Source organism: Dendrobates tinctorius, unplaced genomic scaffold (assembly GCF_039654945.1).
Source record: "Dendrobates tinctorius isolate UK_male_01 unplaced genomic scaffold, ASM3965494v1 ptg000184l, whole genome shotgun sequence".
In the NCBI taxonomy this organism is placed as follows: Eukaryota; Metazoa; Chordata; class Amphibia; order Anura; family Dendrobatidae; genus Dendrobates; species Dendrobates tinctorius.
The window spans coordinates 8,371,178-8,515,356 of NW_027361851.1; the positions used below are offsets into that span (position 1 = coordinate 8,371,178).

Sequence of the window (144,179 nt, forward strand, 5' to 3'; positions counted from 1 at the left end):
GGACAAATTGGACAACAACTTTTGGGGGTCCAATTTCTCCTGTTACCCTTGGGAAAATGAAAAAATTGGGGACTAATTGATCATGTTTGTGGAAAAAAATACGATTTTTTTATTTTCATGCCCGGGCATTATAAACTCTGTGAAGCCCTTGGGGGTTCAAAGCGCTCACCACACATCTAGATAAGTTCCTTAGGGGGTCTCGTTTCCAAAATGGGGTCACTTGTGGGGGTTTCCACTGTTTAGGTACATTAGGGGCTCTCCAAAGGCAACATGACACCCGCAGACCTTTCCATCAAAGTCTGCATTCCAAAACGTCACTACTTCCCTTCCAAGCCCTGACGTGTGTCCATACAGTAGTTTTATCCCACATATGGGGTGTCAGCGTACTCAGGACAAATTGGACAACAACTTTTAGGGTTCAATTTCTCCTGTTACCCTTGGGAAAATAAAAAAATTGGGGACTAATTGATCATGTTTGTGGAAAAAATACGATTTTTTTATTTTCATGCCCTGGCATTATAAACTTCTGTGAAGCCCTTGGGGGTTCAAAGTGCTCACCACACATCTAGATAAGTTCCTTGGGGGGTCTAGTTTACAAAATGGTGTCATTTGTGGGGGGTTTCCACTGTTTAGGTACATTAGGGGCTCTCCAAAGGCAACATGACACCCGCAGACCATTCCATCAAAGTCTGCATTCCAAAACGTCACTACTTCCCTTCCGAGCCCCGACGTGTGCCCATACAGTAGTTTTCTCCCACGTATGGGGTATCAGCATACTCAGGACAAATTGGACAACAACTTTTGGGGTCCAATTTCTCCTGGTAGCCTTGGGAAAATAAAAAAATGGTGACTAAAAGATCATGTTTGTGGAAAAAATACGAATTTTTTATTTTCACGCCCGGGCATTGTAAACTTCTGTGAAGCACTGGGGGGGTCAAAGTGCTCACCACACATCTAGATAAGTTCCTTAGGGGGTCTAGTTTCCAAAATGGTGTCATTTGTGGGGGGGTTCCACTGTTTTGGTACATCAGGAGTTTTCCAAACGCGACATGGTGTCCGATCTCAATTCCAGCCAAAAACGTCAAATGGCGCTGCTTCCCTTCCGAGCTCTGCCATGCGCCCAAATAGTGGTTTACCCCCACATGTGGGGTATCAGCGTACTCAGGACAAATTGCACAATAACTTTTAGGGTCCTCTTACCCTTGGAAAAATAAGAATTGAGGGTGAAAAGATCATTTTTGTGGAAAAAATATGATTTTTTAATTGTATGGCTTTATGTTATAAACTTCTGTGAAGCCCATGGGGGTTCAAAGTTCTCACCACACATCTAGATAAGTTCCTTAGGGGGTCTAGTTTCCAAAATGGTGTCATTTGTGGGGGGTTTCCACTGTTTTGGTACATCAGGAGTTTTCCAAACGCGACATGGTGTCCGATCTCAATTCCAGCCAAAAACGTCAAATGGCGCTGCTTCCCTTCCGAGCTCTGCCATGCGCCCAAATAGTGGTTTACCCCCACATGTGGGGTATCAGCGTACTCAGGACAAATTGCACAATAACTTTTAGGGTCCTGTTACCCTTGGAAAAATAAGAATTGAGGGTGAAAAGATCATTTTTGTGGAAAAAATATGATTTTTTAATTGTATGGCTTTATGTTATAAACTTCTGTGAAGCCCATGGGGGTTCAAAGTTCTCACCACACATCTAAATAAGTTCCTTAGGGGGTCTAGTTTCCAAAATGGTGTCATTTGTGGGGGGTTTCCACTGTTTTGGTACATCAGGGGTTTTCCAAACGCGACATGGTGTCCGATCTCAATTCCAGCCAAAAACGTCAAATGGCGTTGCTTCCCTTCCGAGCTCTGCCATGCGCCCAAATAGTGGTTTACCCCCACATGTGGGGTATCAGCGTACTCAGGACAAATTGAACAATAACTTTTAGGGTCCTGTTACCCTTGGGAAAATAAAAATTGGGGTGAAAAGATCATTTTTGTGGAAAAAATATGATTTTTTAATTGTACCGCTGTACGTTATAAACTTCTGTAAAGCCCTTGTGGGTTCAAAGTTCTCACCACATATCTATATAAGTTCCTTGGGGGGTCTAGTTTCCAAAATGGGGTCACTTGTAGGGGGTTTCCACAGTTTAGGTACATCAGGGACTCTCCAAACGTGACATGGCGTCCAATCTGAATTCCAGCCAATTTTGCATTGAAAAAGTCAAACGGCGCTCCTTCCATTCTGAGCTCTGCCATGCGCCGAAACAGTCGTTCCCCCCACATATCAGGTATCTGCGTACTCAGGACAAATTGCACAATAACTTTTGCAGTTCAATTTCTCCTGTTACCCTTGGTAAAATAAAAAAAATTGAACCTGAAGTATTTTTTTTATGAAAAAAAGTTAGATGTTCATTTTTTTTTAAATATTCAAAAAAATTCCTGTGACGCACCTAAAGGGTTAATAAACTTCTTGAATGTGGTTTTGAGCACCTTAAGGGGTGCAGTTTTTAGAATGGTGTCACTTTTGGGTATTTTCTATCATATAGACCCCTCAAAGTGGCTTCAAATGTGATGTGGTCCTAAAAATAAAATGGTGTTGTAAAAATGAGAAATCGCTGGTCAACTTTTAACCATTATAACTTCCTAACAAAAAAAAATTTTGGTTCCAAAATTGTGCTGATGTAAAGTAAACATGTGGGAAATGTTAGTTATCAAGTTTTTTGTGTGCCGTATCTCTGTGATTTAAGGGCAAAAAAATTCAAAGTTGGAAAATTGCGAAATTTTCAAAATTTTCGCCAAATTTCCATTTTTCTCACAAATAAACGCAAGTTATTTGAATGAAATTTTACCACTAACATGAAGTACAATATGTCACGAGAAAACAATGTCAGAATCACCGGGATCCATGGAAGCGTTCCAGAGTTATGACGTCATAAAGGTACAGTGGTCAGAATTGTAAAAATTGGCCCGGTCATGAACGTGCAAACCACCCTTGGGGGTGAAGGGGTTAAGGTCTAAAAACATCTGAAAATGATGGAAACTCTGATCAAATGACACGGGGACATAATGGGGATCATCCCTGGAAGCATTTCTGACTCCTAGTTCACAGCTTTAAACAATGTCAGAGTTTCATGCCATTTTACCGGTGCACCAAAAAACATATCAAAACGAAACCAAAACAGATTTTGCTGGGAAATATGTAAAGGTACAACCTTTCCAGGTTAATGACTTGTATACAAGGCAAAATAATTAACCCCAGACCAAAATGTTCCTCCCCCACTTGGGCTATGTTCAGACGCAGGAGTTTTTAAGCGTTTTTCAACTTTAACATTGCTTTCAACCGATACAAATGCATTTACTTGGAAATATCATTGTAATATTTAACAACCCTAGCTGGCCATGTGGTGTGTGACACATAAGCAGACACATCTAGTTTCATTTATGAAGGAGAGACTCTTAAAGTCACAGAGCCTATTTTTACCGGGGCATCGGGGGGAATTAATCTTCTTAAAGGGCCATTATTAAACAGTGGGTCTCCTAAACTGATATTCCCTATGCAGTGAGTGGATGGGCTGCCAAGAATTATGATGCACCCCAATACCCATTTCACGAGATGTCCAGGATGGCTTCCATAAAAAATGTTGCAGTGAATGAAAGGCCTGCCCTGCTAGCAAGTCAAATGCACCCCAATAAGCCTTTAAACCCACATACTGGATGGGCACAGGAAAATCCACTTCTAGTGTTGAGCGATACCATCCGATATACAGAAATTTCGGATCGGATTGGATCGGCCCGATACACAAAAAGTATCGGGTATCGCCGATTCCGATACCGGAAGTCCCATTCAAGTCAATGGGACAGAAATATCGGAATTAAAAAAACCCGTTTCTTTCCTTGTACATCCAGTTCGGGAGGGGGGAAGAGTGTGGGCGGTGCGTGGGTGGACACTGTGCGTGTCTGTGTGTGCGGGCGGGCTCTGTGCAGGCCTCTCGGTGGTCTGTACGGGCCTGCCGGGGGTCTGTGCCGGCTGCCGGCGGTCTGTACGGGCCTGCCGGGGGTCTGTGCGGGCCTGCCGGGGGTCTGTGCAGGCTGCCGGGGGCCTGTGCCGGCTGCCGGCGGTCTGTACGGGCCTGCTGGGGGTCTGTGCCGGCTGCCGGTGGTCTGTACGGGCCTGCCGGGGGTCTGTGCCGGCTGCCGGGGGTCTGTGCCGACTGCCGGCGGTCTGTGCGGGCCTGCCGGGGGTCTGTGTGTGTGTGCAGGCATCGTCCGATGGGACTACAAGTCCCATCGGGCGATGCCTGCTACAATGACAGTGATTGACACATTAGCCAATGATGGGACAGTAGTAGTCCCATCATCCAGCTAATATGTTGAATGTAAAAAAAAAAAACATACATACTACATACATACAACATTCATACTACATACTGCATACATAATTCATATATTCTACATTCATATAACATACATACTACATACATACTACATACATGCAACATTCATACAACATACATACATACTACATACATACTACATACTTACTTAATATATACTACATTCATACAACATACATACATACTACATATATACTACATACATACTACATATATACTACATTCATTCAACATACATACATACAACATACATAAAACATGCTACAGATATACTACATACATGCTACATACAATACATTCATACAATCATACAATACATACATATAGACATACAGTACATATAACAGAGTACATACTCACCATTACTTGTCACATTGTTCCCTGAAGCCAGTGTCATCTGTGAAAAATATGAAAAAAACAAACCACCAAATACTCCCTGTTCCGCAGAAATTCACAAGTGTCCCTCGATGATCTCCCGTGGAGAACAGCATCAGCTGATGCAACCGCTCTCTAGGGGGCTCCAGGAATCCAATGATGGGAGGTAGGTATCCTTCCGCACTGTATTCCTCCGCCACTGTAAAAAAAATAGTCCCTAGTCTCACTTTTGGCATTGCTGTGTGAGAAAGTTTTTTTTTACAGTGGTGGAGGAATACAGTGCGGAAGGATACCTACCTCCCGTCATTGGATTCCTGGAGCCCCCAAGAGAGCGGTCGCATCAGCTGATGCTGCTGTTCTCCACGGGAGATTGTTGTGGGACACTCGTGGATTTCTGTGGAACAGGGAGTATTTGGTGGTTTGTTTTTTTCATATTTTTCACAGATGACACTGGCTTCGGGGAACAATGTGACAAGTAATGGTGAGCATGTACTCTATGTTATATGTACTGTATGTCTATATGTATGCATTGTATGAATGTATGAATGTATTGTATGCCGTATGTAGTATGTATGTAGTATGTATGTACAGTTGTGGCCAAAAGTATTGACACCCCTGCAATTTTGTCAGATAATACTCAGTTTCTTCCTGAAAATGATTGCAAACACAAATTCTTTGGTATTATTATCTTCATTTAATTTGTCTTAAATGAAAAAACACAAAAAGAATTGTCCTAAATCCAAATTGGATATAATTCCACACCAAACATAAAAAGAGGGTGGACAAAAGTATTGGCATTGTTTGAAAAATCATGTGATGCTTCTCTAATTTGTGTAATTAACAGCACCTGTAACTTACCTGTGGCACCTAACAGGTGTTGGCAATAACTAAATCACACTTGCAGCCAGTTGACATGGATTAAAGTTGACTCAACCTCTCTCCTGTGTCCTTGTGTGTACCACATTGAGCATGGAGAAAAGAAAGAAGACCAAAGAACTGTCTGAGGACTTGAGAAACCAAATTGTGAGGAAGCATGAGCAATCTCAAGGCTACAAGTCCATCTCCAAAGACCTGAATGTTTGTGTGTCTACCGTGCGCAGTGTCATCAAGAAGTTTAAAGCCCATGGCACTGTGGCTAACCTCCCTAGATGTGGACAGAAAAGAAAAATTGACAAGAGATTTCAAAGCAAGCTTGTGCGGATGTTGGATAAAGAACCTCAACTAACATCCAAACAAGTTCAAGCTGCCCTGCAGTCCGAGGGTACAACAGTGTCAACCTGTACTATCCGTCGGCGTCTGAATGAAAAGGGACTGTATGGTAGAAGACCAAGGAAGACCCCACTTCTTACCCCGAGACATAAAAAAGCCAAAACTTACCTGAAAAAGCCTAAAACGCTTTGGAACAATGTTCTCTGGTCAGATCAGACAAAAGTAGAGCTTTTTGGGCAAAGGCATCACCATAGAGTTTACAGGAGAAAAAAAGAGGCATTCAAAGAAAAAATCATGGTCCCTACAGTCAAACATGGCAGAGGTTCCCTGATGTTTTGGGGTTGCTTTGCTGCCTCTGGCACTGGACTGCTTGAACGTGTGCATGGCATTATGAAGTCTGAAGACTACCAACAAATTTTGCAGCATAATGTAGGGCCCAGTGTGAGAAAGCTGGGTCTCCCTCAGAGGTCATGGGTCTTCCAGCAGGACAATGACCCAAAACACACTTCAAAAAGCACAGGAAAATGGTTTGAGAGAAAGCACTGGAGACTTCTAAGGTGGCCAATAATGAGTCCAGACCTGAATCCCATAGAACACCTGTGGAGAGATCTAAAAATGGCAGTTTGGAGAAGGCACCTTTCAAATATCAGGGACCTGGAGCAGTTTTCCAAAGAAGAATGGTCTAAAATTCCAGCAGAGCATTGAAAGAAACTCATTGATGGTTACCGGAAGCGGTTGGTCGCAGTTATTTTGGCTAAAGGTTGTGCAACCAAGTATTAGGCTGAGGGTGCCAATACTTTTGTCTGGCCCATTTTTGGAGTTTTGTGTGAAATGATCAATGTTTTGCTTTTTGCTTCATTCTCTTTTGTGTTTTTTCTTTTAAGACAAATTAAATGAAGATAATGATACCAAAGAATTTGTGTTTGTAATCATTTTCAGGAAGAAACTGAATATTATCTGACAAAATTGCAGGGGTGTCAATACTTTTGGCCACAACTGTAGTATATCTGTAGCATGTTTCATGTATGTTGTATGTATGTATGTAGTATGTATGTATGCTGTATGAATGTAGTACATATGTAGTATGTATGTATGCTGCATGAATGTAGTATATATGTAATATGTATGTAGTATGTATGTATGTTGCCTGAATGTAGTATATATGTAGTATGTATGTATGAATGTTGTATATATGTAGTATACTACATTCATACAACATACATACATACTACATACATACTACATATATACAACATTCATACATACATACATACTACATATATACTACATTCATACAACATACATACATACTACAAACATACTACATATATACAACATTCATACATACATACATACATAGTACATACATACTACATATATACTACATTCATACAACATACATACATACTACATACATATGTAGTATATATGTAGTATGTATGTATGAATGTAGTATATATGTAGTATATATGTAGTATGTATGTATGCTGTATGAATGTAGTATGTATGTAGTATGTAGTATGTACGTAGTATGTATGTTTTTTTTTTTTACATTCAACACATTAGCCGGATGATGGGACTACTACTGTCCCATCATTGGCTAATGTGTCAATCACTGTCATTGTAGCAGGCATCGCCCGATGGGACTTGTAGTCCCATCGGACGATGCCTGCACACACACACAGACACCCGGCAGGCCCGTACAGACCGCTGGCAGCCGGCACAGACCCCCGGCAGCCGGCACAGACCCTCGGCAGGCCCGTACAGACCACCGGCAGCCGGCACAGACCCCGAAAGGCCCGTACAGACCGCCGGCAGCCAGCACAGACCCCCGGCAGGCCCGTACAGATGGCCGGCAGCCGGCACAGACCCCCGACAGGCCCGCACTGACCGCGCATCATGATGACATAATTTCAGCAGCCAATCAAAGCCACAACACTGTCTCATTGCATTATGGGAACTTCCGATTCCGGTATTCGATATTGAAAAAATATCGGGACTCGGTATCGGAATTCCGATACAGCGAATATCGGCCAATACCCAATATTTGCAGTATCGGAATGCTCAACACTATCCACTTCACATTATTCATTTTGTACTCCCATTCTGCTTTCTTATGTATTGACTGCAACACCTGCCCTGCTGCCAAGTCATCTGCACCCCAATATGCCTTTGAACCCAGGTACTGGATGGGCAGAGGAAAATACACTTCACATTATTTATTTTGTACTCCCATTCTGTTTTCTTATGCATTGACTGCAAGGCCTGCCCTGCTACCAAGTCATATGCACCCCAATAACCCCATTCCTCCCTTGGAAGAAACATGTAGGAGGGCATCTTAACAAAAAATGTCCCACTAAAAAGGACCAGGTCTCCTAGACTTGTATTGGCTATACGCTAAGTGTATTGGGTTGACAAACTTTTTCCCCTGTGGGCTACATCTCAACCTTTTCCATAACAAGTATTTAACGACCAGAAAAAAACCCCACCCTTGTTAGAATTTCGACACTGGCTGTAGCAGCATGGAACACATTAACATTGGTGATCTATTGGCGGCGGATAATGATACATGGAGGAAAACCTGATTAAAACCTGTGGCCAATTTAAAGGAGCAGGTCTCCTAGACTTCGAAAACCATACACTTAATGTATGGGCTGTCAAACATTTTTCCCTGTGGGGTACACCTCAACCGTTTTCAGACAAGTATTTTACGCACAGCATAACCACCCACCCTTGTTAATAATTCGACACTGGCTGTAGCTGCACGGAACACATAAACCCTTTTGATCTAGTGGTGGTGGATGATGAGACTTGGAGGAAGGCCAAATTAAAAATAGGCCCAATTTAAAGAAGCAGGTCTCCTAGACTTGGAATGCGCAAACATTTCCCCTGTGGGGTACACCTCAGCCGTTTTCAGAAAAAGAATTTTACGCACAGCATAACCATCCATTCTTCTTAATAATTTGACACTGGCTGTAGCAGCCCAGAACATGTTAACACTGGTGATCTAGTCCTGACGGATGATGAGAGGTGGAGGAAAGCCTGATTAAAAACTATGGACAATTTAAAGGATTTTCCCCTCTGGGCTACATCGCAACCTTTTCCATAACAAGTATTTAAGACCAGAAAAAACTCCACCCTTGTTAGAATTTTGACACTGGCTGTAGCAGCATGGAACACATTAACGCTGGTGAACTAGTGGCGGTGGATGACGAGACATGGAGGAAAGCCTGATTAAGACCTGTGGCCAATTTAAAGAAGCAACTCTCCTAGACTTGGAATGCGCATACACGAAGGGCTGGCAAACATTTTCCCCTGTGGGGTGCACTTCAGAACAAGTATTTTACGCACAGCATAACCACCCACCCTTGTTAGGATTTTGACACTGGCTGTAGTAACATGGAACACGTTAACGCTGGTGATCTAGTGGCAGCGGATGATGAGACGTGGAGGAAACCCTGATTAACCCCTTTAAGCCTAAGGGTGATTTGCACATTAATGACCTGGACAATTTTTACAATTCTGACCATTGTCCCTTTATGAGGTAATAACTCTGGAACACTTCCATTGATCCCAGTGATTCTGACACTGTTTTCTCATGACATATTGTACTTCATGTTAGTGGTAAAATTTCATTCATATAACTTGTGTTTATTTGTGAAAAAAATGGAAATTTGGTGAAAATTTCACAATTTTCCAACCTTGAATTTTTATGCCCTTAAATCACAGAGATATGGCACACAAATAAGTAACTTTTCCCACGTTTACTTGACATCAGAATAATTTTGGAACCAACATTTTTTTTTGTTAGGAAGTTATGAGGGTTAAAAGCTGACCAGCGATTTCTTATTTTTACAACACGATTTTTTTTTAGGGACCACATCACATTGAAGTCACTTTGAGGGGTCTATATGATAGAAAATATCCAATAATACACCATTCTAAAAATTGCACCCCTGACGGTACTCAAAACCACATTCAAGAAGTTCAGGTGCTTCACAGGAATTTTTTGAATGTTTTAAAAAATGAACATTTAACTTTTTCTCATCAAAAAATTACTTCAGGCAGCATGGTGGCTCAGTGGATAGCACTGCAGGCTTGCAGTCCTGGGTTTGAATCCCAGCAAGGACAACATCTGCATGGAGCTTGTATGTTCTCCCTGTGTTTGCGTGGGTTTCCTCCGGGTACTCCGGTTTCCTCCCACATTTCAAAGACATACTGATAGGGAATTTAGATTGTGAGCCCCATTGGGGACAGTGATGATAATGTGTGCAAAAACTGTAAAGCGCTGCGGAATATGTTAGCGCTATATAAAAATAAAGATTATTATTATTACTACTTCAGGTCCAATTTTTTTTTTTACTTATCCAAGGGTAACAGGAGAAATTTGAGCATAAAAGTTATTGTGCAATTTTTCCTGAGTATGCTGATATCTGATATGTGGGGGTAAACCTCTGTTTCAGCGCATGGCAGAGCTCAGAAGGGAAGGAGCGCCATTTGACTTTTTCAGCGCAAAATTGGCTGAAATTGAGATTGGACACCATGTCACGTTTGGAGAGCCCCTGATGTGCCTAAACAGTGGAAACCCCCCACAAGTGACCCCATTTTGGAAACTAGACCCCCTAAGGAACTTATCTAAATATGTGAGAACTTTGAACCCCAAGGGCTTCACAGAAGTTTATAACGTACAGCCGTACAATTAAAAATTTGGGGTGAAAAGATCAATTTTGTGGATAAAATATGATTTTTTATTTTCCCAAGGGAATCAGGACTCCAAAAGTTATTGTGCAATTTGTCCTGAGTATGCTAATACCCCATATGTGGGGGTAAACCACTGTTTGTGTGCATGGCAGAGCTTGGAAGGGAAGGAGCACCATTTGATGCAAAATTAGGTGGAATTGACATCGGGCACCATGTTGCGATTGGAGAGGCCCTGATGTGCATGAACAGTGGAAACCCCCCACAAGTGACCCCATTTTGGAAACTAGACTCCCTAAGGAACTTATCTAGATGTGTGGTGAGAACTTTGAGCCCCCAAGTGCTTCACAGAAGTTTAGAACGCCCTGGCATGAAAATAAAAGAATCATATTTTTACCACAAACCTGATCTTTTAGTCCCCAATTTTTTTTTATTTTCCCAAGGGTAACAGGAGAAATTGGACCCCAAAAGTTGTTGTCCAACTTATCCTGAGTACTCTGATACCCTATATGTGGGAGAAAACTACTGTATGGGCACACGCTCGGGCTCGGAAGAGAAGTAGTGATGTTTTGGAATGCAGACTTTGATGGAATGGTCTTCTGGTGTCATGTCGGGTTTGGAGAGCCCCTGATGTGCCTAAACTGTGGAAACCCCACACAAAGTGACCATATTTTCGAAACTAGACCCCCTAAGGAACTTATCTAGATGTGTGATGAGCACTTTGAACCCCCAAGTACTTCACAGAAGTTTATAATGCCTGAGAGTGTAAATAAAAAAATCATATTTTTCCACAAGCATGATCTTTTAGTCCCCAATTATTTTATTTGACCAAGGGTAACATGAGAAATTGGACCCCAAATGTTGTTGTACAATTTGTCCTGAGTACATTGATACCCCATATGTGGGAGAAAAGAGAAAACTACTATATGGGCACACGTCGGGGCTCGGAAGGAAAATAGTGTTGCTTTGGAATGCAGACTTTGATGGAATGGTCTACGGATGTCATGTCATGTTTCGAGAGCCCCTGATGTGCCTAAACTGTGGAAACCCCCCACAAATTACCCCATTTTGGAAATTAGACCCCAAAGGAATTTATCTAGATGTGTGATGAGCACTTTGAACCCCCAGTTGCTTCACAGAAGTTTATAGTGTAGAGTCATAAAAATAAAAAAAATCATATTTTTTTCCACAAAAATGATATTTTTGCCCCCAATTTTTTATTTTCCCAATGGTAACAGGAGAAATTGGACCCCAAAAGGTGTTGTGCAATTTGTCCTGAATAGGCTGACACCCCATATGTGGGGGTAAACCACTGTTTCAGCGCACGGCAGAGCTTGATAGGGAAGGAGCATCATTTGGCTTTTTCAACGCAGAATGGGCTGGAATTGAGATTAGATGCCATGCTCATTTGGAGAGCACTTGATGTGCCTAAACAGTGGAAATCCCCCAATTCTAACTCCAACTCTAACCCCAACACATCCCTAACCCTAGTCTCAGCCCTAGCCCTAACCCTAGCCCTAACCCTAGCTCTAGCCCTAGCCCTAAACCTAACCCTAATTCTAATGGGAAAATGGAAATGAATACTTTTTTTTTAATTTTATTATTTTTCCCTAACTAAGGCCGGTTTCACACTTGCGTTTTTTTGCGCTGTATTTTAGCGCTAAAAAATGCATGCACTTTTTTCCCTATATTTTGCATGGGATGCGCTTATGTGTGCATACACATGCATTTGTATGCGTTTTTACGCACATGCTTTTTTTGTGGTGTGCGCTCGGGCGCACAAAATGCATCCTGTTGCATTATTTGGGCATCCGACTTGCCTCAAAAATACGCATGTGTGCGCAATGCGTTTTTTTACAGCAAGACACCCATTGTAAGTCTATGGGTGCGCATACGTGCGCATTGGCATGCTCATGTATGCGTTTTTTAGCGCATGCGTTTTTTTGTTGACCATTGGTTAGACAATGGAAATGAGGGGTTTGGGATAGAGTTAGGGTTAGTTAAGGGGGTTTAGGGTTAGGGTTTGGGTTAGGGTTAGTATGGTTTGGTTAAGGGTTAGGGTTAGTTAGGGTTTAGGGTTAGGGTTTGGGTTAGGGTTATTAGGGTTTGGTTAAGGGTTAGGGTTAGTATGGTTTGGTTAAGGGTTAGGGTTAGGGTTAGTATGGTTTGGTTAAGGGTTAGGGTTAGTAAAGTCATGGTTTGGGTTAGTGTTAATCCTAACCCTATCTAGATTTTTTTGGTGAGGCCAACTAATGTTGGAAAAAAACGCAAATGCGGTAAAAACGCGCTAAAAACGCATACAAACGCATAAAAACACTGCGCTTTTTTCATGCATGCGCATAAAAATGCTTGAAAAAACGCAGCATTTGTATGCGTTTGTATGCGTTTTTTCCATGCATTTTTTTGTGGGAAAAACGTGCTGCAAAAAAAAGCAAGTGTGAAAGTAGCCTAAAGGGATGATAAAGGGAGGTTTGATTTACTATTTATGCTGGGCTTTTGTGTTTGGCAGCTGTCATGCTAAAAGACGCTTTTTATTGTAAAAATACTTTTTGCATCACCACATTTTGAGAGCTATAATTTTTCCATACTTTAACCTACAGAGTGATGTGAGCGCTTATTTTTTGTGGGACGAGTTGACGTTTCTATTGGTACCATTTACGGGCATGTGACTTTTTTTTATCTCTTTTATTTCGATTTTTGGGATGCAGAATGAACAAAAACCAGCATGTCATGAATTTCTTTTGGGGGGGGCGTTTACTCCGTTCCACGTGTGGTAACATTGATAAAATGGTTTTATTCTTCGGGTCAGTATGATTACAGTGATTCCTCATTTATATCTTTTTTTATGTTTTGGCACTTTTATACAATAAAGGCAATTTTATATAAAAAATTATTATTTTTGCATCGCTTTATTCTGCGAGCTATAACTTTTTAATTTTTTGCTGATGATGCTGTATGGCAGTTCTTTTTTTGCGGGACAAGATGACGTTTTCAACGGTAGCATGTTTCTTTATATACGTCTTTTTGATCGCGTGTTTTTGCACTTTTTGTTCGGCGGCATGATGATAAAGTATTTATTTTTTGCCTTGTTTTTTTTTTGAAGGGGTATACTAAAGGGGTTAACTAGTGGGACATTTTATAGGGCGCGTAGTTATGTACACGCTGATAATAAATATGTGTATTTCTATTGCTTTTTTATTTACAAAGAAAAATAATTTATTGGGGAATTTTTTAAAAATTTATTTACGATTTTTTTAGGTCCATGTGGGGACATCACTATAAAGTATCAGATCGTTGATCTGACACTTTGCAGTGCACTGTGCATCAGCAATCTGACAGGCACTGAGGAGGCTTTCTCAGCGCCTGCTCTCAGCCGCCTCCCTGCAGGACCCTGAAAGCCCCTGTGGCCATCTTGGATCTGGGGACCTGCAGGGAGGAGGCCCTCTGAACAGCACAATCACATTGCGCTGTTCTGAGGGTCTCAGGGAAGCATGTAGGGAGCCTCCTTCCTGCGTGATGCTTCCCTATGCCCCGATACACTGCGATCATGTTTGATCGCAGTGTGCCAGGGGTTAATGTGCCGGGGCGGTCCGCTATGATAATCAGCTGACACCCGGCCGCGATCAGCGGCGCTCCCCCCGTGAGTGCTGCTGATCGCATATGACGTACTATCCCATCCATGGGAATTATCCCAGGTCACATGGACGGGATAGTACATCATATGGCAAAAAGGGGTTAAAAACTATGGCCAAATTAAAGGAGCGGATGTCCTCAAATAGGAATGCCCATACACGTGTATGGGCTGTCAAACATTTTCCCCTGTGGGGTACACCTCAACCGTTTTCAGAACAATTATTTTACGCACAGCATAACCACCCACCCTTGTTAATAATTTGACACTGGCTGTAGCTGCATGGAACACGTCAACCCTTTTGATCTAGTGGCGGTAGATGAGGAAACTTGGAGGAAAGTCTGTTTAAAAAGGCCCAATTTATAGGAGTGGGTCTCCTAGACTTTGAATGCCCATACACTTAGTGTATGAGCTGGCAAACATTTCACCTGTGGGGTACACCTCAACCATTTTCAGAACAAGTATTTTACGCACAGCATAACCAACCACCCTTGTTAGGATTTCGACACTGTCTGTAGCAGCACGGAACACGTTAATGCTGGTGATCTAGTGGTGACAGATGATGAGACGTGCAGGAAAGCCTGATTAAAAACTGTGCTCAATTCAAAGGAGCGGATCTCCTAGACTTAGAATGCCCACACATTTAGTGTACAGGCTGTCAAACATTTTCCTCTGTGGGGTACACCTCAACTGTTTTCAGAACAAGTATTTTACGCACAGCATAACCACCCACACTTGTTAGAATTTCAACACTGGCTGTAGCAGCACGGAACACGTAAACCCTTTTGATCTAGTGGCTGTGGATGATGAGACATGGAGGAAGGCCTGATTAAAAAATGGGCCCAATTTCTATGAGCGGGTTTCATAGACTTGGAATGCCCATACACTAAGTGTGTTGGCTGTCAAATATTTTCCAAGCATCATCATGGCATCCGGCATCTGCAGCATCGAGTACTCCTGATGAACCGTAATAACGGGGAAATGCGTTGGGGTGTCCTCAACTCATGTAAGTCCTACTTTATTTGGTTTATTGTCTCTATGCATTTCAGTATATGGAGCTGCTGTAACGATTGCTTGAGGGATTATTTTTTGGTTACCCTCAATTTGTGTGAAGCTCTGTTTTGGGCTATACCGTTTTTATCGATGCTATAATGCTTCTTTGTGTAGGACTATTGTATCAAGATCTGCCAGCTAGCCATTGAGCAGGCAGTTTTTGGGCATGGTTTTGAGCTTTTTTGTTTGTTTTTGTCCACGTTCTGCCATTTCTATTAAGTGAACCTATGAGATGTTATATATTATATAAGGACCTATTCCTTTCATTTCTTTCCTTCACTATATTGTTTTCCCACCTATATTGATAGGGTTATATCAGGGGAGAGAGGGATAGTCCACGTTGAGTAATCATTTCTTAGGGTACCAACCTCCACAGCAAGGAAGGAGTGAGATTAGGTTTATTGCAGGGTGTTGGCAGGCAGGGATTTGGTCATTTATTATCTGCATCTGTTGGTTTTAGTACCTTCTACACTGGGTTAGGTGTTTTCTAAAAGATTGAACCAAATATTTGTTTTTTAAAGGAGATTTATGTTCACCATATAATTGCAATTTCCTGGAATAATTTTTTGAAAGGATCAATGTAAAAATAAATTGTATTAATTGTATGTTAATTACTTTTCCACTTTCCATGTGGAGATTGTGGCTAAACTTAACTCATGTAGATGAGGATTTTAGAATGACATCTGGAAATTATGCATTTTATGACATAACTGAGATAAACTATTGCCAATTTTCCTTTCAATTTACATGCCTGGTGTTGTATAAGGACGACATTGATGTAATTTTTATAATGGCTTTATTCTTACCTTATCCGGTTGCAGTTCTTTCATGCCTTGAAGATATAGTGATTTTGTTTCCTTTTTTGCTTTTATTTCTGCATTCCTAGAATTTTTGTTGTTTAACCCCTCTGTTATAAGGGGAGTTTCGAGTCTTGATGACCAGTACAAACCTTCATATACTGTAATTCTGCATTATAAATGGGGCTTTGCATTTTACTTCTTAGTGTACCCAAATATTTTTTTGTAACACATACAGTTTTGTGCAAAGGTTTGAAGCACACGAAAAAATATTGGGAGTGAGAATGCCTTCAAAAAGTGTTAATATTTTATTTATTAAAAAATCACAAATTAATTGAACAAAAGTGAAATATAAATCAAATTCTTTGGTGTGATAAGGTTTTGTCATCAAAACATCATCTATTCATCTGCATTTACATTTGCGCACAGTTTTTGAAGGAACTTGGCAGTGAAGTTTTTCCAGTCATTTTAGCGAAATAACCACATATCTTCTGTGGATGTAGGCTTGTGAAAATCCTTTTGACTCATCATGTAATCCCAGACAGACCCAATAAGTGTGAGATTAGGACTCTGTGAGCGCCATTTCATCACTTCCAATAATCCTTGTTCTTCAGAATACTGTAACAAAAGTGATATAAAAATTTAACAAAGATGAAACTGAAATCATCTCACCTAAAAGTCCGGCTGAAAATGGAAGTTATCACCTAAACAGGAACATCTTCTGATTAAAACAGTTGAAGAAAATCAACATGCAATTTCAATGCAGTTACCTTAAGAAGTAGAAAGCCAAGCCGGGGTGAGTGTTTCCCTTGACACAATACATCCATATGTGAGGCTGCATGAGTGCTGTGGTGTTGAGGGATACATTTCATTGATGGTATCATGAATTCACAGACGTACTGCTCTATGTTGAAAGAGAAGATGCTGCCATCACTGAGCTTGGTAGACTCGCACTTTTCTAATATGACCAGGGTTAATGTCACTATCTGGCGCACCAGAGCAAGCCCTGTGGCCCTGGACAGGCCGGTGTCCCATAAGTCCAGGGGGGGATCTGCTTCAGAGCTGGCACCAGGCCCTCTCCATCTCACAACTTGAACTGTTTCCAATACTCACCTCTCTCCATTCCCCGCGGCTCTGGTCTGATCTGCTCTGGTCTCCTCAGCATCTTCTGACTCTCTTTGATGTCTCAGTGCAGAGGGCGCAATGACGTCACTAGTATAGAGTGCTATGTGCACAGAGAGTCAGAAGATGCTGAGGAGATCGGAGCAGCTGAGACTGGAACAGCAGAGACCGGAGCAGCAGGGAAAGGGGAGTAGTGAGTATTTGATTTTTGATTATTGATTTATTTTTATGAATGGAGAATTATATAGGGCCCATTAAACTGTATGGAGCAATATATGCTGCTCATTATACTGCATGGAGCAATATATGGGGCCCATTATACTGAATGGAGCAATTTATGGGGCCCATTATACTGCATGGAGTAATATATGGACCCAATTATACTGTATGGAGTATTATATAGGGCCTATTATTCTGAATGGTGACATATATGGGGCCCATTATACTCCATCAAGCAATATATAGGGCCAACTATACTGCATGAAGTATTATATGGGGCCTATTATACTGAATGGTGCAATATGATTCTATGATTCTAAATATATGGGGCCCATTATACTGCATTAAGCAAAATATGGGGCCCATTATACTGTATGGAGCACTATACATCAGCTTTTCAAACTCTTTGATAGCTTTTTCCTCTCCTGTGTGTATTCACTTGTGTGAGGCAGTGTCTCGTGAAACAGGTAAGGGTCGCTGTTTGCTCTCCCCATGGTGTGCACAGAGATGTATGAAGGCCATAAGAGTGCATGGAAGTCACGGGAGTAGCCGTGACTGCAATGCAGACTAAAAATAATAAAAATAAGGGCTAGCTTTGGACATGCTAGTGTCCAAGGCAGATGTAGGGAAAACCTGCTCTTGGATGTTGTGTTGTGAAACAAACTAGTAGTTGTGCAGTCCATTTCACTCCATGCCCAGGTTTTCCATGTGGCTAAAGGCCACAGGTTTTTTTGTTAAAAGCCCTGCAGGAAAAGGTATGGGTGTGTCAGGTCCAGTGTCAGGGCCAGAGTGAGTTGGTGCTTGTTACTGTGCAGAGCAGTTGGTGTTGCAGAGCACGACCTTTGTGAGGCAACACAGGACATAGTGGAGCCAATAGGCCTGGCACACACAGAATACACAGTGGTGCTGCCGTCCACGGTAACTGGTCAAAGGAGGACTGCCATGAATAACAGCTGCAAACAGGTGGATATTGTGGCCAGCTGCAATCCGGAGGACATCAAGGACTGTGTACGGATGTGTGAGTAAAAAGACATTAACACAGGGATGCGATCACCCGCAGTAACTTGTCTTGGATGTGGACAGGTCTTGTGCCCGGAGGTGAACCGAAGATAGCCTGTCCTGTGCCCAAAGGAGGACTAGCTTGTGTAGTGATAGAAAACTAAATGAATAAAGCTGAAAGTTATGCTGTGTGTAAAGAGACTTTAAAATGGTGCTGCAGTCGCCCACGGTTACTGGACCAAAGGGGGCCAGCGTGTTTAGTGACTGCAATCTAAAGCCGTGTAGTATGTAGTGCTATGAAATGGACACTAACGTTACATGCACTTGTGTGTGAAATGGACATTTAATGTGTAAAGTAACACATTAAAGAGGCTTTGTGTTTGAATTTTGTGGGTCACTGCCTCTTCACTGCATAAGTGTGCTACCGCAGCACTACACTTGGTATATCACCCAGCTTTTCAAACTCTGCAATAACTCTTACCTCTCCTGTATGTATTCACTCAGTATGTTTTTAAACCGACCACTGCACTACCCCCTCACCACTTTTCTTTAAGACCAGCTTGTTTACTCTGCCTGTGATATATCCTGCATCAACTCAAATCTACTTATCTGCTAAAGATAAGAACAGGCCTCTCCCTTCTGTTTCACACCTGAATGCATTTGTTAGCAAATAAATCATGAGCAATATGTCTGCATAGACATTAGTCTGCTGAGCATCACCTAAGCGCAGCACTTAAATGTACTGCAATGAATTAGACCAGAAACTAACCAGAAGGAAACTGAAGGTAACTGAATACATGGTCACAGTTAACAATGTTCCTGTTTGTTTTCACTCTCACCCACAGTTCTCCACTTTTTACTACTCCTCTAATTCCTACACCTAGTAATGATAGAAAGGAACTAGTCATCTCTCCCTCCATCCTCCCCATCCATCTTACCTCCTCCTCAAAACTGTTCCTCAATATAAAATCCTCTGTCTCCAAACACAGACAGCCACCCGATGCCCTCTCCTGCTCCCGCCTAACAGCTTCTCTGTTCTTCCTCACTCCTGGTGATATCTATCCAAAACCTTGTCCTCCTCATCACGTGCACGCAGTCACTTTTACTTCTCATCCATGATTTATTATTAATTTTCTGCTTCCCCAGTCACTCTAACAGGAGCTCTATGGAATGCCCTGTCTGTAACAAACTTTCATACATCCTTTATCTTTACATTACTAATAGAGATGAGCGGATCTGTTTGGAAAACGATCGCCAAACATAAATTTAGCACAAATATGGCACATTCGTATTCGTGATTGGAAACCTGAGCAAAATTTTATAAAATTGGTAAAAATCGGTAACATTCAGTAAAAGTGTGGGAAAACATGTGTTGCCACAAAAATATTTTCAGCAATTATAATAGTAGTACATCAAGAGCATTTGGCATGTGTTTGATGAGTGGAAGGGGTTTGCAGAGCTCAGAGGGGCAGAGATCTTTTAACCACAGCTGTCATTTTTTCCCCCTAACTTTGTGGATGTTTCCTGCACCCTGATTGGCTAGCCACAATGTGCACACATAAAGTCCTGACACAACGGCTTGTGTCATTGGCTGCTGAAATCACATGTCCCTCTCCATATAAATAGCAGACATCTTGTTTTAGCACCATTTTGACACTGTAACAGCGCAGAGAGGCTGCTCCTGATGCTGCCACTGTTAACAGCAAAATTTTTTCTAGTTAGTTAGGCGGTTGTTTATCAGTCAGATAGTGTAGCTAGCTAGTGTCCAGTGTGGCTGTAAAATTTACCTTCCAGAATTTTGTTATTTTTTAGCCATTACTGAGGTCAGCAGGGCACATGTCCTACATGTGTGTTGTGTGCTGCTTCTATTGTGCTCCATGCACAATTATAGCATCTAATATATAAAGCTGAAAGTGTGTATGTATGTATGTATGTGTGTATGTGTGTGTGTGTGTGTGTGTGTATGTCCGGGATAGGCATCCGCACTGTCGCAGCTACAGCCACAAAATTTGCACAGTCACACGTCTGGACCCTGAGAGCGTCATAGGCTATGTTGTGAGGCGAAATTTTAACCCCGCGCGTTCCATTCACCAAACAATTTTGCCTCAATCTACATACTGGGGAAAAAGTGTGTGCGTGTCAAGCCCCGCCCCTCATTATGATGTCATAATGCCCCTATCTACATAATGGGGAAACAGGGTGTGCGTATCAAGCCCCGCCCCTCATTATGATGTCACAATGGTTGCCATGGCGACGCTGATGTCATCATAGGTTGCAAGCCCCGCCGCTCATTATGATGTCATAATGGTTGACTATGAGAAGGAGGATGTGTGATGGGTATATGGGCACTCGACTATGGGATGGCGAATATGTATGACGGGTATATGGGCACAGGACTATGGGATGGAGAATATGTATGATGGGTATATGGGAACGGGGCTATGGCAGTTGTATGTCATCATAGGTTGCAAGCCCCGCCGCTCATTATGATGTCATAATGGTTGACTATGAGAAGGAGGATGTGTGATGGGTATATGGGCACTCGACTATGGGATGGCGAATATGTATGACGGGTATATGGGCACAGGACTATGGGATGGAGAATATGTATGATGGGTATATGGGAACGGGACTATGGGATGGACGATATGTATGATGGGTATATGGGCACGGGACTATGGGATGGTGAATATGTATGATGGATACAGTGGGGAAAAAAAGTATTTAGTCAGTCAGCAATAGTGCAAGTTCCACCACTTAAAAAGATGAGAGGCGTCTGTAATTTACATCATAGGTAGACCTCAACTATGGGAGACAAACTGAGAAAAAAAAATCCAGAAAATCACATTGTCTGTTTTTTTTTTCATTTTATTTGCATATTATGGTGGAAAATAAGTATTTGGTCAGAAACAAAATTTAATCTCAATACTTTGTGATATATCCTTTGTTGGCAATGACAGAGGTCAAACGTTTTCTGTAAGTCTTCACAAGGTTGCCACACACTGTTGTTGGTATGTTGGCCCATTCCTCCATGCAGATCTCCTCTAGAGCAGTGATGTTTTTGGCTTTTCGCTTGGCAACACGGACTTTCAACTCCCTCCAAAGGTTTTCTATAGGGTTGAGATCTGGAGACTGGCTAGGCCACTCCAGGACCTTGAAATGCTTCTTACGAAGCCACTCCTTCGTTGCCCTGGCGGTGTGCTTTGGATCATTGTCATGTTGAAAGACCCAGTCACGTTTCATCTTCAATGCCCTTGCTGATGGAAGGAGGTTTGCACTCAAAATCTCACGATACATGGCCCCATTCATTCTTTCATGTACCCGGATCAGTCGTCCTGGCCCCTTTGCAGAGAAACAGCCCCAAAGCATGATGTTTCCACCACCATGCTTTACAGTAGGTATGGTGTTTGATGGATGCAACTCAGTATTCTTTTTCCTCCAAACACGACAAGTTGTGTTTCTACCAAACAGTTCCAGTTTGGTTTCATCAGACCATAGGACATTCTCCCAAAACTCCTCTGGATCATCCAAATGCTCTCTAGCAAACTTCAGACGGGCCCGGACATGTACAGGCTTAAGCAGTGGGACACGTCTGGCACTGCAGGATCTGATTCCATGGTGGTGTAGTGTGTTACTTATGGTAGGCCTTGTTACATTGGTCCCAGCTCTCTGCAGTTCATTCACTAGGTCCCCCCGCGTGGTTCTGGGATTTTTGCTCACCGTTCTTGTGATCATTCTGACCCCACGGGGTGGGATTTTGCGTGGAGCACCAGATCGAGGGAGATTATCAGTGGTCTTGTATGTCTTCCATTTTCTAATTATTGCTCCCACAGTTGATTTCTTCACTCCAAGCTGGTTGGCTATTGCAGATTCAGTCTTCCCAGCCTGGTGCAGGGCTACAATTTTGTTTCTGGTGTCCTTTGACAGCTCTTTGGTCTTCACCATAGTGGAGTTTGGAGTCAGACTGTTTGAGGGTGTGCACAGGTGTCTTTTTATACTGATAACAAGTTTAAACAGGTGCCATTACTACAGGTAATGAGTGGAGGAAAGAGGAGACTCTTAAAGAAGAAGTTACAGGTCTGTGAGAGCCAGAAATCTTGATTGCTTGTTTCTGACCAAATACTTATTTTCCACCATAATATGCAAATAAAATGAAAAAAAAACAGACAATGTGATTTTCTGGATTTTTTTTATCTCAGTTTGTCTCCCATAGTTGAGGTCTACCTATGATGTAAATTACAGACGCCTCTCATCTTTTTAAGTGGTGGAACTTGCACTATTGCTGACTGACTAAATACTTTTTTTCCCACTGTATATGGGAATAGGACTATGAGATGAAGGATGTGTGATGGGTAGAGTTGAGCGAAACGGGTCGAAAAAATTCAAAAGTCGCCGACTTTTGGCAAAGTCGGGTTTCATAAAACGAAACCCGACCCTAGGATGAGGTCGGCCACGAGGTCGGCGACTTACGCGCCAAAGTCGCGTTTCAAAAGTTTGTTTTGCGCTCTTTTTCAGCCAATCAGGATCCACGGACACTGTGGGCAACGTGATGACCTAGGCACGGGTCACCACCATCTTTCAGAAGGGCATGCAAGTGATTGGCTTGCTTTGGTGGGCGTCACAGGGGGTATAAAAGGGCGTGCACGCCGACCGCCATCTTACTTCTGCCGATCTTAGTATAGGGAGAGGTTGCTGCTGATTCTGTAGGGAGAGCGTTAGGCAGGGAAGAAGACAAAAAAACTGCTTCTGCTGCTAGCGATTTGGCCTGCACAACACACAAGTCACTGTGTGTGCAGTGCAAGGGGAGGCTATATAGTGGTGTATCAGTGGTGTTGGTTGTTGGGCTGCCTTTTAAGGCTTCCTGACACGCTGGCATTGCTGTTTACCCACTGCTCCGCAAACTGCTTTTTTAAAAGCAATCCAATCTCCCTTATCCTCTAGTCACTTTTGTCACAGCTGTGCCATCGAGCGTGTCACATAGCGCTCAGATATCAGTGGGCCTCACACAATCCACAAGTGTCCAGTGTCCAAAAGTGTGCGCAGAGATTCAAAATCTCCATTATCCTCTCGTCACTTTGGTCACAGGCAGCTGTGCCATCGAGCGTGTCACATAGCGCTCAGATATCAGTGGGCCTCACACAATCCACAAGTGTCCAGTGTCCAAAAGTGTGCGCAGAGATTCAAAATCTCCATTATCCTCTCGTCACTTTGGTCACAGGCAGCTGTGCCATTGAGCATGTCACATAGCGCTCAGATATCAGTGGGCCTCACACAATCCACAAGTGTCCAGTGTCCAAAAGTGTGCGCAGAGATTCAAAATCTCCATTATCCTCTCGTCACTTTGGTCACAGGCAGCTGTGCCATCGAGCATGTCACATAGCGCTCAGATATCAGTGGGCCTCACACAATCCACAAGTGTCCAGTGTCCAAAAGTGTGCGCAGAGATTCAAAATCTCCATTATCCTCTCGTCACTTTGGTCACAGGCAGCTGTGCCATCGAGCGTGTCACATAGCGCTCAGATATCAGTGGGCCTCACACAATCCACAAGTGTCCAGTGTCCAAAAGTGTGCGCAGAGATTCAAAATCTCCATTATCCTCTCGTCACTTTGGTCACAGGCAGCTGTGCCATCGAGCGTGTCACATAGCGCTCAGATATCAGTGGGCCTCACACAATCCACAAGTGTCCAGTGTCCAAAAGTGTGCGCAGAGATTCAAAATCTCCATTATCCTCTCGTCACTTTGGTCACAGGCAGCTGTGCCATCGAGCGTGTCACATAGCGCTCAGATATCAGTGGGCCTCACACAATCCACAAGTGTCCAGTGTCCAAAAGTGTGCGCAGAGATTCAAAATCTCCATTATCCTCTCGTCACTTTGGTCACAGGCAGCTGTGCCATCGAGCGTGTCACATAGCGCTCAGATATCAGTGGGCCTCACACAATCCACAAGTGTCCAGTGTCCAAAAGTGTGCGCAGAGATTCAAAATCTCCAATATCCTCTCGTCACTTTGGTCACAGGCAGCTGTGCCATCGAGCGTGTCACATAGCGCTCAGATATCAGTGGGCCTCACACAATCCACAAGTGTCCAGTGTCCAAAAGTCTGCGCAGAGATTCAAAATCTCCATTATCCTCTCGTCACTTTGGTCACAGGCAGCTGTGCCATCGAGCGTGTCACATAGCGCTCAGATATCAGTGGGCCTCACACAATCCAAAAGTGTCCACTGTCCACAAGTGTGTGCAGAAATTCTAAATCTCCCTGTCCTATAGACACCTTGTACCTTGTTTTACATTACTATATAGTTTGTTGGATTTTGTCTACATTTCTACCAAAAATGAGGAAGGCTGGTGGAAGAGGCCGTGGAATTGGGCGGGGGTTGGCAGCTGGTAATGATGGTGTTGGTGGTGGATCTGATGGTAGTGGCAAGAGCAAAATAGGACCGAATGCAGGAGGTGCTGACCCTGCGTCATCGTCTGTCTACATAAGGCCTCGAACGCTTAGTTTTCTAGGAGTTGGCAAACCGCTTTTAAAGGCAGAGCATCAGGAAAAAGTTTTGTCTTACATTGCTGACTCAGCCTCCAGCTCTATCGCCTCCTCTTCTTCAGTTGTAAAAAGTAAAAGCACTGAGTCGTCATTGGAGGCTCATGTTCATGAACCACACCTTTCCTTGTGTCCTTCACCCCAACCAAGATTGAAGGATGACGCAGGCCATACTACTGATTACTCCATGGAGCTGTTTTCACATACCATGCCTGGATTATCAAGTCAAATGGTGAATTACCCAGGCCAAGATGAATCTGACATGGAGTGCACTGATGCACAGCCGCTGATGGATGATTCTGCTGGTACATTCACTCAGAGCACTACATTGTCCTCGCAGTGTACAGAGCCAGATTTTGACCCTGATGAGACTCAGGTGCCCCTTCCCGCACACTATACCACCATACTCGGTGACACAGAGAAAGGTGCACATGACATAGAAGAGGAGGTGATGGATGACACAGTTGTTGACCCAGATTGGCATCCATTGGGGGAAGAGGGTGCTGCTTCCAATAGCTCAGATGAGGACCATCCACAGCAGACATCGACATCGCAACAGCTGTTATCTGGCAGGCCCGGAGCACTCCAAAGACAGGTTCCAAACATCAAAAGAGTTGCTGCCACATGTGCAACTGATCACAACGAAGGTAGTCAGCAACGCTACATTGTTTCCCCCACTGTAAGCCCACCGGTTAGCACAGCAGCAAATGTTGAGGTGTCGTTGCAAGGCCACAGCAGTCAGGGAATCCCACTGTTATATCAACGAAAGACTGATTCTAGGCCATCAGAAAGAACACCAACTCCATCACCATCATCAACCCTCTCTCAGTCCGCCCTGTCCACCGCTACTTCCACCATATGCAGCTCTCAAGTCCAGCTCACCCTCCCAGACACTATGAGTAGGTCAAGAAAGTACTCAGTCTCTCATCCGCGTACACTGGGTTTGAACGCCCACATTGCCAAACTAATCTCGTTTGAGATGATGCCCTTTCGGTTGGTGGAAAGCACAGCTTTCCGCGAACTCATGGCCTATGCAGTACCACGCTATGACCTACCCAGTCGCCACTTCTTCTCTCGCAAAGCCATCCCAGCCCTCCACCATCATGTGAAAGACCGCATTGTCCATGCACTCAAGCAGTCAGTGAGCGGAAAGGTGCACCTCACAACTGATGCATGGTCCAGTCGGCATGGCCAGGGCCGTTACGTGTCCATCACTGCGCACTGGGTTAATGTGGTGGATGCAGGGTCCACAGGGGACAGCGGTGGTGGGACAGTGCTGCCTAGCCCACGGTATAGGAAACAGTTGGCTGTAGGCGTTCGACCCTCCTCCTCCTCCTCCAGAAGCGAAAGCTCGTCCACAGAGCGCAGTCGTGCGAGCACTCCATCTGCAGCTGCCACTGTTGCACACGATGTGTCCCCCTATCGAGCAGCTAGTGGAAAGCGTCAGCAGGCTGTGTTGCAGATGATGTGTTTGGGCGACAGACACACCGCCGAGGTGCTGGCCGAGTACTTGAAGCGACAAACTGAGTCATGGCTGGGCAGTGTACATCTTGAGGCAGGCAAGGTAGTTAGTGATAACGGGCGTAATTTTGTGGCAGCCATAGCCCTTTCAAAACTCAGCCACATACCTTGCTTGGCTCACACCTTGAACCTGGTGGTGCAGTGCTTCCTCAAAAATTATCCGGAGTTAACAGCCCTGCTCCAGAAGGTGCGAAGACTGTGCGCGCACATCCGCCGGTCGCCTGTACACTCCGTTCGTATGCAGAAGCTGCAGCGATTGCGCCACCTTCCCAACCACCGCCTCATTATCGACATTGCAACAAGGTGGAACTCCACCCTGCACATGGTGGAGCGGCTGTGCGAGCAGAGGCAGGCCATAATGCATTTGTGGGAGGATACACGGCCAGGCACTTTGAGAGCAGACATGGAGTTGACAGGCGTGCAGTGGTCGAAGCTGAAAGACCTTTGTAAAGTCCTTCAGTGTTTTGAGGAATGCACACGGCTGGTAAGCGCAGACGACGCCATCCTAAGCATGAGCATCCCACTTATGCGTCTGCTCATGCAAACTTTGACGCACCTTAAGGAGCAGGCGTCTGCAGCCAGTGTTGATGAGGAGGAAGAGGAGGAGGGAATCCTTGATGACATTCAGCCATTGTCTGCTCAGGGACCTCTCCTGGACGAGGTGGAGGAAGAAGAGGAGGAGGAGGAGGATGATGGGGATGATTACTTAGGGGAGGAGGATGCATCTCGTGGGGCAAGTGAAAATGTTGGCGTGGCAAGGTCTGGTACAGGGTTTGTGCGTGACTGGAGGGATGTGGATTTGCCAGAAAGTGCTCCTCCACCCAGCACTCGCAGTGCATCATTGACACCGGGAACATTGGCCCACATGTCAGATTATGCCTTGCGGATCCTAAAAAGGGACCCCCGCATTGCCAAAATGATGAACGATGACGACTACTGGTTGGCCAGCATCCTGGATCCACGCTATAAAGGCAAATTACAAAACATCATGCCACAGGAGAACCTTGACCTAATATTGGCTAATAAACAAGCAACTCTGGTAAATCGGTTGCTTGAGGCATTCCCAGCACACAGCAGCGGTGATGGTTCTCACACGAGCCGTACGGGCCGGGGGCAGCTTGGCAGAGGTGTTCGTGGTGCACACAGCAGAAGTGGCGTTGGAGACAGGGGTTTCATGACAATGTTGTGGACTGATTTTTCAAATACCGCTCACACAACTGGTAATACTGCATCGATGGAAAGTGACAGGAGACAGCAGTTGTCAACTATGGTTACAAACTACTTTTCCTCCCATATCGATGTTCTCCCACACAGGTCATTCCCCTTTGACTATTGGGCCGCTAAACTGGACACCTGGCCTGAATTGGCCCAATATGCCTAACAGGAGCTCGCTTGCCCAGCTGCAAGTGTGCTATCGGAAAGAGTCTTCAGTGCAGCTGGATCAATCCTGACAGAAAAAAGGACCCGTCTGTCAACCCAAAATGTGGATGATCTAACCTTCATTAAAATGAACCACGCATGGGTTTCCAAGGATTTTGTCCCACCTTCCCCTGATGACACATAGGGTGACAGAAAAATGGCTTGCTTTGGTCCACCTCTTCCTGGTACTTCACCTATTTCGCCTTTTGCATCAGCTGAATGTCCAACATCAACATATGCCACTTTCTAAAACTCCCCCCATGGCCGGGGTCACCACCTAGCGCACGACACCGTGCGAGTGCCGTTGCCCTGGACAGGTGGGTAGGCTGACTCTTGGGCGCGGGCACTGGCACAGGGTCCCTCATAGTGCAATCAAGTGTCTCTGACGGTGGTGGTGCACACCCGCCGTCAGACACACCGCTGTACTATGAGGGGCCCAGTGCCAGTACCGACGCCCACGAGTGGGCCCCCCTTGCTTGGGCAGGGCCCCAGCATTTGCAATCTTTACCTCTCCCTGCTCCTCCGCTGTGTAATCTGGGCCGTCAAATCCATACTGTGCCTGACACCGTCTGAGCCTGCCTCCTGAGACATATATTTTGAATGTGTACGCTATCCATACATGTTATCCGGGGATACGGTACCCTTTCTAACCTTTGTGCAATCACGTGCAATCCATACTGGGCCTAACACCGTCTGAGCCTGCCTCATGCTGTATAGATATATATTTTGAATGTGTACGCTATCCATACATGTTATCCGGGGATACGGTACCCTTTCTAACCTTTGTGCAATCACGTGCAATCCATACTGGGCCTAACACCGTCTGAGCCTGCCTCCTGAGACATATATTTTGAATGTGTACGCTATCCATACATGTTATCCGGGGATACGGTACCCTTTCTAACCTTTGTGCAATCACGTGCAATCCATACTGGGCCTAACACCGTCTGAGCCTGCCTCCTGAGACATATATTTTGAATGTGTACGCTATCCATACATGTTATCCGGGGATACGGTACCCTTTCTAACCTTTGTGCAATCGCGTGCAATCCATACTGGGCCTAACACCGTCTGAGCCTGCCTCCTGAGACATATATTTTGAATGTGTACGCTATCAATACATGTTATCCGGGGATACGGTACCCTTTCTAACCTTTGTGCAATCACGTGCAATCCATACTGTGCCTGACACCGTCTGAGCCTGCCTCCTGAGACATATATTTTGAATGTGTACGCTATCCATACATGTTATCCAGGGATACGGTACCCTTTCTAACCTTTGTGCAATCACGTGCAATCCATACTGGACCTGACACCGTCTGAGCCTGCCTCCTGAGACATATATTTTGAATGTGTACGCTATCCATACATGTTATCCAGGGATATGGTACCCTTTCTAACCTTTGTGCAATCACGTGCAATCCATACTGGGCGTGAGAACGGCTGGCGAGCTGTTAAGCAAGCTACAGCACCTGTCCAGACAAGTACAGGGATTCCCTAGCGAGGAGACTTATTTGATTGTTTTCAATGTTGGGACAGCAATTTTTGGGGAGCACTATACTCTGGAGAATGATAGATGGGGCCCACCATACACTGGAACATTCCAAAGGTGGACATCAGACACTGGAGCAGCATTTACAGGGCCCATTATACACTAGAGCATTAGAAATGCGGCCCATTATGTTTGGAGCATTATTTGGGCCCATAAGACAGTGGAGCTTCATCCATGGGGACCAACATATACTGTAGCATTATGTGGAGCTCATCATATACTGTTTCAAACATTATATGGGACCAATGATTCTGTATGGAGAAATAGATGGGCCACGTCATGAGATGTAAAAAGTGAGGTATTTTTCATTGTACTATACCGCTATTTATCTGCCGTATCGGAGCATGATGAGTTGTGGTATGTGTTAAAGGGGCGCTCTTTCGCCCAGGGCACATGAAAACCTGCAGCCAGCCCTCCCCCCCCACAACTTTAGCCAAATAACCCCCATTTTTTTAGTGCGTAACTTATATTATGAAGTTAATTAAGGTTGACAAGCTTAAGTAAGAAGAATTGATGCTTTTGGCATTCAAATGGGCACTGTAGGTGTGTTTCCTGTCCTCCTCTCACTGCCGACTTTTATTCCCCATTGACTTACATTGGGTTTCGTGTTTCGGGACGACCCCGACTTTTCCCTATAATCGGACGATCTTGCTCGACCCGACTTTTGGAAAAGTCGGGTTTCACGAAACGAAACGCGACCCTAAAAAACCAAAAGTCGCTCTGCTGTCCCAACATTGAAAACAATCAAATAAGTCTCCTCGCTAGGGAATCCCTGTACTTGTCTGGACAGGTGCTGTAGCTTGCTTAACAGCTCGCCAGCCGTTCTCACGCCCAGTATGGATTGCACGTGATTGCACAAAGGTTAGAAAGGGTACCGTATCCCTGGATAACATGTATGGATAGCGTACACATTCAAAATATATGTCTCAGGAGGCAGGCTCAGACGGTGTCAGGCCCAGTATGGATTGCACGTGATTGCACAAAGGTTAGAAAGGGTACCGTATCCCTGGATAACATGTATGGATAGCGTACACATTCAAAATATATGTCTTAGGAGGCAGGCTCAGACGGTGTCAGGCACAGTATGGATTGCACGTGATTGCACAAAGGTTAGAAAGGGTACCGTATCCCCGGATAACATGTATGGATAGCGTACACATTCAAAATATATGTCTCAGGAGGCAGGCTCAGACGGTGTTAGGCCCAGTATGGATTGCACGTGATTGCACAAAGGTTAGAAAGGGTACCGTATCCCCGGATAACATGTATGGATAGCGTACACATTCAAAATATATGTTTCAGGAGGCAGGCTCAGACGGTGTTAGGCCCAGTATGGATTGCACGTGATTGCACAAAGGTTAGAAAGGGTACCGTATCCCCGGATAACATGTATGGATAGCGTACACATTCAAAATATATGTCTATACAGCATGAGGCAGGCTTAGACGGTGTTAGGCCCAGTATGGATTGCACGTGATTGCACAAAGGTTAGAAAGGGTACCGTATCCCCGGATAACATGTATGGATAGTGTACATATTCAAAATATATGTCTCAGGAGGCAGGCTCAGATGGTGTCAGGCACAGTATGGATTTGACGGCCCAGATTACACAGCGGAGGAGCAGGGAGAGGTAAAGATTGCAAATGCTGGGGCCCTGCCCAAGCAAGGGGGGCCCACTCGTGGGCGTCGGTACTGGCACTGGGCCCCTCATAGTACAGCGGTGTGTCTGACGGCGGGTGTGCACCACCACCGTCAGAGACACTTGATTGCACTATGAGGGACCCTGTGCCAGTGCCCGCGCCCAAGAGTCGGCCTACCCACCTGTCCAGGGCAACGGCACTCGCACGGTGTTGTGCGCTAGGTGGTGACCCCGGCCATGGGGGGAGTTTTAGAAAGTGGCATATGTTGATGTTGGACATTCAGCTGATGCAAAAGGCGAAATAGGTGAAGTACCAGGAAGAGGTGGACCAAAGCAAGCCATTTTTCTGTCACCCTATGTGTCATCAGGGGAAGGTGGGACAAAATCCTTGGAAACCCATGCGTGGTTCATTTTAATGAAGGTTAGATCATCCACATTTTGGGTTGACAGACGGGTCCTTTTTTCTGTCAGGATTGATCCAGCTGCACTGAAGACTCTTTCCGATAGCATACTTGCAGCTGGGCAAGCGAGCTCCTGTAAGGCATATTGTGCCAATTCAGGCCAGGTGTCCAGTTTAGCGGCCCAATAGTCAAAGGGGAATGACCTGTGTGGGAGAACATCGATATGGGAGGAAAAGTAGTTTGTAACCATAGTTGACAACTGCTGTCTCCTGTCACTTTCCATCGATGCAGTATTACCAGTTGTGTGAGCGGTATTTGAAAAATCAGTCCACAACATTGTCATGAAACCCCTGTCTCCAACGCCACTTCTGCTGTGTGCACCACGAACACCTCTGCCAAGCTGCCCCCGGCCCGTACGGCTCGTGTGAGAACCATCACCGCTGCTGTGTGCTGGGAATGCCTCAAGCAACCGATTTACCAGAGTTCCTTGTTTATTAGCCAATATTAGGTCAAGGTTCTCCTGTGGCATGATGTTTTGTAATTTGCCTTTATAGCGTGGATCCAGGATGCTGGCCAACCAGTAGTCGTCATCGTTCATCATTTTGGCAATGCGGGGGTCCCTTTTTAGGATCCGCAAGGCATAATCTGACATGTGGGCCAATGTTCCCGGTGTCAATGATGCACTGCGAGTGCTGGGTGGAGGAGCACTTTCTGGCAAATCCACATCCCTCCAGTCACGCACAAACCCTGTACCAGACCTTGCCACGCCAACATTTTCACTTGCCCCACGAGATGCATCCTTCTCCCCTAAGTAATCATCCCCATCATCCTCCTCCTCCTCCTCTTCTTCCTCCACCTCGTCCAGGAGAGGTCCCTGAGCAGACAATGGCTGAATGTCATCAAGGATTCCCTCCTCCTCTTCCTCCTCATCAACATTGGCTGCAGACGCCTGCTCCTTAAGGTGCGTCAAAGTTTGCATGAGCAGACGCATAAGTGGGATGCTCATGCTTAGGATGGCGTCGTCTGCGCTTACCAGCCGTGTGCATTCCTCAAAGCACTGAAGGACTTTACAAAGGTCTTTCAGCTTCGACCACTGCACGCCTGTCAACTCCATGTCTGCTCTCAAAGTGCCTGGCCGTGTATCCTCCCACAAATGCATTATGGCCTGCCTCTGCTCGCACAGCCGCTCCACCATGTGCAGGGTGGAGTTCCACCTTGTTGCAATGTCGATAATGAGGCGGTGGTTGGGAAGGTGGCGCAATCGCTGCAGCTTCTGCATACGAATGGAGTGTACAGGCGACTGGCGGATGTGCGCGCACAGTCTTCGCACCTTCTGGAGCAGGGCTGTTAACTCCGGATAATTTTTGAGGAAGCACTGCACCACCAGGTTCAAGGTGTGAGCCAAGCAAGGTATGTGGCTGAGTTTTGAAAGGGCTATGGCTGCCACAAAATTACGCCCGTTATCACTAACTACCTTGCCTGCCTCAAGATGTACACTGCCCAGCCATGACTCAGTTTGTCGCTTCAAGTACTCGGCCAGCACCTCCGCGGTGTGTCTGTCGCCCAAACACATCATCTGCAACACAGCCTGCTGACGCTTTCCACTAGCTGCTCGATAGGGGGACACATCGTGTGCAACAGTGGCAGCTGCAGATGGAGTGCTCGTACGACTGCGCTCTGTGGACGAGCTTTCGCTTCTGGAGGAGGAGGAGAAGGGTCGAACGCCTACAGCCAACTGTTTCCTATACCGTGGGCTAGGCAGCACTGTCCCACCACCGCTGTCCCCTGTGGACCCTGCATCCACCACATTAACCCAGTGCGCAGTGATGGACACGTAACGGCCCTGGCCATGCCGACTGGACCATGCATCAATTGTGAGGTGAACCTTTCCGCTCACTGACTGCTTGAGTGCATGGACAATGCGGTCTTTCACATGATGGTGGAGGGCTGGGATGGCTTTGCGAGAGAAGAAGTGGCGACTGGGTAGGTCATAGCGTGGTACTGCATAGGCCATGAGTTCGCGGAAAGCTGTGCTTTCCACCAACCGAAAGGGCATCATCTCAAACGAGATTAGTTTGGCAATGTGGGCGTTCAAACCCAGTGTACGCGGATGAGAGACTGAGTACTTTCTTGACCTACTCATAGTGTCTGGGAGGGTGAGCTGGACTTGAGAGCTGCATATGGTGGAAGTAGCGGTGGACAGGGCGGACTGAGAGAGGGTTGATGATGGTGATGGAGTTGGTGTTCTTTCTGATGGCCTAGAATCAGTCTTTCGTTGATATAACAGTGGGATTCCCTGACTGCTGTGGCCTTGCAACGACACCTCAACATTTGCTGCTGTGCTAACCGGTGGGCTTACAGTGGGGGAAACAATGTAGCGTTGCTGACTACCTTCGTTGTGATCAGTTGCACATGTGGCACTTGAGGTTTGGTGTTGTGTCCACGCTTGCAAGTGCATGCTGGTTAAATGTCTAAGCATGCAACTGGTATTCAAATTTTTCAGATTTTTCCCTCGGCTAAAGGTCTTTGCGCACTTCTTACAGATAACCTTGGCCTAATCATGAGGATTTTGTTCAAAAAAGTGCCACACTGCACTCTTCCTACTTTGGCAGACATTTTGCGGCCTAGCACGCTGTGATCTTTTGACCCTCTGGACAAGCTGTCCAGCAACTCTTTTGATGTTTGGAACCTGTCTTTGGAGTGCTCCGGGCCTGCCAGATAACAGCTGTTGCGATGTCGATGTCTGCTGTGGATGCTCCTCATCTGAGCTATTGGAAGCAGCTCCCTCTTCCCCCAATGGATGCCAATCTGGGTCAACAACTGGGTCATCCATCACCTCCTCTTCTATGTCATGTGCACCTTTCTCTGTGTCACCGTGTATGGTGGTATAGTGTGCGGGAAGGGGCACCTGAGTCTCATCAGGGTCAAAATCTGGCTCTGTACACTGCGAGGACAATGTAGTGCTCTGAGTGAATGTACCAGCAGAATCATCCATCAGCGGCTGTGCATCAGTGCACTCCATGTCAGATTCATCTTGGCCTGGGTAATTCACCATTTGACTTGATAATCCAGGCATGGTATGTGAAAACAGCTCCATGGAGTAATCAGTAGTATGGCCTGCGTCATCCTTCAATCTTGGTTGGGGTGAAGGACACAAGGAAAGGTGTGGTTCATGAACATGAGCCTCCAATGACAACTCAGTGCTTTTACTTTTTACAACTGAAGAAGAGGAGGCGATAGAGCTGGAGGCTGAGTCAGCAATGTAAGACAAAACTTTTTCCTGATGCTCTGCCTTTAAAAGCGGTTTGCCAACTCCTAGAAAACTAAGCGTTCGAGGCCTTATGTAGACAGACGATGACGCAGGGTCAGCACCTCCTGCATTCGGTCCTATTTTGCTCTTGCCACTACCATCAGATCCACCACCAACACCATCATTACCAGCTGCCAACCCCCGCCCAATTCCACGGCCTCTTCCACCAGCCTTCCTCATTTTTGGTAGAAATGTAGACAAAATCCAACAAACTATATAGTAATGTAAAACAAGGTACAAGGTGTCTATAGGACAGGGGAGATTTAGAATTTCTGCACACACTTGTGGACAGTGGACACTTTTGGATTGTGTGAGGCCCACTGATATCTGAGCGCTATGTGACACGCTCGATGGCACAGCTGCCTGTGACCAAAGTGACGAGAGGATAATGGAGATTTTGAATCTCTGCGCAGACTTTTGGACACTGGACACTTGTGGATTGTGTGAGGCCCACTGATATCTGAGCGCTATGTGACACGCTCGATGGCACAGCTGCCTGTGACCAAAGTGACGAGAGGATAATGGAGATTTTGAATCTCTGCGCACACTTTTGGACACTGGACACTTGTGGATTGTGTGAGGCCCACTGATATCTGAGCGCTATGTGACACGCTCGATGGCACAGCTGCCTGTGACCAAAGTGACGAGAGGATAATGGAGATTTTGAATCTCTGCGCAGACTTTTGGACACTGGACACTTGTGGATTGTGTGAGGCCCACTGATATCTGAGCGCTATGTGACACGCTCGATGGCACAGCTGCCTGTGACCAAAGTGACGAGAGGATAATGGAGATTTTGAATCTCTGCGCACACTTTTGGACACTGGACACTTGTGGATTGTGTGAGGCCCACTGATATCTGAGCGCTATGTGACACGCTCGATGGCACAGCTGCCTGTGACCAAAGTGACGAGAGGATAATGGAGATTTTGAATCTCTGCGCACACTTTTGGACACTGGACACTTGTGGATTGTGTGAGGCCCACTGATATCTGAGCGCTATGTGACACGCTCGATGGCACAGCTGCCTGTGACCAAAGTGACGAGAGGATAATGGAGATTTTGAATCTCTGCGCACACTTTTGGACACTGGACACTTGTGGATTGTGTGAGGCCCACTGATATCTGAGCGCTATGTGACACGCTCGATGGCACAGCTGTGACAAAAGTGACTAGAGGATAAGGGAGATTGGATTGCTTTTAAAAAAGCAGTTTGCGGAGCAGTGGGTAAACAGCAATGCCAGCGTGTCAGGAAGCCTTAAAAGGCAGCCCAACAACCAACACCACTGATACACCACTATATAGCCTCCCCTTGCACTGCACACACAGTGACTTGTGTGTTGTGCAGGCCAAATCGCTAGCAGCAGAAGCAGTTTTTTTGTCTTCTTCCCTGCCTAACGCTCTCCCTACAGAATCAGCAGCAACCTCTCCCTATACTAAGATCGGCAGAAGTAAGATGGCGGTCGTCGTGCACGCCCTTTTATACCCCCTGTGACGCCCACCAAAGCAAGCCAATCACTTGCATGCCCTTCTGAAAGATGGTGGTGACCCGTGCCTAGGTCATCACGTTGCCCACAGTGTCCGTGGATCCTGATTGGCTGAAAAAGAGCGCAAAACAAACTTTTGAAAAACGACTTTGGCGCGTAAGTCACCGACCTCGTGGCCGACCTCATCCTAGGGTTGGGTTTCGTTTCATGAAACCCGACTTTGCCAAAAGTCGGCGACTTTTGAATTTTTTCGACCCGTTTCGCTCAACTCTAATGATGGGTATATGGGCACGGGCCTATGGGATCGTGGATATGTATGATGGGTATATGGGAATGGGACTATGGGATGGAGGATAATTATAATTTGTTATAACTAACCACAGTTAGTTACTATGCCTGGGCAGTGCCGGGCTCTTCAGCTAGTTCTAAATAATATTGTTTAGATAGGTGGTTGTATATCAGCCAGATAATGTAGTTAGCTAGTGTCCAATGTGACTGTTAAATTTACCTTCAAGCACTTTATTTTCTTTTTGGCCATACTGAGGTCCACAAAGACAGCCAGCAGGGCACTTGTTGTGCACTGCTTCTATTGTGCTGCATACACAAGTATAGCATTATAATTAATATTTTTTACTAGCTAAATGTGAAAGAGCCTGCTGTATCCCACATTGTCATTTTGTACCATGGTGTTATAAAACTGTCTGCAGACCTAAGGCACATTAAAAAAATATATATTTTTTCACTTGCTAAATGTGAAACAACCTGCTGTATCCCATGTTGAAATTTTGTGGCGGTGATATGAATATATGTGCAGACCTAACACGCATTTAAAAAATTACAATATTTTCTTTTGCTGAATGCGATACAGTCCACCGTATCCCACATTGTCATGATGTGGGAGTGATATGAACCTGTCTGCAGACCTCAAACACATTAAAATATTTATTTTTTTCTGTTGATAAACGTGATACAGCTCGTTATAGCCAACCTTTTCATTTAGTGGCGTTGAAATTGTTCTGTGTACATAGCTGTTGCACAATAAAAATTTATTTTATTTTTTGCAAACTTGATACAGCAGCTGAAATCTGTTTGAAATTGTTTTGAGCCTATCTTCCATCTTTGACATCCAATTTCTCACGGGCATCTTTTATACCTAGAAAAAAGGGAAATTGTGTGTTGTATGATACACTGGTGCTCTTGTGAAAGAAGGGAAAGTGAAAGAAAAGGGAGTTGCTGGTGTTAAATCAGGTTCTGTGCTGGTCCTGACTGGAAAGAGGAGAAAATGCTAAAACATACAAGAACACCTGCACTTCCAATGAAAGTTAGCTGAATCTAGCACGGCCACCACTAAAGTGGTGTAGGGATGTGACTCACTCAGGTGCAGTGGGAGACAATCAGGAGACAGGTTCTTCCAAAGTTCATGAGGTTTATTTCTGTCATAAACCATAAAACAGCGTGTCACCAAAAATAGCCTCTAGCTTAGGCAAACAAAACATAAACGTTCATGGTTGCAGACTCAGACCGCGAGTCTCAGCACATGCTGGGAGGTGTAGTCTTCCCCACATACAGCTCCCTGGTTCAGGAGCAGGTCACATTATAAGGCTGTAGCCACACCCACGTTCCCAGCAGCTGACTGGTCACATGACTGTGACCTCACCACAGGTCCTTCAAACAAAAACAATAACAATATCTAGTATGCTTTACTTATGCCTTACATTATGGAGATAAGCCATTTATGAGACACATATCTCCCATCAATTACACGACCCTTAGCCCTGCCACATACCTCCCCCCTCTGCCTAAAGCCGTGGGGCTTGGCACTTTCACCTACCAGGCAAGGGATTCTGGAGAGGGTATCGGCATTCCCATGTAGCTTCCCGGCCCTATGCTCTACATGGAAGCTGAAGTCTTGTAGGGCTAAGAACCAGCGGGTGACCCTAACATTCTTGCCCTTGGTTTCCCTCATCCACCTGAGTGGGGCATGGTCGGATATTAACCTAAACTTCCGTCCCACCAGGTAGTACCGTAATGTGTCCACTGCCCATTTTATGGCCAAACACTCCTTCTCTACAACTGAGTAATTTCTCTCACAAGAAGTCAACTTCCTACTCAAGTAGAGAACAGGATGCTCCTCCCCACGTATCTCTTGGCAAAGGACAGCTCCTACCCCGACATCTGAGGCATCTGTCTGGAGGACAAATTCACGTTTAAAGTCTGGGGCCACCAAAATGGGTTGCTTACAAAGAGCTCCCTTCATTTCTTGGAAGGCTGACTCTGCTTCTTCGGACCAGCTGACCATCACTGACTTTGTCCCTTTAAGCAGATCAGTTAGAGGTGCAGCCATTGTGGCGAAGTTTGGGATGAACCTCCTGTAATATCCCACAATCCCCAGGAAGGCTTTAACTTGCTTCTTTGACAGAGGTCTCGGCCATGTTTGAATTGCCTCCACTTTATTGACTTGGGGTTTGATCTCGCCACGCCCCACTACATATCCGAGGTACTTGGCTTCTTCTCTCCCCAAGGCACACTTCTTCGGGTTTATTGTAAACCCCGCCTCTCTTAGAGCGTCAAACACTGCTTGGACCTTTTCCAGGTGAGTCTCCCAGTCCGGGGTAAAGATGACGATATCATCCAGGTATGCGGCAGCGTATAGCTTATGAGGTGCAAGGATTCTATCCATCGCCCTCTGGAAGGTTGCTGGAGCTTCCTGTAGGCCAAACGGCATCCAGACATACTGGAAGCACCCGTCTGGTGTGGAGAATGCCGTCTTCTCCTTGGCTTCCTGTGCCATGGGGATCTGCCAATATCCCTTGGTCAGATCCAAAGTGGTTATGTACCTGGCAGGTCCAAGTCTCTCGATGAGCTCATCAACGCGTGGCATGGGATAAGCGTCGAACTTGGAGACCTCATTCAGCTTCCGGTAATCGTTGCAGAACCTCCATTCACCATCAGGTTTTGGGACCAGCACAATCGGGCTCGACCAGCCGCTCTTGGATTCCTCAATGACCCCGAGCTTCAACATACACTGCACCTCCTTGGAGATTACCTCTCGCGGGCCTCAGGAATACGATATGGTTTCACGTTCACCCGCACATGTGGCTTGGTCAGAATTTCGTGCTCGACCACCTTCGTGCACCCCGGCAACTCTGAGAACAGGTCGCTGTTTTTCTGGAGTAACTCCCGGCACTGCTGTTTTGGGCCTTCGATAGAGTCTCCACTATGGTAACGGCTCCAACCTCCCCTTCTAGGTTGCCCAGCAAGCACGGAGTTACCGCTGGCTCTCTATCTTGCCACGGCTTGATAAGGTTAACATGGTAAACCTGGTATGGCTTCCGTCTTCCGGGTTGGTGGATCTTGTAGTTTACGTCTCCCAGCTTCTCCACCACCTCATATGGCCCTTGCCACTTGGCCAAGAACTTACTTTCCACCGTCGGGATTAGCACGAGAACTCGGTCTCCCGGATTGAACTGCCTCACTCTGGCTGACCTGTTGTAGACCCTGGCCTGAGCCTCTTGTGCCTGGCGGAGATGTTCTTTAACAATGGGCATCACCTTCGCAACCCTCTGCTGCATCAGTGCCACATGCTCAATGACACTTCTGTGGGGCGTGACTTCGGCTTCCCAGATTTCCTTGGCTATATCTAGGAGACCTCGCGGTTGCCGGCCGTACAGAAGCTCGAAGGGGGAGAACCCCGTGGAGGCCTGGGGAACTTCACGGATAGAAAACAGTGAATACGGTAAGAGATAATCCCAGTCTCTACCATCTTCCTCTATGACTTTTCTCAGCATGCTCTTCAGGGTCTTGTTAAACCTCTCAACAAGGCCATCTGACTGCGGATGGTACACTAAAGTCCTCAACTGGGAAATTTGCAAGACTCTGCACAATTCTCTCATCACCTTGCTCATAAAAGGTGTCCCCTGGTCGGTCAGGATCTCCTTCGGCAAACCCGTCCGGGAAAACACATGGACCAGTTCACGGGCTATACTCTTCGCGGAGGCGTTTCTCAGGGGAATGGCCTCAGGATAGCGTGTGGCATAGTCCAGGATGACTAATATATACTGATGGCCCCGAGCTGATTTAACTAAGGGACCGATCAAGTCCATGGCAATTCTCTCAAATGGCACCTCGATAATGGGCAGTGGCACAAGAGGGTTCCGAAAATGAGATGTGGGGGCAGTTAACTGACATGTTGGGCAGGACCTGCAATACTTTACTATTTCTCGGTGACACCCAGGCCAATAGAACCTCTGTCCAATCCGTTCCTGGGTTTTTTCCACCCCCAGGTGTCCCCCCAAGATGTGTGAATGGGCCATATCCAACACTTTTCGTCTATAGGGGCCTGGTACTATTAACTGCTCTGCCACCTCCTCCCTTATTTTCGTGACCCGGTACAACAATTCCCCACTCAACATAAAATGGGGAAACCTTGTGTCTGCTCCCGGCTCTTGTGCAACCCCATTAATGACGGTGACATTGTTAAAGGCTTCCCTTAGTGTGGGGTCCCTATGTTGGGCAGTCCCAAAATTCTCCCCGGCCACCCCTAACTCCGGGATGTCAGGTACAGGGGACCCTTCCTCTTCATCCCCAACAATGACACATAAAGGAAACTCGTCTGCCTCTGGTGATGGCGATACCTCAGTGGGGTGGATTGGTTCCCTGCTCTTGCTAGCACACTCAGAACCCATCCCCCAGAGATCCCAAAACAGACAGAAATCCCGGCCAATAATTATGAGATGCAACAAGTCTCGAACAACGCCAACTTCATGCGACTCGGTGCCATGCGCCGTTTCAATCTTCACCCTAGCCATAGGGTAGTCCTTTGCATCGCCATGTATGCACCGAACACCAATCTTTTTACCCGGGAGTATGTTTAGAGGAAAACTGGCCCTCACAAGGGTCACCAAGCTCCCGGAGTCCAGAAGCGCCATTACTGCTCGACCGTTCACCTTCACGGGACACGCTTGTGGCCCCTTGTTAGGTAGCGAGTTCACACTGCAAGCTGGATATGCGTAGTATGAACTACGGCGTCCCATGCTGCAGTCCATCTGCTCGGTGGTCTGGGGACAATGGGCCGCTATATGTCCTGGCCCATGACACTTCCAGCAAATAACAACCGAGGGGACCTTGGGCACCGCCTCCCCCGCCCCTTTTGACCTTGGACGCGCCACCCCTTTTTGTGACTCCGCCCCCTGCTGGGACCCCCAATACGGAATGGGCTGCTTCCCCAAGGAAATTTCCATCCCCTGGTATCTCTCGACCAGCCCAACTAGTTCATCAGCATTTTGGGGATCACCCTGGGCAATCCAAGTCTGTAGAGGTCTCGGCAGAGAATGCACAAACCGATCCATCACAACTCGCTCTACCATCTGTGCAGGGGAAGCCGACTCTGGCTGCAGCCATTTATGGACCAGGTGCAACAGGTCAAACATTTGGGAGCGCGGGGGTTTGTCCCGGTGATAGGCCCAACAATGAACTCTCTGTGCCCTGGTAGTCATTGTTACCCCCAAGCGGGCGAGAATTTCCGCTTTTAATTTGGGATACTCTCTGGCATCTTGTACCGTCAGGTCAAAGTACGCCTTCTGGGGCTCCCCCGTTAGGTATGGGGCCAGTACCTCCGCCCACCGCTCTGGCTGAAGTTTTTCCCTCTCAGCCACCCTTTCAAACACCGTCAGGAAGGCCTCAACATCATCCTCAGGGGTCATTTTTTGTAATGCGCGTCTTACCGCCTTCTCGACGTCGGTGGCATCAGCCCGACCTGGGGTTGGGGCGCTCGTCCTGCCCTCCTGGATGGCGGTTGCCAGAAGCTGCATCTGCTGCCGTTGTTCCTGCTGGCTCTGCTGGAACTGCTGCCGCTGCTCCTGCTGTCTTTGCTGGATCTGCTGTAACAACAGCTTGTTGGTTTCCTGCTGCAGTGCCTGGGACTGGACCAGGTGTTTCAGCAGGTCCTCCATGATTCCCGGCAGTGCTTGTTGCCCCGCTGCAAACTTCACCCAGGACATGCAGCAACTGTCTCAAGTCTCTGCTGGGACCGCTGCCCGCACGTGTACCACCAATTGTAGGGATGTGACTCACTCAGGTGCAGCGGGAGACAATCAGGAGACAGGTTCTTCCAAAGTTCATGAGGTTTATTTCTGTCATAAACCATAAAACAGCATGTCACCAAAAATAGCCTCTAGCTTAGGCAAACAAAACATAAACGTTCGTGGTTGCAGACTCAGACCGCGAGTCTCAGCACATGCTGGGAGGTGTAGTCCTCCCCACATACAGCTCCCTGGTTCAGGAGCAGGTCACATTATAAGGCTGTAGCCACACCCATGTTCCCAGCAGCTGACTGGTCAGATGACTGTGACCTCACCTCAGGTCCTTCAAACAAAAACAATAACAATATCTAGTATGCTTTACTTATGCCTTACATTATGGAGATAAGCCATTTATGAGACACATATCTCCCATCAATTACACGACCCTTAGCCCTGCCACAGTGGCCAAAGTAGCACCTGCAAGATCTGTGAGTAATTGGTTTACATGTATAATTAAACAATCACGGCTGTATTAGGCCCAAAAGAGCAGGCACCTGATGAAGAAGGTCCGAGCACCTTAGAAACGCGTTGGAAAATCTGACCCTTTCGACCGCCTGTCCCCCGGTGACGTCACCCGCAGCCAACCCCGCCCCTCTCGCGCCCAGCGCTGTATCACGGTGGCGTCTCCCAGCCGAAGCATGCCGCCTCTCATCCTTCTAGCTTCACGGTAGCGACAAAGGTCTCTCCTCAGCCCAGGGAGGACGCTCCCTCGGCGGTTCACTTCACCTTCACCTCCAGCTACACTGTGCAGCTATTGACAGCGGGCATCCAGTGGAAACGCACTCTGAATAAAGCGCTTCCTCCCGGCACTCTCCTGCACCTGTCAGACTCCAGTAAGTCTCGTGCCTGCTCTTTTGGGCCTAATACAGCCGTGATTGTTTAATTATACATTACCTCACAGATCTTGCAGGTGCTACTTGGCCACTTTAGTGGTGGCCATGCTAGATTCAGCCAACTTTCATTGGAAGTTCAGGTGTTATTGTATGTTTTAGCATCTTTTATACCTAGCTTGAGACAAGCATCTGTTACCCCTATCTTCTGATGAGCATCAAACGCTCTGTGGTAATTGGTGGTGGGTAGATCAGTAATAGTTGTAGGCCTCATCCTGGATCTTGTACTTCCCACAGCCACCCTGTTATTGATCCTGATGTACGTTACCATTCTCGCCCCAAATAATTCTTCTGTTACTAATATTATACATTAAGGGACATGTTACTTTTAAATTTTTTGGAGCAACTAGTCAACGTTTTACAGGTCTTATCAACAGGTCCAAAGAAATTCTTCTGTTAATACAGTAGGGGATATGTCACTGAAATTGTTTGGAGCATCTAGTCAATATTATACAGGCGTTATCGACAGGCCCCCAAAAAATCTTCTGTTAATAATGCCATACAGTAAGGGGTCATCTCACTTTGAAATTGTTTGGAGCATCTAGTCAATGTTATACAGGCGTCATCCAAACCACAAAAAAAAATCTGTTACAAATGTCATACAGTAGGGGACATTTCACTTTGAAATTTTTTGCAGCAGATCTTCTTTGTCATACACGCCTCATCAACACTGAAACAATTCTTTCTGCTGTGAGTAACGTGTTTCATCACTCCATATTTCACCTTCTAATTTTGTGCTGCTGAAATTCAGCTGTGTTCAGAGGTTGTGCAGAGTAAAAAATCTATTTCTAGTTGATAAGAGTGTGCTTCTAGCACACTATATGAGCAACATGACAGGGAAAAAGCAAGGTTGTGGAGGAAGGGGGATTGGGTTTGGTGTTCAAAGTGTATGTGGGGTACGTGTTAATGTTTCTGAAAGCACTAGTGAACCACTAATGTGGCAAAATCGATGCGACTTTGTCAGTGTCTGACACTAATTTTTGTAAATGTGCAGATTCCGCGTTGGGTCTCCTTCATGTGTTTTGCCTGTAGCAGTAGGCCTCCAATATTGGCAGTCCTCCACTGTCTTTGAGTCAACTACCCATATTACTATCCTTACATTTTTTTTGCATTAGTAATCTACAAAACTGATATTTGTGCCACCTGAGTGTGACTGAGCATCGCTTTCATTTTTTTAAGGGGTTTATCACTTATATAGCACCAATAATTCAACTTTCGCTTTACAGACATTATTGGCACTGTCATCATTGGGACTCATAATCTAAATGTACTATCTGTATGTCTTTGTTGTGTGGGTAGAAAAATGATTACTGGGAGTAAACCCTCACAAACACAGATAGAACATACAAACTATTTGCAGATGCTGTCCTTGGAGGGGTTGTAACACAGGACTACAGTGCTGCAAGACTGCTAATGTTTTTGCATTGACAACTGAACGATTCTGTGGTTGGAAGGCTTTCACTGCGATTCACAATGTGTGCCTCACTGCTGTGTTAGGGAACACGACTGTCAAGATTCCCTTCCAGCATGTTTCGATACTGCAGCATTGCCACATCCCTTTCTAGGGGGGAAGCAACAGGCAAAATTCACTTTTGTATTGTGGCTAGAACACACTGGCAACCCAGTAGTCAGCATTATTTGGAATCATAACTATACAGGTAACAATCATGCTGCAGATAGTGATGCAAGAAAGCGCTCATGGGTATGTCTCTTTCATGAGGTCCAACTCCACAGTGTGTTGGTAGTGGTATAACACTCAAGCTTTCTTCCTCCATCCCCTCCTGACAACCACTGACAACATAGAGGGAATCATTATCGTCTTCATCACCTAACAGTTGCGCGTCCATAACCTCTTCCTTCTTGTCCTTTTCATGGTCCTTCTCCATTTGTTCCTCCCATGGCAAATGTATGTGAGATGACACACCGGAACACCTGCTGAAAACAGCAGGCATGTCCCATTCCATGTCAGCTGACAGGCTCTCAATCACCCCAACTGTAGGGGGTAAACAAGTGGAGACCTGTGTGACAACACTTGCAACGGTGAGGAAAGAGGAAGAATCAGAAGATGCAGTTGGTAGGGTGGGAAGTGGTTGGCGAAACCCGCTAGTCTGCATTTTAGCACAATGACGTTCCCAGAATAATGCATGTTGATCGCGCATGTGCCAGGTCATGCATTTAGTACTGAAATGATTTCATTTTTTTTTTTACTTTACTACATTGCTTTTAAAAAAGTTGACAGATAACATGATTTTTTTTTATTTTTGCCGGTCTGAAAAAAGACCCAAGATAGCCAATGGCAGAAGCACAAACGCTGCTGTCCACTGCCAGAGTTGGGCCTCAGGATGCATTGGTTATCATGGTTGCATAACTCTATTTCTATGTAAGCTCCTCATCCTCCTCCTCCTCATCCTCTGCTGAGCTACTCAGCTGCATGCCTCTGGATCTACACGAAGTGTGATCTACTACCTCATCATCTTTCTCTCTGTTCTCCCACTCCTCGCCCTGAGAGGCACCTTCCTCCTCTTCCTGCCTTGACAGCACAGTACAGTCCACGGGCACCTAAAATATCTGAGTGTCGTCACAAATTGATCATCTTCACCTAACGGGGTTAATGTCTGTTGATGAGGGTTTGGTTTATACTTGGACAAACTTCGTCAGGCCATGGATCAAAGTCATAGTAACATAGTTATTAAGGTTGAAGGGAGACTTTAAGTCCATCTAGTTCAACCCATATCCTGTCCTAACCTGCCCTAACATGTTGATCCAGAGGAAGGCAAAAAGACCCCATGTGGCAAACAGCTCCACATTGGGAAAAAAAATTCCTTGCCGACTCCACATACAGCAATCAGACTAGCTCCCTAGATCAACGCCCTATCAAGGAAACTAGTGTATATACCCTGTAATATTATACTTTTCAAGAAAGGCATTCAGTCCCTTCTTAATTTGCAGTAGGGAATCACTCATTACAGCATCATATGGTAGAGAGTTCCATAGTCTCACTGCTCTTACAGTAAAGAATCCGCGTCTGTGAGTATGCTTAAACCTTCTTTCCTCCAGACGTAGAGGATGCCCCCTTGTCCCCGTCACAGGTCTAAGAGTAAAAAGATCATTAGAAAGGTCTTTGTATTGTCCCCGCATATATTTATACATTGTAATAAGATCACCCCTAAGCCTTCGATTCTCCAAACTAAATAACCCCAAGTGTAATAACCTGTCTTGGTATTGCAGACCCCTTAGTTCCCTAATAACCTTGGTCGCTCTTCTCTGCACCCGCTCCAGTTCAGCTATGTCTTTCTTACACACCGGAGACCAGAACTGTACACAGTATTCTAAGTGTGGTCACACTAGTGACTTATTTAGAGGTAAAATTATGTTCTCCTCATGAGCATCTATGCCTCTTTTAATGCATCCCATTATTTTATTTGCCTTTGCAGCAGCTGCCTGACACTGGCCACTAAATGTGAGTTTGTCGTCCACCCATACACCCAGGTCTTTTTCAGTGACAGTTTTGCCAAGTGTTTTACAATTAAGCACATAATTATACATCTTATTCGTTCTACCCAAGTGCATGACCTTACATTTATCCCCATTAAAGCTCATTTGCCATTTATCAGCCCAAGCTTCTAGTTTACAAAAATCCTCCTGTAATATAAAATTGTCCTCCTCTGTATTGATTACCCTGCAGAGTTTAGTGTCATCTGCAAATATTGAAATTCTACTCTCTATGCCCCCTACAAGGTCATTAATAAATATGTTAAAAAGAAGCGGGCCCAAAACTGACCCCTGTGGTACCCCACTGCTAACCGTGACCCAGTCCAAGGGTGCTCCATTAATAACCACCCTTTGTTTCCTAGCCCTGAGCCAGCTCTTAACCCACCAACACATATTTTCCCCTATCCCCTTTGTTCTCATTTTATGTATCAACCTTTTGTGTTGTACCATATCAAAAGCTTTTGAAAAGTCCATGTACACCACGTCCACTGCAATCCCTTGGTCAAGTCCGGAACTTACCTCTTCATAAAAGCTTATCAGATTAGTCTGACAGGAATGTCAGGAACGGTCCCTTGTAAACCCATGTTGATATTGGTCATGAGGTTATTCTTCACCAGGTACTCCATTCTATTTAGTTAATGCCTCATCACTACCTACTTGCTTTAATTCTCTAAATGCTTCATTTTTATCGCTTATTTATCTCTATTTAGCCATAGTGGTTTCCTCCGATTTCTCACATGTTTATTCCCATATGGTATATATTGTGCACAGGTCCTATTCAGGATTCTAATAAATGTCTCCTATTTTCTTTGTGTATTTTTATGTCTCAGGATATCATCCCAGTTAATTGCACCAAGATCATCTCTCATCCGTTGGAAATTTGCTTTCCTGAAGTTTAGTGTCCTTGTAACCCCTCTACTACACATCTTATTAAAGGATACATGAAAACTTATTAATTTGTGATCACTATTACCCAAGTGACCCCCAACCCTTACATTTGATATGCGGTCTGGCCTGTTGGTTAATATTAGGTCTAGCAGTGCTCCCCCTCTTGTTGGGTCTTGAACCAGTTGTGAAAGGTAATTGTCTCTCATAGTTGTCAAAAACCTATTACCTTTGCTGGAACTGCAGGTTTCGGTTCCCCAATGTATTTCAGGGTAGTTGAAGTCCCCCATAATAATGACTTCTCCTTGAGTCGCTGCTTCGTCTATTTACTTTATGAGGATATTCTCTGTTGCTTCCATTATTTTTGGAGACTTATAACAAACCCCTATCAGTAATTTATTATTTTTCCCCCCTCCCCTTATCTCTGCCCACAGAGACTTTACACTTTCATTAGATTCATATATATTATCACGAAGGATGGGTTTTAAGGATGATTTTACATATAAACACATGCCTCCCCTCGCTTATTTGTTCGGTCATTTCTGAACAGACTATAGCCCTGTAAATTAACCGCCCAGTCATGGCTCTCGTCCAGCCATGTCTCAGATATCCCCACCATGTCATAATTATGTTCCAACAACATTAACTCAAATTCCTCCATTTTGTTGGCGAGGCTTCTGGCATTAGTATACATGCACTTTATGTATCTCTCTGTACCTCTATTCTTTCTTAAATTATTAACTGTTCTAACCCCACCCCCATGCCACCCCCACCCCCACCCCAATTTCATTATTTGCGCCCAGGTCTCTATCTACACTGTCTTCCCCTCCTATAAAAGGAATACCCTCTCCCCCGTCCCTAGTTTAAACACTCCTCCAACCTTCTAGCCATTTTCTCCCCCAGCACAGCTGCACCCTCCCCATTGAGGTGCAGCCCGTGCCTAGCACAGAACCTGTAGCCAACTGAGAAGTCAGCCCAGTTCTGCAGGAACCCAAACCCCTCCTTCCTACACCAATTCCTGAGCCACTTATTAATCTCCCTAATCTCCCATTGCCTCTCTGGCGTGGCACGTGGTACAGGAAGTATTTCCGAAAATACCACCTTGGAGGTCCTTGCTTTAAGCTTACAGCCTAATTCCCTGAAATCATCTTTAAGGACCTTCCACTTACCTCTAACTTTGTCATTTGTGCCAATGTGCACAATGACCGCTGGATCCTCACCAGCCCCTCCCAGTAATCTGTCAACCCGATCGGCGATGTGTCGGACTCGAGCGCAAGGTAGGCAGCACACCGTTCGACGATCCCTGTCTTTGTGACAGATTGCCCTATCTGTTCCCCTAATAATTGAGTCCCCCTCTACCAGAACCTGTCTGGCCTGCCCTGCTCTCCTATTTCCCCCCTTACTGGAGCAGACACTCCTCCGGCTTTCAGAGGACATGCCTTGCTGCAGCAGTGCTACTCCTGCACTAACGCTCTCCTCATCTGCCAACTTAGCAAACTTATTGGGGTGTGCCACATCAGGGTGTGCCTCCCTGGTGCTCTTCCCTCTACCCCGCCTTCTAACTGTCACCCAGCTAGCTGCTTCATTGTCCTGCAGCTCCAACCTAGCATCCCCCCCTCATCTATCCCATTGAGCGTCTGCTCAGTGAGCAGAAGACTCCTTTCCATATTGTCTATGGATCTCAGTGTTGCCAGCTGCACATTTATATCCAGTATCTGGGCATCCAAATGCACAATGTGCTCACATCTTGCACAGCAGTATGCACCCTCTAGCGGCTGTTCAAGGATTTCATACATGCGGCAAGAAGTGCACTGGATGGCATTGGCAATAGTAGAGCACATCCTAATGGGGATTACACCAGACAATAAGATAAGCAAAAATAAATAAAAGTATTAATAAAATATAACAACAATTCATTAATACCTCCCTTGGAAACTCCCTGAATCCAAAGTCACTGAATCACAAGTTACACACTTACTACAGTTCGCACTTACGCTCTGGTCACACTCAGCTTGTTCACACTCGCTCAGGCAGAAGATTTAAGATTTTTTTCTGTTTTTTTTCCCTTTTACCAGTACACCACCCTGCTGCTCAATGCACTTCCAAAAGGAGTTGAGCCCCAACCAGTTGCCCCTTATAAACCCTTAATTTAGATCAGAAAAAAATATTATCATTAGTGCAGATGATTTCCTCTTCTTGACTCTGTGAATCTTTAGAGTACCCTTCCTATGCCCATGGCATAGAATGTATGAAGAGATCTGCAGACTCAGCCATGTTTGGTTCCCAACAGTCAGTTGAGTGCTTGGAGAGATGTGATGTGGGGGAAAAAAAGGTTAATTGGAGTGCCACCACTGAAGACTCTACTGTGTGTGATGTTAAGGTGGAGGAAGAGGAGCAGAGGCCACTTGATGCAGTGCTTGCCATCTACTGGGGCACATGTTTTTTCTGGCCCTCATCTACATATGGTGGTCAAAGAAAGGGAGCAGACTTGTCTGTCCAGTAACAGAAGTTGTAAAAATGCTACGCAAATTCTGACTGCAGCAAAATAAAAAGACTTCTCATCTCTCATATTATTCCTGTCTCACAACCCTAAATAGCTATTCAGAACTTTCAATTCTTTCCTGTGTCCACTAGTTCCCATCCCTCTCCTCTCATCTCAGCTGAACACTATGCCTCACCACCTGTGAACTTGACACAAACTTGACACAATAACATCCCACCTCATTTCAAACTTTACCACAATCTTCACAAGCATAACCCATTTCTTCAACCTGTTACTAACAACTGGTGTCTTCCATCCTGATTGAAACATACCTCGATCACACCCATCCTCAAAAAGCCCACCCTTGATCCATCCTCTGTGTCTACCTATCACCTCATATCATTTCTCCCCTATGCCTCTAAACTCCTGGACAACACGTCCATTTTGAACTGTCCTCCCAACTCTCCTCTTGCTCCCTCTTTGACCGCTTACAATCTGACTTCAGACAGTACCATTCACCTGAAACTGTCCTGACTAAAGTCACCAATGACCTACTAACAGCAAAATGAAAGCAACGCGAGTTTATCCTCCTCCTTCTCCTAGACCTGGCATCTGTCTTTGACACAGTGGGCCATTCCCTTTTACTACAGACTTTCTGATCTGTTCACATTACAGACTTGACCCTTTGTTGGACCTCCTTGTAGCTAAAAGACAGGACATTCAGTGTCTCCCACTCACACACTATCTCCTGATCTTGCCCCCTATGGGTGTCCACCAAGGATCAGTTGTAGGACTGAGAACTATGCTTAGAGGGGGCACACGCACTCCATCCTTCTTAAAGGGAATACCTAAGGTATTCCCAACTTGTAGATAAGCGACACCTTCTATTTAAGGCTTCTCCAATATGGAAGTGCTGAGCTACGTTGTTAGTTTGCCTTGCATGCTTGCTAGTTTTCAGGTTCCCCAGGTCCGCCTGTCTGCTTGTCTACCCTGTACCCATCTGCTCTTACCTGTCTGTGCTCATCTGCTCATACCTGTCTTCGCTCTTCTGTCCATCAGCTGGTCTAGATCGCACCTGCCAGTGCCCATCTGTCTAACACCTAGTCCAGCATGCTCCTGCCAGTGCTTTTCTGTTGCTCAGCCAATCCCATCTGCACCCATGGTTCCAGAATCCCTACAGTGCCTACCTTCATTTTTTATCCCTCCTTTGGGCTGTAGCAGATTACCCTCTGTAGGGGTTCAGCTGACACATTCTGTAGGTCAGTCATGGAGCAGCACCTGGTACCACCTCTGTACCTACTTGGTTTGCTGTTTTCAACTGCTGCCATGTGTCTGAGTAGGGACTTAGTAGGCCACCTAGTTATGCCCCTTCCAGACTTTCAGAGGGATACTGAACAGTGATTCCACCACCTTGCCTGTTACAGTCTACATCTGCTGGGTTAGCTGTAGTGGAAAAGGTGTCTGTCCCCGTTATACTAATTCTACTTTATTGCAATTGATGCCACTTTGTTGGAGTCTGACACTAATTTTTGTAAATGTGTAGACTCCTGGTTGGGTCTCCTTTATGCGAGTTGCCTGTAGCAGTAGGCCTCCGAGACCTTCAGGATTCCATTTCCTTGGGCTCAACTACCCATGTTACTAACTATCCTTAAATTTTTCTGACAATGGTAGTCTACAAAACTGATATTTGTGCCACCTGAGTGTGGCTCAGCATGATAGCAGGTAGAGGTATTGTATGTCGTATCAGGGTTCCCAGCAAAGGGGGCCTACACCGATCCCTCACCCACCTCGTCTTTACTGTGACATTTAATTGAAAGCTGTAAATGCTGTCTCAGACCCCGATACCTTATGCCTGGCTGATTGCTGCATTGTTATGCTAAAATCTGTACTGTGGGTGAATTGAGGCCACTTTCCTGATATCTGTCCCTCATTTTATGTGTTTTAGCAGCATTTGGGGCTGTTATAAGGTGTTGTGCATGCATTTGTTTTTGACTCCCATTGACGTGAATGGCGTTCGGTTATGTTCGGTGAATATTCGACGAATTGATCAGCGAATATTGCAAATTTGGTGAATATAATCTGAACCAAACTTTGAAATATTCGCTCATCTCTAATTATTAACAAACATTCCTTCCTCGGCATTACAGAAACCTGGCTCATCCCTTCTTACACAGCCTCTCCATCTGCACTTTCTTATGGTGGATTCTACCTTTCTCACCACCCCACAGAAAAGTGCCCCTGGTCACAGGTCTCTCGACAGTTGAATCGTGACATTAACTCAGACCGCAATTAATTTTTCTGATCCGTGATAGATCTCAGATCTGATAGGGCAGTTGCAGCATCTCAGTTTGGATGTGATGGATTTACGCACAATGGTTTCACAGCACCCTGTTACATCTGGTGTGGGAATCTTGTCCTCCAGGCAAACCATTGTGGAGCCTAAAGTTGCTTTACCGGACAGGTTCTCTGAGGGGCGTGACAAGTTTTTGGTGTTCTGTGAGGCCTGTAAATTTTATTTCAGGTTGCGTTCGGTATCCTCAGGTACAGACGATCAATGGGTGGGGATTGTAATTGCACTCCTTCAGGGGGACCCACAAGCATGAGCATTTTCTCTCCTGTCTGACTCACAGTCACTCCAGATGGTAGAGGGATTTGTTCAAGCTCTGGGCCTTGTGTATGATGACCCCGATCGCATCTCCCTGGCTGAGTCCTCTCTACACCATCTTTAGCAAGTAGACCGCCTGGCCTGGGAATATTGCTCCGAGTTGCGGAGGTGGACCATGGACACTAGTGGAATGACCCAGCCATCCATAGTCAGTTCTGTGAGGGCCTCTCAGAGAGAGTAAGAGATGCTTTAGCTTTCTATGAGACTCCTGACTCCCTTGAGGCAGCCATGTCTCTGGCAATCCAGGTTGATCGATGTCTTCACCAGAGACATATGGAGTCAACTCTGGGGGTGGGAGGTTTAGGGTTGAGAATGGTCAGTACTGAGGCAACTGTGGAATTCATGTAGGTGGGTGCAGCATCTCAACCTAGCAAATTGTTCTTAGTCCAGCGTAAGAGTCATTTTGTGAGAACATGTACATCCCGACATCTATTTAAACAACCACAGGAAAACTAGTGGGTGTATTTATTACTTTGGATGGTAAGACTAATTTTTTTTTAACAGCTACTTCACTCGTTGGTGGAAATAAGGTGGATGTTTCCGCCTTCCTGGAAAGTGGGGTGGGGTTTACTTTTGTCAATGCTAGGTTTGTCCAGCATACACTGACCTATACTCATTATTGCTATTGACTTTGCTCCCTAAAACAGGGGAACATTACACAGGTGGTCTGTGACTTATGGCTACAGGTGGGAGTAAAACTGGTATGTGCTTGAGGGCCTGCCCTCACCTGTGGTATTGGGACTTCATTGGCTTACTCTGCATAATCCGGTAATTGATTGCTGGACACAGAAAGTGGTTACGTGGAGTACCTACTGTCAAGTACACTGCTTGTGTACCCAGTTGGCTGGAGTGAATACCCAGTCCATGCCCAATTACCTGTCAGACTTTGGGGATGTGTTTTCTGAGCAGGGGAGCCAAGAACTTCGCCCCCAGAGAGGCAGGCCATGAAGGACTATATTACGGAAAGTCTGATTAAGGGTCACATCAGATCGTCCGTATCTCCTATTGCTGTGGGGTTCTTTTTTGTCAAGAAAAAAAAGGGGGCTTACGTCCTTACCTGGATTTCCGGGAACTCAATGCGATCACTGTCTGTGATCCATATCTGCTTCCCCAGATCCTTGTTCTCTTTAATCAAATTGTGGGGGCAAAATGGTTCTCTAAGATGGACCTCAGGGGTGCCTACAACCTCATCTGCATTAAAGAGGGGGATGAATAGAATACTGGGTTCAATATACCAGAAAGACACTATGAGAATCTGGTGATGCTTTTTGGGCTGATGAACAGCACTTTATTAATGACATCTTTTGTCACCTGGTAGGCAGGTTCGTTGTGATTAACCTTGACTATGTTCTTATTTATTCACCTGACCTTGAGTCACATCAAGAACATGTCAGGCAGGTCTTACACTTTCTATGTGACAATAAACAGTATGTCAAACCGGAGAAGTGTATGTTTCAAGTTGAGGAGATCCCTTTCCTTGCATGTGTATTGTCTGCCACCGGTTTTCGCATTAATTCAGCAAAAGTCCAGGCGGTATTGCAGTGGGATCATCCAGAGAATTTGGAGGTGTTGCAAAGATCCTTGGGTTTCGCCAACTACTACCATAAATTCATAAAAAACTTTTCGGTAGTAGCCAAACAGATGACAAAGAAGGGGATGGACTTACCCAAGTGGTCCAGTCCTGCCACGGAGGCATTTGACATGTTGAAAAGGTGTTTTGCTTCTGTGCCAGTTCTTACCCAGCCTGGTATCTCTCAGCCTTTCATTGTGGATGTTGAAGCGTTCGAGGTGGGAGTGGGGGCTGTATTGTCCCAGGGTGCTTTTCTTGGTAAATGGCAACCATGTGCTTACTTTTCAAAGAAACTATCACCAGCTGAGAAAAATTATGATATTGGTAAAAGGGAAAACTTAGCTATCAAATGAGTATTTGAGGAGTGGCATCATTTTTTGGAGGTAGCAATTCACCCAGTGATGGTTATCATAAAAATCTGGTATACTTAGATTCGGTGATACATCTTACACCAAGACAGGCAAGATGGGCATAATTCTTTACAAGGTTTAACTTTTTTGTTACTTTTAGGTGGGGAGCAAAAACATTAAGGCAGATGCCTTGTCCCATTGCCTTCCTGGGGGAGGAGATAAGTGCAAACCAGCTCCTGTTCTCCAAAAAGGGGTAGTGATGGTGTCCATATGCTCCAATCTTGAAAGACAGGTTGCTAACTCACCCCTGTTTTCTGTCCACTTGGTAAACTGTTTGTTCCAGTCACTCTCCATGCTAGGGTCCACAGTGAACTTCATAATACGTTGTTGGCTGGATATCTTGGGAATAAGGCCACTATAGATCTACTTTCTTGGTGGTTTTGGTGGCCAGGTGCTCATAAGGATGTTCGGGAGTATGTGACCACCTGCAATATTTGTGCACATTCTATGACCTCCCAAACGCGTCTGTCAGGGGCTCTCCAACCATTGGAGATTCCCAGCAGACTTTGGACTTGTCAATCGATTTTATTACAGATTATTAGAGACCTACCTGTGTCTGCAGGGGACACTGTAATCCTGGTGGTGGTGGACAGGTTCAGTAAAATGTCTCATTTTATTGCTTTACTAGCTTTGCCTAACGCTAACTCTTTGGCACAAACTTTTGTCAGGGAAATAATTAGACTGCATGGGATTCCTCCTGATATTGCTTCTGATTGGGGGTGCAGTTTATCTCCAAATTTTGCACCCATCTGGTGATTCATTTGTCTTTTTCTTTCACCCACAGTCTAATGGGCTGAATTGGTTAATCTGAATTTAGAGGCATATCCCAGATGTTTCATGCCTGAGAATCAGGAAAACTGGGTTACCTGCTTATCGTTGGCTGAATTCGACGTAAATAATTGTTGTCAGGAATCAACCGGTAAGTCCCCATTTTTCAGGGCATATGAGTTCCATCCACAGTTTATTTCTTTCAATGGTAATCGCCCTTCTGGATTACCGGAAGAAAAACAGTTTTCATCTTCCAATTCTACCATATGGCGGGGGAGACTTATATTTGGAACCCATCTTTCGCAAGTTATTAGAGTGTGGCTGACTGGAAACATTTGGGGGATCCGAACCTGTGTGTTGGTGACTTGGTGTGGCTGTCCTCGAGGAACATTAAGCTGAAGGTTCCATCTTGGAAACTGTGTCCCAGGTTTAATGGTCCTTTTTAGATATTTGCTCTCGTCAATCCGGTAGCATTCTGCCTTGCTTTACCACCTACCTTTAGAGTCCATAATGTTTTTCACTGGTTCACTTCTCAAGAAGTATTGTGGCATCTGCAGTACCTTCTACCACCTTCTCCTGTCATTATCGATGGTAATCTGGAGTTCCATATAGTAAAGGTCTTAGACTCTTGTCTAGATCAATGGTCACTTCAATATATGGTACATTGGAAGGGGTATGCTCCTGAAGAGAGGATGTGGATACCAGCTTCTGACGTCCATGCGGCCAGACTGGTTTGGGCCTTTCATGTTGCGTACCCGGATAAACCTGGCCCTGAGGTTCTGGAGGTCCCTCATAGAAGAGGGTGTACTGTCACGGGGTTACCGCAATGGAGCGAAGCCAGACGACGAGAACGTCTTGTGGCTCCTACTCCACCACTGAGAAGAAGCCCTTTTCCAGTGTAGTAAACATGTTTATTTATTCTAGCAGAACAGGGGTTAATTGGCCATGTTGAAAATCCTGCATTCAGCTGTGCTTGGTTAGCCACTCCTTTTCCCTATAAAATCTGGGCTCGATTACCAAGTCCTTGTCTGAGTTAGCAATTGCTGCAAGACATAGGAGTGGGGGAAGTTGATTTGGAGAAGGAGTGCTGGAGGATTTATTAGCAACTGTTGTCTGGTTTGTACACTTGGGAATTCCTTATCCTTCACTGTTTTGCTTTTTCCCTCTCCCTACACACCCTGTTATATGTGAGTGTATATTTTGTGCATGGGGAGTTTTCAGTTTACCCTTGTCTCTGTTAACTCTGTCTGTTAGGTTGGTGTACTGCGGTGCACAGTAGCGCCCCCTCTATCCTGGGTGGGGGAAGAGGACAGACGAAGGGCTAATCTAGATGGTAGGGCAAGGGGCGGAGGCCCCGGCGTCGAACACCATCTGAAGTATCCCGGGCGGACAGGTTCAGCTAGGGTGTCTCCTAGTGTTAGGGCCAGAAAAGGTGCCTCCTGGTCCCAGGTCACTCGCCAGTTGAATCGTGACAGACAGTTTCATTAAAAACTACAGCTTGTTGGATGTAAAATACGGCTATGGCTATGCCAACAGAAAAATAAAATAGTTGTTGCTCTTGGAAGCTGAGCAAATAAAACAAAAGTGAAAATATGAAAAAGTAATGCCTCTGAAATGATAGATGGCATGATTTTTGGATACATATAATGTGTTAACTGAAAAGCCATTATCTTTTCCAAACTGTCCAATGACTATTTTAACTTTTCTGTTCATTAATCTTTATTGATTTCCTTTCATTCATTGTTCTGTTGATAGATACCTGCAGCTTGCAGTTGTAATACTGTATGTATGACCAAATTGTACTTGCCCAAGTACACAATGAACTTTTTTTAAATGTAGATCTTCCACATTATGCTGTTGGGAGTCCAAAATAAATGCCATAAATTTACAGCTATGGCTGAAAGTGTTGGCACCCATGAAAATTATTGCAATTACACGTTTTATTATACATATGTTTATTTCCTTTGTGTGTATTGGTATAACACAAAAAAAACAGAGAAAGAAAAGGTAAATTTGGCATAATTTAACACAGAATCCCCCCAAATAAGCTGAAAAAATTGTTGGCACCTTTCCAAAATGATGGGTAAACAACTTTGTTTCAAGCTTGTTCAAACTCACCTGCGGCAAGCAACAGGTGTAGGCAATATGAAAATCAAACTTGAAACTAGATTAAAAGGTAAGATGACTTTGCATCATGTGTCTGCTGTCATGGTTTGGACAAGGTTCTTGCCCTGCACTCACAGGGTTAAGTGTATGTGGCCTCTTTCTGGATCTGGGAGGGATATTTATACTCACTCTTTACCAGGGTTCTCTGTCAGCTATACTTTTGTCCTTGGCTTAGTTTAAGTGACCCCCTGTATGATTGTGCCTTGTGCAGTGTGCATGCATCTGTGTTTGATATCTTGGCTTCTGACCCAGTCTGTCCCTGTTGTGTGCTTGCCTGCTATTTCTGTACCGTCTATTTCCCATTCTGGTTTACTGATCTCTTGCAAAGTTCTGACTATCCATTCTGCCTGCTGATTTGGTACTGTGTGTCTATTTTCCTGGTTTCTGAGTTTGGCTAAGTCTCTGGTGATTTCCTGTCTATGCCCCAGGTACTTCTGCTGTCTGTATGGTTGTGACCCTTAGCCTGTCCCAGACATCCCTCCTGTCTAGCACTCATCAGCGCTTCTGTTTGTGCTATACCTGCTGGTAGGATCTTTATTTCTGGCCTGCATCTCTCTCTGCTCCTGCTCCCTCTGGGAGACCTGCAGCCGGCTCCGCCCCTTGGCAGTCACATGCTTCAGGTCCTGTTTGCCTGAAGCACGCATCTCCACCGCTGATGCCCAGCTCCACAGGTATCTTTTAGCATAGTTTGTTCTACTCAGGACATGCGCACTGGCTCAGTGAGCAAGTGCTGTGCGGTGTTCCTGACATCAGTGAGTGCCACACTAAGCATTGAGAACAGAAAGAGGAGAAGAGAACTGTCTGAGGTCTTGAGAACCAAAATTGTTGAAAAATATCAACAACCTCAAGGTTACAAATCCAACTCCAGAGATTATGATGTTCCTTTGTTCATGGTGCGCTACATAATTAAGAAGTTTACAACCCATGGGACTGTACCTAATCTCCATGGAAATGGATGACAGATAAAAATTGGTCAAAGATTGCAATACAGGATAGTCCAGATGGTGAATGAGCAGCCCCAATCAAGTTACAAAGAAATGTAGCTGTCCTGCAAGCTCAGGATACATCAGTGTCAGCATGAACTATCCGACGACATTTGAATTATATGAAACTCTATGGCAGGAGACTGTCACACACAGTGTGGGTAAGACTAAATGCAACACAAAGGAATGAGGAGAAGGGAACCAAACACTAGGGAAGAGGGGAGTGGAAGATCTAATGTTACCCTGTCTGCCCTAAATGTCCCCTATATAAATTCTGCACCTATAGCCAAGCAGGAACCTAATCCTTGCCTGACCATGGCGATAATCCCTGCTTAGGAAAGTATGGGGTAACCACTAGTCAATCCTCACTACAACTAAAGACAGATGGGATATACAAACGAGGGCAACATTTATCTTGAGTTGACTTAGAGAGTAAACACAGATGTCTTCCACCAGCACCAAAGAGGAAGATAGCCGCCTACTATAGCTCCACGCCTCAACAGCGGGAAATGGAAATATCACTGGCGATACCCAGAAACAGCCTGGAAGTCTATACAAACCAGGTCCAGGTGTATTAATTAGCCAGGGGGAAGGTTGACACTGGGTCCAAGTGTCAGAAAGACTTGGAAGGCATCTACAAAGCCAACCACAGAGTCCAGGAGGACCCCCACCTCTGACACAGAGACATAAAGAAGCTAGACTTCAGTTTGCCAAAATGTACAGTGTGTGATTAAGCCAAAGCCTTTCTGTGATAGCATATTGTGGACAGATGAGAACAAGATAGAGGTTTATAGTAAAGCACACATTTTACTGATTCCCAAAAAGGAAATGAGGCCTACAAAGAAAAGAACACAGTACTTATAGTCAAACATAGTGGAGGTTCAAAGATTTTTTGGGGTTTGTTTTGCTGCCTCTAGCACTGGGTGGCTTGAGTGTGTGCAAGACATCATGAAATCTAAATATTATGAAAAGAATTTGAGTTGCAGTGTAATGCCCAAAGCCAGAAAGCTGGGTTTGCATCTTACGTCATGGGTTTTCCAGCAGGACAATGACCCCAAACATCCTTCATGAATCACCCAGAAATGGATGGAAACAAAGAGCTGGAGAGCTCTGAAGTGTCCAGCAATGAGCCAGATCGAAATCCTATTGAACACCAGTGGTGAGATCTTAAAATTGCTGTTTTGAGAAAACACCCTGGACCTAGAACAGTTTGCAAAGGAAGAATGGTTCAAAATTGCAGTTGAGGTGTATGAAGCTTGTTGATGATAAAGCGATTGATTGCAGGTATGTATTCCAAAGGCTGTGCAACCAAATATTAAGATGAGGGTGCTAACAATTTTGTTCTACCCATTTTTAGGGTTTTGTGTGCAATTATGTCCAATTTGCCATTTTTATCAGTTTCTTGTGTTGTTCCAGTACACACAGAGGAAATAAACATGTGTATGACAAAACTTCTGTTAGTACAATAATTTTCTGGGAGAAATATTTCATTTTCTGGAACAATTTCAAGGGTACCCCCACTTTCGGCTATGACTGTATATCTACTTCTCTAGACATAAACATATTTTGTATTTTGTTTTATCAAGCCTTTATATTTTGATTTTCAACAGTACAAACAAATAACCAAAATAGATCATCATCATAATTTAAAGACTGTCAGAGGCTGCAGACTCAAAAGGCTTCCTAGGACAGACCTGGCATTAGTCACTCTGTACTGAAGATTGCAGAGGACCTCTAGCCATTGCTCTTTAACTCCAGGATCTGGTCTTACATTGGGTCCACTGAATTGTTTCCACAGAAGGGCTGCTGGTCTGGGGAGCAAACCAGAGGCAAGACAAGTCAAGGTAACCATGTCAGAACCAGAAAGGCCGTCAAGGCTCAGAATCAGAAGACAAAAAATGATGAGAAAAAAATGAGGGAGACAAGTGCATGTAGGGTGATATTGAAAGGTACAGACGAGAAGGAAGTTATGGCGTTGCTCACCTGAAAGGGTTGTGATTGTCACAACTTCAATAATTGCATATGGATATTTCAGCTGCTGCAATCATGTCAGAAATGAAGGTAAGCACTCTTTTTCATACTGGTTACCCCCAAGGGTGGTTTGCATGTTAATGACAAGGGCAATTTTTACAATTCTGACCACTGTCATTTTATGAGGTAATAACTCTGTAACGCTTCCATGGATCCCAGTGATTCTGACAAGGTTTTCTCGTGACATATTGCACTTCATGTTAGTGGTAAAATTTATTTGATAGTACTTGTGATTATTTGCGAAAAAAATGGAAATTTGGCAAAAATTTGGAAAATTTTGCAATTTTCCAACTTTGAATTTTCATTTACATACATGATGTTTAATAATTTGTTCAATGATCTTCCCTGATGTAGAAGTAAGGCTCACTGGCCAGTAATTTGTTAGCTCCATCATCATTCCTTTTTTAAAGATAGGCAAAACAGTTGCCCTTCTCCAATCTTCTGGGACTTCTTGTAGCAATATGTTATATGTTGATGTGGCCTCTAGGGGTCTCACTACTTTGATATATGTACTATAGAGTGTAGGAACATGTTGGTTAGTTGTTGTTAGCAGACATCTTGTAATGGAGGAATGCATTGCAAATCTCATGTAATAAGCAAGCCAGGAGATATCCAAGAAGTGTGATCCTTGACAGGAAATACATAACAGAACACTTCTCCTGTTTTCCAGGATTTTTCAAAGATTTTGGCTAGTGGTTCTGCCATTTCCTCTGCTATCTCTTTCAGCACCCTACAATTTAATTCATGTGGACCAGGAGATTTGTATTCATTTAAATTAGTTACGGTAAGTATGCCCTCACCATTTCTCTGTTTATAGATCGTATGGAATATTTTATTCCTTAGATTGCACCATGAAGATCAATAAATGTTACAATTGCCTTGTTAGAGAACACAGATGCAAAATAGCATTTGAAAAGTTCGTCCTTCTCAACAGCATTTTTGGCCACTTCACCCTTTTTAATCCTGTAGAAATGCTATAGCATCTTTGACTTTTCTTTTTCTTTCCACCTTGAAATTCTCACTTCATTACTGGCTTTAACTCTCCCAACTCTTGCCCTACATTCCCTGCAGACAGCACTATATTATTCTTTATATGTGCCCCCTCTTTCTATTTAATATACATTTCTTTTTTCATTCATAACAAGTTTGTATTCATTCATCCTAGTCTTTGAAAATGCTTCCAATTCTTCCTTCTTTTCGAGATTGTTACGGATTGTGCAGTGAGAATTTCATTTGGCAAAATCTCTCATCCTTCTTGGACATTTCTTTCCTTTAGAACATCCAGACATTGCACCTTTCCTACCCTATTTCTGAGTCAATTGAAATCTGCTTTTCTGAAGTCCAACCTTAAAGTCTGAGTCCTCACTATTCTTCCTCCTCTTATAATCCAAAATTCAATGATAACATGATCGCTGCCTCCTAAATTCCCAGCCACCTTTACTTCCTCAACCATTTCCTCCCTGTTGGTAAGAATTAGGTCCAGGATTGCAGATCCTCTTGTTCTCTCTTCTACCTTTAGAAAGATAAAGTTGTCAGCAAGGGACAATAAGAATTTTCTGTACCTATTACTTTTGCCTGAGAGAGATTCCCAACAAATATCTGGATAGGTAAAATCTCCCAAGATAACTATGTCATACATTTTTGAAAACAGAGATATCTGATGTAAAAGAGTTCACCCATATCTTCAGTATGCCCAGGTGGCCTCTAGGAAATACTGTAAGGCAGAGGTAGCACTGTACATAGTGATGAGGCTGTGACTAGGGATGAGCGAGTATACTCATTAGGATTCGGTACTCGGCGAGTAATGCGGTACTCGCGGCACTCGAATCCTGGCGAGTATTTCACTACTCGCCTCGCAATATTCGGCACAGCCCGCACAGTCCCTGCACAGCCCAGCACAGTCCCCGCACAGTCTCCGCATAGCCCAGTACAGCCCGGCACAGTCCCTGCACAGTCCCTGCACAGCTCAGCACAGTCCCGCACAGCCCGGCACAGTACCTGCACAGCCCAGCACAGTCCCGCACAGCCCGGCACAGTACCTGCACAGCCCAGCACAGTCATCGCACAGCCCAGCACAGTCATCGCACAGCCCAGCACAGTCCCGCACAGCCCAGCACAGTCCCGCACAGCCCGGTACAGTCCCCGCACAGTACCTGCACAGCCCAGCACAGTCCCGCACAGGCCAGCACAGTCCCCGAACAGCTCAGCACAGTCCCGCAAAGGCCAGCACAGCCCAGCACAGTCCCCGCACAGTACCTGCACAGCCCAGCACAGTCCCGCACAGCCCAGCAGAGTCCCGCACAGCCCGGCACAGTCTCCACACAGTACCTGCACAGCTCAGCACAGTCCCGCACAGGCCAGCACAGCCCGGCACAGTACCTGCACAGCTCAGCACCGCACAGGCCAGCACAGTCCCCGCACAGTACCTGCACAGCCCAGCACAGTACCTGCACAGCCCAGCACAGTCCCGCACAGGCCAGCACAGCTCGGCACAGTCTCCGCACAGTACCTGCAAAGCCCAGCACAGTCCCGCACAGGCCACCACAGTTCCACACAGCCCGGCACAGTCTCCGCACAGTACCTGCACAGCTAAGCAGAGTCATGCACAGTGCTGCACAGTCCGGCACAGCCCAGCACAGTCCCGCACAGCCCGGCAGTCTCCGCACAGTACCTGCACAGCCCAGCATAGTCCCGCACAGTACTGCACAGTCCCCACACAGCCCTGCACAGTCCCGCACAGCCCGGCAAAGTCTCCGCACGGTACCTGCACAGCCCAGCCATGCACAGCGCTGCACAGTACCGCTCAGCCCAGCACAGTCCCGCATAGCCCAGCACAGTCCCGCACAGCCCGGCATAGTACCTGCACAGCTCAGCACAGTCCAGCACAGCCCAGCACAGTCCCCGCACAGTAACTGCACAGGGATGAGCGAGTATACTCATTAGGATTCGGTACTCGGCGAGTAATGCGGTACTCGCGGCACTCGAATCCTGGCGAGTATTTCACTACTCGCCTCGCAATATTCGGCACAGCCCGCACAGTCCCTGCACAGCCCAGCACAGTCCCCGCACAGTCTCCGCATAGCCCAGTACAGCCCGGCACAGTCCCTGCACAGTCCCTGCACAGCTCAGCACAGTCCCGCACAGCCCGGCACAGTACCTGCACAGCCCAGCACAGTCCCGCACAGCCCGGCACAGTACCTGCACAGCCCAGCACAGTCATCGCACAGCCCAGCACAGTCATCGCACAGCCCAGCACAGTCCCGCACAGCCCAGCACAGTCCCGCACAGCCCGGTACAGTCCCCGCACAGTACCTGCACAGCCCAGCACAGTCCCGCACAGGCCAGCACAGTCCCCGAACAGCTCAGCACAGTCCCGCAAAGGCCAGCACAGCCCAGCACAGTCCCCGCACAGTACCTGCACAGCCCAGCACAGTCCCGCACAGCCCAGCAGAGTCCCGCACAGCCCGGCACAGTCTCCACACAGTACCTGCACAGCTCAGCACAGTCCCGCACAGGCCAGCACAGCCCGGCACAGTACCTGCACAGCTCAGCACCGCACAGGCCAGCACAGTCCCCGCACAGTACCTGCACAGCCCAGCACAGTACCTGCACAGCCCAGCACAGTCCCGCACAGGCCAGCACAGCTCGGCACAGTCTCCGCACAGTACCTGCAAAGCCCAGCACAGTCCCGCACAGGCCACCACAGTTCCACACAGCCCGGCACAGTCTCCGCACAGTACCTGCACAGCTAAGCAGAGTCATGCACAGTGCTGCACAGTCCGGCACAGCCCAGCACAGTCCCGCACAGCCCGGCAGTCTCCGCACAGTACCTGCACAGCCCAGCATAGTCCCGCACAGTACTGCACAGTCCCCACACAGCCCTGCACAGTCCCGCACAGCCCGGCAAAGTCTCCGCACGGTACCTGCACAGCCCAGCCATGCACAGCGCTGCACAGTACCGCTCAGCCCAGCACAGTCCCGCATAGCCCAGCACAGTCCCGCACAGCCCGGCATAGTACCTGCACAGCTCAGCACAGTCCAGCACAGCCCAGCACAGTCCCCGCACAGTAACTGCACAGCCCAGCACAGTCCTGAACAGCACTGCACAGTCCCGCACAGCACAGCACAGTCCGGCACAGTCCCCACACAGTACCTGCACAGTTCAGCACAGTCCCACACAGGCCAGTACAGTCCCGCACAGCCCGGCACAGTCTCCGCACAGTACCTGCACAGCTCAGCACCGCACAGGCCAGCACAGCCTAGCACAGTCCCCGCACTGTATCTGCACAGCCCAGCACAGTCCCACACAGGCCAGCACAGTCCCTCACAGCCCGGCACAGTCTCCGCACAGTACTTGCACAGCCCAGCACAGTCACGCACTGGCCAACACAGTCCTCACACAGCCCAGCACAGTCCCACACAGCCTGGCACAGTCACACACAGCCCGGCACAGTCTCCGCGCAGTACCTGCACAGCCCAGCATAGTCCCGCACAGTACTGCACAGTCCCCACACAGCCCAGCACAGTCCCGCGCAGCCCGGCACAGTCCCCGCACAGTCCTCGCATAGCCCAGCACAGTTCCACACAGCCCGGTACAGTCCCCGCACAGTACCTGCACAGCCAAGCACTGTCCCGCACAGGCCAGCACAGTCCTCGCACAGCCCAGCACAGTCCCACACAGCCCAGCACAGTCCCAAACAGCCCGCCACAGTCCCCGCACAGTACTTGCACAGCCCAGCACAGTCCCCGTACAGCCAAGCACAGTCCCGCACAACCCGGCACAGTCTCCGCACAGTACCTGCACAGCTCAGCACAGTCCTGCACAGGCCAGCACAGCCCGGCGCAGTTCCCGCACAGTACCTGCACAGCCTAGCACAGTCCCGCACAGGCCAGCACAGTCCCCATACAGCCCAGCACAGTCCCCACACAGCCCAGCACAGTCCCGCACAGCCCGGTATAGTCTCCGCATGGTACCTGCACAGTCCAGCACAGTCCTACACAGCACTGCACAGTCCCGCTCAGCCCAGGACAGTCGCGCGCAACCCAGCACAGTCCCCGCTCAGTCCCCGCATAGCCCAGCACAGTTCCAGACAGCCCGGCATAGTCCCTGCACAGTACCTGCACAGGCCAGCACAGTCCTCGCACAGCCCAGCACAGTCCTGCACAGGCCAGCACAGTCCCGCACAGCCCAGCACAGTCTCCGCACAGTACCTACACAGCTCAGCACAGTCCTGCACAGGTTAGCATAGCCCAACAAAGTCCCCGCATGGTACCTGCACAGCCCAGCACAGTCTTGCACAGTGCTGCATAGTCCTGCTCAACCCAGCACAGTCCCGCGCTGCCCGGCACAGTCCCCGCATAGCCCAGCACAGTTACACACAGCCCGGCACAGTCCCTGCACAGTACCTGCACCGCCCAGCACAGTCCCGCACAGGCCAGCACAGTCCTCGCACAGCCTAACACTGTCCCGCACAGCCCAGCACAGTCCCGCACAGCCCGGCACGGTCCCAGCACAGTACCTGCACAGCCCAGAACAGTCCCGCAGAGGACAGCACAGTCCCCGCACAGCCCAGCACAGTCCTGCACAGCACGGCACAGTCTCCGCACAGCCCAGCACAGTCCCCGCACAGTACCTGCACAGCCCAGCACAGTCCTGCACAGCGCTGCACAGTCCTGCACAGCCCAACACAGTCCCGCACAGCCCGGCACAGTCCCCGCACAGTACCAGCACAGCACAGTTCCGCACAGGCCAGCACAGTCCCCGCACAGCCCAGCACAGTCCCAAACAGTCTGACACGGTCCCCGCACAGTACCTGCACAGGCCAGCACAGTCCTCGCACAGCCCAGCACAGTCCTCGCACAGTCCCGCACAGCCCAGCACAGTCCCGCACAGCCTGGCACAGTCCCTGGACAGTACCTGCACAGCCCAGCACAGTCCTGCACAGGCCAACACAGTCCTGCACAGCCCGGCACAGTCTCCGCACAGTACCTGCACAGCTCAGCACAGTCCTGCACAGGTTAGCACAGCCCAGCACAGTGCCTGCACAGCCCAGCACAGTCCTGCACCGTGCTGCACAATCCCGCACAGCCTGGCACAGTTTTCGCACGGTACCTGCACAGCCCAGCACAATCCTGCACAGTGCTGCACAGTCCTGCTCAACCCAGCACAGTCCCACGCAGCCAAGCACAGTCCCTGCATAGCCCAACACAGTTCCACAAAGTCCGGCACAGTCCCTGCACAGTACCTGCACAGCCCAGCATAGTCCTGCACAGGCCAGCACAGTCCTCGCACAGCCTAACACTGTCCCACACAGCCCAGCACAGTCCCGCACAGCCAGGCACGGTCCCCGCACAGTACCTGCACAGCCCAGCACAGTCCCGCACAGGACAGCACAGTCCCCGCACAGCCCAGCACAGTCCTGCACAGCCCGGCACAGTCTCCGCACAATACCTGTACTGCTCAGCACAGGCCAGCACAGCGCTGCACAGTTCTGCACAGCCCAACACAGTCCCGCACAGCCCAGCACAGTACCTGCACAGCCCAGCACAGTTACGCGCAGGCCAGCACAGTCCCCGCACAGTCCCACACAGCCCGACACAGTCTCCGCACAATACCTGCACAGCTCAGCACAGGCCAGAACAGCCCAGCACAGTCCCCGCACAGTACCTGCACAGCCCAGCACAGTCCTGCACAGCGCTGCACAGTCCTGCACAGCCCAACACAGTCCCACACAGCCAAGCACATTCCCCGCACAGTACCTGCACAGCCCAGCACAGTTCCGCACAGGCCAGCACAGTCCCCGCACAGCCCAGCACAGTCCCAAACAGCCCGGCACAGTCTCCGCACAATACCTGTACAGCCCAGCACAGTCCCGCACAGCCCAGCACAGTCCCCGCACAGCACCTGCACAGCCCAGCACAGTCCTGCACAGCGCTGCACAGTCCTGCACAGCCCAACACAGTCCCGCACAGCCCGGCACAGTCCCTGCACAGTACCTTCACAGCCCAGGACAGGCCAGCACAGTCCTCGCACAGTCCCGCACAGCCCGGCACAGTCCCCGCACAGTACCTGCACAGCCCAGCACAGTCCTGCACAGGCCAGCACAATCCCGCACAGCCCAGCACAGTCTCCGCACAGTACCTGCACAGCTCAGCACAGTACCTGCACAGCTCAGCACAGTCCTGCACAGGTTAGCACAGCCCAGCACAGTCCCCGCACAGTGTCTGCACAGTGCTGCACAGTCCCGCACAGCCCGGCACAGTCTCTGCACGGTACCTGCACAGCCCAGCACAGTCCTCCACAATGCTGCACAGTCCTGCTCAACCCAGCACAGTCCCGCGCAGCACGGCACAGTCCCCGCATAGCCCAGCACAGTTCTACACAGGCCGGCACAGTCCCTGCACCGTCCCTGCACCGCCCAGCACAGTCCCGCACAGGCCAGCACAGTCCTCGCACAGTACCTGCACAGCCCAGCACATTCCCGCACAGGACAGCACAGTCCCTGCACAGCTCAGCACAGGCCAGCACAGCCCAGCACAGTCCCCGCACACTACCTGCACAGCACAGCACAGTCCTGCACAGCCCGGCACAGTCCCCGCACAGTACCTGCACAGCCCAGCACAGTTCCGCACAGGCCAGCACAGTCCTGAACAGCCCAACACAGTCCCGCACAGCCCGGCACAGTCCCCGCACAGTACCTGCACAGCCCAGCACAGTTCCGCACAGGCCAGCACAGTCCCCGCACAGCCCAGCACAGTTCCACACAGCCCTGCACAGTCTTCGCACAATACGTGCACAGCTCAGCACAGGCCAGCACAGCCCAGCACAGTCCCCGCACAGCACCTGCACAGCCCAGCACAGTCCTGCACAGCCCAGCACAGTCCTGCACAGCCCAGCACAGTCCTGCACAGCACTGCACAGTCTTGCACAGCCCAGCACAGTCCCGCATTGCCCGGCACAGTCCCCGCACAGTACCTGCACAGCCCAGCACAGTTCCGCAAAGGCCAGCACAGTCCCCGCACAGTCCAGCACAGCCCGGCACAGTCTACGCAGAGTACCTGCACAGCTCAGCACCGCACAGCCCAGCACAGTCCCCGCAGAGTACCTACACAGCCCAGCACAGTCCCGCACAAGCCAGTGTTATGAATGAGTCACCAAGGAGGAAAAAAAAAAAAGCAAGCTAAGCCCAGAAAACCGGAGAGGCTGGTAACTAGCGGATTGCAGACCCCTGATCCTATCCACAACAACTAGCAGTAGACGTGGAGCGTGCCTACGGTGGTCCTAGACGCCTCGTCACGGCCGGAGAACTAAATAAGCCTAAAGAAAGAAAGGGAAAATCTAAACTGCCCCAGAGCAGACCCCAAAGCAATAAACATGTGGCTGACCACTACTGTTGCCGTGCGCGCTGGGTTGTGTTCGCCATTTTTTCTGTGTTCACTGTGATGGATTTAGGCTGCTGTGCACACACACAGCGGCCCCGCCCTGCCCCAAGCTTTATTTAATTGTGCACCTGTATCTGAACCTGCATTGCCCTTCATCTATGCTTGCTGGTCAGGCAATGTGTGGAGGCTAAACCTGACACGTCTGTATTCAGACCTGGTTGGCATTCATCCGCACTTGCTTTTTCTGGCATCATGGGAGCGATCCAGAAAAGCTCAGGTACGGATTGCACTTAAAGTGGTCTTGCTTTTAATGTATCTAGGAGGCCGTAATGGCACAGTGTTTATTAAAAACGTAGAGTAGGACCCCCCATATGAGATTGCCTTGGCGCGGCGGGGTGGCTCAATTGAATTGATCAATTTTTTTGCTAAATATCTCATTTTGAATACAGTTAGATGTTATGTGCATATGCACTTTATGGTATGCGTTCTGACCTTGGCAACACTGGCTTCTCTTCTCCTTTTCAAAGCAATAGACAGTCCCCAACATGTATTGTCGGTGAAACGAGATGAAAACACAGACACAGGTAGGAAGATAGGCTGAGCAAACGATGGGGCCCTTGCTAACTAGAAAGGACAGGAAAGAAAAGCTGCTGTCTGCAATCACGCAAAAAACCCTGCCAAAAAGAATGTCCAACACGTATGATAGAAAAAGGCTCTGAAGTCGCTAGACTTCAAATCACTATATCAGCACTCAGGTATATTCTGAAGACAGAGCAAAAGAGATCAACTGATCAGAGACAAAAATGGGGATTCAGCCCAGTCCCAGCCATGGCTGGCTGAACACAAAAACTAAGTAAACCAGACAAAAACTCATATGAACAATAGCAGAGAAAACTTAGCTTTAGGAAGACGGGAACCAAACTGGAAACCAGGAGCCACAGTCAGGAAAAAACACCAGCAAGAATCTAGGGAGTCAGCTGCCTTAAATCCAATCAGAAACTCCTGATGTCAAATCGCAGTCCTCTTCCTCAGGTGGCCGGTCTCTGCCATTTAGATCAGCTTCATTATCTCCCTTCACCAACAGAGGGAGTCCAGATAGAGAACTCACTACTCCTCTGTCAGCACAGCCAGCTCCATAACCCTCACCAGAAGCCAGAGGCAAACCCGAAAATGAGCTCACAACACGTCCGAAGGAGAGTCTGATGTCCCAATAGATGACAAGGAAAACCAGGACACATGGAAGGTATCAGAGGCAGCAAGATCGCCAGGTTTAAGAAGGCACACGTGGGAGACAACGGGAGCGGCAAAACCGCCCGGAGCATAGGTAGAAGTGGAACGCCACGGTGTGTCGGCGGACATTTCCACTCTCTGTTTAAGGAGGCTATCCCGAGCACATGAGGCGCATGCCCGAATATATTTTTTAATGTCCCAAGCCCTATGTGGCCACCAATACGACCCTGCCAGGAGTTTTGTGGTCTGCATGTAGCCACAGTGACCACCCACCCAGGACGCGTGTGCCCAAGTGAGAACCTACGGCTGAAGGTGAGGGGGGACAAAGGCCTTGCCCGGCGGCACAGAGTTTGGCCATTGCGGGGCACCATTATCCAGGGGAACAGGGTGCTGACAGTGGTAGCCGCAAGTGAAGCTTAGTGCCTGTCACGCCTCGAGACTGGCGCGAGACACCTCCATGGGCTCTGGGAGTGAACTCGGGTGGCTCGGGTGATTCCAGAGGTTCAAAGAGGTTGGGAGCCGGAGTAAACCTCCGTCTGGATTGAGCACGCTCCAGCCCGCGCTCTAAGAAATGGAGATCTGTTGTGAGCTCATTTTCTCGTTCACCTTTGATGTCCGATGAACTCCCTCTGCTGGTGAAAGGAGGTGGTGAAACTGATTTGGATGGGAGAAACCTGTCACCTGAACAGGTGGATTGCGATTGAACATCCGGAATCTCTGAGTGGATATAAGAAAGCCGACGCCCTGTAGGGTTGCTGGTGATTTCTCTGCTCTGAGCTCTGGCCTCCAGTTCAGTTCCTGTCTTCTAAAGCTAAGTTTTGCTCTGTTATTGTTCCATGAGATTTTATCTGATTTGCTTAGTTTTGTGTTCTGCCAGCCCCGTCTGGGGCTCTGCTGAATTTCCATTTTTGCCCCTCATCGGTTAAATCTCTTTTGCTCTGTCTTCGGAATGTATCCGAGTGCTGATATAGGGATTTTGAAGTCTAGTGACTTCAGGGCCGTTTTTCCTATCAGACGTGTTGGGACATTTTTGGTAGGGTTTTTGCGGATTGCAGCCAGCATCTTTTCTGTCCTTTCCTATCTGGTTGGTTGGGTCCCATCGTTTGCTCTGCCTGTCTTTCTGTCTGTGTTTTCATCTGTTTTCACCGACAATACATGTTGGGGGCTGTCTATTGCTTTGGGGTCTGCTCTGAGGCAGTTTAGATTTCCCCTTTCTTTCTTTGGGCTTGTTTGGTTCTCCGGCTGTGAGGAGGCATCTAGGACCACCGTGGGAGCGCTCCACGGCTACTGTTAGTTGTTGTGAATAGGATCAGGAGTATGCAATCCGCTAGCTACCAACCTCTCCGGTTTTCTGGACTTAGCTTGCATTTTTGTTTTTTCCTCCTCCGGTGACTCATTCATAACAGAGATCAATACGGGTGGCAATGGCAATCAGCTCCTCCAGACTTGCAGGAACCTCTCTGGTAGATAGAGCATCCTTAACATGCTCAGTTAAACCTCTCCAAAACACAGGGATGAGGGCTCTATCAGACCACTCCAGCTCGGAAGCCAGTGTCCGAAAATGAATGGCAGACTGGCTGACCGAGAGGGATCCCTGAGTTAGTGCAAGGATCTGAAGAGAGGTATCATGCATGACCTGTGGTCCCAGGAAAACCTGCTTGATAGATGTTAAGAACTGAGCAGCGGTCCGAACCTCAGGGTCACCACGCTCCCACAGTGGCGTGGCCCACTCCAACACCCTGCCCGACAGAAGGGAAATAATAAACCCCACCTTAGCCCACTCCGTAGGGAATCGCGCAGCCAGTAACTCCAGCTGGATAGAGCACTGGCTCACGAAACCCCTACAGGAGGCGCAATCGCCAGAAAATTTATCAGGCAACGGGAGGCGGGAAACTGTCGGCGCAGGAGAGGACATGGACATACGTGAAACCTGCTCTGCGATCGCCTGTACAGGAGCCTCCGAAGACTTCGCCGCTGAGATAACACTCTCAAGAACAACCAGCCGGCCCTCTAGCTGGTGAATGCTAGGAGTTGCTGCTGATCTGCCATCACTAGCCAGACCCTGACGTTAGTATAATGTTAGGAACGGCGGAACGCACTAAAGGAAAATAAATAATAAAGTGCGTTCACCGCTCGGGCTCCACCGTGCAGTAGATGTTACACTGCTGCTAAGTAATGACAGACGAGCAATATGGTGGTATAATGCGCACTGGTTAGACTTCACCCGAAGTGCGCAAAATGGGCTCTGTTCACACACAGAGGCGCCGCAACATAAACATACGAAAACGCTGAGCCTGTTAGTGTCACAGACCACAGGGAAATGCACACACGGTGTCTGGTTACAGAAGCAGGACCCAAGGCAGAGGAGCTGTGTCCATCTAGACCTACTGTGTGTGCGACGTCGCTACTGCGGATGCCAAGGAGGGCTGCAACTGCAGCATGGCATAGGGCACGGCCGCTAGTCAACAAAGCTAGGAAGCAGGTGCAATGTCGGACACTAGAGTAGAGATGCGGTGTGCACAGTGGCCTAAGGCTTGCCACTGACTGGCGCTGACTGCTGCACTAATTCCCTATCCACATGCGTAATATCAGAGGGAAGGGGTTTCAAATGAGTCAGTCACCAGAGTCATACATCCGTCACCATTCACACATTAACCTGAAAAGTCTATACTAGCGCATGGCCGAACGGTCATGCATGCTTTTTATAGCCGTGCAGGACCTTCCAGATCTCTGAGATGGACCAACGAGATCTGGAGCAGGACCTGGGCACATGACTCCCGATCTCCAATGGGAGATCGCCTCGTGAGCATGCCCAGTAGGAGCACAGAGGAATTTAGTCTCTGGAGCGGTCTGCTGCAAAGTAATCTTCTCTGCAGTAGATAGACAGCAGGAGACCGCAGAATGTGAGGCTCTGGTTTCAGGCAGAGCAGACGCAGAACCCAGACGTCTAACACATGGTCCAGTAGGCATGGCCAGGGCAGTTAAGTTTCCATCACTGCGCACTGGGTTAATGTGGTGGATGCAGGGTCCACAGGGGACAGCGGCAGTGGAACAGTGCTGCCTAGCCCACGGTATAGGAAACAGTTGGCTGTAGACTTTTGACCTTCCTCCTCCTCCATAAGCGAAAGCTCGTCCACAGAGCACAGTTGCACAAGCACTCCATCCGCAGCTGGCAGTGTTGCACACGAGGTGTCCCACTATCGAACAGCTAGTGGCAAACTGTGTTAAAGATTATGTCTTTGGGCGACAATAGACACACCGCGGAGGTACTGGCCGACTATTTGCATATTTGCAGCGACAAACTGAGTCATGGCTGGGCAGTCTACATCTTGAGCAAGGCAAGGTAGTCAGTGATAGCGGCAGTAATTTTGTGGCAGCCATAGCCCTTGCAAAACTCACACACATACCTTGCCTGACTCACACTTTGAACCTGGTGGTGCAGTGCTTCCATAATAATTATCCGGAGTTAACATCCCTGCTCCATAAGGTGCGAGGACTGTGTTCGCACATCCGTCGCTCAGCCGTACACTCCAGTCGTATGCAGAATCTGCAGCGATTGTTCCACCTCCCAAAAAAACGCCTAATCATAGACGTTGCAACAAGGTGGAACTCCACCCTGCACATGGTTGAGAGGCTCTGCGAACAGAGGCAGGCTGTAATGCATTTGTGGGAGGATACACGGGCAGGCAGTTTGAGGGAAGCCATGGAATTGTCGGGTGTGCAGTGGTCAAAGCTGAAAGACCTCTGTAAAGTCCTTCAGTGTTTTGAGGAATGCACATGGCTGGTAAGCGCAGACGATGCCATCATAAGCATGAGCATCCCACTTATGCGTCTGCTCATGCAAGGTTTGATGCACATTAAGGATCTGGCATCTGCAGAAGAGGAGGAGGAACAGGAGGAGGAGGATGAGGGAAGCCTTGCTGACAGTCAGTCATTGTCTGGTCAGGGAACTGTCCTGGACGAGGTTGAGGAAGAAGAGGAAGAGGAGGAGGAGGAGGAGGATGAGGGTGATGATTATTTTGGGCAGGAGGATGCTTCTCAGGGGACAAGAGAAAATGTTGGCGTTCCAAGGTCAGGTACAGGGTTTGTGCGTGACTGTAGGGATGTGGATTTGCCAGAAAGTGCTCCTCCACCCAGCAGTGGCAGTGCATTATTGACACCTGGAACATTTGCCCACATGTGCGATTATGCCTTGCGGATCCTAAAAAGGGACCCCTATATTGCCAAAATGATGAAGGATGATGACTACTGGCTGGCCAGCATTCACGATTCAAGCTAAAAAAGGCAAATTGCACAACATCATGCCACAGGAGAACCTAGAGATAATATTGGCTAACAAACAAGCAACTCTGGTAAACCATTTGTTTAAGGCTTTCCCAGCACACAGCAGCGGTTCCTGTTCTCCCACGAGCCGTAGTGGGCAAAATGGAAGAGGTGTTCATGGTGCACACAGCCGAAGTGGCATTGGAGACAGGGGCTTCAAGACCATGCTGTGGACTGATTTCTCAAGTACCGCTCACACGACTGCTAATACTGCATCGATTAAAAGTGACAGGAGACAGCAGTTGTCAACTACGGTTACAAACTTCTTCTCCTCCTATATTGATGTTCTCCCTCACAGGTCATTCCCCTTTGACTATTGGGCCTCTAAACTGGACACCTGGCCTGAATTGGCACAATATACCTTACAGGAGCTCGCTTGCCCTGCTGCTAGTGTGTTATCTGAAAGAGTCTTCAGTGCTGCTGGATCAATCCTGACAGAAAAAAGGACCCGTCTGTCGACCCAAAATGTTGATGATCTAACATTCATTAAAATGAACCATGCATGGGTTTCAAAGGATTTTGTCCAACCTTCCCCTGATGAGACATAGGTTGCCAGAAAACTGCCTCGCTTTTGTACTCCTCTTCCTCGGACTTGCCCAATTCCGCCATTTGCAGCTGCTGAATGTCCAGCCTACACATCAACATATGCATTTTTTAAACCTCCCTAACTGGGCTGCCCACCCCCCAAGGGCTGGGGTCAGCACCTGGTGCAACCCGGCAAGTGCCGTTGCTCTGAAAAGGTGGATGGGCCCACTGATGGCCGACGGCACTGGCACCGGGCCCCTCATAGTACAATACAGTGTCTCTGATGGTGGGGGGGTCCCACTCGCCGTCAGACACACCAGCGTACTATGAGGGGCCCTGTGCCAGTACCATCGACCACGAGTGTGCCCCCCCTGCTTGTTCATGGCCACAGCACTTGCAAGTTGCAATACTTACCTCTCCGTGCTCCACCGCTGTGTAGTCTGGGCAGTTAAATCCTTCACAGGGACGGCCACTAGAAATTTGGTGTATTGATCGATGATGGTTAAGATGTAGCTATGGCCTGTCCTGCTGGCCTCTACCTTCAGATGATCAATGGCTATCATTTGTAATGGACGTCAACCTACAAGCGGATGCAGTGGTGCTTTATGATCACCTTTCACAGTTGTGATAGTCACAGATGTGTGACATTCCTGCCACCATTTTTCAATGTCTCCTCATGCCAATCCAATAGAATCGCCTACGGCCTGTGGCTTCTGTCTTTTGCACTCGAAAATGACCAGACACAGGCAGTTAGGACCATGTCTACATCTCTCCCTGTGATCACAATTTGATGGAGACGAGTAACGGTGATGTGATCCACACTACTGCGATAAAGCAATCCTTTCTTCACAAAGAACTGTTTTCGCTGTCTCCACAGACACAGTAATTGAGGGTCTGCATCGCCTCTGCAAACACTCAACTTTCCGTCTGTACTTGTATCCATGTAGTTTCCAGTAGCGGAGAGTCTGGACTGGCTTACTGAGATTGAAATATATACGAAGATTTAAATGTACCACAACACTGTATACTGTTGTACGCTTCGAATACCTTTCCCTTTTTCTAATTTTTAAATTCTGGTGTAATACATAGTGAGCCTGTGAGTGTCTGTGCCTGACTCCGGAAGTTTGGACGGAAATTTACAATTACCCCTAGACTGGATACACCTGGTAGGTGCTGATACAGTACCTTTGTTCTAAATTTTTTATTACGGTATCATCCATAGTGTGTGAGCGTCTGTGGTTTACGCCTTCTATATATGCGGTGAATCGGAGATACCAATTGTTACCCTATACTCGATACAGCTTGTATCCTGTTATACAGTACCTTTGTTCGTCATTTAGTATTACGGTAAAAACCATACTGAGTAAGCGTCTGAGAGTGACTACGGGACTATGAATACGGAGATTTCAATTGTACCCTATAATATATATTCTTGCTATCTTGCTATCCAGTACCTTTTTACAACATTTTTTATTATGGTCAAACCCAGACTGAGTGAGCGTCTGAGAGTGACTCCGGAAATATATACCGAGATTTTAAATTTGGCCAACACTGCATACAGCTGTACGCTTCTGATACAGTAGCCTTTTTTGCTATTTAGATTCTGGTGTAATTCATAATGAGCCTGTGAACGTCTGTCTGTTACTCCGGCAATATATTTGGAGCTTTAAGATTACCCCAACACTGTATACCACTTTACGCTTGTGTTACATTACCCATTTACAGCTTTTCATATTCTTGTGTAATCCATACTGGGCCTGAGAGCGTTTGTTTCTGCCTCTTGAAATATATACAAAGATTCAGAATGTTTACACTGTACTGTATATACCTTGTATCTGATGATACTGTACCCTTTTTCAACATTTTATTTTATTGTGTAATCCATACTGAGCCTGTGAGAGTCTGTGTATGACTCATGAAATATATACGGAGATTTACTGTTATCCCTAGACTGTATAGAGCTGTATGCTTCTGATACAGTACCATATATTTTCTGGTATTTTGGGTCCATTTTCCAAAACATAAGGACGTATGGTGGAAGAGGACGCAGACGTGGGCGTGGGGGGCCACCTGTTACTGATGATGGTGGTGGTGCATCTGCTGGTAGTGCCAAAAACACAATAGCAGCTAAGGCAGGAGGTGTTGAGCCTGCATCATGGTGTAGCTCCGGAAGGCCTGTAAGACTCCCTTTTCTGGGAGCAGGTAGACTGTTTTTAAAGCCGGAGTATCAGGAACTGCTTTTGGCTTACATTGCTGAAACAGCCTCCAGCTCTATCGCCTCCTCTTCTGAAGTTTCAAAAAATGCAAGCACTGAGTCGTCAGTGCAGGCTTCTGGTCAGGAGCAACCCCTTTCATTGTGTCCTTCACCCACACCAAAAGTGAAGGATGCGGCAGCACACACTTCAGATTACTCCATGGAGCTCTTTTCACATACCATGCCTGGGTTCATTAAAAATGGGGCCCATCATATACTGGAGCATTCCAAATGGGGGACATCAGACACTGGAGCAGCATTTATGGGGCCCATTATACACTGGAGCATTAGAAACAGAGCCCATTATATATGGAGCATTATTAAGGCCCATCATACACTGGTGCATCATCCATGAGGCCCATCATATACTGGAGCATTCCAAATGGGGGACATCAGACACTGGAGCAGCATTTACGGGGCCCATTATACACTGGAGCATTAGAAATGGAGCCCATTATATATGGAGCATTATTAAGGCCCATCATACACTGGTGCATCATCCATGAGACCCATCATATACTGGAGCATTCCAAATGGGGGACATCAGACACTGGAGCAGCATTTACGGGGCCCATTATACACTAGAGCATTAGAAATGGAGCTGTCATGGTTTGCTCAGCTTGTGGGATTAGGTAGTTCAGAGGTTAATGTGGACGGCCTCACTCTGAGATTCTGGGAGGCTTTTTATAGCCTTATTGTGGGCTGAATCCTTGTCGCTTATACTCAGACCCTTGGCCGAGTGTGTGACCCTGGTGTGCTTAGTGACTGTGAGACTTTATACTTGTTTGGTTTTGATCTGGTTCTGTCCCTATTACGAGTTCTGCCTGTCCCCTTTGTACTGCTCTGCTATCTCCGTGTATGACTCTTTTGCCTCGGACCTGACTACGCTCTGATTTCCCCTCTTGTACTGCGTTGCTATCTCGGTGTATGATTCTTTGCATACGTTCTGACTAATCTCTGCTTGACCCTCTGGTACCGCGCCAACCTCTCCGTGTATGACCCCTCATTTGTCTGACCTGCATTTCCCTCGCCACTACTACAGAATCCCTATAGTAGAATCCTACGGTCATCTCCAGCAGTGGGACGCTAAGCCCCGCTCACTGTGGTCACATGATCGTAGGTCCTTGTACTCCTTTCTACCTTTAGTGTCGCAGGTACTATTCTCGGAACTTATCCTGCAGTTTCAGACCCCGGGCCCTCCCGTAGTCTGGGTGAGTTACCCTGCTCAGCCGCGGCAGTCTGCCAGCGCTGACAGCATCCTGATAGGAGCCCATTATATATGGAGCATTATTAGGGCCCATCATACACTGGAGCATCATCCATGACGCCTATCATATACTGGAGCATTCCAAATGGGGGACATCAGACACTGGAGCAGCATTTACGGGGCCCATTATACACTGGAGCATTACAAATGGAGCCCATTATATATGGAGCAATATTAGGGCCCATCACACACTGGAGCATCATCCATGAGGCCCATCATATACTGGAGCATTCCAAATGGGGGACATCAGACACTGGAGCAGCATTTACAGGGGCCCATTATAAAGTGGAGCATTAGAAATAGAGCCCATTATATATGGAGCATTATTTGGGCCCATAATACACTGGAGCATCGTCCATAGGGACCATCATATACTGTAGCATTATGTGGAGCTCATCATATACTGTATGGAACATTATATGTGACAAATTATTCTGTATGGAGAAATATATGGGGCTCATTATTCTGCATGGCGCACAATGTGGTGGCCATAATACTGTATGGAGTAATATACTGTCCTTTTTTTGAGCTATTGTACAATTTAAAATAGATCAGTAATGTAAGCAGTGAAGTATGTGTCATTGTACTATACCTACAGTGGGGCAAAAAAGTATTTAGTCAGTCAGCAATAGTGCAAGTTCCACCACTTAAAAAGATGAGAGGCGTCTGTAATTTACATCATAGGTAGACCTCAACTATGGGAGACAAACAGAAAAAAAAATCCAGAAAATCACATTGTCTGTTTTTTTTCCATTTTATTTGCATATTATGGTGGAAAATAAGTATTTGGTCAGAAACAAGCAATCAAGATTTCTGGCTCTCACAGACCTGTAACTTCTTCTTTAAGAGTCTCCTCTTTCCTCCACTCATTACCTGTAGTAATGGCACCGGTTTAAACTTGTTATCAGTATAAAAAGACACCTGTGCACACCCTCAAACAGTCTGACTCCAAACTCCACTATGGTGAAGACCAAAGAGCTGTCAAAGGACACCAGAAACAAAATTGTAGCCCTGCACCAGGCTGGGAAGACTGAATCTGCAATAGCCAACCAGCTTGGAGTGAAGAAATCAACTGTGGGAGCTATAATTAGAAAATGGAAGACATACAAGACCACTGATAATCTCCCTCGATCTGGTGCTCCACGCAAAATCCCACCCCGTGGGGTCAGAATGATCACAAAAACGGTGAGCAAAAATCCCAGAACCACGCGGGGGGACCTAGTGAATGAACTGCAGAGAGCTGGGACCAATGTAACAAGGCCTACCATAAGTAACACACTACGCCACCATGGACTCAGATCCTGCAGTGCCAGACGTGTCCCACTGCTTAAGCCTGTACATGTCCGGGCCCGTCTCAAGTTTGCTAGAGAGCATTTGGATGATCCAGAGGAGTTTTGGGAGAATGTCCTATGGTCTGATGAAACCAAACTGGAACTGTTTGGTAGAAACACAACTTGTCGTGTTTGGAGGAAAAAGAATACTGAGTTGCATCCATCAAACACCATACCTACTGTAAAGCATGGTGGTGGAAACATCATGCTTTGGGGCTGTTTCTCTGCAAAGGGGCCAGGACGACTGATCCGGGTACATGAAAGAATGAATGGGGCCATGTATCGTGAGATTTTGAGTGCAAACCTCCTTCCATCAGCAAGGGCATTGAAGATGAAATGTGGCTGGGTCTTTCAACATGACAATGATCCAAAGCACACCGCCAGGGCAACGAAGGAGTGGCTTCGTAAGAAGCATTTCAAGGTCCTGGAGTGGCCTAGCCAATCTCCAGATCTCAACCCTATAGAAAACCTTTGGAGGGAGTTGAAAGTCCGTGTTGCCAAGCGAAAAGCCAAAAACATCACTGCTCTAGAGGAGATCTGCATGGAGGAATGGGCCAACATACCAACAACAGTGTGTGGCAACCTTGTGAAGACTTACAGAAAACGTTTGACCTCTGTCATTGCCAACAAAGGATATATCACAAAGTATTGAGATGAAATTTTGTTTCTGACCAAATACTTATTTTCCACCATAATATGCAAATAAAATGAAAAAAAACAGACAATGTGATTTTCTGGATTTTTTTTCCTCAGTTTGTCTCCCATAGTTGAGGTCTACCTATGATGTAAATTACAGACGCCTCTCATCTTTTTAAGTGGTAGAACTTGCACTATTGCTGACTGACTAAATACTTTTTTGCCCCACTGTATATTTCTGTGCCGTATCGGAGCATCATGAGTTGTGGAATGTGTTAAAGGGGCGCACTGACACTCTTTAGCCCAGGGCACACAAAAACCTGGAGCCAGCCCTACCCCCCCACAACTTTAGCCAAATAACCCCCAGTTTTCAATGCGTAACTATTATCATGAAGTAAATTAAGGTTGACAAGCTTCAGTAATAAGAATTGATGTTTTTGGCATTGAAATGGCCACTGTAGGTGTCTTTAATGTCCTCCACTCCCTGCCGACTTTGCTTCCCCATTGACTTGCATTGGGTGTCATGTTTCAGTCGGCCTCTGACTTTTCCCTATAGTTGGCTGATTTCGTTCGACCCGACTTTTGCGAAAGTCGGGTTTCATGAAACCCGACTCGACCCTAATAAAGGCAAAGTCGCTCATCTCTAGTCAACACCCATCTTGAAAAGTTTCCCCCCTCCCATATACTAATGTGCCACAAACAGGAAGTTGATATCACCAACCTTTCCCATTTTATTTAGGTGTATCCATATAAATGGCCCACCCTCTATATATGTGTGTGTGTATGCTTTGAAGAATATTTCGTTTGAAAACGATGTGTAAATGATAGAGAATAGCTGTATGTAACAGCTCATGTTAAAATCACATTGTAAGTGAATAGAAATCACACTGCTTTCGGATGTAAATCGGATGCAAGGTGTGAAAAATCAGATTGCACTTGCATAAAAAACGCATGACACTTGCATTACACTCGTCTGACCCTTCTGCATCAAAATTGGACTGATTTCAAAATCTCTAAAGTGTCTCCAGCCATCCTGAAGACTGCAGGTAGATTGCAGATTGCAGAGTTACAGTAGGTCGGGGTCAGACTAGCGTATGGAAGCCGATGTGAGAGCATTGGATGCAATATGCTATTGACCCTTGGCTCCTGCTCTGCTGCAAACAGGAGCATATTGTCATGCATCTGTGCTCCGAGCCTCTCGCACAGAGGATCAGAGCACAGCTGTGGAGGAGGCAGAAAAATTAATTTTTCCATCTCCTCCATTGCCGGCATCAGTGTATATCGCACATCACTCAGATGATATCCGAGTGATGCGCGTTGTCTCACTCGCACCCATCGGCTTATATGGGTGTGAGTGAGCCGAGACTCGGCCGAGTGTCCGAGTGTCGGTGACAATCACAGCATGCTGCAATTTCACTCGCACGTTGAAAACGGCCGAGAAAAAAAACGCTGATGGGAGCTGCCCCATACAGTTGTGGCCAAAAGTATTGACACCCCTGCAATTTTGTCAGATAATACTCAGTTTCTTCCTGAAAATGATTGCGAACACAAATTCTTTGGTATTATTATCTTCATTTAATTTGTCTTAAATGAAAAAACACAAAAGAGAATGAAACAAAGAGCAAAACATTGATCATTTCACATAAAACTCCAATAATGGACTAGACAAAAGTATTGGCACCCTCCGCCTAATACTTGGTTTCACAACCTTTAGCCAAAATAACTGCGACCAACCTCTTCCGGTAACCATCAATGAGTTTCCTACAATGCTCTGCTGGAATTTTAGACCATTCTATTTGGCAAACTATGCCAGGTACCTGATATTAGAAGGGTGCCTTCTCCAAACTGCCATTTTTAGATCTCTCCACAGGTGTTCTATGGGATTCAGGTCTGGACTCATTGCTGGCCACCTTAGAAGTCTCCAGTGCTTTCTCTCAAACCATTTTTTAGTGCTTTTTGAAGTGTATTTTGGGTCATTGTCCTGCTGGAAGACCCATGACCTCTGAGGGAGACCCAGCTTTCTCACACTGGGCCCTACATTATGCTGCAAAATTTGTTGGTAGTCTTCAGACTTCATAATGCCATGCACACGTTCAAGCAGTCCAGTGCCAGAGGCAGCAAAGCAAACCCAAAACATCAGGGAACCTCCACCATGTTTGACTGTAGGGACTGTGTTTTTTTCTTTGAATGCCTCTTTTTTTTTTCCTGTAAACTCTATGTTGATGCCTTTGCCCAAAAAGCTCTACTTTTGTCTCATCTGACCAGAGAACATTCTTCCTAAACGCTTTAGGCTTTTTCAGGTAAGTTTTGGCAAACTCCAGCCTGGCTTTTTTATGTCTCGGGGTAAGAAGTGGGGTCTTCCTGGGTCTCCTACCATACAGTCCCTTTTCATTCAGACGCTAACGGATAGTACGGGTTGACACTGTTGTACCCTCGGACTGCAGGGCAGCTTGAACTTGTTTGGATGTTAGTCGAGGTTCTTTATCCAACATCCGCACAATCTTGCATTGAAATCTCTTGTCAATTTTTCTTTTCCGTCCACATCTAGGGAGGTTAGCCACAGTGCCATGGGCTTTAAACTTCTTGATGACACTGCGCACGGTAGACACAGGAACATTCAGGTCTTTGGAGATGGACTTGTAGCCTTGAGATTGCTCATGCTTCCTCACAATTTGATTTCTCAAGTCCTCAGACAGTTCTTTGGTCTTCTTTCTTTTCTCCATGCTCAATGTGGTACACACAAGGACACAGGACAGAGGTTGAGTCAACTTTAATCCATGTCAACTGGCTGCAAGTGTGATTTAGCTATTGCCAACACCTGTTAGGTGCCACAGGTAAGTTACAGGTGCTGTTAATTACACAAATTAGAGAAGCATCACATGATTTTTCGAACAGTGCCAATACTTTTGTCCACCCTCTTTTTTATGTTTGGTGTGGAATTATATCCAATTTGGATTTAGGACAATTCTTTTTGTGTTTTTTCATTTAAGACAAATTAAATGAAGATAATAATACCAAAGAATTTGTGTTAATACTCAGTTTCTTCCTGAAAATGATTGCAATCTGACAAAATTGCAGGGGTGTCAATACTTTTGGCCACAACTGTAGATGAATACTGGTCCGAGTGCTATGTGATGTTTTAACACATAATCCTCGTCCGTATTCATTGCTATTGTGAACCCGGCCTTACTGAAGACTGCAGGTAGATTATGGGATGGGACTATGAAGAAGGCGGGTTCTACCGCTGAAACGCGTAGTCCTATCTGCACGACTTTCCTGCGTTATTGCTGTTTTGAACTGCTTGGACCATTGCATTTTAATGGATTTATGAATAAAAAGAAAAAATTTTTTAACAGCATCCTGGATTGCTCACGTTATTGCTGGACTTTGCTTTGTCGTTGTTCATATATATATATATATATATATATATATATATACACATTTCATAGTTCTACTTAGCAGAATAGCCACTAAATCAATTACCAACTTCTGTGAAATCATTCCAAAACTCGACATGAAATGACACATGGTTTACATACAGTAAACCATTTCATTTCATTTAGTTTTTTATATGCCTTTGACTAATAATTAGATTAGGCTATGGGTGTAAAATTTGAGACATCTAGGTGTTAAAGTAAGAGGTTACCTTGAGAGGGACCATTGTTTTTGTCCCCCCCCAGCTACAAAGATCTGCCCGCAGACACCCCAGAGAAGGTGCAACAATAAGATTCACCTTTTCTGGCCCTTAGCCTCTCTATTCCCATTGCCCTGTAGTGGTGGCTGATGGGTTAATAATAATGGGTTTATGTCACCTTGCTATTGGAAGGTGACATTAAGCCGGATTAAGCCGGACACCTCTCCATTATTAACGCTAGCATAGTAAAGGGTTAAAAAAAACACACACAGACATTAATTAAAAATTCTTTTAATGAAATAAACACAACAAGTTATTGACCAAATTTATTCATCTGCTATTCCAAAAAAAAGCCATGGTAAAAAAATAAAATAAAAAAGCAACAATATACTTACCTCTCTGCGGCTCAGTCAGGTCTCCTGCTGCAATCCATCAGATGGAGTTAATTGGTTTACAATGGGACCAGTGCTAATGTGACCGGCCCCGCTGTAACCTACTGCCAAAATGAATTAGCTGACATCAGTGAGGCTGTGCAGAATCCCCTGCCTGACCTGAAGTGAACTGATGAGTGTGGGCAAAAGTTCAGAAACTTTCTCATGCTCATTAATTCATTTCCGGTCAGCCAGGGAGGCTGCGCAGAGATGAACTAATTCAATCTGGCAGTGGTTCTCAGCGGGGCCAGTCGCATTAGCACCGGTCCCGTTGTAAACCAGTTAACCCCTTCTGATGGATTGCAGCAGAGGCCTTACTGATCAGCAGAGAGGTAAGTATATTGTTGCTATTTTATCTTATTTTTTAAACAGATCCATGGCTTTATTTGGAATAGCAGATGAATAAATTTTGTCAAATACTTGTGTTTATTTCATTCAAATAATTTTTAATTAATGTCTGTGTGTGTTTTGGTCAATGCTGTTATCTGTGTGACAACAGGGGAAACAACTGGTAGGGCCCTTTAAGGTTCCTGAAGGTGTGAAAATGACCTCTGCAAAGTATATAAAGTTTCTGACTGACAACTTTCTTCCATGGTATATAGGAGCAAAATCATCTTCATGCATGACAATGAACCATCTCATGCTGCAAAGAATGCCTCTGAGTCTTTGGCTGCTATGGGCAAAACGGAGAAAAATTCATGCTGTGGCCACCATCTTCCCCTGTCATAAACCCTATAGAGAATCTTTGGAGTATCATCAAGCAAAATATCTATGAGGGTGGGAGGTAGTTCACATCAAAACAGCAGTTCTGGGAGGCTATTCTGACTTCATTCAAAGAAATACAAGCAGAAACTCTCCAAAAACTCACAAGTTCAATGGATGCAAGAATTGTGAAGGTGATAACAAAGAAGGGTTCCTATGTTAGCATGTAACTTGGCCTGTTAGGATGTTTTGGAGTTAAATAGCTTTTTTGTTCAGTGAATGTGACCTCCTAATGCTGCAAATTCCACAAATGAGCATTTTCAGTCCTTTAAAACATATCAAATATTTAGAAATTCTACTGTGCCTAATAATTTGGAACAGTGCATTTTGAGTTTTTACTCATTTTGGAGATTATACTGTTATCATTGGGAGGTTTCTTCAATAAAATTCGATGTATACTCTAACGGGTGATGACTTTTATTAGACTGACTATCATTTGCACCGACCATTTAGGAAAATCAGAGAAAAACATCATTTGCATAATAATTTGGAACATGGTGTATGTATTCTATGTTTCTATATCTATTCTTTTGTTTGTGTTTTATCCTGTCATATGGATCCATTATTTGTCCATTTTGCAAGCCGGTGAGAAAATCTCGGCATACGGATGCCATACGGATGTTTACATGCGCAAAAAACACAGCCACACCTTGCCAACGGATGACATACAGATCACTGTTCAGGGAACTTTTCTGCGTATTACGACCGTAAAATACGGTCCGCATTTTTACATGTTGTGTCTGACTCCGCAGGCACACTGGAGACTCAAGCACTGGAAGTTGCAGGCATGTAGAAAGCGTCATGAATATTGGGAACAGGTTGCAGACAGAACTCAGGAGTAACAAGAGAAATAGGAGACTGTAGCCAGTTAGCAGTGGTACTGAAAGTTGTAGACATGTAATTCAGGTATTGGAAACCACAGGCGTTTTGGAGACTGGACAGGAATTGTGCACAGACAAACTAAATACATACTAGAAAGTATTACTACCAAGAACCGGGTGTATGTCTTGGGAGGCCTTACATAGGCCTAGGAAATAAATGCATGGGTGCATGCCGGGCTAGTTGCAAAGCCTAATGTGGAGCCCAATAAAGTCTAGCAGACCAGGTTGAGGGAAGCAAAGTATGGATCTGAGACAAGTGTGGAACATTCTTACTGAATTGGACCTACAGTGCCTTGCGAAAGTATTTGGTCCCCTGGAACTTTTCAACCTTTTCCCACATATCATGCTTCAAACAAGATACCAAATGTTAATTTTTGGTTTAGAATCAACAACAAGTGGGACACAATTGTGAAGTTAAACGAAATGTATTGGCTATTTTTAATTTTTTTATTCTTAATCATTTTATTATTCGGCCCCTTTAACTTAATACTTTGTTGCGCCTCCTTTTGCTGCGATTACAGCTGCAAGTCGCTTGTGGTATGTCTCTATCAGTTTTGTACATCGAGAGACTGAAATTCTTGCCCATTCAAGGCACTGTAAGCATACACAGAAAAAGCATACATGTCTACATTTGATCCGTGTTTGCATAAAGCCCCAAGTCTATAGCTCCATGGAAAATTTGAACAGCTGATCAACCAGCTTCAGGATTTTTTGCCTATGGGAAAAATTGGTAAAAAACTGAAGATAAAAACTAACAAACTGACCAAACACTGATGAAAATCTCTTCCAAAATGCTGATGACAATGTGGCATTTTTGCATGTATGCAAAATCCCTGCCCCTAGTTTTATACTTACCAACCATCATTTTCATCAGCTCCTGTTGGTCTCTAGGAGTTTGTGACTTGCCAGATCACTCCAGTGTTACTGGATGATCCGGAAGTCAATGCTCAATGTTAGTCTATGAGAGCTGGAATGAGGGTCTCAGACTCGCATTGAGAGCTTGAGACTGTTATGTCTAACTTTCATTCAGTCAGAAGTTGCAGTTAAAAGATGGCAGCGTAGGATCTGAGTGGTGTGAGGAAGAGCTGAAGATAGTGTAGGGTCAGTGAAATTGCATTAGTGACACCACTCTAGCACTGAAATATTAAAAAAAGCTGGAGAGGAGTTTTAAATACAGTTGGTGTAAGCTTCCAACTTTTACTTGCCTACATGCCAGTACAGATGATCTACATTTATCCTTCCAATGTATAAAGCAAACAGTATGTCACAAATATCTTAAATGTCAAAAACACACATCTATAATTCTACAAGAAAAGAGGACATTATAAAACAAGATACTCACAAATTAAAATTTATCTTCGAGTTCCATTTTAAGAACTTTTGGTTTTGAAAGCTGAAGAGAGGTCACCTTTTCTGCTCCCTCTTGTCTGACATTAAGCCATTTTCTGTTTCCATGGTTTGTATCTCGGTGAGAAAGATGGCGAGAGATTTTGCGTGCTAAGTTGGCCAAGGTTCCACTTTTGATACTGTAATCCTGCTGCAAATCTTCCAATGATATTTCAATGTTCCCTGTATACCAAAATATCCAGCCAATCAAACTCAGAAAGACAAGAATTGCTCCGGTATAAATCAACAGGTCACCATAATCTTGGTTATTAAGTTTCAGTTCTGCAAAGATCCCAACAAGCAGTGAAGTTAGTCCAATTAAATCCATCAAAATAGCAAACAGGAGAGCAAGTCGGCAGCGCTCTAAAGCCATTTTGCCTGAATTACTATCTGGAAAAATCTGTAAACACAGGGAGGGTGGACACAAAGAAGCAAGCCACATTAGACTTTGAAAAAAAAAGGAGAACTTGTCCAACTGGTTTCAGGAAGAAAAAGGAGGAGGTGTAAAGATCAGTTTTCATTTTATCCTTTTTGTTAACCTATTCCTGCTTTTACAGGTAGGCTTAAACAAAACACCTCAGGGTTTTACACAGGAAGACTAAGTAAAATGTTTGCTTTTAAGGTTGTTGAAACAAGGAGAGAAAAAAAATTAATAAGATTATTTACTTTTCATGTTTTTTTATTGAGTAAACTCTCACCTATTTTGGTGCCTCGTGTTTCTGAAAATTTCACACATTTTGCAGTCAGGAGGCATTTACCTTTTTTTACAAAAATGACTAAAAGATTAATTAAAAACAATATATGTGATGTACCATAGTTATATGTTATGTACCTCCAGATATGTTTTCTGAAATTGGATACCGGGCGTATCGTTAAAATGTCTCTCACACTCACAACCGCACTAAAGCTACATTCACCCAACCATGTGAATTTTATCATCCAGCAAAGCATGCAAAGTGGTGCATGACACTAGTGCCGACTAGAGATGAGTGACTTTGCCTTTTTTCGGGTCGAGTCGGGTTTCATGAAACCCGACTTTCTCAAAAGTCGGGTCGAACGAAATCGGCCGATTATTGTGAAAAGTCGAAGGCCGACTGAAACACGAAACCCAATGCAAGTCAAAGGGGAAGCAAAGTCGGCAGGGAGTGGAGGACAGGAAACACACCTACAGTGCCCATTTAAATGGCAAAAACATTAATTTTTATTACTGAAGCTTGTCAACCTTAATTTACTTCATAATAATAGTTACGCACTGAAAACTGGGGGTTATTTCGCTAAAGTTGTGGAGGGGGTAGGGCTGGCTCCAGGTTTTCATGTGCCCTGGGCCAAAGAGTGCCCCTTTAACACATACCACAACTCATGATGCTCCGATATGGCAGAGAAATAGCGGTATAGTACAATGAAAAATACTTCACTTTTTACATCTCATGACTGATATCCATTTTAAATTCTCCAATAGCTCCAAAAATGGACAGTATATAACTCCATACAGTATTATGGGCACCGCATAGTGCGCTATACAGAGTAATGAGGCCTATATATTTCTCCATACAGAATCATTGGCCCCATATAATGTTTGAAACAGTATATGATGAGCTCCACATAATGCTGCAGTATATGTTGGTCCCCATGGATGAAGCTCCACTGTCTTATGGGCCCAAATAATGCTCCAAACATATTGGGCCCCATTTCTAATGCTCTAGTGTATAATGGGCCCTGTAAATGCAGCTCCAGTGTCTGATGTCCACCTTTGGAATGCTCCAGTGTATGGTGGGCCCCATATATCATTCTCCAGAGTATAGTGCTCCCCAAAAATTGCTGTCCCAACATTGAAAACAATGAAATAAGTCTCCTCGCTAGGGAATCCCTGTACTAGTCTCGACTCCTCATCGTCCCCATCTTCCATCTCAGTGCACTTGGCTGTTTAGGCAGAGGGCGTACAAACGTGATGTCATTGCGCTCTCTGATCAAAATATCACTGTCAGGACATGCGGAAGACGTCATGGCGGTGGAGCAGGGAGAGGTAAGTATTTCAACTTTGCAAGTGCTGTGATCCGGAGCAAGCAGGGGGGGCCCACTCGTTGGTGACGGCACTGGCACAGGGCCCCTCATAATAAGGCGGTGTGTGGCGGTGTGTCTGACAGTGGGTGGGCCCGCCCCCGCCCATCGGCAGAGCCACTTTTGCGTACTATGAGGGGCCCTGTGCCAGTGCTGTCGCCCATGAGTATGCCCCCCCACCTGCTCAAGGAACCTGCACTTTCATCTGCACCTTCCTCTTTGTCACCGTGTAAGGTGGTATAGTATGTGGGAAGGGGAACCTGAGTTTCCTCAGGGTCAGATTCTGGCTGTGTAGAGTGTGAGGGGAATGTAGTGGTCTCGGTCTATGTACCAGCAGAATCATCTAGCAGTGGCTGGGCATCAGTGCACTTGTGGCGTCCCCAGGAGTACGGTCGCCACAGTGACATTACCTTCCTCCTAGGGAGTGTGATGTCATGCTTGGGAGCAACGAAGGATCTCTCTAGCAGTTAAACCAACACACAACACATTTCCCACTCCAGGCCAGCAGGGAGACCTCTGAGCCTAACTGCTGAGGAGCTGCTCTCTGTGGTCAGGAGGAGGTAAGTTAAGCCACTCTGTGCAGGGAAGGGGAAGTGTGTGGACGTGAGAAGGGGAGCTGGAGGATGAGCAGAGTTAAGGCTCACTCCTAGCTGGAGCGCATGGTCCGGATTTCGGTCTCCGAGTTTGTAGGGACACTGACGTTCCTGCAGCAGAAATCGAAGGAAGTAGCAGCTGTAAATGCTCTGTACCCAACTAAGGCTTGGAGGCCCCAGCATCAATGTGTGGGAGCCAGAAGGAAAAGGCTACGGCTGCCTGCCATACGATAAAGTTTCAAAAGAGAGTCAACAGAGGGAACTTCATTGAACTCAGCACTGCGAGTACCTCAGATAAGCGCTAGAACAGAGGCCACAGTACCTATCTGCAGAGAGAGAATTGGAAATTGGCTTCCAGGCTGACCAACTCCTTCTCCATCTGTACTCTGGGTCCTGGAAGGCACTTACCAAGTACAGGTAAAGGAACTGCACGACTGTGTCTGTCATCTTTCTCCTGTGCCTGGCGCATGGCTCTGCTACATCCTGCACTGCACACCATCTTCCAACTCTTTCATCTGCCCTGTGACTACGGCCCTACCTGGGCAGGGCTTCAACATCTTAGCTGCACCACAACATCTGTCCCAGAGAAGTGACACTGCAGCGCTGGTCAATCTAATCAGAAACCACTGGTGGTGTCACGTATCATTCACCTATAAACGTAATTCACCCCTTTGCATGGACGCCCAAGGCCACGGAATTGGTCACCACCACCGTGACACATCTCTGTGAGACACCGGCCCGGTACCGATTAACCCCACTGCCCTGGCTGGCCACCCACACTCCATGTCAGATTCATCTTGGACTTGGGAATTCACGATTTGACTTGATAACCCAGGCATGGTATGATAGAAAGAGCTACATGGACTAATGTGAAGTGTGGCCTGCTGCATTATTCACTTTTGGTGGGGGTTAAGGACACAAGGAAAGGGGTTCTTCCTGACCAGGAGCCAGCACTTGACGACTCAGTGCTTGCATTTTTTGAAACTTCAGAAGAGGAGGGCATATTTGCTGGAGTCTGTTTCGGCAATGTAAGCCAAAACCAGTTCCTCATGCTCCGGCTTTAAAAGCGGTTAACCTACTCCCAGAAAAGGTAGCCTTCCAGGTGTTCCGGAGCCAGACCATGACGCAGGCTCAACACCTCCTGCCTTAGTTGCTATTGTACTTTTGCCACTACCAGCAGATGCACCACCACCATCAGCACCAGCTGCCCCCCCACTCCCACGTTCTCGGCCTCTTACAACAAACTTCAAAATTTTGCAGAAAATAGACCCAAAATAACATCAGATATATGGTACTGTATCAGCAGTGTACAGCTCTATTTAGTCAAAGGATAATTGTCAATCTCCCTATATATTCCATCAGTTACACAGAGACGCTCACAGGGTCAGTATGGATTAGACAAGAATCTAAAAATTAGACAAAGTGTACAGTATCATCAGATAGCCGGTATAAATAGTATAGTTTAAACATTCTAAATCTCCGTAGATATTTGAGAAGGCACACACAGACACTCTCAGGCTCAGTATTGGATTACAACACAATCTAAAAAGCCATAAAATGGTAATGGATCTCGAGAGTACAGCTGTACACAGTGTAGGTGTCATTGTTGTCAATCTCAGTATTTATTTCCACAGTCAGAAAATAACTCTCACTTGGTCAATTTGGATTAGACCAGAATATAACAAGCAGTAAATGGGTAATGTATCACAAGCGTAGAGCTGTATACAGTGTTGGGGTAATTTTTAAATGTACATCTAAATTGCAGGAGTAACCCATAGACACTCACACGCTCAGGATGGATCACACCACAATATAACAAGAAGATCCGCAAGAAATAACCACACATGTGGGACAATGTTCCAGGTGTCAATGATACACTTAGAGTGTTGGTTGGAGGAGGACTTCCTGGCAGAAAGGGTACAGTATCACCAGATACCAGGTATATATAGCATACTTTAAACATTAACAATGTACGTCTATATATCAGGAGTAGTGTTGAGCCACCCCGCTAGTGTTTGGTTCGTCGCACAGGAGGCAAGTTCGTCGAATGTTCGAAGAACACCGTCGAACCCCATTGAAAACAATGGTAGGCAAACACAAACACTTACAAACACATAGAAAACAATTAAAAAACACCTTTAAAGGTGTCCCAAAGCAGACAAAATGCTCAGAAGAGGAGTAAAAGGAGGATGTGGAGGAGACACAGATATAGGCTTGTCATGCCCTTATGAAGTCCAGAAAGGCTGGAATAAAAATGTAAAATACAAACCAAAAAAAAAAAAAATTCTGAAATCGAACATGATCATATACTGTCGGACTTCCCACCAATAAATTATGCCAACTGCCGATGGGGCGGCGTTATTCCCACGAACCTCCAAACAGTGTCCATGAAGGCAAAGTGTTTGGTTTCCCGGGGCTGTATGATTGCAAAGCTGAACCTTAAAGGAATGTCCAAAAGGGCACCACCAGTGGCTTAATTGGATTCCACCCGAGAAACCACAACCATAAAAGCTAAAGAAAAGATGGACAGATTGCAAGCTTTGTCGATTCTGTGTGTGATGTGGTATGTCCGTTTGTAGTTGTGCTAGAGATTTCTCAGCTTTATTCCGTTAACGACCGAGACTCCGGCATGCCCCTGCGGTACGCGTCAAGCTTACTTGAGGGACACGCGAGGCTCTGGCACGCGAGATCGAGCAATAACAGGTCTATCATGCCCTTACATGTCCGGGGCTGAAAACGCGCTACACTGAAAGGACCAGCTTTTGTCGCTTACTGGTGCTGATAACCCGTTAGTGATGGGGATCTGGGATTCCAATTATTCTCCGCGAACGATGATTTCCCAGTAAGTGCAGGTCAATCACAATTATGGAATTAGGCCTAACCGGTATTCCTGAAAAAATGAAAAAATTACGTGTCCAAACAACAGGTGCTGTAGCTTGCTTAACAGCTCGGCAGCCGATCTCAGGCCCAGTATGGATTCGACAACATTGTAGAAAGTTGATAAAGGGTAACGTATCACCGGATTACAGGTATGTTTAGCATAGTTTACACATTAAAAACCTATGTCTATAGATCAGGTGGCAGGCTCAGATGGTCTCAGGCCCAGTATGGATTTGACCAGATTGTACAAAGTTGAGAAAGGGTACATTATCACTGGATAGCAGGTATATATAGCATAGTTTAAACATTAAAAACCTATGTCTATAGATCTGGAGGCAGGCTCAGACAGTCTCAGGCCCAGTATGGATTAGACGTGATTGGACAAAGGTGAGAAAGGGTAACGTATCACAGGATTACAGGTATGTATAGCATAGTTTACACATTAAAAACCTATGTCTATAGATCAGGAGGCAGGCTCAGATGGTCTCAGGCCCACTATGGATTTGACCAGATAGTACAAAGTTGAGAAAGGGTACATTATCACAGGATAGCAGGTATATATAGCATAGTTTAAACATTTAAAATCTCCGTGTTCTCAGTATGGATTAGACAACAATCTAAAAAGTAGAAAAAAGGAAATGTATTTGAAGCATATACCAGTATACACTTTTGGTGGTATTTTAAAATATTCATATATATTTCTGTCTCAGTAAGACAGTCCAGCCTCTCCGCAATAGGAAATGAGATGCATACAATTACTGACATAAAGTCTAGTGATTGCAGAAATCTAGTAATTAAGCATCACAGGAAAAACTTCCATCACAATTCTCAGAGGCGATGCTGACCCTCAATTAATTTGTGTGTGGAGACAGCGAAAACATTTCTTTGTGAAGAAAGTGTTGCTGTATCGCAGTACCATTGATCCCATCAGCGTTACTCATCTCCATCAAATTTTGATCACAGGCAGTGAGCACCATGTTTACATCTCTCCCTATCATGATCTGTCACATAACTTTGGAGTGCAAAAGACAGAAGCCACAGGCCGTAGGTGATTCTATGGGATTTGCATGAGAGGGCACATTTAAAAATGTGCGCCGGAATGTCACACGTCTGTGAGTAGGAAAACTGTGAAAGCTGATGATAAACCACCACTGCATGTCACTGTGAGTCGATGTCCGTAAGAAATGGAAGCCATTGATCAACTGAAGCTAGAGCCCGGCCAGCAGGACAGGGCATAGCTACGTCTTAACCATCATCTATCAGTTCAACAAATTTGTATTGGCTGTCGCAGTGAAGGATTTGACAGCCCAGACTACACAGCGGAGAAGCAGGGAGAGGTAAACATTGCAAATGCTGTGGCCCTGCCCAAGCAAGGGGGGTACACTCGTGGGCGTCGGTACTGGCACTGGGCCCCTCATGGTGGGGGTGCACACCCGCCGTCAGACACACCGCCGTACTATCAGAGACACTTGATTGCACTATGAGGGACCCTGTGCCAGTGCCCGCGCCCAAGAGTCGGCCTACCCACCTGTCCAGGGCAACGACACTCGCACGGTTGCATGCGCTAGGTGGTGACCCAGGCCATAGGGGGGAAGCAGCCCAGTTAGAGAGGGTTACAAAATGGCATATGTTGACGTGGGACATTCAGCTGCTGCTAAAGGCAAAATTGGTCAAGTCCGAGGAAGAGGAGGACAAAAGCAAGTCATTTTTCTGGCAACCTATGTGTCATCAGGGTAAGGTGGGACAAAATCCTTGGAAACCCATGCATAGTTCATTTTAATGAAGGTTAGATCATCCACATTTTCGGTCGACAGACGGGTCCTTTTTTCTGCCAGGATTGATCCAGCTGCACTGAAGACTCTTTCCGATAGCACACTTGCAGCTGGGCAAGCGAGCTCCTGTAAGGCATATTGTGCCAATTCTGACCAGGTGTCCAGTTTAGCGGCCCAATAGTCAAATGGGAATGACCTGTGAGGGAGAACATCAATATGGGACGAGAAGTAGTTTGTAACCATAGTTGACAACTGCTGTCTCCTGTCACTTTCAATCGATGCAATATTACCAGTCATGTGAGCGGGACTTGAAAAATCAGTCCACAACATGGTCATGAAACCCCTGTCTCCAACGCCACTTCTGCTGTGTGCACCACGAACACCTCTTCCAAGCTGCCCCCGGCCTCTACGGCTCGTGTGAGAACCATCACCGCTGCTGTGTGCTGGGAATGCCTCAACCAACTGGTTTACCAGAGTTGCTTGTTTGTTAGCCAATATTAGGTCAAGGTTCTCCTGTAGCATGATGTTTTGGAATTTGCCTTTATAGCGTGGATCCAGGATGCTGGCCAACCAGTAGTCATCATCATTCATCATTTTGGCAATGCGGGGGTCCCTTTTTAGGATCTGCAAGGCATAATCTGACATGTGGGCCAATGTTCCCGGTGTCAATGATGCACTGCGAGTGCTGGGTGGAGGAGCACTTTCTGGCAAATCCACATCCCTCCAGTCACGCACAAACCCTGTACCAGACCTTGCCAGGCCAACATTTTCTGTAGCCCCACGAGAAGCATCCTCCTCCCCTAAATAATCATCCCTATCATCATCCTCCTCCTCCTCCTCTTCTTCCACCTCGCCCACGAGACTTCCCTGACCAGACAATGGCTGACTGTCATCAAGGCTTCCCTCCTCCTCCTCCTCCTCCTTGGCTGCAGACGCCTTCTCCTTAATGTGCGTCAAAGTTTGCATGAGCAGATGCATAAGTGGGATGCTCATGCTTATGATGGCATCATCTGCGCTTACCAGCCGTGTGCATTCCTCAATACACTGAAGGACTTTACAGAGGTCTTTCAGCTTCGACCACTGCACACCTGTCAACTCCATGTCTGCCCTCAAAGTGCCTGCCCGAGTATCCTCCCACAAATGCATTATGGCCTGCCTCTGTTCGCACAGCCGCTCAACCATGTGCAGTGTGGAGTTCCACCTTGTTGCAACGTCGATAATTAGGCGGTGCTTGGGAAGGTGGAGCAATTGCTGCAGTTTCTGCATATGACTGGAGTGTACCGGCGACCGTCGGATGTGCGAGCACAGTCTTCGAACCTTATGGAGCAGGCCTGTTAACTCCGGATAATTATTGAGGAAGCACTGCACCACCAGGTTCAAGGTGTGAGCCAGGCAAGGTATGTGTGTGAGTTTTGAAAGGGCTATGGCTGCCACAAAATTCCGTCCGTTATCACTAACTACCTTGCCTGCCTCAAGATGTAGACTGCCCAGCCATGACTCAGTTTGTCGCTGAAAGTAGTCGGCCAGTACCTCCGCGGTGTGTCTGTCGCCCAAACACATCATCTTCAACACAGCCTGCTGACGCTTTCCTCTAGCTGATCGATAGGGGGACACCTCGTGTGCAACACTGGCAGCTGATGATGTAGTGCTCGTGTGACTGCGCTCTGTGGAGGAGCTTTTGCTTCTGGAGGAGGAGGAGGGTCCAACGCCTACAGCCAACTGTTTCCTAAACCATGGGCTAGGCAGCACTGTCCCACCACCGCTGTCCCCTGTGGACCCTGCATCCACCACATTAACCCAGTGAGAATTGATGGACATGTAACGACCCTGGCCATGCCTACTGGACCATGCATCAGTTGTGAGGTGCACCTTTCCACTCACTGATTGCTTGAGTGCATGGACAATGTGGTCTTTCACATGAAGGTGGAGGGCTGGGATGGCTTTGCGAGAAAAGAAGTGGTGACTGGGTAGGTCATAGCGTGGTACTGCGTAGGCCATGAGTTCGCGGAAAGCTGCGCTTTCAACCAAGCAATAGGGCCTCATCTCTAACGAGATTAGTTTGGCAATGTGGGCGTTCAAACCCAGTGTATGCGGATGAGAGGATGAGTACTTTCTTGTCCTACTCATAGTCTCTGGTAGGGTGAGCTGGACTTGAGAGCTGCATATGGTGGAACTAGCGATGGACATGGCGGACTGAGAGAGGGTTGATGATGGTGATGGAGTTGTTGTTCTTTCTGATGGCCTAGATTCAGTCTTTCATTGATATAACATTGTGATTCCCTGACTGCTTTGGCCTTGCGACTGTGACGGGGTATACGACAGAGCAAGAAGGGACAACAGGCCGAGGGACGATCCAACGAGATTTATTAAGGCAGGGAGCATACAACATCAAATATCCATAATGTCCTTGGAGTCCATGAGAAGTCCACAATAAGTCCACACAATGGAAACAAATCCGGGCACCTCACGATAGTCCTTGTGCCAGATGCGATAACAATAATCCTTTCAATAGTCCACAGGATTCCACACAATCCCACGGACGTCACGAGCTGGCCTCAACTCAGTTCGTGACTCCTTCCACATCCGCACTCAATACATTCTTGTTTTAAGATCAGTTGTGATTTGTCAGGGCTCCACTGAGTCTACAGGATGTGTATTGTAGGTTATCTTCTGCTTAGGAAAACAATAGCCAAAGTTCAACTAGCTGTTGACACAAGCCTATATTAGATTATGGTCCAGGTACATCACAAGACATTGCAAAGTATTAGGGGAAGGAGACATGGTTAATTTACAGCAAATACAACCAGAGGAAAGTTAAATGACATATTATGCAAAATACAGGACAGGGCAAAACTACAAATCATGACAATCCCTTCCCCTGTACGTACTAGGGACCTCTACAGGTCGCTTGTTAAGTACACACAGGCATGGCTGACCAGACTCAGGGCTCCTCCTGCCTCGACAGTCCGTCTGCATTTTGGTGTTGGCTGCCTCTTCTATACTGTAGATAATGAACAGGCAAAGACGGTCTGTAGCTGTCCTGCCTCCGAACGCCTGGACATTGGAATTGCAGATGCCCAGGCTGCCCACATCTATAACATCTGCGCTCTGGGATTCTTCCTCCACGTCGTAGTCCTGAAGGTGGAGCAGGAGTAATGCGAGGCACAGTCACACGATGGTCACCATGAGTTGAGGCTGCAGAAATACTTGACAAGGCCACAGCTTCTGGATATCGGGTGGCATAGTCCACGGCAGCGAGGATGTACTGCTTTCCAGATTTACTTGGTTTAGCCAGAGGTCCAATGATATCGACAGCTACTCTTTGAAAGGGTTCTTCTATTATAGGGAGCAGTTGCAGGGGTGCCTTTGGGTGATCTCCGGGTCGCCCTCTACGCTGACATATGTCGCAAGTTCGGCAGAAATGCGCTACGGCTTGGGAAAAACCAGGCCAATAGAAAGATGGAGTCAATCGTCTCTCAGTGCGGGTTTTGCATTGATGGCCAGCAGTAGGAATGTCATGAGCAAGGTGTAATAGAGGAATTCTGTATTTCTGAGGAACAATCAGCTGTTTGCTATAAGTCCAGGGCTTATCTAGGGAGTCAGCATTGGTAACCCGATACAGAAGTCCATTTTCTCTGATAAGTCTTTCCCCGTTCTCCCCCAACTGCCCTATCTCAGCTCGAGCTCTAAAACTAGCTAGGGTGGGGTCAGTATCTACCTCTTGTCTAAACTGAACTTTATCCCAAGTAACACTCACATTGTCCCCACAAGAAGAACCACTCACCAGCTGTGACGGCAGTTCTGGTGGCCTCATTTCCATGGATGGGTTGTACACGTCCACATTAGCTGCTCTCTTGGCTTGACTTCTGGTTACCGCACCGACAAAGTGGCAATGAAAATTTCCCACATCATTTCCTAGAAGAACATCTGCAGGGACTGAATCCAGCTCTTCTCCTGGTGAGGGTGTCTGTAGATAATGAACAGGCAAAGGCGGTCTGTAGCTGTCCTGCCTCCGAACGCCTGGACATTGGAATTGCAGATGCCCAGGCTGCCCACATCTATAACATCTGTGCTCTGGGATTCTTCCTCCACGTCGTAGTCCCAAAGGTGGAGCAGGAGTAATGCGAGGCAGAGTGACACGAAGGACACCATGAGTTGATGGTCTAGTGGGATGGTGAATATTGGAGGCCGAAGGACCAGGGGCCGCCTGCGTTGGGGGGCTGGTAGTTTTTTTCTCACTGAGTAGTAGTTTGTTCCACTGAGGCTTGATGGTGAGAGCCTCATCAGCTAGAGCTGCAGCTTCCTCCACAGTGGCTGGTCTCCTTTCACGCACCCATTCCCGGATCTCAGCGAGGCACTTGAAGTAAAACTGCTCTTTTAGGATGACTTGGAGGAAGGTCTCCCAAGTTAAGGCCTCCTCTCCCTCCAGCCAGCGATGACATATACGTTTGAGTCTGTGGGCATACATCTTGAAGGACACTTCATCACAGGCTAAAGTACGGAACTGGGTCCTGTAAGTGTCTGGGGTCACAGCATAATGTTCTAGAATAGTCTGTTTAATCTCCGCATACTCACAGTTCCACCGAGGGTCCATAGCTCTATAGGCTGCGGCAGCTCCACCCTCTAAGAGCCCCACCAGATGTCGGACTCGCTCCCTTTCCGGGACTTCCATTAATGGACACTGATGCTCAAAGTCCTGGAAGAAGCCCTCAATGTCACCTGAAGCCTCATTAAACAGCTTGAAGTCTTTGCGGGACACTCTGGGGAGTTCCTTCATGGTGGGTGCTGGGGTTACAGTCTGTCTGGAGCTTCTAGCTGCTTCCACAGCGAGCTGCCTCTCCAGCAATGCCCTCTCTTGAGCTCTATGAATGGCCTCCCTCTTATCTTCTATGGTAGCCTCTTCTCCCAGCAATGCCAACTCCTCCTCGTACCACACAACCCACTGACTTTTTTGGGTATTTTCCTCCGGCTGCAGTCTTTCCTCCGTTTGCTGTGGGGATCCTTCCTCAGCGTCATCTTGCAGGCAAACTCCTTCCAAAGCCTCAATCAGCTGCTCCTTGGAGAGTCCGTTGAAGCTGACTCCCAGTTCACGGGCCTTTGTTTGTAGGTTCATCACAGTCCAGTTGTTGTACTCTGCGGTGCTGGTTCCAGATGTTGATGGGCCGTTGTCCTCCATTCCTTCTGCTCTGATCCCAGCGCTGCCAACCAGTTTGTGATGGGGTATACGACAGAGCAAGAAGGGACAACAGGCTGAGGGACGATCCAACGAGATTTATTAAGGCAGGGAGCTTACAACATCAAATATCCATAATGTCCTTGGAGTCCATGAAAAGTCCACAATAAGTCCACACAATGGAAACAAATCCGGGCACCTCACGATAGTCCTTGTGCCAGATGCGATAACAATAGTCCTTGCAATAGTCCACAGGATTCCACACAATCCCACGGACGTCACGAGCTGGCCTCAACTCAGTTCGTGACTCCTTCCACATCCGCACTCAAATCACAACTGATCTTAAAACAAGAATGTATTGTCAGGGCTCCACTGAGTCTACAGGATGTGTATTGTAGGTTATCTTCTGCTTAGGAAAACAATAGCCAAAGTTCAACTAGCTGTTGACACAAGCCTAAATTAGATTATGGTCCAGGTACATCACAAGACATTGCAAAGTATTGGGGGAAGGAGACATGGTTAATTTACAGCAAATACAACCAGAGGAAAGTTAAATGACATATTATACAAAATACAGGACAGGGCAAAACTACAAATCATGACAGCGACGACACCTCAACATTTGCTGCTGGTGGTGTGCTAACTGGTGGGCTTACAGTGGGGGAAACAATGTAGCGTTGCTGACTACCTTCTTTGGGAACAGGTGCACATGTGGTACGTGAGGTTTGGTAGTCCGTCCATGCTTGCAAGTGCATGGTGGTTAAATGTCTAAGCATGCAACTGGTATTCACATTTCTCAGATTTTTCCCTCGACTAAAGGTCTTTGCGCACTTCTTACAGATAACCTTTGCCTGATCATTAGGATTTTGTTCAAAAAACTGCCACACTGCACTCTTCCTACTATGGAAGACATTTTGAGGCCTTGCACGCTGTGCTAATTTAACCGTGTGGCCTAGCTGTCCTGGAACTCTTTTAGTTTTTGTAACCCATTTTTGGACTGCTCCGGGCCTGTCAGATAACAGCTGTTGCGATGTTGATGCCTGCTGCGGATGCTCCTCCTCCTCTTTTGAGCTATTGGCAGCGGCACCCTCTTCCCCCAATGGATGCCAATCTGGGTCAACAACTGGGTCATCCATCACCTCCTCTTCAATGTCATGTGCACCTTCCTCTGTGTCACTGTGTATGGTGGTATAGTATGCGGGAGGGGGCACCTGGGTTTCATCAGGGTCAGATTCTGGCTCAGTACACTACGAGGACAATGTAGTGCTCTGAGTGAATGTACCAGCAGATAAATCTAGCAGTGGCTGTGCATCAGTGCACTCCATGTCAGATTCATCTTGGCCTGTGTAATTAACGATTTGACTTGATAACCCAGGCATGGTATGTGAAAACATCTCCATGGAGTAATCTGTAGTGTGGCCTGCCGCATCCTTCAATTTTGGTTGGGGTGAAGGACACAAGGAAAGGTGTGGTTCATGACCATGAGCCTCCAATGACGACTCAGTGCTTTTATTTTTTAAAACTTCAGAAGAGAAGGCGAGAGAGCTGGAGGCTGTGTCAGCAATGTAAGCCAAAACTTGTTCCTGAAGCTCCGGCTTTAAAAGCGGCTTACCTACTCCCAGAAAAAGGAGCCTTCGAGGCCTTGTGGAGCCAGATGATGATGCAGGCTCAACACGTCCTGCATTTGGTGCTATTTTGCTTATGCCACTACCAGCAGATCCACCACCAACACCATCATTTCCAGCTGCCAACCACCGCCCACTTCCACGGACTCTTCCACCACACTTCCTCATTTTTGTGGAAAATGTACCCAAAATACCACCAACTATATGGTACTGTAAAACAAGGTACAAGGTGTATATAGTAGTGGGGAGTATTTGAATCTCTCTACAGACTTCAGGACACAGCTGTATTCTGTCAGGCCCTGTGTATTTTACATCTCAAAGTAACAGGTTGATTCTGGATGGTGTAAAAAAGGTTTATAGAGGACTGGGAAGAAATGGAATCTCTCTACAGACTTCAGGATACAGTTGGGTTCTGTCAGGCCCTGTGTATATTACACCTCAAAGTAACAGGCTGATTCTGAATGGTGTAAAAGAGGTGTATAGAGGACTGGGGAGAAATGGAATCTCTGTACAGACTTCAGGACACTGTTGTATTCTGTCAGGCCCTGTGTATATTACACCGCAATGTAACAGGCAGAAATTGCCTAGTGTATGACAAACTACAAGGTGTATATAGAATTGGGCAGAATTGGAATCTCCCTAGAGTGTAGGTCTGTAAGAATGGACAAACTCCTCGGCTTTTCCTTACAGAGTCACACACAGATTGTCAAGCTCCGTGTTTTTGTATACGGACTGACACACGCTGTCTCTCTCTAGTTTTGAATGTAATCAAACAGCAGATATACGAAACTGTTTGAAAAACGGACAAAACTCTAATGTGTAGGTCTGTAAGAACGGACAAACTTCTCGGCTTTTCCTTACAGAGTCACACACAGATAGCTTCAATTTGGCCGTGATAACAGCCAGTACACGGTACTGTGTGAGGAGCGTACACCGGTGTACGGTGTGTGAAAAAATGAACGCTCAGTACCTCACCAGGACAAAACAATAAAATTTGGATTGCTTTTAAAAAAGCAGTTTGAACACCAGTGTGCACACAGCAATGCAGCTAGCCTTAAAAGGCAGCCTAATCACCACCAGCGCTGCTGCACAAAAGCAAAAATCTTCACCTTTCACTGCACACTAACTACAGTGAAAAGCGCTATCAGCAGAAGCGTTTTTTTTTTCTTTTGGCCTTCCTAACGCTCTCCCTACAGAATCAGCAGCAGCTCTCCCTTTTCTGAGATCAGCATAAGTAACATGGTGGTCGGCATGCACGCCCTTTTATACCCCCTGTGACACCACACAAAGCAAGCCAATCACTTGCATGCCCTTCTCAAAGATGGTGGTGACCGCTGCCTATGTCATCACGTTGCCCACAGTGTCCGTTCTTCCTGATTGGCTGCAAAAAGGGCGCTCAAGCATCTTTTGAAACGCGACTTTGGCGCTAAAGTCGCCGACCTCGTGGCCGACCTCACGCTAAAGTCGGGTTTCGTTTCATGAAACCCGACTTTGGCAAAAGTCGGTGACTTTTGAATTTTTTCGACCCGTTTCACTCAACTCTAGTGCCGACCCCTCAATTAATGTCACTGGTCTCTGCCGAGTAAACCCCTTTAGGTTCTCTATTTCAGAGCAGGGATGGCACAGCCCTTGAAATGAGCATTACTGATGGCGCTTCCTTTCATGGAGGGGACAGGGTCTGAGGCAGTGAAAGCAGCCGCTGCCCACGATGACACTTCATTTGATTATCGCAGCAAGCACTAGTGATTCTCAAACAAATTGTCCTTAGACCTGAAATATAGAAAAAATACAATAGCTGTTAAATAATGTAGTTAGGGAATGGTAGGGAACAGCATAGAGTTAGGAGAAAAATTACTTTGCCTTCTCACCACAGCTTTAAAACACCACTCCAATGTTTTGAAATCTAACTGCCTGGTCAGATACGCACCTTCTGGCATCTTCACTGTTTTTCGGCACTGCTCCAGGTCCAAAGGCACCATCTTGTGACTGTAGCTTTTGACTTGCTGAAAGCCAAAAGCTGTGTGACAAGTTCTCAGTACAAGTCTATGAGAGCCAGAACAAGGCCAGAATAGGGCTCTCATAGACTTGTTCTGAAAAGTTACCTTCGCGCAGCTCCATGAAACACTGGAGCTGCAGGCAGGTCACTTTTTGCCGGGAGAACAGGTGAAAACAGATGAAAACATTAGAAGATGAGTATCAGACAGGGAGCAGGGGATTTACGTTTAAAACACCACTCTAATGGAGCAAAGCAATAAAAAAAATGCTGGAGTGTTGCTTTAAGCAACAAATCTGCGCAACATGGCAGGAATATGGAAGCAAAGTGCAACCCTTCCAATTTACATCCATATTTCATGAACCCCTGTAAATTTAAATGGCCGATTCTGATCTGCAAACTTGGATCATAATAGAATCTGTTGTGCGTATAATGGATCTCACACATAGATGTGTTTTTTTTTCATATAGATCCATGAAACTCTATACAGTTGTGGCCAAAAGTATTGACGCCCCTGCAATTCTGTCAGATAATACTGCACAACCTTTCGCCAAAATAACTGTGACCAACCGCTTCTGGTAACCATCAAAGAGTTTCTTACAATGCTCTGCTGGAATTTTACACCATTCTTCTTTGGCAAACTGCTCCAGGTCCCTGATATTAGAAGGGTGCCTTCTCCAAACTGCCATTTTTAGATCTCTCCACGGGTGTTCTATGGGATTCAGGTCTGGACTCATTGCTGGCCACCTTAGAAGTCTCCAGTGCTTTCTCTCAAACCATTTTCTAGTGCTTTTTGAAGTGTGTTTTGGCTCATTGTCCTGCTGGAAGACCCATGACCTCTGAGGGAGACCCAGCTTTCTCACACTGGGCCCTACATTATGCTGTAAAATTTGTTGGTAGTCTTCAGACTTCATAATGCCATGCACACGGTCAAGCAGTGCAGTACCAGAGGCAGCAAAGCGACCCCAAAACATCAGGGAACCTACGCCATGTTTGACTGTAGGGATCGTGTTCTTTTCTTTGAATGCCTCTTTTTTCTCCTGTAAACTCTATGCTGATGCCTTTGCCCAAAAAGCTCTACTTTTGTCTCATCTGATCAGAGAACATTCTTCCAAAACATTTTAGGCTTTTTTCAGGTAAGTTTTGGCAAACTCCAGCCTGGCTTTTTTATGTCTCGGGGTAAGAAGTGGGGTCTTCCTGGGTCTCCTACCATACAGTCCCTTTTCATTCAGATGCCAATGGATAGTACGGGTTGACACTTTTGTAATCTTGGACTGCAGGGCAGCTTGAACTTGTTTGGATGTTAGTCGAGGTTCTTTATCCAACATCCGCACAATCTTGCGTTGAAATCTTTTGTCAATTTTTCTTTTCCGTCCACATCTAGGGAGGTTAGCCACAGTGCCATGGGTAGACACAGGAACATTCAGGTCTTTGGAGATGGACTTGTAGCCTTGAGATTGCTCATGCTTCCTCACAATTTGGTTTCTCAAGTCCTCAGACAGTTGTTTAGTCTTCTTTCTTTTCTCCATGCTCAATATGGTACACACAAGGACACAGGACAGAGGTTGAGTCAACTTTAATCCATGTCAACTGGCTGCAAGTGTGATTTAGTTATTGCCAACACCTGTTAGGTGCCACAGGTAAGTTACAGGTGCTGTTAATTACACAAATTAGAGAAGCATCACATGATTTTTCGAACAGTGCCAATACTTTTGTCCACCCTCTTTTTTATGTTTGGTGTGGAATTATATCCAATTTGGCTTTAGGACAATTCTTTTTTCATTTAAGACAAATTAAATGAAGATAATAATACCAAAGAATTTGTGTTTGCAATCATTTTCAGGAAGAAACTGAGTATTATCTGACAGAATTGCAGGGGTGTCAATACTTTTGGCCACAACTGTAGGTTCATCAATTATGCAAGAATAAATTGAAAGTAAGTGGAATTGTGTCACAGATGTGTGAATGTAGTGTAAAGGTCTCTGCAAACACAGATTTGTTTATAGCAAAGTCAACAAATACTTGGTGTCAAAATCACTGCAGATTCACAACACAATGCGCATGATTTAAACATGCCGCAGACTTTGCCCTATACATTGCAGTTCACAATGAAGTTCTTAAAAAAATGACATGCTGCAGATGTTGAAAACCATCAGCCCCCTTCAGATTGCATGCTAGCAATCATTATTCAGAAACAGGCCTGGCGAAAATTTCCTGTGGGTAGCAAGCTAAGGCAGGAGGTGTTGAAACTGCGTCATCGTCCTGCACAAGAAGGCCTTTAAGGTTCCCTTTTCTGAGAGTAGGTAAACCGCTTTTAAAGCCAGAGCATCAGGAACAGGTTTTGGCTTACATTGCCGAAACAGCCTCCAGCTCTATTGCCTCCTCTTCTGAAGTTTCAAAAACTGCAAGCACTGAGTCGTCAGTGCAGGCTTCTGGTCAGAAGCAACACCTTTCCTTGTGTCCTTCACCCACACCAAAAGTGAAGGATGCGGCAGGCCACACTTCAGATTACTCCATGGAGCTCTTTTCACATACCATGCCTGGGTTATCAAGTCAAATCCTGAATTCCCCAGTCCAACATGAATCTGACATGGAGTGCACTGATGCAGAGCCACTGCTAGATGATTCTTTTGGTACATTGACCCAGAGCAATACATTTCCCTCGCAGTCTACTGAGCCAGAATCAGACCCTGATGAAACTCAGGTGCCCCTTCCCGCATAATATACCACCCTACACGGTGAAACAGAGGAAGGTGCAGATGAAATTCAAGAGGAGGTGATGGATGACCCAGTTGGTGGCCCGGATTGGCATTCATTGGGGGAAGAGGGAGCCGCTGGCAGTAGCTCAGAAGAGAAGAATCCGCAGCAGGCATCGACATCGCAGCAGCGGTTATCTGGCAGGCGCATAGCTGTACAAAAACTTTGCAAAAAAAACAAAAGAGTTGCTGGACAGCTTGGCACAGCGTGCAAGCACTGAAAATTTATACCATAGTAGGAAGAGTGCAGTGTGGCACTTTTTTGACCAAAATCCTATTGATGAGGCAAAGGTTGTCTGTAAGAAGTGCGGAAGGACCTTCAGCCGAGGTAAAAATCTCCGAAATTTAAACACCAGCTGCATGCTTAGACATTTAACCACAATGCACTTGCAAGCGTGGACGGACTACAAAACCTCAGGTAGCATATGTGCACCTGCTCCAACTGAAGGTAGCCAGCCACGCTCCATTGCTTCCCCCACAGAAAGGCCACCGCTAAGCACCCCACCAGCAAGAAATGTTGAGGTGTCATCGCAAGGCCAAAGCAGTCAGGGAATCACAACGTTTTTGCAATGAAAGACTGAATCTAGGCCATCACCACCACCACCATCACCAACCCCCTCTCATTCTGTCAGGTCCACCGCTAGTTCCCCCATATGCAGCTCTCAAGTCTAGCTCACCCTACCAGACACTCTGAGTAGGACAAGAAAGTAGTCATCCTCTCATACGCGTACACTGGCTTTGAATGCCTACTGTTATGGATGAGTCACCGAAGGAGGAAAAAACAAAAATAATAGCTAAGTCCAGAAAACCAGAGACGTTGGAAGCTATCGGATTGCAGACCCCTGAACCTATCCACAACAACTAGCAGTAGCTGTGGGGGGTTCCTACGGTGCCCTAGACCCCTCGATCACAGCTGGAGAACAAAATTAGCCTAAAGACAGAAAGGGGAAATCTAAACTGCCCCAGAGCAGACCCCAAAGCAATAGGCAGCCCCCAACATATAATGACTGAAGCAAGATGAAAAACACTAACACAGATAGAAAGATAGATTGAGCAAATGATGGGGCCCAAGCTAACTAAATAGGACAGGATAGAAAAGCTGCTGTCTGCAATCCGCAAAAACCCTATCCAAAAATGAACCAACAGACTGATAGGAAAAACAGGCCCTGAAGTCGCTAGGTTTCAAAAAGACTATATCAGCACTCAGGTATATTCTGAAGACAGAGCCAGAGATCAACAGATCAGAGACAAAAATGGAATTCAGCTCACCCCCACCCCAAAAAACAAGGCAAACAAAACCAGAACTAAAGTGTACAAAAGGCAGAGCAAAACTTAGCTTTGAGAAGCAGAAATCAGACTGGTCTCCAAGAATCCAGCAGGAAATCACCAGCAAGGCAGCAGGGTGTCGGCTGCCTTATATCCAGTCATCAGTTCCTGTGACCCAGTCATCATCTACCTGCTCAGCTGTTTGGTGAACAGCCTCACTACCTTCCTTCGCCAGAAGAGGGAGTTCATCAGACCTCACTGGTGAAGGGAAAAATGAACTCACAACAGTACCTCCCCCTTGAGGAGGGGTCACCGAACCCTCATCCATGCCACCAGGGCGATCAGGGTGAGCCCGATGAAAGGCACGCACCAATCTTTCGGCATGAATATCAGAGGCAGAGACCCAGGAATTATCCTCCAGACCATAACCCTTCCACTTAACCAAATACTGGAGTCTCTGCCTAGCCAGACGGGAATCCAGTATCTTCTCTACCTCATACTCCATGTTACCTTCAACAAACCTCTTCAACAAGGACTTATGGAACACATTATGAATCTTAAACGTGACAGGAAGAGCCAAGAGAAAAGAGACCGGATTAATAATCTCCAAAATCTTGTAAGGTCCAATAAATCTAGGCTTAAACTTAGGAGAAGCCACCTTCATAGCGATATTTTTTGATGACAACCAAACCATATCACCCACCTTAAACTGGGGACCAATGGTCCTATGCCAGTTGGAAAACCGCTGGGCCTTTTCCTGGGAGAGCGACAACTTATCCACCACTTGGTCCCAGATCTGGTGCATTCTCTCCACCACAGTGTCAACACCTGGGCAGGCACAAGGCTCCACCTGCCCTGAAGAAAATCGAGGATGAAACCCAAAGTTACAAAAAAAGGTGACATCAAAGTGGCAGAACTAGCTCTATTATTTAAAGCAAATTCGGCCAAGGGCAAAAATGAATCCCAATCATCCTGATCAGCCGAAATAAAATATCTCAAATACGACTCCAAAGTCTGGTTTGTTCTCTCCGTCTGCCCGTTGGTCTGAGGGTGAAACGCAGAGGCGAAGGTCAACTGAATTCCGAGCTTGGAACAGAAAGTCCTCCAAAATCTAGACACAAACTGAACTCCTCTGTCAGACACAATGTTCTCAGGAATCCCGTGCAAGCGAACTACCTGTTGCAAAAACAAGGGCACCAACTCAGAGGAAGATGGCAACTTAGGGAGAGGTACAAGATGGACCATCTTAGAGAATCTATCACAAATCACCCAAATAACGGTCATTCTCTGAGAGACAGGCATATGAGAGATAAAATCCATTGAAATATGGGTCCATGGCCTCTTGGGCACCGGCAAAGGCATCAACAACCCACTAGAGCGAGAACAAGGTTTAGACCGGGAGCAAGTCCCACAGGACTGCACAAAATTCCTGACATCACGAGACAAGGCGGGCAACCAAAAAGACCAACCACCAGATCTCTAGTACCAAAAATACCTGGATGACCAGCCAATGCAGAGCAATGAACTTCAGACATCACTCTCTTCCTCCACTGGTCAGGAACATACAACTTTCCACTGGGACAACGCTCAGGTTTGTCCTCCTGAAACTCTTCCAGAGCACGTCTCAAATCGGGCGAGATGGCAGAAAGAACTACCCCCTCGCCTAAGATGGTAGCAGGCTTGGTCACAACAGGAGAATCAGCAAAGGAACTCCTAGAGAGGGCGTCTGCCTTGACATTCTTAGTGCCAGGAAGAAAAGAGACCACAAAATCAAAACGTGTGAAAAACAAGGCCCACCTAGCCTGTCTAGGATTCAAGCGTTTGGCCGACTCCAGGTAAATCAAATTCTTGTGGTCAGTAAGGACCACGACCAGGTGTTTAGCTCCCTCCAACCAATGTCTCCACTCCTCAAAAGTCCATTTCATGGCCAACAGTTCCCGATTCCCCACATCATAGTTACGTTCAGATGGAGAGAACTTTCGGGAAAAGAAAGCAGCTTAGGGATTCATTTTAGATGTCACAGGATCTTTTTGGGACAAAACGGCTCCTGCACCAATCTCAGAGGCGTCCACCTCTACCTGAAACGGGAGTGAGACATCAGGTTGCCGCAGAACCGGAGCAGAAGTGAATCTTCGCTTCAGCTCCTGAAAGGAAGAAACAGCCTCCGGAGACCAATTCAGCACATCAGCACCCTTCTTAGTCAAATCAGTCAATGGCTTGGCAATACTAGAAAAATTAGCTATAAAATTTCCGATAAAAATTAGCAAAACCCAAAAACTTCTGGAGGGCCTTCAAAGAAGTGGGCTGAACCCAATCATAAATGGCCTGTACCTTGGCCGGGTCCATTTCAATAGTTGATGGAGACAAAATGAATCCCAAAAATGAAATCCTCTACCCCAAAAAGGCATTTCGATCCCTTGACATACAGGGAATTCTCCCTCAAAATCCGGAACACAGTCCGAACATGTTCCACATGAGAGTCCCAATCCTTGGAAAAGATCAAAATATCATCCAGGTAGATAATCAAAAATTTATCCACAAAGTCTCGGAAAATATCGTTCATGAAGGATTGGAAGACAGAAGGGGCATTAGTGAGCACAAAAGACATCACCAGGTACTCAAAATGTCCCTCCGGAGTATTAAACGCCGTCTTCCATTCATCCCCATGCTTAATGCGAATAAGATTATACGCCCCCCTGAGGTCAAGCTTGGTAAACCAGCAAGCACCTTTAACTCTGGAGAATAGATCAGAAATCAGGGGTAACGGATACTGATATTTAACAGTAATTTTGTTGAGGGCACGATAGTCAATACAAGGCCTTAATGAACCATCTTTTTTAGCCATGAAAAAATACCCAGCACCTAAGGGTGAAGAGGATGGTCTAATATGACCCTTCTCCAATGACTCCTTAATATAGGATCGCATAGCCTCGTGCTCGGGTACAGATAAATTGAAAAGCCGACCCTTGGGAAATTTACACCCCGGGCTCAGCTCAATTGCACAGTCATAACTCCTATGAGGAGGCAAAGACGCAGACTCATTCTCACTAAATACATCATAAAAGTCAGCCAAATAGTCAGGAACATCATGCGACTGGGGAGAGGTGGAGAAAACAGGAGCATCACTAAGGGCACACCGACAACCCCAACTCACCACAGACACATATTTCCAATCCAAAACTGGATTATGGATTTGCAACCAGGGAAACCCCAGAATAATGGTATCATGCAAATTATGCAACACCAAAAATCTGCAATTTTCTTGATGGTCTGGGGCGACCCGCATTACCACCTGGGTCCAAAACTGAGGGTTTTTTTTCACCAAAGGAGTCGCATCAATACCCCTCAAAGGGATAGGTGTCCGCAAAGGCGTTATAGGAAATCCACAATGTTCATCAAAATCCAAGTTCATCAGGTTCAGAGCTGCTCCCGAATCCACAAAAGCCTTGGTGGAAAATGTGGACAGGGAGCAGATCAGAGTAATTGCCAGAAGAAACTTAGGTTGAACACCACCCACAGAAAACGTGTGAGCACAACGTTTCTCTCGTTTAGGGCAGACAGAAAAAATATGCGAGGCATCTCCACAAAAAAAACACAGCTTATTATGCCTTCTGAACTCCTGACGTAGCGCCCTGGACAAAACTCTATCACATTGCACAGGTTCAGACATTTGTTCAACAGGTGGCAACACCTCTCGTGCGGTCTTGCGTTCACGCAAACGCCGATCAACCTGAATGGCTAATGACATAGAATCGTCAAGACCAGAGGGAACAGGAAATCCCACCATAGTATATTTTACGGTTTCTGACAAACCTTTCCGAAAGAGAGCTGCCAAGGCATCATCATTCCAGGTAGTAAGGACCGCCCACTTTCGGAATTTTTGACAGTACAAATCTGCAGAATCACGACCCTGGCTCAATGCCAACAGGGCCTTTTCAGCCTGATCAATAGCATTAGGTTCATCATACAACAACCCCAAGGCTTGAAAAAATGCATCCACATTATTTAGAATAGGATCATCAGGTTTCAAAGAAAATGCCCAATCCTGGGGATAGCCGCGCAGCAAAGAGATGACAATTTTAACCCGCTGCGCGGAGCTCCCCGACAAGTTAGGCTTCAAGGCAAAAAATAATTTACAATTATTCTTGAAATTCAAAAATTTAGACCGATCCCCGAAAAACACATCAGGAGTAGGGATCTTTGGTTCAGCAGCATGTGAATGAGTGAGATAGGCGGAAATTCCCCGCACTTCAGCAGTGAGCTGCTCCACACGATCAGACAATTGCTTCATCTCCATTGAGAGAAAAAAAATTCCCCCTACGGCCTCAGAGATATAGAGGAAAAAATATACACAAAGAAATTCAGACACCTTTTTTATTTTGTATTTATTTATTTTTTTACAATTCTTTCCTGCTATTGAGTACCCTAGGATCTGCAGTATGGCTAGTGATTCTGTTATGGATGAGTCATCAAAGGAGGAAAAAACAAAAATAATAGCTAAGTCCAGAAAACCAGAGAAGTTGGCAGCTATCGGATTGCAGACTCCTGAACCTATCCACAACAACTAGCAGTAGCCGTGGGGGGTTCCTACGGTGCCCTAGACCCCTTGATCACAGCCGGAGAACTAGATTAGCCTAAAGACAGAAAGGGGAAATCTAAACTGCCCCAGAGCAGACCCCAAAGCAATAGGCAGCCCCAACATATAATGACTGTGAAGCAAGATGAAAAACACTAACACAGACAGGAAGATAGATTGAGCAAATGATGGGGCCCAAGCTAACTAAATAGGACAGGATAGAAAAGCTGCTGTCTGCAATCCACAAAAACCCTATCCAAAAATGAACCAACAGACTGATAGGAAAAACTGGCCCTGAAGTTGCTAGGCTTCAAAAAGACTATATCAGCACTCAGGTATTGTCATGATCACGTGTGTCAGGACGCAGATGTTTCCGCAAGGCGAACCCATGTGACACACGTGACCCTGGATACACCGCCTCCAGTGGGGCGCATTTAAATAATAAAACGTGCAGGTGGAAACACCGCCTCCACCAGGCGAATTTGGGAATTACACGTTATACATACAATCTGGAAACCCCGCCTCCAGTAAGGCGAATTTAAATAATAAGGGGGACTTGGGAAACAATTACAATGGTGGGCCCTACGATAGGGAATGGGGGACGTGGAGACCTCCTAAGTGTCCCTGCACTCCTTACGTTCCCTATACAGGCTCCGAACCTGTCGCCGCACGCGAACCTTAAACCCCTTGCTCGCCCTGAACCTAAACCCTCACTAGGGAATAGGTCGGTGCGGAGACTAATCCCACCACTGCACTAATAACACACATGAGGAAAGAGACAATACAGGGGAAACACCACTTAGCTTTGCTCTGTTGCGTACGCTCCTAGCAACAGAGTCCACCACCTGCGTGTATCTTCTCTACCTGGATCCATCACCATAACAGGATCCTTCACCTTAGTGCTGCCTTGGAGCAGAGTCCACCACCAGTTGCTGCTGCTTAGTAACAGAGTCCCAAGGATGAGTTCAGCTTCTGCCACGAAGTCAAGCATGCTTGAGTCCAGCTCAGCAGCCAAGTCCCACATGGTGAGTGCCACTCTCCATAGTAGCCACTCCACCAGTCCATGCAGACACTTCCTGCTGACACCATCACTGCGACCCCACCACGCCATGCCAGCCCTTCGTCCAGACACCATCGCTGACACTCTTCCCCCCTGGCTAAGCTGCGCAGGACTCCTCTCCAGCTCCATCCTTCCACCAGGCTCTCCCACTCAGAGTGAAAACAATCTCACAATATCAAAGGCCGTGATTGCACACCCCTAGAACACCTTTATAGGGTGTCACACCTGATCCATAATTAAGTGCACAAAAACCTAAAGTGCAATACCACTAACCACCACCGGGGACAGTCAAGACACCTTGCAACTTTCCAAAGTAAAAAAAGTTCACCCAGTGCAATTTAAAACTGTCAGATCATGACAGTACCCCCTCCTTAATGAGGGGCCTCTGGACCCTCAAGACCAACCCTCATTAGGGAAACACCTACAACGGGGACGCCCAGACCCTGAGTTCACCCCATCATTACCTGACACTTCAGGTTTATGACAAACGCACCGCTGATATTGGCAAAAGTTCATTTTGGAGGCACCACTCATCTCCACAGCGCCGACCTGGGGAACGAGTTTATGTATGTGTATGTTTGTTTGTTATGAGCTGATCAGGCTCCACAACACACTTCCACAGGATGTTTTTTGGTGGCACACATACATGCTCGTTCACACACAGGTCCGGACCTGAACGTTTAATGCACACATTCGTTTGTCATAAATTTGGTGAACTCATTCTGGACTCTAACAGAGGCGTCCCCCTGAGTCACCACACTCACACCCCCGCTATTCACCACGGGACACCACCCTCCAACCCTCTTTACCATGAGGTCTACGCCTCCCAGGGTTGGTTAATGGCGAGGGTTGAGACTTGTCCCTACTCCCCCGCAGCGCACCTGCTGCACACACCTGAGGAGAAGAGGACAGGAATATGGATGAAATATACACTCGCTGGTCGCCTTCCTCCAAGCGACCAGGAGGGCGGCTTCTTCGGTGGTATAGAAGATTTGGCGTAAACCCCGCGGACTATCACACCAGTCAGCTCACCACAGGGGCTTACCCCATCACCTCGGGGAATACCAGGCAGCTCCGTGGGGCACCATTCCTCCCACCTGCAAGGGTGCGCCCGCATGCATGAACCAGTCCCGCTCCCCAGCAGCGACTCTAGGGGGCTTTAGTACCAGAGCCGCAGGAATATGGAGGAAAATATATACACTCGCTGGTCGCCTCCATACGACCAGGAGGGGCGGCTTCTTCGATGGTATAGAAGATTTGGCGTAAACCCCGCGGACTATCACACCAGTCAGCTCACCACAGGGGCGTACCCCTTCACCTCGGGGAATACCAGGCAGCTCCATGGGGCACCATTCCTCCCACCTGCCTGGGTGCGCCCGCATGAATGAACCAGTCCTGCTCCCCAGCAGCGACTCTAGGGGGCTTTTAGCCAGACCACAGCTGCCATTTTTTTTTGATTTTCTGGTTAGCTGAGCAGAAGCCCCAGACCCTGATAACTGCTGCTGCAGCGGCACTAACACACTTTGCCGCTCCCCACACCTCAGTGAGGCCCGGCAGCAAATACCATAGGTCTCCACATGGCCAAGGCTCACCAGAAAAAAACTGTAGGGCCTGTGATAATGTCATGATCACGTGTGTCAGGACGCAGATGTTTCCGCAAGGCGAACCCATGTGACACACGTGACCCTGGATACACCGCCTCCAGTGAGGCGCATTTAAATAATAAAACGTGCAGGTGGAAACACCGCCTCCACCAGGCGAATTTGGGAATTACACGTTATACATACAATCTGGAAACCCCGCCTCCAGTAAGGCGAATTTAAATAATAAGGGGGACCTGGGAAACAATTACAATGGTGGGCCCTGCGATAGGGAATGGGGGACGTGGAGACCTCCTAAGCTCCCCTGAGCCAGTGTCCCTGCACTCCTTACGTTCCCTATACAGGCTCCGAACCTGTCGCCGCACGCGAACCTTAAACCCCTTGCTCGCCCTGAACCTAAACCCTCACTAGGGAATAGGTTGGTGCGGAGACTAATCCCACCACTGCACTAATAACACACATGAGGAAAGAGACAATACAGGGGAAACACCACTTAGCTTTGCTCTGTTGCGTACGCTCCTAGCAACAGAGCCCACCACCTGCGTGTATCTTCTCCTCCACCTGGATCCATCACCATAACAGGATCCTTCACCTTAGTGCTGCCTTGGAGCAGAGTCCACCACCAGTTGCTGCTGCTTAGTAACAGAGTCCCAAGGATGAGTTCAGCTTCTGCCACGAAGTCAAGCATGCTTGAGTCCAGCTCAGCAGCCAAGTCCCACATGGTGAGTGCCACTCTCCATAGTAGCCACTCCACCAGTCCATGCAGACACTTCCTGCAGACACCATCACTGCGACCCCACCACGCCATGCCAGCCCTTCGTCCAGACACCATCGCTGACACTCTTCCCCCCTGGCTAAGCTGCACAGGACTCCTCTCCAGCTCCATCCTTCCACCAGGCTCTCCCACTCAGAGTGAAAACAATCTCACAATATCACAGGCCGTGATTGCACACCCCTAGCACACCTTTATAGGGTGTCACACCTGATCCATAATTAAGTGCACAAAAACCTAAAGTGCAATACCACTAACCACCACCGGGGACAGTCAAGACACCTTGGAACTTTCCAAAGTAAAAAAAGTTCACCCAGTGCAATTTAAAACTGTCAGATCATGACAGGTATATTCTGAAGACAGAGCCAGAGATCAACAGATCAGAGACAAAAATGGAGTTCAGCTCACCCCCGGCCGGGGATGGCTGAACTCCAAAAAACAAGGCAAACAAAACCAGAACTAAAGTGTACAAAAGGCAGAGCAGAACTTAGCTTTGAGAAGCAGAAATCAGACTGGTCTCCAAGAATCCAGCAGGAAATCACCAGCAAGGCAGCAGGGCGTCGGCTGCCTTATATCCAGTCATCAGTTCCTGTGACCCAGTCATCATCTACCTGCTCAGCTGTTTGGTGATCAGCCTCACTACCTTCCTTCGCCAGAAGAGGGAGTTCATCAGACCTCACTGGTGAAGGGAAAAATGAACTCACAACAGCCTACTTTGCTAAACTGATCTCATTAGAGATGATGCCGTTCTGTTTGGTTGAAAGCGAAGCTTTCCGAGAGCTCATGGCCTACGCTGTCCCATGCTATGACCTACCCAGTCAGCACTTCTTTTCTCGAAAAGCCATCCCTGCCCTCCACTTGCATGTGAAAGACAGCATTGTCCATGCACTCCAATAATCAGTGAGTGTAAAAGTGCACCTCACAACAGATGCATGGGCCAGTAGGCATGGCCAGTGCCGTTACGTGTCCATCACTGTGCACTGGGATAATGTGGTGGATGCAGGCTTCACAGGGGACAGCGGCGGTGGATCAGTGCTACCTAGGCCACGGTATAGGAAACATTTGGCTGTAGGCGTTCAACCCTCCTCCTCCAGAAGTGAAATCTTGCCAACAGAGCGCAGTCGCACGAGCACTCCATCCGCAGCTGCCAGTGTTGCACACGAGGTGTCCCACTATCGAACAGCTAGTGGTAAACTGCAGCAGGCTGTTTTAAAGGTGATGTCTTTGGGTGACAATAGACACACCGCTGAGGTACTGGCCGACTACTTGCAGCGACAAACTGAGTCATGGCTGGGCAGTCTACATCTTGAGTCAGGCAAGGTAGTCAGTGATAATGGCCGGAATTTTGTGGCAGCCATAGCCCTTGCAAAACTCACACACATACCTTGCCTGGCTCACACCTTGAACCTGATGGTACAATGCTTCCTAAATAATTATCCGGAGTTAACAGCCCGCTCCATAAGGTGCGAAGACTGTGCTCGCACATGCGTCGCTCACCCGTACACTCCAGTCATATGCAGAAGCTGCAGCGATTGCTCCACCTCCCCAAGCGCCACCTAATCATAGACATTGCAACAAGGTGGAACTCTACCATGCACATGGTTGAGAGGCTGTGCAAACAGAGGCAAGGTGTAATGCATTTTTGGGAGGATACATGGGCAGGCAGTTTGAGGGCAGACATGGAGTTGTCGCGTGTGCAGTGGTCAAAGCTGAATGACCTCTGTAAAGTTCTTCAGTGTTTTGAGGAATGCACATGGCTGGTAAGCGCAGACGATGCCATCATAGGCATGAGCATCCCACATATGCATCTGCTCATGCAAAGTTTGACGCAAATTAAGGATCAGGCATCTGCAGCAGAGGAGGAGGAAGAGGAGGAGGGAAGTCTTGATGAAAGTCAGCCATTGTCAGCGAGGGCAACTGAACTGGATGAGGTGGAGGAAGAAGAGGAAGAGGAGGAGGAGGATGAGGGGGATGATTAATTTGGGGAGGAGGATGCTTCTCAGGGGCAAGAGAAAATGTTGGTGTGCCAAAGTCAGGTACACGGTTTGTGCGTGACTGCAGGGATGTGAATTTGCCAGAAAGTGATCCTCCACCCACCACTGGCAGTGCATCATTGACACCTGGAACATTGGCCCACATGTTTGATTATGCCTTGCGGATCCTAAAACGGGACCCCCGCATTGCCAAAATGATGAAGGATGATGACTATTGGTTGGGCAGCATCCTCAATCCACGCTATAAAGACAAAATACAGAACATCATGCCACAGGAGAACCCAGATATAATATTGGCTAACAAACAAGCAACTCTGGTAAACCGTTTGTTGGAAGCTTTCCCAGCACACAGCAGTGGTGCTGGTTCTCCCACGAGCCATAGAGGGCAAAATGGAAGAGGTGTTCGTGGTGCACAGAGCCGAAATGGCGCTGGAGACAGGGGTTTCATGACCATGTTGTGGACAGATTTCTCAAGTACCGCTCACACGACTGGTAATACTGAATCCATTGCGAGTGACAGCAGTTGTCAACTATGGTTACAAACTACTTCTCCCATATCGATGTTCTCCCTCACAGGTCATTCCCCTTTGACTATTGGGCCAGAAAACTGGACACCTGGCCTGAATTGGCACAATATGCCTTACAGGAGCTCGCTTGCCCTGCTGGTAGTGTGCTATCTGAAAGAGTCTACAGTGCTGCTGGATCAGTCCTGACAGAAAAATGGACCCGTCTGTCTACCCAAACTGTTGATGATCTAACCTTCATTAAAATGAACCATGCATGGGTTTCAAAGGATTTTGTCCCACCTTCCCCTGTTGACACATAGGTTGCAATAAAAATTGCTCGCTTTTGTCCTCATCTTCCTCAGATTTCTCCACTTCCTTCATTTGCAGCTGCTGAATGTCCAGCCTACACATCAACATATGCCATTTTTTCATCCTCCCTAACTGGGCTGCCCCCCCCAGGGCCGGGGTCACCACCTGGCACACCTGATCAAGTGCCGTTGCCCTGAACAGGTGGGTGGGCCCACTCTGGGGCGACGGCATTGGCACAGGGCCCCTTATAGTACAATAAAGTGTCTCTGATGGTGGGGGGGCTCACTCGACGTCGTACACACCGGCGTACTATGAGGGGCCCTGTGCCAGTACCACCGCCTACTATTGGGCCCCCCTGCTTGCTCAGGGCCCCAGCCCTTGCAATACTTACCTCTCCCTGCTCCACCGCTGTGTAGTCTGGGCAGTTAAATCCTTCACAGGGACGGGCACTACAAATTTGTTGAACTGATAGATGATGGTTAAGACGTAGCTATGGCCTGTCCACAGTCGGATGCAGTGGTGGTTTATGATCAGCTTTCACAGTTTTCCTAGTCACAGACGTGTGACATTCCTGCCACCATTTTTCAATGTCTCCTCTCATGCCAATCCAATAGAATCACTGTAACACGGTCTTCTGGGCTGTAATACGTCTTACATTACCACCCCGTGTTTCAGGAGGTCCACTCTGTTTTTCCTCGCTTCTGAAAGAAGGGTGCTGGCTCGAAAGGCTTTGTAACATGGGAACATATAAAAGACACTGCTAGTCCATGTATTTCCAGTATGACATTTTACTCATCATCTCAGAATACTGTATATATACATACAGAGGGCAGGACAATCAATGTGTGTTATGCCAGTAGATAACAGGCTCCAATTAAGACGCCAGACATACATTACAATAGCCATGTGATTTACAAAGGTGGGGGGAAATCAGAAGTGGGATATCTTGTTTACCTCTGCCCAGGGGGTCGCAGCCGGTCGATTGCTGCATTAAGGGCATACATCTCCTATTCGAGGTGCCGGGGTGGTTTCTGTAACACGGCTCCCCCTTTTCAGCGACGCGATCGGCATACACAGTCTGATCCTTAACGGATCGGCTTGGGGGTCGACCGAAGTCTATGGGGTTGGTACAAGTTCCGTTTGTCGACAAAAAATGGCTTTTTAATATTCCTCACAATCAGTTCCAAAGGATAAGAAAGAACTGCACTAATGATGAGGATTTTAACACACAATCCGAGGTCCTGAGGGAAAGGTTCCTTGCTCAGAGGTATCCCAAAAAACTCATTAGCTCTACATGTGATAATGTTTTTAAAAATTTTAACCAGAATATTCTCCTTAGCAAATCTCTGACTTAACAAAAGAAAGATGATGCTGAACTCTTTAGAACAAATTTTATTACAACATTCAGTTCACAACAGAACAGGATAAGAGATGTTCTAAATAATTTATGGTAGTTTTTTGGATCTACAAACTCAAATCTATTGAGCCCAATGGTCTTAATATCATCAATGATGTTTTTTATTGATTTTATTTTGACCCTGTGTTTTAATATCTTATCTTTTCATTTCCTTTATATCATCATCTTAGTTTTTAAAGAAAAATTTTTTTTTTTTTATATTTTTATATTTTTACCTATGACCATATTTAATTCAGATTTCTACTATTTAACTTTCTTCCCATACCTTCACTTTCCACTACCACAGTGGTTCCATACAGGTCACATCTTCTACTCTTGTTTTCTTCACATTTTTAGTGATTTTATGCTTTTTTATCAGTGGCGCCCCCGTGTGGTCTATTAGCGGTAATGTTATTCTTCATTCTTCACTTGTTTTTCCTATTCAACGCCTCCACAAAAATAGTTTAAAAATTATATTATTAAGTCTCAACACTCAATTTTTAACCATTTTTATATTACCTATTCCAGAGAGTTTCTTCTTGTTGTTCTTCTCTTTTCTCCACCTAGAAAAAAGATATTTGAGACTAGCTTTAGCTATTTATACATGATTTTAACCATTTTCTTCTTATGTTTCAGTTTCACATGTAGCATAGTGGCCTAATACCCTGAGTTATATCCTCTGAGGCAAGTTCTAATCCACCCCAGGACTCGAGAGCTATCTTTTAATCTTTTACCTCGTGATCCCCCCGTGTCTTTCTTTAATCACGTTTTTTATACTAACACTCTTTTTATGGCATTTTAAACATCGTTTTTAATATGGTTGTAATAAAGTTTTATTGTTTTGTATGATTCATGTATATGTATCCATGCTGACGTGTCACCCCACTATTCTTGGTGCCTCCCCTTTTTTTTTTTGTATATATACCCCTGCAATGATCTTCTGTAACATGCCCTGATGAAGTGAGCTGGGACTGGCTCAGGAAACGCGTTGGCAATAAAGATATCTTGAATTTTACCACAGCAGCGCAGTCTCTTATTGCACTACCAGCCTTCTCTTTGTACACAATCCAAACATAGAAGCGTCTGTGTGAACAAGGAAATGTTTAGTTGGATCGGGTGCGGCCAATACCGGGGTATTTGTGAGGGCGTCCTTTAGCTGGCGGAAGGCTTCCTCACACTCGGGGGTCCAGGTTACCTGGCGGGGGAGGTTCTTATGGGTCAGATCAGTGAGGGGCTTGGCTACGCTGCTGTAATTGGGGACAAATTTCCTGTCATACCCTGCTGTCCCTAGAAATGCCATGACCTGGGTTTTAGTACGTGGGGTGGGCCATTTGGCTATGGTCTCAATCTTGGCTGGTTCTGGTCGCTGTTTCCCACTTCCCACCCAATGTCCTAAATACTGAACCTCTGCTTTGCCCATGTGACACTTGTTGGGGTTCAAGGTGATTCCAGCCTTGTGGATCCTGTCCAATACTGTCTCTAGGTGATCTAGATGCTCATCCCATGTCGCGCTGTAGATGGCGATGTCATCCAGGTAGGCACAAGTATAATCATAGAGACCATCCAGAAGCCGGTCAGCCAGCCTTTGGAATGTCGCAGGGGCATTCTTCATCCCGAATGGCATAACTCGAAACTGGAATAAGCCGAACGGGGTGATAAATACAGACTTGGGAATAGTGTCAGGACTTAGGGGGATCTGCCAATAGCCTTTGCATAGATCGATGGTGGTGAAATACTTTGCCCCCACCAGCCGGTCTAACAACTCATCCACGCGCGGCATGGGATACGCATCCGTCACCGTTTTCTCATTTAGCTTGCGATAGTCTACAAAAAAACAGGTAGTCCCATCCTTCTTGGGCACTAACACTATGGGGGATGCCCAGGGACTGACTCTTCAATGACCCCTAAGAGCAACATTTCTTGTATCTCTTGTCGCTTTCCTTCTCGTACAGACTCAGGGATGTGGAAGGGGGGTCTGATCCTGGGTCTCAACCTAGTGTTGTGCCAGGCAGGTGTACCCCGGTCTCTCTGAAAACATCCTCTGTCGCTGCCTCAACAACGCCTCCGCCTGCTGTCTCTCCCGGGGCCATAGGTTTTCTCCCAAGTGTACCTGGTCCCATGTTTTAGACTCTCCTAAGACATCAGGCAAGGGGAGTCCTGCTAAATCCTCTGCTTCGGGTGCACAGATGGCCACTACCTCTTCAGGGTGCTCCCGGTAGGGCTTCAGCATATTCACATGGAACATGCGGATAACCCTGGGGTCGTCACAATCGATGACATTGTAGGTGGTGTCGGCTATTTTCTCCACTACCTGGTAGGGCCCCTGCCATGCAGCTTTGAACTTGTTCTGCCTAGTTGGTTATAACACCAGGACCTTCTGTCCTATCTCAAAGGTGTGTTCTCTGGCCCTCCGATCGTACCATAGGCGCTGGCGCCGTTGGGCCGGCTGCATGTTCCCACGTACTGCCTGAGTCAGCTCCTGTAGGTGGTCCCGTAATTCCAGCACATAGGGCTCAATAAGTATCCCTTCTATGGTTCCCTCCTCTTCCCAGTGTTCTAACACTAAGTCTAGGGGTCCCCTTACCCGCCTCCCGTATAACAGTTCGAACGGGGAGAACCCCGTGGATTCTTGGGGCACCTCCCGATAGGCAAACAGGAGGTGTGGCAAGAATTTCTCCCAGTCCCTGTAGGTCCTGGTATAAGTCCCAATGAGTTGTTTTAATGTTCCGTTAAAACATTCACACAACCCATTGGTTTGCGGGTGGTACGGGGCGCTTCTAATGGACTTTACGCCACACAGCTTCCACAGTTGGTTGGTCACCTCTGCTGTAAACTGGGTACCCGGGTCCGAGATAACCTCCCGGGGAAATCCAACCCATGAGAAAACCTGGAGCAGGGCAGCTGCCACTTTCTCTGCCAGCATGTTAGGTAATGCAACCGCCTCTGGATACCGTGTGGCATAATCTACCACTGTCAATATATACTTTTTCCCTGATGGACTGGGTTTGGCTAACGGCCCTATCAGATCGACTGCTACTCGGCTAAATGGCTCCTCCACAATGGGGAGGGGGTGTAGTTTGGCCTTGCAGTGATCTCCCCTCTTGCCAATGTGCTGGCAACTGTCACAGGTCTGGCAGTACTGACGAGCATCATAGGTTACCCCCGGCCAAAATAAGTTTTGTGTAAGATGATGCCTGGTGCGACTGACGCCAAGGTGCCCAGCCAAGGGTATGTCATGAGAGATTCGCAGTAGCTCCTGCCTATACTTCTTGGGAACTACCAGCTGTCGCTTTATAGTGGGGCTCGTCCCTGTGTGGCGCTGCTCTGTAACCCGGTAGAGTAGTCTCTGATGCCATACAAACTGTTCCCCTTCCAGTACTCCTCTCCCCTCATGTGCCTTCCCACGATACCCCTGTAATGAGGCATCGTCAAGTACCTCCCTTTTAAACTCAGCTGGGGTGGCCCAAGAAATGTTTCTGGCTATAGGGATATGTGTAGGGCTGGGGTGTCTTACCTGGGCCTCCTCTGAGTGTGATTCCGTCTCCGCAGCTCGAGCTTGTCTCCGGATGGTCACAGGATAGGGGCCACAGCCAGAGGGGCGACCGAAAATGCAAACAACATGGGCCCCAAGTCATTTCCCAGCAAGACGTCTGCAGGCAATCCTCCATCAGGCCGACCTCAACAAGGCCATCCCCGACTCCCCAGTTTAGGTGAATCCTGGCAGTGGGTAATTGATGTATGGCTCCCCCTTCTACACGGACGACTACTGTCCGGTCCGTCTTCTCTTTGTCCCGGACGAGATGAGGCTTCACGAGGGTCAAAGTTGCTCCAGAATCTCTTAGTCCCTGCATACATTTCCCATTAACCCACACCGCCTGTCGATGCTGTTGATTATCTGCCCGGGCTGCCTGCACGGCGTCTACTTCATGCAGCACTTCCTCCATCTCTTTCATCCCCGGATTAGTCATAGCCCCCAATGCTGGGTCAACTTCGCTCTGGTAGTAGTGTACAGCGGCCCGGTTGACGGTAGCCATTCCCGACTTTGGCCACTGGGGACGCTGAGTCCGGTTGGGACATTGTCTTTGCAGGTGACCCAGCTGATGGCAGGTGTATCATCGCACCCCAGGGTACTCCGGTAAGCCGGGGTTTTAGCTGATCCCCCGACCATCTTCTGTGGTTTAGGGACCTCCAGACCCATGAGAGGGCCCCTAGTGACAGTCTTTGATCCTGACAACTGAGACCTCCTGGCATCATGATGTTCATCGGCCAGACGACTGGCCTCCTCAAGATGTAGTACAAAAACTTGGCACTCAAAAGAAAAATTGATTTGACAGTTCCTTTATTGTAAAAGGCATCCAGTTAAATATACTTCTTTTACTTCTTTAAACGTTTTCGGTCATACAATTGACCTTCATCAGAAACAGAATTTTTTCACTGTTGGTTTTAACTAGAATGAGTTTACAAGAAGACAAGACAGTATGGTTAGTGAACAAATAAGTATCTAACAAATATCTGAGCAACAGGATGCTGATAATGACCGTATGAACATCATGTAAAGTTTAGACGAAAGGTCGATGACTAGATAAATACTGAAATAGCGAATCCTGAGACAAGGTTCAAGTGAGCTTAGTGAAACTCCACAGGTTCCATGGGCGGTGATAGAGAGTCCGTGCTGTGATGGTATGTAAAGGGGGTTTTACACTAAGCGATATCGCTAGCAATATCGCTAAAACGTCACTGGTTTTGTGACGTTATAGCGATATTGCTAGCGATATCGCTATGTGTGATACTTACCAGCGACCGGCTCCCCCGCTGTCCATCGCTGATCACGCGAGAATGTCCGGCTCCATTTCTCGTCGGGCGCTTCCTGCTGAGACTTCCTGCTGTGACGTCCAGCGACGCGTGGAGGCGGGCGGGAGGACGTCTGGATCGCTGTGTGTGAATGGTAAGTATCGTGCGCTGCGTCGCTGCTGAATCGCTGTGAGGTCTTTCTGTATGAAAGCTCACTAGCAATCATTTAGCGATGCACCAGCGATCCTGACCGGGTGGGATCGCTGGTCGGATCGCTGGTGCATCGCTAAATGTAAAAGGGCCTTTAGGAACATATGTAAATGACGTGCCCTAGGAGGTTGAAAACAAACAACAAGTGTGACACTGGTAAATAAAGGATACAGTGAGATTCGTGGTCGGCTGGTGCTACTGGATGTGCAATACCACATGAAAAGTAATAGCCGACTGGAATGAGTGCCAAGACAGGTACCTGAGAAGGACTGTAATGGAAAATTCCATATATTATTATTAAAGAACCGATGTCATAAGTAGGCACTAGAGTTGAGCGACTTTTGTTTTTTTAGGGTCGAGTTTCGTTTCGTGAAACCCGACTTTTCCAAAAGTCGGGTCGAGCAAGATCGGCCAATTATAGGGAAAAGTCGGGGTCGTCCCGAAACACGAAACCCAATGTAAGTCAATGGGGAATAAAAGTCGGCAGTGAGAGGAGGACAGGAAACACACCTACAGTGCCCATTTGAATGCCAAAAGCATCAATTCTTCTTACTTAAGCTTGTCAACCTTAATTAACTTCATAATACAAGTTACGCACTGAAAAATGGGGGTTATTTGGCTAAAGTTGTGGGGGGGTAGGGCTGGCTCCAGGTTTTCATGTGCCCTGGGCGAGGCGAAAGAGCGCCCCTTTAACACATACCACAACTCATCATGCTCTGATACGGCAGAGAAATAGCGGTATAGTACAATGAAAAATACTTCACTTTTTACATCTCATGACGAGGCCCATCTATTTCTCCATGCAGAATCATTGGTCCCATATAATGTTTGAAACAGTGTATGATGAGCTCCACATAATGCTACAGTATATGTTGGTCCCCATGGATGAAGCTCCACTGTCTTATGGGCCCAAATAATGCTCCAAACATAATGGGCCCCATTTCTAATGCTCTAGTGTATAATGGGCCCTGTAAATGCTGCTCCAGTGTCTGATGTCCACCTTTGGAATGTTCCAGTGTATGGTGGGCCCCATCTATCATTCTCCAGAGTATAGTGCTCCCCAAAAATTGCTGTCCCAACATTGAAAACAATCAAATAAGTCTCCTCGCTAGGAAATCCCTGTACTAGTCTGGACTCCTCGTCGTCCCCATCTTCCATCTCACTGCACAGTATTTCAACCTTGCAAGTGCTGTGATCCTGAGCAAGCAGGGGGGCCCACTCGTTGGCGACGGCACTGGCACAGGACCCCTGATAGTACGGTGGTGTGTCTGATGGCGGGTGGGCCGAACCTGCACTTTCATCTGCAGCTTCCTCTTTGTCACCGTGTAAGATGGAACTGTATATGGGAAGGGTAACCTGAGTTTCATCAGGGTCAGATTCAGGCCGTGTAGCGTGCGAGGGGAATGTAGTGGTCTGGGTCAATGTACCAGCAGATTTATCGAGCAGTGGCTGGGCATCAGTGCACTTGTGTCGCCCCCAGGAGTACGGTCGCCACAGTGGCATTATCTTCCTCCTAGGGAGTGTGATGTCATGCTTGGGAGCAACGAAGGATCTCTCTAGCAGGTTAACTGATTGGGCGGCGTTATTCCCACGAGTCATGACCCTCCAAACAGCGTTCATGAAGGCAAAGTGTTTGTTTTACGTGGGCAGTATGGTTGCAAAGCTGAACCTTAAAGGAATGTCCAGAAGGGCACCACCAGGAGTGGAGCCTACGGTTAAATTCGACTCCACCTGGGAAACCTCAACCATGCCAGCTACAGAAAAGATGCACACATTGCAAGCTTAATTCCGTTAACGAACGAGACTCCGTCATGCCCCGCGGTCCGAGTCCGGCTTACTAGAGGGACACGTGAGGCTCTGGCACATGAGATTGGCCAATAACTGGTGTGTCATGCCCTTACATGTCCGTGGCTGCATGTGCGCTACACTGAAAAGGCCAGCGTTTGTCGCTTACAGGTGCAGATAACCCGCTGAACAACGTTAGTGATGGGGATCACTGATTACAATTATTACCCGCGAACGATGATTTCCCAGTAAGTGCAGGTCAACCGCAGTTCCGGAATTAGGCCTAACCGTCATTCCAGAAAAAATGAAAAACTTACGTGTGCAAACCACAGGTGCTGTAGCTTGCTTAACAGCTCGCCAGCCGTTCTCACGCCCAGTATGGATTACACGTGATTGCACAAAGGTGAGAAAGGGTACCGTATCCCTGGATAACATGTATGGATAGCGTACACATTCAAAATATATGTCTATACATCAGGAGGCAGGCTCAGACGGTGTTAGGCCCAGTATGGCTTGCACGTGATTGCACAAAGGTGAGAAAGGGTACCGTATCCCCGGATAACATGTATGGATAGCGTACACATTCAAAATATATGTCTATACATCAGGAGGCAGGCTCAGACGGTGTTAGGCCCAGTATGGATTGCACGTGATTGCACAAAGGTGAGAAAGGGTACCGTATCCCCGGATAACATGTATGGATAGCGTACACATTCAAAATATATGTCTATACATCAGGAGGCAGGCTCAGACGGTGTCAGGCACAGTATGGATTTGACGGCCCAGACTACACAGCGGAGGAGCAGGGAGAGGTAAAGATTGCAAATGCTGGGGCCCTGCCCAAGCAAGGGGGGCCCACTCGTGGGCGTCGGTACTGGCACTGGGCCCCTCATAGTACGGCGGTGTGTCTGACGGCGGGTGTGCACCACCACCGTCAGAGACACTTGATTGCACTATGAGGGACCCTGTGCCAGTGCCCACGCCCAAGAGTCGGCCTACCCACCTGTCCAGGGCAACGGCACTCGCACGGTGTCGTGCGCTAGGTGGTGACCCTGGCCATGGGGGGGGGAGGCAGCACAGTTAGGGAGTTTTAGAAAGTGGCATATGTTGATGTTGGACATTCAGCTGATGCAAAAGGCGAAATAGGTCAAGTCCCAGGAAGAGGTGGACCAAAGCAAGCCATTTTTCTGTCACCCTATGTGTCATCAGGGGAAGGTGGGACAAAATCCTTGGAAACCCATGCATGGTTCATTTTAATGAAGGTTAGATCATCCACATTTTGGGTTGACAGACGGGTCCTTTTTTCTGTCAGGATTGATCCAGCTGCACTGAAGACTCTTTCCGATAGCACACTTGCAGCTGGGCAAGCGAGCTCCTGTAAGGCATATTGTGCCAATTCAGGCCAGGTGTCCAGTTTAGCGGCCCAATAGTCAAAGGGGAATGACCTGTGTGGGAGAACATCGATATGGGAGGAAAAGTAGTTTGTAACCATAGTTGACAACTGCTGTCTCCTGTCACTTTCCATCGATGCAGTATTACCAGTTGTGTGAGCGGTACTTGAAAAATCAGTCCACAACATTGTGATGAAACCCCTGTCTCCAACGCCACTTCTGCTGTGTGCACCAAGAACACCTCTGCCAAGCTGCCCCCGGCCCGTACGGCTCGTGTGAGAACCATCACCGCTGCTGTGTGCTGGGAATGCCTCAAGCAACCGATTTACCAGAGTTGCTTGTTTATTAGCCAATATTAGTTCAAGGTTCTCCTGTGGCATGATGTTTTGTAATTTGCCTTTATAGCGTGGATCCAGGATGCTGGCCAACCAGTAGTCATCATCGTTCATCATTTTGGCAATGCGGGGGTCCCTTTTTAGGATCTGCAAGGCATAATCTGACATGTGGGCCTACGTTCCCGGTGTCAATGATGCACTGCGAGTGCTGGTTGGAGGAGCACTTTCTGGCAAATCCACATCCCTCCAGTCACGCACAAACCCTGTACCAGACCTTGCCACGCCAATATTTTCACCACGAGATGCATCCTCCTCCCCTAAGTAATCATCCCCATCATCATCCTCCTCCTCCTCTTCTTCCTCCACCTCGTCCAGGAGAGGTCCCTGAGCAGACAATGGCTGAATGTCATCAAGGATTCCCTCCTCCTCTTCCTCCTCATCAACATTGGCTGCAGACGCCTGCTCCTTAAGGTGCGTCAAAGTTTGCATGAGCAGACGCATAAGTGGGATGCTCATGCTTAGGATGGCGTTGTCTGCGCTTACCAGCCGTGTGCATTCCTCAAAACACTGAAGGACTTTACAGAGTTCTTTCAGCTTCGACCACTGCACACCTGTCAACTCCATGTCTGCTCTCAAAGTGCCTGGCCGTGTATCCTCCCACAAATGCATTATGGCCTGCCTCTGCTCGCACAGCTGCTCCACCATGTGCAGGGTGGAGTTCCACCTTGTTGCAATGTCGATAATGAGGCGGTGGTTGGGAAGGTGCAGCAATCGCTGCAGCTTCTGCATACGAACGGAGTGTACAGGCGACCGGCGGATGTGCGCGCACAGTCTTCGCACCTTCTGGAGCAGGGCTGTTAACTCCGGATAATTTTTGAGGAAGCACTGCACCACCAGGTTCAAGGTGTGAGCCAAGCAAGGTATGTGGCTGAGTTTTGAAAGGGCTATGGCTGCCACAAAATTACGGCCGTTATCACTAACTACCTTGCCTGCCTCAAGATGTACACTGCCCAGCCATGACTCAGTTTGTCGCTTCAAGTACTCGGCCAGCACCTCCGCGGTGTGTCTGTCGCCCAAACACATCATCTGCAACACAGCCTGCTGACGCTTTCCACTAGCTGCTCGATAGGGGGACACCTCGTGTGCAACAGTGGCAGCTGCAGATGGAGTGCTCGTACGACTGCGCTCTGTGGACGAGATTTCGCTTCTGGAGGAGGAGGAGGAGGGTCGAATGCCTACAGCCAACTGTTTCCTATACCGTGGGCTAGGCAGCACTGTCCCACCACTGCTGTCCCCTGTGGACCCTGCATCCACCACATTAACCCAGTGCGCAGTGATGGACAAGTAACGGCCCTGGCCATGCCGACTGGACCATGCATCAGTTGTGAGGTGCACCTTTCCACTCACTGACTGCTTGAGTGCATGGACAATGCGGTCTTTTACATGATGGTGGAGGGCTGGGATGGCTTTGCGAAAGAAGAAGTGGCGACTGGGTAGGTCATAGCGTGGTACTGCATAGGCCATGAGTTCGCGGAAAGCTGCGCTTTCCACCAACCGAAAGGGCATCATCTCAAACGAGATTAGTTTGGCAATGTGGGCGTTCAAACCCAGTGTACGCGGATGAGAGACTGAGTACTTTCTTGACCTACTCATAGTGTCTGGGAGGGTGAGCTGGACTTGAGAGCTGCATATGGTGGAAGTAGCGGTGGACAGGGTGGACTGAGAGAGGGTTGATGATGGTGATGGAGTTGGTGTTCTTTCTGATGGCCTAGATTCAGTATTTCGTTGATATAACAGTGGGATTCCCTGACTGCTGTGGCCTTGCAACGACACCTCAACATTTGCTGCTGTGCTAACCGGTGGGCTTACAGTGGGGGAAACAATGTAGCGTTGCTGACTACCTTCTTTGTGATCAGTTGCACATGTGGCACTTGAGGTTTGGTGTTGTGTCCACGCTTGCAAGTGCATGGTGGTTAAATGTCTAAGCATGCAACTGGTATTCAAATTTTTCAGATTTTTCCCTCGAACAAAGTTCTTTGCGCACTTCTTACAGATAACCTTGGCCTGATCATGAGGATTTTGTTCAAAAAAGTGCCACACTGCACTCTTCCTACTTTGGCAGACATTTTGCGGCCTAGTACGCTGTGATCTTTTGACCCACTGGACAAGCTGTCCAGCAACTCTTTTGATTTTTGGAACCTGTCTTTGGAGTGCTCCGGGCCTGCCAGATAACAGCTGTTGCGATGTCGATGTCTGCTGTGGATGCTCTTCATCTGAGCTATTGGAAGCAGCACCCTCTTCCCCCAATGGATGCCAATCTGGGTCAACAACTGGGTCATCCATCACCTCCTCTTCAATGTCATGTGCACCTTCCTCTGTGTCACCGTGTATGGTGGTATAGTGTGCGGGAAGGGGCACCTGAGTCTCATCAGGGTCAGAATCTGGCTCTGTACACTGCGAGGACAATGTAGTGCTCTGAGTGAATGTACCAGCAGAATCATCTATCAGCGGCTGTGCATCAGTGCACTCCATGTCAGATTCATCTTGGCCTGGGTAATTCACCATTTCACTTGATAATCCAGGCATGGTATGTGAAAACAGCTCCATGGAGTAATCAGTAGTATGGCCTGCGTCATCCTTCAATCTTGGTTGGGGTGAAGGACACAAGGAAAGGTGTGGTTCATGAACATGAGCCTCCAATGACGACTCAGTGCTTTTACTTTTTACAACTTCAGAAGAGGAGGCGATAGAGCTGGAGGCTGAGTCAGCAATGTAAGACAAAACTTTTTCCTGATGCTCTGGCTTTAAAAGCGGTTTGCCAACTCCTAGAAAACTAAGCCTTCGAAGCCTTATGGAGCCAGACGATGATGCAGGCTCAACACCTCCTGCATTCGGTCCTATTTTTCTCTTGCCACTACCATCAGATCCACCACCAACACCATCATTACCAGCTGCCAACCCCCGCCCAATTCCACGGCCTCTTCCACCAGCCTTCCTCATTTTTTGTAGAAATGTAGACAAAATCCAACAAACTATATAGTAATGTAAAACAAGGTACAAGGTGTCTATAGGACAGGGGAGATTTTGAATTTCTGCACACACTTGTTTACACTGGACACTTATGGATTGTGTGAGGCCCACTGAATATCACAGCGCTATGTCACAGGCTCGATGGCACAGGTGTGAAAAAAAGTGACTACAGGATAAGGGAGATTTTGAATTTCTGCACACACTAGTGGACACTGGACACTTTTGGATTGTGTGAGGCCCACTGAATATCAGAGCGTTATGTCACAGGCTCGATGGCACAGGTGTGAAAAAAGTGACTACAGGATAAGGGAGATTTTGAATTTCTGCACACACTAGTGGACACTGGACACTTTTGGATTGTGTGAGGCCCACTGAATATCAGAGCGCTATGTCACAGGCTCGATGGCACAAGTGTGAAAAAAGTGACTACAGGATAAGGGAGATTTTGAATTTCTGCACACACTAGTGGACACTGGACACTTTTGGATTGTGTGAGGCCCACTGAATATCAGAGCGCTATGTCACAGGCTCGATGGCACAGGTGTGAAAAAAGTGACTACAGGATCACAGAGATTTTGAATTTCTGCACACACTTGTGGACACTGGACACTTATGGATTGTGTGAGGCCCACTGAATATCACAGCGCTATGTCACAGGCTCGATGGCACAGGTGTGAAAAAAGTGACTACAGGATAAGGGAGATTTTGAATTTCTGCACACACTAGTGGACACTGGACACTTTTGGATTGTGTGAGGCCCACTGAATATCAGAGCGCTATGTCACAGGCAGAAATTGGCTAGTGTATCACAAACTACAAGGTGTATGTAGAATTGGGCAGAATAGGAATCTCCCTAGAGTGTAGGTCTGTAAGAACGGAACAAGTCCTCCACTTATCCTTCCACAGTGACACACAGATAGCTTCACTGTGGCCGTGATAACAGCCGTTACACGGTACTGAGAGGAGCGTGCACGTACACGGCTGTCCGGCGTACGTAAAATTGTCAAGCTCCGTGATTTTTAAGTATACGGACTGACACACGCTGTCTCTCTATAGTTTTGAATGTGATCAAACAGCAAATATATTTAACTGTTTGAAAGCTAGACAAAACTAGTAGGTGCAGGTCTGTAAGAATGGAACATGTCCTCGACTTATTCTCACAGAGTGACACACAGATAGCTTCACTGTGGCCGTGATAACAGCCATTACACGGTACTGAGAGGAGCGTGCACGTACACGGCTGTCCGGCGTACGTAAAATTGTCAAGCTCCGTGATTTTTAAGTATACGGACTGACACACGCTGTCTCTCTATAGTTTTGAATGTGATCAAACAGCAAATATATTTAACTGTTTGAAAGCTAGACAAAACTAGTAGGTGCAGGTCTGTAAGAACGGAACATGTCCTCGACTTATTCTCACAGAGTGACACACAGATAGCTTCACTGTGGCTGTGATAACAGCCGTTGCACGGTACTGTGTGAGGAGCGTACACCGCTGTATGGTGTGAAAAAATGCACGCTCAGTACCTCAGCAGGACAAAAAAAAAAATTGGGATTGCTTTTAAAAAAGCAGTTTGCAGAGCAGTGGGTAAACAGCAATGCAGCTGTCAGGAAGCCTTAGAAGGCAGCCTAACAACCAACACCGCTGATCCACCACAATATAGCCTCCCCTTGCACTGCACACACAGTGACTGGTGTGTTGTACAGGCAAAATCGCTAGCAGCAGAAGCAGTTTTTTTTTCTTCTTCCCTGCCTAACGCTCTCCCTACAGAATCAGCAGCAGCAACCTCTCCCTATGCTAAGATCGGCAGAAGTAAGATGGCGGTCGGCATGCACGCCCTTTTATAACCCCTGTGACGCCCACCAGAGCAAGCCAATCACTTGCATGCCCTTCTGAAAGATGGTGGTGACCCCTACCTATGTCATCACGTTGCCCACAGTGTCCGTGGATCCTGATTGGCTGAAAAAGAGCGCAAAACAAACTTTTGAAACGCGACTTTGGCGCGTAAGTCGCCGACCTCGTGGCCGACCTCATCCTAGGGTCGGGATTCGTTTCATGAAACCCGACTTTGCCAAAAGTCCGGGACTTTTGAAATTTTTCGACCCGTTTCGCTCAACTCTAGTAGGCACTATTCAGTACTGGAAAAAAAGAGAAAGAAAGAACAAGACGGTGAGTGACTATGGCACATAAACATAAACATATTGGGCGATGTTATGTGAATGAGGAAGGAGAAAAAATCCAAAACAGTCAATTAATACCTGGGTATATTCATTAATAATGTAGAGAAACAGACGTCTGGGAAGCAGCAGCTACTGAGGATGAAAGGACACTTTTCACTAAGCTCACTTGAACCTTGTCTCAGGATTCGCTATTTCAGTATTTATCTAGTCATCAACCTTTCGTCTAAACTTTACATGATGTTCATACGGTCATTATCAGCATCCTGTTGCTCAGATATTTGTTAGATACTTATTTGTTCACTAACCATACTGTCTTGTCTTCTTGTAAACTCATTCTAGTTAAAACCAACTGTGAAAAAATTCTGTTTCTGATGAAGGTCAATTGTATGACCGAAAACGTTTAAAGAAGTAAAAGAAGTATATTTAACTGGATGCCTTTTACAATAAAGGAACTGTCAAATCAATTTTTCTTTTGAGTGCCAAGTCTTTGTACTACATTGTTAGTTGGCTGGATACCCGACTTGTGCACCTCTTTCCATTTGTGCCGTGTTTTTTCTATTTTGCAATATTTTCCATCACACGAGCATCTTAGCATGTCGAGTGAGACATTTTTCTTTAATGCAGAAGAATCAGCTGAGATTTTGCCGAAAGTGACCGCTTCCAGTGAAGTCCTTCGGATTCCACCACAAGAGATAAAAAATCGGGATCTGGAACGGGAAACCAGAAGAGCAGTCAATCTAGAACTACACAGTATCACCATTGCTGAATACCTCTGTAACGTCCGTCTGCGGTTCTGGGCAGCAGCCAGGCAACACCCCGAGAAACACTGATACCCTTTACCCCTATACAGGGATCTGGATTTACAACAGAGCCCAGGAGGTACTGTCTGAATAGGAGCAGCGGCCAGAGCAGGACGGTCGTCAAAGTGAAGTACAAAAACGGCAGGCAATAGCAGAGTCAATTTCAGGCCAAGGTCAGAGTCAAAAACCAGGAGGGCAGCAGAGGTACAGAATCGTTAGGAAGAAGCAGAGTCAGAATATCCAGGCCAAGGTCACAAACCAGGAGAGTAGCAGAAGTACAGAATCGTCAGGCAAAAGAGGGGTCAGAAATCCAGGCTGAGGTCAGAGTCAAACAGAAATCAATCACTAAGTAACACACAGGGGAACCAAGAATATATCCGGCGGCTTGCAAGACCAGTCCCGAGGTATTTGAGGGATCAGGTCATCCCTCACAGGTTCCTGGACTGGTGATGTCATTAGGGCCGCCCCCAGGACCAGGCCAGATGGAGTTGCAGTAACCCCCTGATGACTGACAGAGGGGCGGAGCCTGCGCCCACCAGATGCCTGCGCAGGAGCCACTTCTCTGTCACCACCATAACTCACGGGCGGACCACGGCGCCTCCCAGTGGCTGAGGCAGGAACAGCCGTCCCCGAGTCTGACAGTGAAGTGGCGGTCTGGCGCCTCCTAGTGGCCGTGACCGGAACAGCAGGCCTCGAATCCAACGGTGACGTGACAGACCGGCACCTCCTAGTGGCTAAAGCTGGGACCATAGGCCCTGAGTCTGACGGCGATGTAATAGAACCACGGCGCCTCCCAGTGGCCGAGGCAGGAACAGCCGTCCCCGAGTCTGACGGCGAAGTGGCGGCCCGGCGCCTCCTAGTGGCTGCGACCGGAACAGCAGGCCCCAAATCTGACGGAGACGTGACAGTACCCCCCCTTCCAAGAGGGGCCTCCGGACCCTCAAAACCTGGTTTGTCAGGGTGAAGGAGGTGAAACCTTCTAATTAGTGCTTTTGCATGGATGTCCCGCGCAGGGACCCAGGACCTCTCCTCCGGGCCGTAGCCCCTCCAGTGTACCAGATACTGTACGGACCCTCTTACAAGGCGGGAGTCAAGGACACCCTGGACTTCATACTCCAAGGACCCTCCGACCGAAACGGGAGGAGGAGGGGACGGGACAGGGTGAATTGGGGAGCGATACAACTTGAGGAGAGACTTGTGGAAGACATTGGGTAATTTGAAAGACTGAGGGAGTTTTAAACGGAAGGCCACCGGGTTAATCACCTCTATAATCTCGTATGGACCAATAAATCTGGGACCCAGTTTGGCAGACGGTACTTTAAGCTTGATGTTTTTGGTGGAGAGCCAAACCTTGTCTCCAACTCCCAGGTGCGGTCCTTTGGATCGCCGTTTGTTCGCTGCCGAGGTCTGTCTAACCCGGGCCCCTTTCAAGTTAGAGTTTACCTCAGACCAAATGGTTTTTAAACGATGAATATTTTTCTCTACCCCAGGAAGCTCCGACATTCTGGCCGAGAATGAGCCAAAGCGCGGATGCAGCCCGTGGTTGCAGAAAAAGGGGGTAGACTTAATGGAGTCCTGATACTGATTGTTTAGGGCAAACTCGGCTAGTGGCAGATGTTCTGCCCAATCGGACTGGTGTTCTGAGATGTAGCAACGAAGGTATTGCTCCAGAGCCTGGTTGACACGTTCGGTTTGCCCATTGGTTTCAGGGTGGTAAGCCGAGGAAAAAGATAGCTCAATACCAATGCGTTTACAGAACGCCCTCCAGAACTTTGACACGAATTGGGTACCCCTGTCAGACACAATATTGACCGGGGCACAGTGTAAACGTACCACATGTACAATAAACAGTTTACTCAACGTTTCCGAGTTAGGTAACCCCGACAGGGGGACAAAATGACATTGTTTACTGAACCTGTCCACCACCACCCAAATACACGTCTTTCCATCTGAGGACGGAAGGTCCGTAATGAAGTCCATGGAGATGTGGGTCCATGGACTCTCGGGGGTGGGCAAGGACTGTAGCCAGCCGTCAGGGCGAGTATGGGAGGACTTGGCGCGGGCACAGACCTCACATGCTAAGACATATTCTTTGCAGTCCTTAACCACCGTCGGCCACCAAAAATTCCTAGTTATCAATCTGGCAGTATTATTAAGACCAGGATGGCCTGCCAAAACAGAGTCATGTGATTCTCTAAGCACTTGTAGGCGAAATGCAGGCGGAACGAACAATTTGTTGGGTGGCGTAGTGTCAGGGGCTTGTTCTGGGGATTTACGGATCTCCTCCAGAAGGTCCAATGACACTGCGGACACAATAATCCCAGTGGCCAATATCGGAACTGGTTCACAGTCCTCGGCTTGTGAGGGGCAGAAACTGCGAGAGAGGGCATCGGCCCTCACATTTTTTGTACCAGGGCGGAAGGTGATTATAAAATTAAACCTAGAGAAAAACAATGCCCACCTTGCTTGTCTAGGATTTAACCTTTTTGCTGATTCTAGGTATGTCAGGTTCTTATGATCGGTAATTACCGTGATCTTGTGTTTGGCGCCCTCGAGGAAGTGACGCCATTCCTCGAAGGCCCATTTAATTGCCAATAGTTCCCGATTCCCAATATCATAGTTTTTCTCCGTGGGAGAGAATTTGCGGGAAAAAAACGCACATGGACGAAGCTGAGTGAGGGATGTAGTGCCTTGTGATAGCACTGCTCCCACTCCGACTTCAGAGGCATCCACCTCCACAATAAATGGACGGTCCAGATCCGGCTGAACCAAAACTGGGTTGGCCACAAAACTCTCTTTTAACGTAGAAAACGCCTGAATTGCCTCAGGATTCCAGTTGGCCATGTCCGCCCCTTTCCGGGTCAGATCCGTGAGTGGCTTGGCAATCTCTGAGAAACCTCTAATAAACTTGCGGTAATAATTAGCGAACCCCAAAAATCGCTGCAGCGCTTTCAGCGATTTTGGTTGCACCCAAGCCTTAATAGGCTGGACCTTGGCAGGATCCATGCGGAAGCCTTTACCTGAAACCATGTATCCTAAAAACTGTACCTCCTCAGCAAAAAAGACACATTTCTCCAGTTTAGCAAACAAGGAGTGTTCACGTAGTCTTTGTAGCACAAAACAGACGTGTTGAGAGTGTGTCACAGGGTCAGCAGAGTAAATCAGAATGTCATCTAAATACACCACGACATACACCCCACAAATGTCTCTAAAAATATCATTAACAAAGTGCTGAAATACGGCAGGTGCGTTGCTGAGTCTGAACGGCATAACCAGGTACTCAAAATGGCCAAGGGGTGTATTGAAGGCCGTTTTCCACTCATCTCCCTTTCTTATGCGGACCAGATTATATGCCCCTCGGAGGTCAAGTTTAGTAAACCAACGGGCTCCTGTTAGCTGATTAAAAAGATCAGGGATGAGTGGAAGCGGATACTGGTTTTTTATAGTGATTGCATTCAACTCCCGATAATCAATGCAGGGTCTGAGACCACCATCTTTCTTCTCCACAAAGAAGAACCCGGCCCCAACTGGAGAAATGGACGGTCTGATAAACCCTTTTCTTAGGCTATCTGCAATATAGTCATTCATGGCCTGACGCTCTGGGCCAGAGAGATTAAATATTCTTCCCTTAGGGAGACGGGCATCCGGAATCAGATCAATAGGGCAATCATACTCTCTGTGAGGGGGCAGCTTTTCAGATTCTACAATAGAAAAGACATCCTCAAAATCTCTGAAAGCAAACGGTATGCGGGGGGTTTTAACCTTAACTTGGTTTACTGCCAAGGATATGCAATTTTTCTGACACTGTGGGCTCCAGCGTACAACGTCACCCAAGTGCCAGTCGATGACAGGATTGTGCTGGCGTAGCCATGGCATACCCAGAATAACTGCAGAGGTTAAATTGTCCATCACAAAAAATGACACCAGCTCAGTGTGTAAAGCTCCCACAGACATAGCAACCTTGGCAGTAACAAACTTAACCCCCTCCTGAATAATGGACGTGCCATTAATAGCCGTGGTTTTAATAGGGGCATTAAGTTTTAGTAGAGTTACACCCAGATTCCTAGCAGTCAAGGAATCCATAAAATTTCCTTCAGAGCCACTATCCACATACGCGTTTAAACACAGCGATTTCTGACCACATGAAACTGAAATGGGTAATAAAACTTTAGCCGCATCTGCGGGCAATACCTGAGCACCTGGGCAACCATAGCCAGAGCAGTTGCCCAGAGGTCGACGTGCCAGGAGCATGGATCTCTGAGGTGCAGCTCTCTCCCTGAAGACTCCAGACTGCCGCATAGTTGTCCAAGAAAATGAGAGAGATCTTCCAGGCTGTGCACTGCAACAGGTGTTCAGGCTAAAAATCAGCTCAGTCAGAAGAAGAAAAAAAAAAGTTCAGGGAGAACTGCGTCCGTCTGCGGTTCTGGGCTGCAGCCAGGCAACACCCCGAGAAACACTGATACCCTTTACCCCTATACAGGGATCTGGATTTACAACAGAGCCCAGGAGGTACTGTCTGAATAGGAGCAGCGGCCAGAGCAGGACGGTCGTCAAAGTGAAGTACAAAAACGGCAGGCAATAGCAGAGTCAATTTCAGGCCAAGGTCAGAGTCAAAAACCAGGAGGGCAGCAGAGGTACAGAATCGTTAGGAAGTAGCAGAGTCAGAATATCCAGGCCAAGGTCACAAACCAGGAGAGTAGCAGAAGTACAGAATCGTCAGGCAAAAGAGGGGTCAGAAATCCAGGCTGAGGTCAGAGTCAAACAGAAATCAATCACTAAGTAACACACAGGGGAACCAAGAATATATCCGGCGGCTTGCAAGACCAGTCCCAAGGTATTTGAGGGATCAGGTCATCCCTCACAGGTTCCTGGACTGGTGATGTCATTAGGGCCGCCCCCAGGACCAGGCCAGATGGAGTTGCAGTAACCCCCTGATGACTGACAGAGGGGCGGAGCCTGCGCCCACCAGATGCCTGCGCAGGAGCCACTTCTCTGTCACCACCATAACTCACGGGCGGACCACGGCGCCTCCCAGTGGCTGAGGCAGGAACAGCCGTCCCCGAGTCTGACAGTGAAGTGGCGGTCTGGCGCCTCCTAGTGGCCGTGACCGGAACAGCAGGCCTCGAATCCAACGGTGACGTGACAGACCGGCGCCTCCTAGTGGCTAAAGCTGGGACCATAGGCCCTGAGTCTGACGGCGATGTAATAGAACCACGGCACCTCCCAGTGGCCGAGGCAGGAACAGCCGTCCCCGAGTCTGACGGCGAAGTGGCGGCCCGGCGCCTCCTAGTGGCTGCGACCGGAACAGCAGGCCCCAAATCTGACGGAGACGTGACAACCTCAAGGTTCAGCGTGTACCACGGGGTCTTCGGGTCCCTTTGCAACTTACTTTTTTTAGGGAAGATAAGGAGTACTGCACGACCTTTGAGCATATACTTAACAAATGCTCTTTTGACCTTATGACCCTGACCCTGTCTTATCTACAAAAAAATCTTGATATAGTGAATACACAGATATGTGCCATCGAAAATCAATTAACCAATACCATGTCTCAGGCCGAATTCCAGGAACTGAAAAACAAGAACCAGGAATCCCTACGTCTCTACAGAACGGAACTGGAGAAGAAGAAAAGGGCCAAGTTTCTACGCGATGCCGAGGATTATTTACAAAATCGTGTGTACCACTGGCGGGACAACCAACGCTATACAAGACGTCGCACGTCACAAAGCTCTTCTGGCTCTGGGGACAGCCGACCTGGTACTTCTTCCACATCTACTGGCCACTCTGCATCTTTTTTAGGCCGTGGTCGCTCAAGAGGAAGACACGCCACGGGGGGGGCAATACCGCCGGGGACTCCAGAGGTCAGATCTCGACGAGATCACAGGTACAACCCCCACCCCCTTTTTCGTTTAAAGAAGTAAAAAAAGTATATTTAACTGGATGCCTTTTACAATAAAGGAACTGTCAAATCAATTTTTCTTTTGAGTGCCAAGTTTTTGTACTACATCTTGAGGAGGCCAGTCATCTGGCCGATGAACATCATGATGCCAGGAGGTCTCAGTTGTCAGGATCAAAGACTGTCACTAGGGGCCCTCTCATGGGTCTGGAGGGCCCTAAACCACAGAAGTAAAAGAAGTATATTTAACTGGATGCCTTTTACAATAAAGGAACTGTCAAATCAATTTTTCTTTTGAGTGCCAAGTTTTTGTACTACATTGTTAGTTGGCTGGATACCCGACTTGTGCACCTCTCTCCACACTGAGTGCCGTGTTTTTTCTATTTGGCCTCCTCAAGAGTCATTGGCCGTCTGACCTGAAGCCATTCTTGTGTCTCGGGTAGAGATGAGCGACTTTGCCCTTTTTCGGGTCGAGTCGGGTTTTATGAAACTCGACTTTCGCAGAAGTCGGGTCGAACGAAATCGGCCGATTATCGTGAAAAGTCGAAGGCCGACTGAAACACGAAACCCAATGCAAGTCAATGGGGAAGAAAAGTCGGCAGTGAGTGGAGGACAGGAAACACACCTACAGTGCCCATTTTAATGTCAAAAACATCAATTCTTATTGCTTAAGCTTGTCAACCTTAATTTACTTTATAATAATAGTTAGGCATTGAAAACTGGGGGTTATTTGGCTAAAATTGTGGGGGGGTAGGGCTGGCTCCAGATTTTCGTGGGCCCAGGGCCAAAGAGTGTCAATGGGCTCCTTTAACACATGCCACAATTCATGATCCTCTGAAACGGCAGAGAAATAGCGGTAGAGTACAATGAAAAATACTTCATTTCTTTCATCACAAGACTGATATCCATTTTAAATTCTCCAATAGCTCCAAAAACGGACAGTATATTACTCCATACAGTATTATGGCCACCGCATAGTGCACCATACAGAGTAAAGAGGCCCATATATTTCTCCATACAGAATCATTGGTCCCATATAATGTTCCATACAGCATATTATGAGCTCCACATAATACTACAGTATATGTTGGTCCCCATGGATGAAGCTCCACTGTCTTATGGGCCCAAATAATGCTCCATATATAATGGGCCCCATTTCTAATGCTCCAGTGTATAATGGGCCCTGTAAATGCTGCTCCAGTGTCTGATGTCCACCTTTGGAATGCTCCAGTATATGGTGGGCCCCATATATCATTCTCCAGAGTATAGTGCTCCCCAAAAATTGCTGTCCCAACCTTTAAAACAATTAAATAAGTCTCCTCACTAGGGAATCCCTGTACTAGTCTGGACTCCACATCGTCCCTATCTTCCATCTCTCTGCACTTGGACTGTTTAGGCAGAGAGCGTACAGACGTGATGTCATCGCGCTCTCTGACAGAATGTCACTGTCAGGAAATGCGGAAGACGTCACGGCGGTGGAGCAGGGAGAGGTAAGTATTTCAACTTTGCAAGTGCTGTGATCCTGAGCAAGTGGGGGGGCCCACTCGTTGGCGACGGCACTGGCACAGGGCCCCTCATAGTACGGCGGTGTGTCTGAAGGCGGGTGGGCCCTCCCCTCCCCTCCCCTCCCACCGGCAGAGACACTTTTGCGTACTATGAGAGGCCCTGTGCCAGTGCCGTTGCCCATGAGTATGCCCCCTCACCTGCTCAAGGAACCTGCACTTTCATCTGCATCTTCCTCTTTGTCGCCGTGTAAGGTGGTATAGTATGCCGGAAGGAGAACCTGAGTTTCATCAGGGTCAGATTCTGGCTGTGTAGAGTGCGAGGGGAATGTAATGGTCTGGGTCAATGTACCAGCAGAATCATCTAGCAGTGGCTGGGCATCAGTGCAGTTGTGGCGCCCCCAGGAGTATGGTCGCCACAGTGGCATTACCTTCCTCCTAGGGAGTGTGATGTCATGCTTGGGAGCAACGAAGGATCTCTCTAGCAGTTAAACAAACACACAACACAGTTCCCACTCCAGGCCAGCAGGGAGAGCTCTGAACCTGACAGCTGAGGAGCTGCTCTCTGTGGTCGGGAGGAGGGAAGTTAGGGCAGTCTGTGAAGGGAAGGGGAAGTGTGTGGATGTGAGAATCGGAGCTGGAGGATGAGCAGAGTTAAGGCTCACTCCTAGCTGGAGCGCATGGTCCGGATTCCGGTCTCCGAGTTTGTAGGGACACTGACGGTCCTGCAGCAGAAACCGGAGGAAGTAGCAGCTGTAAATGCTCTGTTCCCAACTAAGGCTCGGAGGCCCCAGCAGCGACTTGTGTGAGCCAGAAGGAAAAGGCTACGGCTGCCTGCCATACGAGAAAGTTTCTAAAGAGAGTGAACAGGGGGAACTTCAGTGAACTCAGTACTGCGAGTACCTCAGATGAGCGCTAGAACGGAGGCCACACTACCCATCTGCAGAGAGAGAATTCCTAATTTACTTCCACGCTGACCAACTCCTTCTCCATCTGTACTCTTGGTCCTGTACGGCACTTGCCAAGTACAGGTAAAGGAACTGCACGACTGTGTCTGTCATCTTTCTCCTGTGCCTGGCGCACGGCTCTGCTACATCCTGCACTGCACACCATCTACCAACTCTTTCATCTGCCCTGCAACTACGGCCCTACCTGTGCAGGACTTCTACATCTTAGCTGCACCACAACATCTGTCCCAGAGAAGCGACACTGCAGCGCTGATCAATCTGATCAGAAACCACAGGTGGCGTCACGTATCATTCACCTATAAATGTTATTCACCCCTTTGCATAGACGCCCATGCCCATGGACCGGGTCACCACCACCGTGACACATCCCTCTGAGACACTGGCCCAGTAACGATTAACCCCACTGCCCTGGCTGGCCACCCACACTCGATGTCAGATTCATCTTGGACTGGGGAATTCACGATTTGACTTGATGATAACCCAGGCATGGTATGTGAAAAGAGCTCCATGGAGTAATCTGTAGTGTGGCCTGCTGCATCCTTCACTTTTGGTAGGGGTGAAGGACACAAGGAAAGGTGTTGCTCCTAACCAGGAGACTCCACTGACGGCTTTTATTTTTTGAGACTTCAGAAGAGGAGGCGATAGAGCTGGAGGCTGTGTCAGCAATGTAAGCCAAAACTTGTTCCTTAAGCTCTGGCTTTAAAAGCAGTTTACCTACTCCCAGAAAAGGGAGCCTTTAAGGCCTTGTGGAGCCAGACGATGATGCAGGCTCAACACCTCCTGCCTTATGTGCTATTGTGCTTTTGCCACTACCAGCAGATCTACCACCACCCCCACCACCATCAGTACCAGCTGGCAACCCCCACCCACTTCCACAGCCTCTTCCACCATACTTCCTCATTTTTGGAAAAATGTACCCAAAATACCACCAGCTATATGGTACTGTAAAACAAGGTGCAAGGTGTATATAATATTGGGGAGAATTTGAATCTCCCTAGAGATTTTAGAAGGGCGAACTGTTATCTCAGTCCCACTATAGCTTACACCTCAATTTAACAGGCTGAAATTGACTGGTGTATGACAAAGTAGAAGGTGTGCATAACGTATTGGGGAGAATTGGAAGCTCCCTGGAGATTTTAGGAGG

At 47.0% G+C, this 144,179-nt stretch overlaps 1 protein-coding gene across 1 annotated transcript; it reads right to left on the reverse strand.

Annotated features, from left to right (window-relative positions):
* Positions 1–16,431: 16,431 nt before the first annotated feature.
* TMEM238 (transmembrane protein 238) lies at positions 16,432–88,286 on the reverse strand. Its single transcript, XM_073552097.1, has 2 exons — positions 87,773–88,286; positions 16,432–16,764 (listed from the first exon to the last, which is right to left on the reverse strand). Exon 1 carries the CDS (start codon positions 88,256–88,258, stop codon positions 87,776–87,778), a length of 483 nt encoding a protein of 160 aa, XP_073408198.1. The 5' UTR covers positions 88,259–88,286; the 3' UTR covers positions 16,432–16,764; positions 87,773–87,775.
* Between the last annotated feature and the right edge of the window lie 55,893 nt (positions 88,287–144,179).

Bases quoted from the DNA above. Each gene is read 5' to 3' on its own strand.
- TMEM238 (XM_073552097.1), bottom strand. From the start codon at position 88,258: ATGTGGCTTGCTTCTTTGTGTCCACCCTCCCTGTGTTTACAGATTTTT.